The 144,179-nt window shown below is 41.7% G+C and overlaps 1 long non-coding RNA gene across 1 annotated transcript; it reads right to left on the bottom strand.

The window, feature by feature from the left end:
• Positions 1-40,478: 40,478 nt before the first annotated feature.
• Positions 40,479-114,549, bottom strand: LOC132210558 (uncharacterized). The gene is made up of 3 exons (XR_009446690.1): positions 114,364-114,549; positions 68,183-68,267; positions 40,479-40,887 (listed from the first exon to the last, which is right to left on the bottom strand). It is a non-coding gene; the product is annotated as an uncharacterized LOC132210558 (long non-coding RNA).
• Between the last annotated feature and the right edge of the window lie 29,630 nt (positions 114,550-144,179).

Below are 144,179 nucleotides of genomic sequence, written 5' to 3'. Positions count from 1 at the left end.
TTGGGGGTTGGGGAGATTTTGAAGCTTGTAAAGACCACATTGAGACCATTGGGCTGCAGGGTTCCCAAGCAGAATATGAGGTGTTGTTCCTTCAGCCTTCAGGTGGCATCGTTGTGGCACTGGAGGAGGCCCAGGACGGACATGTCATCCAAGGAGTGGGAGGGGGAGTTGAAGTGGTTTGTGACTGGGAGGCGCTGTCGTTTGTCACGAACCGAGCATAGGTGTTCCACAAAGCCGTCTCCAAACCTCCGCTTGGTTTCCCCTATGTAGAGGAGGCCACATAGGGAATAGTCAATACAATATACCACATTAGCAGATGTGCAAGTGAACATCTGTTAAATGTGGAAGGTTTTCTTGGGGCCTGGGATGGGGGTGAGGGGTGAGGTGTAGGGGCCTGTGTAGCACTTCCTGCGGTTGCAGGGAAAAGTACCGGCTGTGGTGGGACTAGCGGGGAGCGTGGAGCAGGGAAGGGAGTCATGGAGAAAGTGGTCCCTCTGGAAGGCAGATAAGAGTGGGGAGGGAAATATATCCTTGGTAGTGGGGTTGATGCAGTGAATCTCTGACCCGGTGATAGCCCAATATGTTTATTTGAAATCAAAAGCTTTCATAGCATTGCTCCCTCGTCACGTGTAGGTTGTCTGGGCGACCACTTTGACTACTTCGAAGAGCACCTATGTTCTGCCTGCAAAATGACCCTGAGCTTCCAGTTACCTGCCACTTTAACACACCACCCTGTCCCCTGGCCAACATCTCTGTCTCAGGCTATCTGCAGTGTTCCAACAAAACTCAGCACAAGCTGGAAGAACAACACTTCATTTTCCACTTGGGGACCCTGCAGCCCTCTGGACTCAATATTGAGTTCAATAATTCTGGGGCCTGAAGTCTCCCATGTCCTAGCTGCCACCCCCAGACACCAGGCCTTGTTATCACATTGTCCGCCATTACACACTACCTGTTGTTAACAGTCTCCATTAACAGCTCTTCACTTTCATAGCCAGATTGTTACCCAATCCTTTGTCTGCCCAACTGTTCGCTCTCTTTGGGCTCTATCCCCACCTATTGTTTACTCCTTACCCCTCCCCTGCACCCCGTCCACCCCCCATCTTCTGCACGTATAATCTGACATTTTCCTAGCCACCATCAGTTCTGAAGAACGGTCACCGGACCCAAAACATTGACTCTGATTTCTCTTCACAGATGTTGCCCGACCTGCTGAGCTTTCCCAGCAACTTCTGTTTTTGTTTCTGATTTACATCATCCGCAGTTCTTTTGGTTTTCTATCATTTTGTACTTTTCTCTCACAATTTCAGCATGTAGGCCTTTTCCTTTGATCTAAATTGTCATTAGGCACTCCTAGATCAAATGCAACAAGATTGAAGGATAAATTTGAAATTTATCCAGTGTCCATCTGCAAGCAAGGTTCTGAAAAATGCAAAGAACCCACAAATCAATGATCTGTGCTCTTAGGAGGATAGTGCCTTGCAGAAGGTGAGCACTCAAAGTACACCTGTGATCTGCCCATTAGAGATCATTATGAACAGTAAAGTACATTAGTTCTTACTCAGCTTCAGGTATTAATGTAGATTTAGTGAAACAAAATTAAAATAAATCGGGCAATATCCCAGGATAGCCTGCGACGCCACCACCTGGAGCTTTTGCTCATCACTGCCAGGGTAGCTGCTTCTCTATCTGGGATGAATGTGAAGATAGGAGGCGATATTTTCCATTTTTTAATTAAATAATCTTTTATTTCATCTCATGCACAACCTGCAAGCAAAGTGGCAAGTACATGTGATTTTTGCAATACCATCTTGTCAGTGGAATTGAAAATGAAAATAAGCTGATAATGACAAGACACATCTCATATCTGATTATTTAGCAGTTTACAAGAAGAAAAGGGGAAAAAAGCAGTCAGTGCAGGGACAGGGACCCTGTGGTCGTTCCCCTGAAAAACAAGTATACCGTTTTGGATACTGTTGCGGGGGATGACTTACCAGGGGCATGCAGTAGGGTGCAGGTTTCTGGCACAGAGTCTGTCCCTCTTGCACAGAAGGGAAGGGGGTATAGGAAGAGAGTGATAGTCACTGGGGACTCAGTAGTTAGAGGAACTGATAGAAGGTTTGTCGGGAACGAAAGAGACTCACAGTTGGTGTGTTTCCTCCCAGGTGCCAGGGTCTGTGGCGTCTCGGATCGTGTCTTTGGGGTCCTGAAGGGAGAGGGTGAGCAGCCCCAAGTCATGGTCCACATAGGCACCAATGACATAGGTAGAAAGAGGGATAGGGATGTCAGGCAGGATTTCAGGGAGCTAGTGTGGAAGTTGAGAGCTAGAACAAACAGAGTTGTTATCTCTAGTTTATTACCTGTGCCATGTAATAACGGGGCAAAGAACAGGGAGAGACTTCAGCTGAACACGTGGCTGCAGGGATGGTGCAGGAGGGAGGGCTTCAGGTACATGGACAATTGGGGCTCATTCTAGGGAAGGTGGGACCTCTACAAACAGGACGGTCTCCACTTGAACCAGAGGGGCACTAATATCCTGGGTGGGAAATTTGCTAGTGCTATTCGGGTGGATTTAAACTAGCTCAGAAGGGGGATGGGAAACTGAGGTGTAGCCCTAGTACACAGGAGGATGAGCGTAGGGAGGATGAGCGTAGGGAGGACATGGGCAGGACCTCACTGTCACAGGAGTGTGCTGGCAGACAGCAAGCTGGATCAAGCTGGATTGAAGTGTGACTACTTTAACGCCAGGAGTATCTGGAATAAGGTAGGTGAGTTTGCAGCTTGGATAGGTACCTGGGACTTCGATGTTGTGGCCGTTTCGGAGACATGGATGGAGCAGGGTCAGGAATTGATGTTGCAGGCTCCAGGGTTTAGATCTTTCATTAAGGTCAGGGAAGGTGGTAAAAGAGAGGGAGGTGTGGCTTTGTTGGTCAAGGACAGTATAACGGTGGCTGAAAGAACTTTTGATGAGGACTCATCTACTGAGGTGGTATGGGCTGAGGTTGCCGAGGAAGGTTTGTCGACCAAGTCAGTATGGGTGGAAGTTAGGAACAGCAAGGGAGCAGTCACCTCATTGGGAGTTTTCTACAAGACTCCCAAATAGCAGTAGGGATATCAAAGAACTCATAGGCCGGCAGATTGTCGAAAAGTGCAAACGTAGCAGGGTTGATGTTATGGGTGACTTCAACTTTCCCAATATAGATTGGAACCTCCTTAGTGCAGATGGTTTGGATGGAGCCGTTTTTGTCAGGTGTGTTCAGGAGGGTTTCCCTACTCAGTATGTGGACAGGCCGACGGGGGGGTGTTGTGAGCATTTTGGATTTGGTGCTGGGCAATGAGCCAGGACAGGTGTCAGATCTCGTGGTGGGAGAACACTTTGGCTACAGTGACCACAACAGCCTCACATTTACCATAGCCATGGAGAGGGAAAGGAGCAGTTACCAGGGGAAGATATTTAACTGGGGAAAGAGAAACTATGACGCTATCAGGCAGGAATTGGGAAGTACAGATTGGGAGCAATTGTTCCACAGAAAGGGCACAACAGACATGTGGAGACTGTTTAAGGAGCAGTTGTTGTGAGTGATGCATAAATTTGTTCCTCTGAGACAGGTAAGAAGGGGTAAGATTAAGGAGCCTTGGATGACGGGAACAGAGGTGCTTCTCTCAAAAAGAAAAAGGCAGCTTACATATGGTGGAGGAAGCAAGGGTCTAGCACAGCTTTAGAGGATTACAGGCTTGCTCGGAAGGAGGTCAAAAGTGGACTGAGGAGGGCCAGGAGGGGGCACGAAAAAGGCTTGGCAGGAAGGATTAGGGAGAACCCGAAGGCATTTTACTCACACGTGAGGAATAAGAGAATGATCAGGGAGAAGGTAGGGCCAATCAGGGATAGTGTAGGGAACTTGTGCGTTGAGTCTGAGCAGATAGGGGAAGCCCTAAATGAGTTTTTTGCTTTGGTTTTCACTAAGGAAAGGGACTTTGTTGTGAATGAGAACTTTGAGGAGCAAGAAAACAGGCTTGAACAGATCAAGATTGAGGAAGTTGATGTGCTGGAAATTTTGGCAAACGTTAAGATTGCTAAGTCCCCAGGGCTAGACCAGATTTATCCTAGGTTGCTCCGATAAGCGAGAAAGGTGGTTGCGAAGCCATTAGCGAAGATCTTTGCTTCCTCACTCTCCACGGGAGTCGTACCGGAAGATTGGAGGGAGGCAAATGTTGTTCCTCTTTTCAAGAAAGGGAATAGGGAAATCCCTGGAAATTACAGACAAGTCAGTCTTACGTCTGTGGTCAGCAAGGTTTTGGAAAGAATTCTGAGGGATAGGATTTATGACTATTTGGAAAAGCATAGCGTGATTAAAGGGAGTCAGCATGGCTTTGTGAGGGGCAGGCCATGCCTTACAAATCTTATTGAGTTCTTTGAGGAAGTCATGAGACAGGTTGATGAGGGTCAAGCAGTGTATGTGGTGTACATGGACTTCAGCAAGGCATTTGATAAGGTTCCCCACGGCAGGCTCATTCATAAAGTCAGGAAGTGTGGGATAAAGGTGATTTGGCTGTCTGGATTCAGAATTGGTTGGCTGACAGGAGGCAGAGAGTGGTTGTAGATGGTAAATATTCTGCCTGGAGGTCAGTGCTGAGTGGTGTCCCGCAGGGCTCTGTTCTTGGCCCTCTGCTCTTTGTAGTTTTTATAAATGACTTGGATGAGGAGGTTGAGGGGTGGGTTAGTATGTTTGCTGATGACACAAAGGTTGGAGGTGCCGTTGATAGTATCGAGGGCTATTGCAGGCTTCAGCGAGACATTGACAGTATGCAGAGCTGGGCTGAGAAATGGCAGATGGAGTTCAACCTGGATAAATGCGAAGTGCTGCATTTTGGAAGGTTGAACTTAAATGCTGAATATAGGATTAAAGGCTGGATTCTCGGCAGTGTGGAGGAACAACGGGATCTTGGTGTTCAAGTGCATAGCTCCCTCAAAGTTGCCACCCAAGTGGATAAGGTTGTTAAGAAAGCATATGGTGTTTTGGCTTTCATTAACAGGGGGATTGAGTTTAAGAGCCATGATGTTATGCTGCAGCTCTACAAAATCCTGGTGAGACCACACTTGGAATAGTGTGTCCAGTTCTGATCACCCTATTATAGGAAAGATGTGGAGGCTTTGGAGAGGGTGCAAAGGAGGTTTACCAGGATGCTGCCTGGACAGGAGGGCTTATCTTACGAGGAGAGGTGGACTGAGCTCGGACTTTTCTCTCTGGAGAGAAGGAGGAAGAGAGGTGACCTGATCAAGGTGTACAAGGTAATGAGAGGCCTGGATAGAGTCAATAGCTAGAGGCTTTTCTCCAGGGCAGGATTGACTAGCACAAGGGGTCATAGTTTTAAGGTGTTAGGAGGAAGGTATAGAGGAGACGTCAGAGGGAGGTTCTTCACCCAGAGAGTTGTGAGCGCATGGAATAGTTTGCCAGTGGTAGTCGTGGAAGCAGAGTCATTAGTGACATTTAAGCGACTGCTGGACATGCACATGGACAGCAGTGAACTGAGAGAAATGTAGGTTAGGTTATTTTAATTTTGGATTAGGATTATTCCACGGCACAATATCGTGGGCTGAAGGGCCTGTATTGTGCTGAACGTTTCTATGTTCTATGTTCTAAAATATATACTATTGAGAGGATTAAAAAATTTCGAGCTCTCAGCCAAATAGATGACCAGCTACAAAATGAAGCAGATTTGTGAACCCAGCACATGTTCACTTCCTAATGGAAAAACAGCAGCACAGTTTTGATATAGGAGGAACACACTCCCCACAACAAGGCAGAAATAAGATATGTGAAAAAGTATAACTGAGTATATGAAGTTGCTGTTCACCTTGTACACCATCCAAAACAAGTTACATGACTTGACAAAGTGCCAGAAGTAAGTCAAGTATGCTACAGTAAAGTAGCAAAACACAGGACATATATAGGCATGCAGAAGCATTGGAGATGATCAGAAAACATTGTGCTCAAACACACAAAAGTTTATCATGTCGCAAACGAAGTTAATGCAACTATACATAGCCATCTTGGCAACGAGAATTCTCAATAAGAAGGAACCACCCAGGACAAAATGACACTGTTGCATTTGTGGTGTTTATGGCATATAATACGAGAACACAGAATGGAACAGCAGAAATCTCTGAAAGAACAATAAAGGGTGTGCATTCGGTAACTCATATAGCTACGTCATGCCGAAGGCAGATCCAGTGAAAGGATAGCTACACAATGGTAATACCTAATCGCTGATTAACTGTCATCTATCTTTCTATAAACTACTGCATTTGTGCCTTTTTCACACTCACGTGTTTGCAAGTTTGCCATTTCATTAAGTAGGTGATATTTTGCATTGTTGTGAAGTAGGAGCTCCAAATTGAACCAATGCGGGGGTCTCAAAAGACACAATCTGCTTCTAAGAGCAATATGTAATTGCTGATTTGCTTAGGAAGAAATACTTTAAAGCACTAGTCATGAGGCATCAGGAGTTGTGTGTAGGCCAACTGGCATTAATGATTTGCACAGTTCTGCATCAATGTATTCAAGTGTGTTGATGGTGCAAAACTGCACCAGAGTGCAGTAGTGTATACAGCGGATCAACTGTTTTACTTGCTTCTGAGTGTAAGCACCAGGCAGTTTTTGACATGTGGCTGAAGAGGTCAGTAAATTACCTACCATGACATTACCTATCTATTGCTGATCAGATTATAGTATCCATCTGGGAATAATTTGTTGGCAATCTGCTGTTGGTCACTGCTAACTGTAGAGACAGGAGATTATACAACAAAATGAGCTGGTGTTATTTCTCTCATAGCACAATTCACAAAAAGTTGCTAACTCTTGTGACATCGTCAATAAATGGCCAGAAGTAATCTGTATCTGAAAAAGTGAAGATAGTGATGCCTTTTACAATATGACGGTGCAGTGCGATTGGTTCAATTTTACTGCCCATATGAACATACTGGCATTTAAATTAAGAGTAGGAGTACACCATTTTGTCAGATTGTATCCTCAACTCCATTTCTTCCCAGACGCTTCAACTCCCTTGGTCTTAAAAGTATTCATAACAACCTTGGAGGTGGCATGATGGCTCAATGGTTAGCACTGCTACCTCACTGGGCCCAGGTTCAATCCCAGCCTTGGGTGACTGTCTGTGTGGAGTTTGTGCATTCCACATGGGTTTCCTCCCAAAGGCTAAAGATGTGCAGCTTAGGAGTATTGGTCATGCTAAGTTACCCCATTGTGTCCAGGGAAGTGCAGACTAAGTGGATTTGCTGTGAGAAATGTTGGGCTACAGGATAGGGGGATGGGTCTGGATTGGATGCCCTTCAGATGGTCAGTGTGGACTTGATGGGCTGAATGTCTTGTTTCCACACTGTAGGGATTCTATGAGGCCTTTGCAAACTTTGACTCATCTTCTGCTTATGTTCATGCAACATTGACCTTTCCAGTGCCCCAAATATATGTGAATATAATACTGCACAAGTGAAAAATATGCCTTAGATTTATTTTGTTGGATGGAGTCAAACTCTAAATGTTTCTTTGATCCTTTATATGTTACTGTACAGAACCAAACTGAATAAAGTATATTCTTGAAAATTTAAAAAAACTCTATTTTATTTATTCGCAGATGCTGCCAAAGCTGATAAATGTTTTTATTCTTATTTCAGGTTTCCAACACTTTCATGGTTTACATATGAATGCTTTTACATTAGCTTTACTCCTGTAATTGCTGTGATAGGACAAAACAAGTCTCTTTTCCAATTTTCCCTTAGAATGTGTTGTCTCACTCACACCTGTTACATCCACCCTATCCATCAATAGCTCCTTCCATTCTGTGAAGTACCAACAATGTCTTTTGCATTTCCATCTAAAATTTCCATTCCGCCATGAACAAGTTTCTTAGATTAATTATCCATTAATCAATGCATAATTGCATTTTGATAGTCTTTTGACTGGTTTTGACTGAAACTTGAGTCATGAATGGTGATACCTTACCCCATACATAAACATCTCCGACCAACTATATTTTCTATCCACATAAACTCCCTGCACTTGCAACTAACAGAATTCCATCCTTAGGCACTATCTGATTTGAAACCAGACTGTGACAATATGACAACTTCCACATCCAGTTTAACTCTAGGAACAACAGCAGAAATTGCTGGGAAAGCTCAGCAGGTCTGGCAGCATCTGTGAAGAAAAAATCAGAGTTAACATTTTGGGTTGAGTGATCTTTCCTCAGAACTGCATTCACTGGACTTAAGGAAAATGAAAAGTAATCTCATTGAAACATGTAGAATATAACAGTGCTGGACCAACTGAATGCAGCAGTGATATTTCTCTGGCCAGGGGTTCCAGAACAAGAGTCTCAGGGTATTATTTGGATTAAAAGGAGGAGAAATTTCTTCACTCACAGTGTGGTTAACCTGTGGAATTCTTGACCACAGAAGGCAATTGAGGCCAGCTCACTGAATATAATCAAGAACAAAGTAGATTAATAGAAGTTAAAAGGAGTCATGGGGTAAGGAAGAAAGCAGGAGTATGCCATTGAGATAGAGGTTCAGCCATGATCATACTGTATTGGAGTGGGTTTGATGGGACAAATGCTCTACACCTGCTCTTAACTTCTATGTTTCTATAAGTTAGGCCTGTTCCCAAATTTTAGTAATTGAAAGGCAATCTTGTCAAGGCTTTCAAAGTGAGTAGATCCCGAGAAATTATATCCTCTGTTGAGGAATTCAGCACAAGAAGTCATATTTGAAAATTAGCGCTAGTCTATTTAGGAGTGAAGTCAGAAAGTACTTACTCGTACTAAGGACAATGGGATCGTAGAAAGTTTAAAATGTTCAGGGTTGTGATCAATTGAAATTTCATAAGGTAAGGCTATTGTGTGTTATAGATTAATTATGGCTAAATCAAGTTGAGGTACAGATCAGCCATGATCTATAGTATAATGAACTGGCTCAAGGGCCTGTTCATAAGTACTTGAGAAACTTGTTGCCTGTAGCTAAGTAAACAATGTAAAAAAATCCTGTCATCTAAATGGATGTGGCAATTACCACATGTTTTAATCATCGGCCTGGACAGAGGTGAGTTAATTCCCCTCTCTTTGAAGTGGCATTAACATTTGCTGCCAAGTATATTCCAAGTGCTTACTAAGCTAGTCTTTTTTTCCAGCCAGCAGTAAACAAATCAAAGTTGTCACCAAATAGTCAGCTACTAAAATTCCTTAAAGCAATAGACAAATAATCTTTTTTGGTAAGAAACAAAACAGACCTCTAATTCATCATAAAGATCTTAACTGCTATGTTTTTCTCCTGATTTTCCCTGATTTTTTTTGAATAATAGCAATCTCCACAGAAGTGCCAAGCACAAGTAAATAATCTAATAGCGTTTTCAACTTTAATTAGTGAACAGAGAAATATAGGGCCCAAGATCCATAAAACTGTGCGGTCAGAGTTGAACATTCACTTTGTAGATGGAGTGATTAATGGTACCAAATTTTTAGAGGAGTGGAAAGCACTGGAGGTAGGATTACCTAGGTGTGAAATGGCTTTTGTACAGTTCAAATCACATTCCATGAACTGGAAATAGTATAAAAACCATCCAAAGCTCACAGATGCCATCTGTAGCTATTGTTGCATTATTCATTCCCTTTGATCTGAAAACAAGAAATAGTCCTTGCTTCAGATCACCCTTCTTACATTTTGCATCTGTCTCAGTTATTCTCTCATAATCTTGCCGGAGATCTTGACAGATGCTGGTTTCAGCCTGGGAAATGATAACACTACTCGCCTTGATATTGCACCTTCAAACATAAACGCATGTTCCATGGCATTATACACAAGCATATTCAGGAACTGACACTGAGCCAAAGAAGAAGGTAGAACTTTATAGAACATTACAGCACAGTACAAGCCCTTCGGCCCTCAATGTTGTGCCGACCTGTCGTACCGATCTCAAGCCCATCTAACCTATACTATTCCATGTACGTCCATATGCTTATCCAATGATGACTTAAATGTACCTAAAGTTGGCGAATCTACTACCGTTGCAAGCAAAGTGTTCTATTCCCTTACTACTCTCTGAGTATTACAGAAGGGATGACTAAAAATTTGGTCAAAGGTTAGAAAGCTTTAAGAATGTTTTAAAGAAAAAGAGGTGTGAAGTTTTAGGGATAAAAGGTGTAAAGGGTTAGGATATTCCAGAGCTAAAACTTATGCAGCTAATATGGTCACCAATGGTGAGGCACAAGGTCACTGGCAGAGAATGTAGCAATCGCAGATGGTTGTAGTATCGCAGGAGTTTGCAGATATATCAGAAGAATTAAGATAATAAAATGTGGAGCTGGATGAACACAGCAAGCCAAGCAGCGTCTTAGGAGCACAAAAGCTGATGCTTCGGGCCTAGACCCTTCATCAGACCATTCATTTTCTCAGATTCTCCAGCATCTGCAGTTCCCATTATCTCTGATCAGAAGAATTAAGAGCATGATAGAGGTATAAGAAAGAGAATTTCGTATTGGAGGCAATGAAATATTGGAACCCATTGTAGATCAGTGAGCACAGGAATGATGAGTGAACAAGAGGTGACAAAATTTAAGATATGGACAATGGGAGATGGAGAATGGATGGCTGCCAGGAACAGACAAGAATGAAAATGAGTGACATTGCAAAGTCAGTAGACAGCCATTGCAATGGGCAACACATGGGACTGAAAGCTCAGTTCCAACTCAAATAGTATTCCAAAGTAGCAGATAATCAGCTGAGGTGTTTGGAAGCAGGAACAAGTAAAGTGCTTATGTGATGGAATCGAAGATCAATAGCTTCAGTCTTCCCAAAGTTCCACTGAAGGAAATTACAGCTCCTTTAAAATTGTTTGTTGGACGTGAGGACTAACAACAGAACATTGATGAGCAGAAGTTGAAGGACACTTTAATCTCATTTTTTTCCACAACAGAAAAATCCCAATATAAGATAAAGTTCTTGTTTACAAGGTATGTGCTAAGCAGATCTTCAGAAAACAGAAACCGAAAGACTTGCAGATGCTGGAAATCAGAAGCTAAAACTGAAATTGCTAGAAAGACTCAGCAGGTCTGGCAGCATCTATAGAGGATCTCTAGCATTCAGAACTGTGATGACCTCTTCTGATGGGTGTGGTAACTTAATATTCAGGTCAGACAGCTAACAAAACATTGTTCATGTTCAAGCGACTAACTCCGCTCACAAAAATAACCTGACTTGATCAAACTGGCAGCAAGAATATTATTAATGCTCCATGCATTGCTTCATAGTTTATTCATTCGTGGGGTGTGGGCTTTGATAGCTGCGCCAGCATTTTATACACATTCCTAATTGCCCTGAAGAAGGTGATGGTGTACAGCCTTCTTGAACTGATGTGGTCCATTTGGTGTAGGTGTTGTTAGGGAGGTAGCTGCATGGCTACTCAGGCTATAAATCCGTGCACAGTCATAGAGGTGGGATACAAAGAGTCATGCCAGGAACAACACAAGGCACCACATCTTAGAATGAGAAAGAGCATAATGTCAACAACATAGAACTGCAGAAAATCCTAAACACAAAAGACAGCAGGCAGAGTGAAGCATCTGCACAGACAATGGGTCAGAAAAAATATTATAGGACTACAATATTTAAGAATGGTTGTTGACAATCAGACATCAAATGGGAGAAGGAAGCCACCTGAATAACCCCTCAACTAAGTTGCAACCCTGAACCTAAGTGCGAGAAGCAAGGCTAAAGTGTTTTCAAGTGTCTTCAGTAAAATTACCAAATTGATGATCTCATTTGGCTTCCTCCCAAGTTTCCAAAATCATAGATGCTAGTGTCAGACTAATTCACTTCACTCAGTGAAACATTAAGAAATATCCAACTGCATTGGAGTAGAGCTGCTTAGCCCAATTGATTCAAGTGAGCTCAATAATGATAATAATGGATGTTCAACCTCCATAGCAGCTGAAGTAGGTGTACAGCTGAAGTATCTACTCATTGTGATATCATCAAAGCATCATTGAGCCATGTTTAAAAACCATTAGACAAGGAGGATTCAACATGAAGAGGAGAGAGTGTGTTGGACGCAACAAAAATTATGTATGCTGAAGACTTAAGCACCAAAATAGTTAACTATTCCAATACAGTTATGAATCTGACAAATGGTCATGTTGTAGAAGATTGCTGGGGTACAATCAAGACAAATATATACTTACCAATTACTACGCCACTTCCTGTTAATCATCAGCAAACTAATGGAACTGTTTAAATATTTTCTAATCAAACTGTCCAGAAATGTTATTACATACCTCTGGAGCAAGTGGGATTTGAAGTGGTTCTCCTGGGCCAGAGGTAGGAATACTACCATTGAGCCACAAGAACCCTTGAATGGTGCCATCATGAAATCCACTATCCAGTAATTTGGTCATTAATGCTGATTTCAGATTCCAGCAGAACCATTCAGGATCAGATCACGTCATGTTCTAGATTCAGGTACGGACATCAACCAAAAGCCATGAGCAAAGGCCAAAGTAATTGTCCTCACCAATAAGGAACAACTGCATGTATCAGCATGGAGCCCAAGGAAAATTGAGATTGTTCAAATTCAAGATGATAAACATTTAGTGTTTAGAGTTATGCCTGGTACAAATATAGTTGGCTTTGGTGGTTGGAAGATAGCTATTGCAGGCCCATGATAATGTAGGTGTTGTTCAAGAAATTATTTGCAGGTCAACTGTGTTCAGCTGCTGCACTAATGACCTTCACTATGTCAGAATATCAGGATTGGGGTTGTTCAGTGGCAATCCTACCATGTGCAGACCCATCACACTTCCTTTGATAATCTACCATCCAAAGGCAATCTGCAGTAGCACATGAAAAATCCAGGCCTGAGCTAACACCTGGTGGGTAATAAGCACGTCACATTCATGGCAGACAAAGACTCAATTATCAAACATAACCTTCAGCCACATCACCATCACCAAATCAGATCCAGCAATATCCTGAAAGTTGACCAATGAGCCGAAACGTCACTGGACCAGCCATTTCATCAATCTAACTTACAAGAGCAATCTGCAAGCAATTGGCATGCATCTTAGTTCATCAATAACTCTCCTATAACTATAATAACCCAAGTCAGAAAATGTAGATGGAATATTCACAACTTGCTTAGATGAGTAATAGTGAAAGTCCAGGAGTGTAAAGTTTACCACATCTCCTAGCTTTAAGAAGAGCATGGGAACACCAACACCTCTGAGTTTCCTCCCAAATCAGTTGAATTGGATATATATTATTTTGTCTATATTGTTGGGTCAGCACACTTGGATTTCCCTACCTAACACAATTGTGGATGCACCATAATGATCGAAGCAATTGAAACAGCACTACACTATCACTCTTCCAAGGCAATGAAAAATGGGGAATCAATGCAAATTTATGGAGTTCATCTACACCTTGAGAACAACATTGAAAAATGACAGCAAACCTTACCAATTCTAACTGGATCCTAGGCTCTCCAAGCAAATATTAGTGTGGAATTTCTCTCTTGGCAAAGAATGTGTCTCCATAGAAAATACATAGAAATGTCATCTGCATAGATTTCTCAGTGGTTTGACTTGGAAACCTTTAAATAGGATAATCAGTTTCTGTGTATGTCTGACATCTAGCTGACCAAACAAAAATTAACACTGTGTCAGGCACAACCATACATTCCTGATGATGTGCTGAGCCTGGCCATATCATCAGGAAAAGAGGGGCCAAGACCCGAGAAACCTCCCTGAAGCAAAACAAATCTGAGACAAATCAAGCAATATAATCTCAATAAAAACTAAGGGTTTATTTTTATTGGGCTTATATCCTCTTACTCCTCAAAACAAACAGCATATTTAGCATTCAAGAGGAAAAAGGGACAGCCAGAAAAATACTTTATTTTAAATCTCCATATGAAAATTGAAAGGTATATAATCTTTATATTCTAGCAAGACATGAATAGAAAGATGGCCTATGCAGTTATCCATGTCATTCTGAAGGAATACCAGCTTGAAGGGATTATTTGATTGAAGTGCCTAAATGTATGAAGGAATGAGGCATAGTAAATATTTCAAAGTCTCAGGTGGGAGCTCTGTAACAAGGGGACATATACATGTAAACTGGATCAACTGCAAGGAACAGGAGCAATCTTTTTCCACAAGAGTGTTAAGAGGTGAGGCAATGAAAGGTAAGATTCAACAGACAGGACAGACTCAATGGAAAAGCTAATCTTTTTCTTTGTTGTATTCAGGATGTGTTTTAAGAAGACACAAAGAGGGATTAAAGGAATAAGGCTACAGAGCAAATACATGCAATTATAAGTGCTGTTCCTGTGGGGGGTGTAGGGAATAAGCACCCTGTTATAATACTGTATATATCTGAGAGCTCCTTATTTAAGGTGGGATTCACTTACATTGGAAGTAGCTCAAAGAGGGTTCGCTTTGTTATCACTAGGACAAGGCAGTTGTCTTAAAATGGAAGGATTGGGGCAGGTTGAGCCTATACCTATTGCAGTTTGGCAGAATAAGAATTGAACCCAATGAATTTAATATAATAACGTGGGGGCTTAACAGAGTTTAGAGGCCTGTTGGAAGATCTAGAACTCAGAATCACAAGTTCAAATCGAGACATCTCCCATTTAAGATGTGGATGAGGACACATTTCTTATCTCAGAGAGCCATTAACATTTGGAATTCTTGACCCAGTGAGCATTGGATTCGGGGTCATTTTATGTATGTATTCAAGGTTGAACTGATTGACGAGGGAGGTGAAGTTTATGGAGGACAGGCAAGAAAGTGGGCTTAAGGCAGCAATTTTCAATAAAAACCATAAGAGCTGTCGATGCTGTAAATCAGGAACAAAAGCAAAAGTTGCTGGAAAAGCTCAGCAGGTCAGGCAGCATCTGTGAAGGAGAAAACAGGGTTAACGTTTTGGATCCAGTGAGGAAAGCTTCTGAGGAAGGGTCACTGGACCCAAAACGTTTTGAAGCAAAAGTAGAAAATGATATAATCACCAAGCATATATCTGAGAAATTGAGAATTCCATGCTTAATTGAACGAGAATGTGGAAATGTGCTTTTCTGCTCAATGCGCTTACATAAGAATAAGGAATGGAAGCAGGAGGACACCATTCAGCTCCTTGAACCTACACAACCATTTGATAAGATTGAAAATTACCTGGTCTGGGAAGCATCTGTGAAGGAGAAAACAGGGTTAACGTTTTGGATCCAGTGAGGAAAGGTTCTGAGGAATGGTCACTGGACCCAAAACGTTAACTCTGTTTTCTCCTTCACAGATGCTGCCCAGACCAGGTAATTTTCAATCTTATCAAATGGTTGTGTAGGTTCAAGGAGCTGAATGGCGTCCTCCTGCTTCCATTCCTTATTCTTATGTAAGCGCATTGAGCAGAAAAGCATATATCCACATTCTCGTTCAATTAAGCATGGAATTCTCAATTTCTCAGATATATGCTTGGTGATTATATCATTTTCTACTTTTACTTCAAAATACTCAGATTTACAGCTTAATTTACTTCTGTTGTTTCCAAATACTTGATGGAAGCTTGAATTTTATATTTTTGAAAAATTATCACCAGAAATTTCCATTCCCTTGAGCATCATGTGGGTTTGGCATTTGTGAAACACATTTCACAGCTAATAAAGGAAGACAACACTTCAGAGCTGCCATACTCACACACTGAACTGTAAGGGCATTGTCTATGATGTTAATGGGTGCCTTTCTTGGGTAGAATGGTGGCAATCCCAATGATTTACTGCCAATTTGGTTATGCAACATATCCTTGGATTAAGTTACATACCTCAAATTTCCTGATTGATGCATCATAATGACATCCATTTGAAGCCTCTATTGATATGAGGGCTCATGTATACCTTTAGAGTATTAGTGTTATCTTTTTGATTTACTCTGCAGATTTTTGACCACTCTTCTGACATGGACATCACCATGACAGGAGTCCTTGATGTGTAACTCCAACTATAATAATATAAGAACATAAGAACTAGGGGCAGGAGTAGGCCATCCGGCCCCTCGAGCCTGCCCCGTCATTTAATAAGATAATGGCTGATCTTTTTTGAGACTCAGCTCCACTTATCCGCCCACTCACCATAACCCTTAATTCCTTCACTGTTCAAAAAATTATCTGGCCTTGACTTAAACACATTCAGCGAGGTAGCTTCAACTACTTCACTGGGCAGGGAATTCCACAGATTCACAATCCTTTGGGTGAAGAAGTTCCATCTGACCTCAGTCCTACATCTGCTTCCCTTTATTTTGATTCGATGCCCCCAGTCTTGGTTTCACCTGCTAGCGGAAACAACCTCCCTGCCTCTACCTTGCCTATTCCCTTCATAATCTTATATGTTTCTATAAGATCTCCCCTCATTCTTCTGAATTCCAACGAGTATAATCCCAGCCTACTCAGTCTCTCCTCATAATCCAGCCCTCTCAACTCTGGAATCAACCAAGTGAATCTCCTCTGCATGCCCTCCAGTGCTAGTACATCCCTTCTCAAGTAAGGAGACCAAAACTGCACACAGTACTCCAGGTGTGGCTTCACCAGGATCCTATACAGCCGCAGCATAGCCTCCCTGTTTGTAAACGTCATCCCCTGAGCAATGGCAGACAAAATTCTATTTGCCCTTTTAATTACCTGCTGCACCTGCAATCCTACTTTTAGCGATTCATGCACAAGGGCACCCAAGTTCCTCTGCATAGCAGCGTGCTGCAATTTTTAACCATTTAAAACATAGTCCATTTTGCTGTTATTCCTATCAAAATGGATGACTGCACAATTATCAATATTGTGCTTCATCTGCCAGGCCTTTGCCCACTCACTTAGGCTATCTATATCCCTCTGCAGACTTTCAGTGTCTTCTGCACACTTTTCCTCTACCACTCATCTTAGTGTCATCTGCAAATTTTGACACACCACACTTAGTCCCCAACTCCAAATCATCTGTGTAACTTGTAAACAATTGCGGTCCCAACACTGATCCCTGAGGCACATCTCTAGCCACTGACCGGCAACCAGAAGAACACCCATTTATCTGTACTCTTTGCTTTCTACTGGTCAACCAATCCTCTATCCATGCCAATACGTTACTTGTAATACCATAGAACTTCATCTTATGTATCAGCCTTTGGTGTGGCACCTTGTCAAATGCCTTCTAGAAATCCAGATACACCACATCCACAGGTTCCCCCTTGTCCACCATGCAAGTAATGTCCTTAAAGAATTTCACCAAATTAGTTAAGCATGACCTACCCTTCATGAGCCCATGAACCCATGCGGGTTGTTCCCAATGTCAGAGAAGAAAGCAATTTCAATGCTGTCAGCAAGAATGACAACCTCCAGTAGCTGCTGCACAGCCTCCAGAGGGAGAAGCAACAAGATACGATCCACCAAGGACATGGAGGGGAATGACCAGATTCCCCATCAACAGGTGTTGCTGTCATTTTCTATATCTCTTAGAAAAACATATAGCTACAAACTAAGGATGTCTTGGTCACCATCATCAAGCATGTAACCTGTCAGATCAGGACAAGCCCTGTCAAGGCTATCGCTGTTTTGAATTTTTGTGAAAGCAGTTTAATTCAAGGAACAGGGAAATCTGTGTGACATCTAATGTTCCTTTATCCGTGAATGTGTCCAGGATGCCACTGATACTATTTTCTCCCAAACACAGCTCTTCATATTTTCCCCCATGTTGAAGAGAGTCACACAGCCTGGGCAGAGGGATTCTCCACTCTCACTGGCTTCCCCCACGAGCACGGTGCTATAGACAGCACCCAAAATGCTTTGAGAGTGACCAGTAGCCAATCTGCAAAATTTATCAACAGATTTTTATCAATAGATTTTCATTTCATCAATATTCAGTTTCTCTATGGCCATCAATGCCAGATTTTGGAGAGGTGCACCCAGGGACAAATCCAGCCCAGCCAAATTCTGCCCCATCAGCTTCCTCTCGATCATCAGTAAAGCGATGGAAAGTGTCAACAACAGTGCTATCAAGCAGTACCTGCTCAGCAATAATCTGCTTAGCGATGCCCAGTTTGTGTTCCGCCAGGACCACTCAGCTCCTGACCTCATTACAGCCTTGGTTCATATGTTGACAAAACAGCTGAATTCCTAGGTGAGGGTGAGAGAGACAGCCCTTGATATCAAGGCTACATTTTACTAAGTGTGGCATCAAGGAGCCCTCGCACAACTGGAATCAATGGGTATTAGGGGGCAAATTCAGTGCTGATTGGCATCATAGTTGGTACATAGAAAGATGGTTGTCATTATTGAAGGCCAGTCATCCTCAATCCAGGGCATCTTTGCAGCATTTCCTCAGGGTAGAGTCCTAGGCCCAGCCATCTTCAGTTGTTTTATCGATAACCTCCTTCTATCATAAGTTCAGAAATGAAAATGTCTGTGATATTTGAACAATGTTCAGCACCATTCAGGATGCCTCAGATACCAAAGCTGTCCATGTTCAAATTCAACTAGATCTGGACAATATCCTGACAAGAGGCGAGTAACACTTGTACCGCACAACTGTCAGGCAGTGACCATTTTCAATAAGAGACAATTATCCACTGCCCCTTGTCATTCAACGGTGTCACTATCAATGAATCCCCGACTATCAACATCCTGGGGGTAAATGTTGATCAGAAACTCAACTGCACTCACCATATAAGCACGTTGGCAATAAGAGCAGACCATTATATACTGCAGCAAGTAACTCAGTTCCTGCTTATCCAAAGCCTGTTTATCATCCTCAAGGCACAAATCAGAATTGTGATGGAATACTCCGCACTTGCCTAAATGAGTGCACTTTCAACAACATTCAAAGCTTGACACCACCCAGGACAAAGTAGCACACTTGATTGGCACTACATCCACAAGCATCCACTCCACCCGCCTCCAATACTCAGTAATAGCAGTGTGTGCTATCTACAAGATGCATAACAGAAATTCACCAAAGATCCTCAGACAGCACCTTCCAAACCACAATTAGTTCCATCTAGAATGGCAAGAGCAGCAGATATATGGGAACACCACAACCTGCATGTTTTTCTCTAAGTCACTCTTCATTCTGACTTGGAAATACATCCTTGTTCCTTCACTGTCACTGAATTAAAATCCGGGAATTCCCTCCATAAGACATTGTAAATCAACACAAAGTAGGTGGACTGCAAAAGTTCAAGAAGGCAGCTCACGACCATCTCTGAGGGGCAACTAGGATGGGGCAATAAATGCTGGCCAGCCACAACTATAAAGAAAATCCTGGCAGCTGCCATGTTCCTTACAGAGAAGTGAAGTTTCAAGTCCTTGCCTCCTTTCATACGGGAATAGCTGCTGTGAAACCGGTGGGGCCCCTCCAAATATGTCTAATCACAACTTTGTGAAGCCATCAATCTAGAATATAGAATAGGATGTAGCACTTGCTTTTGCCAGGGCCACAGTGGACCCACCGGGCAGATTCTTGTAGTATGTTCCCAAAAACTGTCTCATGTATTTTTTCTGATGAAGGGTCTAGGCCCGAAACGTCAGCTCTTATGCTCCTAAGATGCTGCTTGGCCTGCTGTGTTCATCTAGCTTCACACTTTGTAACCTTGGATTCTCCAGCATCTGCAGTTCCCATTATCTCTGATCACAATTTTAACCTCATGTATGAGGTTGTCTTCAGCCTGGGATTGAGCAGATCTCTGGCTGTTTTCTGAAGGTCAGGAACCTAAGGCATTTCTTTCTTGGTTAGTTGCAAAGATTGCTGAGTGATGTGCTCACTGGATTAGATTCCTGAGCGTAATCTAGAAATAGGACCATCCGATTGGGGCAAAAGGCTCTGAGCTGATGGAAGGTGCAGAGAAAACCCTTTCCAGTACATTCTCCGAGAAGTCTTCCTTCTCAGATGTGGTGGTGTTTCGGGAGATCTCTGGCACTGGCCTTTTGGTGCATGTTCACTGGGTGCCACTAAGTGTCTGCAAAAGAGGAGAAGGAATTTGTTTAGTAAGAGGGATAAAAGTTGTTGCAGAGAGAAAATGAGTTACTGTTATTGGAAATGGGGGAACAGCAAGTCGTAGACAAAATTATTGGGTTACCCCGAAATTAACCCTGAAAGGCACCAATCCTCATAATATGCTCACTCACATCCAGCCCAGGATCTCATACGATGAGATGAGATTTATGTCTGTTATCTGCTCCCTTCCCCACAAAATCCATCCCAAAAATCCTGGTCTTGGCTCTCTGAGCTCAGTTTTGAGTCTATTTCTCCTGTAATGACAAAAGAATAGAATGGCCTTTATTGCCACATGCACTCAAATGTGTGCAGTGAGCAGTTTGTAATGTCACCACTTTAAAGTCATCTTAGATACTGGGTACAAAAGCAAAGTTGCTGGAAAAGCTCAGCAGGTCTGGGAGCATCTGTGAAGGAGAAAACAGAGTTAACGTTTCGGGTCTGAGGAAGGGTCACTGGACCGGAAATGTTAACTCTGTTTTCTCCTTCACAGATGCTGCCAGACCTGCTGAGTTTTTCCAGCAACTTTGTTTTTGTTCCCGATTTACAGCATCTGCCGTTCTTTTGGTTTTTATTTGGATACCAGGTACCTAGATACAGATACTTTAAGCAGCTGTTACAGAATTGAAAGTGTTGAATAAACAGTCTAGCATAGGAATACAAAGTTTTAAAAAGTACTCAAAGCCCAGAATAAGAATAAAAAGTATGTTTGAAAAGTACTCAAATTATTGTTCTTTTTAGTGAATCCATGCCTGCTGGGCTTCAGAACACTAGGCCTCGTACCTCCTGCTCCAAGCTCTGGCCTGCAATTCGCCTCCAGGGCTTATCTCACAGGTCAGCAGGGGCTCGGACTACCTCCTGCTTTGGGGTCTGGCCCACGACTCACCTCTGGGGCTTGTCTCCCAGGCCAATCTGGGCCCGGAATGCCTCCTGCTCCAGGGTCCGACCCGCGACTCGCCTCCGGGACTCATCTCCTGGGTCAGCCTGGGCCTGGACTGTCTCCAGCTCTGGGATCCAGCCCACGACTTGCCTCTAGGACTCACCCATTGGGCCAGCCTGAGACTGGACTGCCTCCAGTTCCGGGCTCTGGCCTGAGACTCGCCTCTAGGACCCATCTCCCACACTGACATGGTCTCTGACTCATCTCCCATGCCAGTTGGACTCAGAATCGCCTCCTTTCTCCATTCCCTCTGGGTAAGTTTAAGAAGTTAAAGTTGGGGGGGTGAGGGGGAGCAAGGAGGGGGCCAGGAAAAACTGCAAACTTAAGAGTAAGAAAAAGGAAATGGAATTAGCAAAGCAGGGGAGCTCTGTCAGAAGGGTCCTCCTTTGTGTCATCTTGGACCCTCAATAGCAGACAGTGATGGTGTACGAACTGGAGAAGAGATGAGTTGTCTCCAGTGGGAGATTAAGAAGTGCAAAGGGAAGGAATGGGTTAGCAGTTTGGGAGGTGGATGATCCATCGAGTGAAGTTGCTGCGTGCCACGGGAGTTAACATCTGTGAGTCTTGGTGAGATGTGTGGGCAGTGGCACAGTTAGAATGAATGGTTGACATGTGAGTGTGAGATAACAGAGAGATGATTGTGGCACCAGGTTAACTCGACTGATTCGAGAGTTAAGGGATTTGTCTTATGTCGAGAACTCAAGCAGTTTAACCCTGTACTGTCAGGAATTCAGTAGAATGAAAGGAAATCTAATTGAGCTATATAAGATACTAAAAGGGATTGACAAAGTCAAAAAAAGATGTTCCTCATGTGTGGCAATTTGGAACGAAAGGTGTTAGTTTTAGGATAAGGACAGCAGCTTTAAAAAAGAAATAAGGAAAAATTGCTTTTCTCAGAGTCGTTGATCTGTGGAATTCTCTAGCCCAGAGTATGGTAGCTGCTGGGACATTTAGTAAATTGTATACTCCTGCTCCTAGTTCTTATTATTCTTATGTAGTTACCCTTACAGAGTGCTGAAGATCATGAACCTTCTTCTTTATCATGGCTGCGCCTTGCATTTCACTCAGGACACTGTGCTGACTCAGGCTGCTACCTTGCTCCAGATTGACCGGGTCTGGTGATGTGACTTCCTTTACTGGTCACCAGGAGACAGCACTGCCCTCCTCTCTACCACCTCCAGGTCTCTCTCAGTGTACTGCGGAACTAACTTCCCTTTCTGGGCCATTTCCTTGAGATTGACACTGCTGGACCACCATGTGAAGGGCAGCTTCTGGCTTGCTGCATCTGAAATGCTACTAGGGTTAATTACGGCGCCAGCAGCAAACATGCCTCTCATGCTGTGTGATTGCAAGAGACAAGCACTGCATAGTCAATCAGGTGAGGAGCAGAAGATTGTGTAAGAAGTGTCACTGTAAGGCAGAATGGATCAAGGTCCGTGATCTCACTCCAAAACAAAACTTTGCCTGAAAATGGAGGAATTCACCTCTTTTAACTTTATTTTTAAATTGCCTATCTTGATGGCATCTCTCCAACTTGTACCTGTTTCTTTAAGAGTTGAGAAGAGAGGAAGGAGAATAGTTCACTCTATAGTCTCCAGTCTCAACTGTCAGGGTATCACTTTCAAATGAAGCAGTGGGATTTTGTGAGAATCATACTTCAAGAGTCAAGTGGGACATCTCCTCAGAGTCAAATACCTTACACCAGCTCCATCATTTAATAATGATTGATTATGCTTTGCTGAAAAGCTAAAGCGAGTAGGTTTTGATATTGCATTCAATTTCTGTGGTGAAACAGAAATCTGTGTGCACAATTCCTTCATGTCTAATTAAGAAACCTTTCTTGACAGAAAATGAATATCAAACATTTTCTGGGGAAAACTGGGTTCCTGGAAGAGATTTTAGAAAATTAGGAGAAAAAATGGTGATGGAAAATCTGAGCAATAAGCTGATAAATGGGAAATAATAATGTTTTGTCTATGTCTACAGTTTATCTGAAGTCATGAAAAAGACTTTCTACTTTTTTTTGAGTGGGATTCCTCAGACAGTACCCGTATGTGTTCCACAGTCTCCAGTAGAACAGTTACCTAAATCCAAGGATTAAAGATACATTTGTTTTGGCAAAAGAGCAAACAGCTTCTAATATAAAAATTTGAGACGCAAATTTTAATCTTCATTTTATGCTCCATCAAAGAATGTTCTTGTCAATGACATTTTTTTACCCTTATTTTGGGATAGATTTTGGGTTTGCTTCGTCTCTGTAGATTTATATCCGTAACGGTAATAATTTGCAGTTGTACATCTGTGTTTGCGGCCACGCTGAGAATGTTTCCTGCTTTGGTTTCTCAGTCTTTTCAATCCACAAGTGCTGATCTCACCCAAAAAATATTGATGTGGACTCTTTTCTCTTGGTGCTAAAGCATTTTGGCTCAAAAAACTTGACCCATGTTGAAAGTAAAGGGATAAATCAGAAAAAAAAGTCACTTTTGATTTTAATGCAAGGGAAATCGATGCCTTAGCCACAGTGAAAATTAAAATATCTGCCTTCAATTGAATCAATGCCTTGTCTCACAGAATGAAAACAGAATATTCTATAAATAGCCAATAGTTTGGTCAACAGATAAAACAGAAAAGTTACAGGAATATTTAGTGCATGCTCCTGCTGATTGCCTCCAAGATTGCATCTAAAAAAATTTGCCGCTTACTGATGCTGACCAAACTCTTTTATATTAAACAGTACCAGTTCTTAGTTTGAAATTCCAGGATCAACTTTTCTGACTCATTCTTAACATCCACATATCTATGGCTGCGTTGTTCAAAAATTGGATCTTGTCCCAAAAGGTTCAGGAATCATCTCTCCCACGCTCCATCCCAAGTCCCTCCTCCACAACACTCACCTTTTTTAATTCACCTGGGGGACATGGGCACTGTCAGCCTATCAGTATTTATTGCATGTACCTAGTTGCCCTTGAGAAGGTGCTGGTGAGCTGTCTTCTTGAACCACTGCAGTCCACACATTGTAGGCTGACCCACAATGTTCTAGGGGAGGGAATTCCTGGACCTCTGTGAACAATCAAGAGCTGAGAATTAAGCTGTCATTGCGGCTCACACTATTTATGTGCAGACTGGGTCTGCTCTCAGCCTGTCTGTAGCCTGCTTATGCTGGAAGACTTCCAACACTTAGGAGGTGCAAGCAACATCCAGGGGAATACTTGACATGCCAAAAACATATGGGTCAAATACTAACATCTGACCCTGTGTGACAACATTCTGCTCAGAGAAGATAGTCAGGCAGTGTTAACTTTATTTATTGCTCTGCAGAAAGCTGGGCTACATGGTGGGGGATATTGTCCTATGGGGGATGACAGTACTCCTGTTTCTTACTAATTCATCATGACCGAGCCCAGATATTGAGGGTAGCATCTCCTCAGGCGCTGAATGATGTGGATATTTGTGTGAAAGCTGGGAAATCATGTCAAGTGACCAATGAGGAGCTTTTCATCGTCAAGAGTAAAAATGTCCTATTTTTCAAAGGGGCAGGATTTATGCTAGTGAGCAGTGAGAGGCCTATTTACAAGTATTGCGGCAGTATTAACAACTCTTTATTACCTAATCTCACGTCATGAATGTTTCCCATTAACTACACTGTGTATAGAAGCAGCAAGTGCTGACGTTGAAGTCAGAGCAGTTACCTGGAGACCCCACTCCCTCCTATGACCCTCCACCTTGGACACCAGGCACCAACATCTCAGGGTACACTCCATTGGCAACACTCACACCCCATATTCAGATATTGGCATCGGGTATGCACCAGCCTCATGACATCATCGGGGAATACTTCCAATCCGCTTCTGTAATGGCTCTGAACATTAGTGGTGTACTTTGGAGTGCTGCTGCCAGTGCACTTTGTGCTCAGGGGCAGGTATGTATTCTATGGATTCAGCCAGGGTGTTAGTCAGGACTCCTCACTTGCTCTCTTAAGGCTCACTCACTTTGTGCCTTCTCAGATGCTCACAATATTTCTGCCATGCCTTGTCTTTTTGACAGTTGCAGTGTCAACCAGAGCTCATACAGAAACACAGAAGATAGGAACAGGAGTAGGCCATTCGCCCCCTCTAACCTGTTCTACCATTCATAATGATTATGGCTAATCATCGAGTTCATTACCCTAACCCTGTCCCTCCACACCCATACCTTGAACGCTTTAGCCTTAAGAGCTATACCCTTCTCCTTCTTGTAAATACATAATGTTTTGGCCTCAGCCACTATCTGCGGTAATGAATTCTAAAAGCCCAGCACTTTTGGGTGAAGATATTTCTCTTTATCTCAGTCCTAAATGGTTTACCACTTATCCTTAAACTCTAAATCCTGATTCTGAGCTGCCCCACCATCAGGCACATCCTTCCTGCACCTAATTTGTCTTGGCCTGTTAGAATTTTGTACTTTGCTAAGAGGACCCCTGATTCTTCTAAGCATCAGTGAATAAAATCCTAACTGGCTCAATTTCTTCACCTATGTCAATCCTGCCATTCCAGGAATCAATTTGGTAAACCTTCGCTGCACTCGCTCCGCAGCAAGAACATTCTTCCTCAGATTAGGAAACCAAAATTGCACATGATATTTTCAGGTGTGGTTTCACCAACACCCTATAGAATTACTGCAGGACATCCTTGAATCTTTGCTTCTTCTGTTTTGTCTTGATGCTTAGTGCAGGCATAAAGCCAGGCAACTTGTCACGGTTGTCAGTATTGATTGGAATGGATGTGTCACCATACCTCACTGTGGCTACATCAAGTTTACACCCACACCATGTTCCAAAAACCATGTGCATAAGCACATTGAAAATGCTTCAATCAAATGGGAATGTTTCACCGGGAGTAGTCCTTGGTCAAGTCAAGAGAGACACCCTTCAGCCAGGGATCCTGGCACAGTAGGCCAAGGGTCGACTTCAATATCAGTCTAGGGCTTTGGACATGGTCAATTGGCCATTTGGGGTGGTCAGTTTCAGGGGTCCACACCTCTACAGTCTGAGGAATGGGCAATAGTCAGACCTGTGGGTCCAGTGCCATCATTCTGTTGGTTCATGGAAGTCAGTCGGGGATTTGCACAGAAACTGGTCGGACGGGGTCGGGGGGGGGGGGGCGCGGTGGTGAGCGGGGGTGTTATCAGGAACCACTACTGCAAGAGAGAAGCTGGGGAACTCAATTATAGGGGAAGAGAGAAAGCACGCTGGGATGCAAACGGGAAAGCAATTGTGAATAGGAGCTACTCAATATATAAAGGGGGAGACAAAATGAAAATAGGTAATTTGAGAGGGTGTGATCATCAATGTTCAGCAACAGTAGCTTTGATTAGGAAACGTTGGCTCATTATGCCTGGATTCAGGGGATAAAGTGGCGAGATGAAGAGTTAGATAAACAAATTGGCTGAGAAACATGGGTAAGTTCAAAGCCTGAGCTTGAGAGGAAAGGTTACCAAGAAGGGAACGTGTACTTTTGGGAGTTCACCAAGGGGAGGACTCATTGCATTAAGCACGGTCTTTCCACTGTGATCCAAATGGTGCTGGAAATGGCTGCAATCACACCCAGATAGGGTGGAGTACATATTTTGTCATGTGAGTGAAGGGTATATTCACAGTGGTTGTAATGCAACATAGCACAGCAATGAGCAATACTTCTTTTCAAGACGTCAATGTTTTGCCAATACTACATGAGCAGTCTCAGGCTTCATCTCCCCTTGACTTTCTCCTTCCTATTATGGGGTCATTTTCTCCTGGAATAAGACAAAGGGAGGGATTAAGTGAGATGAAAGTGCCTGGCACAGCTGGTGCAAGTGGGACGAAGGTTGTGAAGTATCCTGAACGAATGAGTAGGTGGCTCAGAGAGCATGCAGTGTCAGTAGTGTAGGAAGTTTGGAAGGTTAAGAGAATGTGAGGAAAGATTTTTACATATGATGGGAGAGGTAGACTGTGAACCTTGGCAGCAGACATTGACCTTCTTACTTCACTGCTGGGCATTTCTCCAGATGGTTGAGACCATGCTAACCTAGATGGCAATCTTGGATCCAGCTGGCAGGGTCTTGTGCCATGGTTTCATCTGCCAGTCCCTGGGAAAGAGAATGGACCTCCACTGAGCCATTCCCCATCTACCAGGACTGTCCTTTCCACAAAGCAGGTGCCATTTCTTCCTTGTCTGTCATGTCCAGGGCAGATATCATGAACCATAGAAGATAGCACCAGGCTGCAAGCATTTGACCTGGCGCACAACAGCCTTTTAAATATGGCACCAGGATTGCTGGGATGTCTTAGCAATGACAAATGCTTCCACCAGTGCCAAGTGGGAGAGTATGATGATGAGTGGGACAGCATAAGTGCATGGTGCACAGGTAATGGGACAAGTGTGGGAGGATAGTGTGAGAAAACTCACTGAGCTTCATAGAGAAAATCCTTCCAGAAACTCATCAGTGGCGATACTTGGCAGATTTCTAGTGAAAATCAGTGCTGAGTGAATATTGGCGATTTGATTACAGTGACAAATCACATCAGCATCAATGTCAAGGTTGGAGATGAGTTTTTCAGCATATTCCTGTTCTTTTTGTTATCTGGCATGTTGCCTTTTCCAGGAGATTATAGTAATCATGAGAGACATCTTATCGCATAAAGAATCGGACAGGATTAATGGACCAGCTAGTCTTTTTGAGCCAATCTATTCAGCAATTGAGTAAGATATGCTTGTTCTTACCTATCTAGTGACTATGCAGACCTCCCGCTGGAATCAGTGTCTTAGACCTATCCCATGATAAACTAAAACAGCTCAGGCCGGCCAATAAATCGCAACTGGTTTATCTGACTCAGCCCACATCTTACCCACTATAAGCCACCTCTCCAATCGCATGGACTAAAAGTCATGTCAACCGAAAGAAAACAGTTTTGATCCAGAATCTGTGCATTAGTTGACCACAGCTCAGTAGGTGTTCAGCTGTGAACTAATGGGTAAATTCGATCAAGTCTCCCAATTCTGTTGACTCACCAGTGACCTCCTTTTGGAATACAGCAATGGGTGGCAGGGTTGAAATCAGGATTAAGTTCATCATCTCCTTTCCTGAATAAAAGCCTGCCAACACTTATTTCTAAAATTTTAATCACAAACAATACTCCTTGGACAGAACATGAGAGGGTGGCTACCAACCATAGAATTGTTCCTTTGTCAGAAGTCAATCCCTTTGGAAGGCTGGGGAGAAAACTTAAAACAGAAACTGTTCCAGAGACAGTAACACACTGGCACATGGAAATATTTTACTAGAGTCCTTTCAGGCCTCCCTAAAAAAAAATCAAAGCAACTTTTTAACAGGTTTTTTTTTAAAAGTTGGCAAATGAATATTGAGATCATGATGCTCCAGATATTTTCACTCCAGGCAAAATATTATTATTTTCACTGGAATGAAAATCACAGTACTTGATTTCGCTGATATTCCTGCCATCCAGATATGTTACACTGTGGTATTTAGCTCCAGAGAAAATGTAAAAAAATATTAGTTCACAGCTGAAAAATAACATTTGACACAAGATGTGATCTCACCATGGAAACCACACCAATAGCCAATATGAAGTGGATGGGAACATGCACTGTTAGTTAAACAAGTCCTTTTATGTGAATTTGTACCTTTAAACTTCTTCACATGAAGGCAGCTTACCTTCACGTGGGAAGAAATGTCTAATTAAAAGACTGCATCACAAACCAGGGCTCCTTGAAAGAAAAAGATAAAATGCAAAGAACTCTATTAATTGTAGATTGAAATCTCCATACACCAAGGTTTCCTCTAGACAAAACACGAATCCAATGTAACATCCTTGCTAATGAGTGGGTAACAGATTAGTGATGGTATCAAAGACAGATTCAGCCAGTTGTACGTTCATCATATGCACAGGCAGGTATGTTTCGCGATGGGGTTTACTGCCAGTCAGCTATAGCATCACTGGAAGAGCCACAGAAATCCTCCTGTTTACACCATTGTCCTGGGGTTGGCACAGATCTTTGGCCAAAGTACAGCAGAACCCCATGTCAAAATTCAGTGCCAAGGGTTTATTAAATGACTTAAAATGATTTCTTGTCCATTTATGTCTTCAATAGTACAATGTGAAGAATTCTAACCAGAGTCCCAACAATTTTATAGCCCATTATATGCAAGCACTAATCCCCTCATTTTGTGTAACAGTTACAAGCCTAGAGATTCCATCATGGTGCCATTCAGGACTGAAAGTAGTCACGTTCATATGCATATCACTCACTAGTTTTTACATCTATCCATATTTTCAAATTGCCCTATTCGTCAGCCAGTCAACAGCTTAACTCTTTGTTGTGACCAGAATCATTATGCTTGATTTTTATTTTCTACATTTCTACATTTTCTGTTTCTCCTTCCTCTGCCCACCCTGTTCTATTCAGTCTTTCAAAGACATTTGCTTCCTCCCAACTTCCAATTCTGATGAAGGATCCAAGCTCAAAACAGGAGACAATCTGTGTGTACTTGCTATTTAGAGTAAGCTTGTGGCTTAAAGAGATGAAAAGCTGTGTATTATCTCAGTGTTCAGTCCTTAGAGATAGGAAAGAACAATTGATTACAATCTCCATAGACCATTGTTGACCCTTGATCTTTGTTAGAAAGTATGAATGAAATTTAGTGCCTTCCTACAAAGTCATTTAATTAGGCAGGTACAGGCTGGAGGATCCTGACACATTTCTGCTTCTCCCCCAGCTAAGTCCAGGACAGGATAGCCCATGGACAACCTTAAATCGTACGACATAGGAGCAGAATAGTCTATTCAGTCCATAGAGTTTGCTCCACCATTCAATGAGGTCAATGTTGATCTGATAATCCTCAACTCTACTTTCCCCATTAACCTCAATCTCCTTGCTGACTTGTAATCTGTCTATCTCAGTCTTGAAAATACTTAATGACCCAATGTTTTTAATTCACTGTAATAAAGAATTCCACATTCACCACCCTCCTTATCTCTGTCCTAACTGGGCACCTCCTGACTCTGAGCTTATGGCCTCTGTTCCTAGACTCTCCCACAAAAGGGAAGCAACTTTTCCAATCTACTTTGTCAAGCCCCCTAAGAATATTGCATGTTTCAACAATATCTCTTCTCATTGTTCTAAATCCCAATGAGTACAGGTTCAAACTATTCAATCCCTCTTTTTAAGCCAATATTTTCTTAGCCAGGATCAGCCTAGTAAACATTCTCGACAGTGCTTCCAATATCAGTACATCATTCCTTACATTAGGTGATCAGAACTGATCATAGTTTTCTGGTTGTGATCTGATGAGTGCTTTGAATACTTTTAGTAAGATTTCCCAATCTTTGAACCCCAGGTTCTGCTTTTCAATTTATCTCCTAAATGTATTTAGCAAAGCTACTTTGTAGTCCTATCAATGCATTGGGGCTCCTTAACTGTGTAATTGATGCTTCCTTAAGAGCCTTATCCTGACTTCACCGATATTTAGCCCGCTATGGGTAAGGTGATTGCCATGCAGACAGCCTGAAAACAAACTTTGCCAAGTTTGATTGCTGGCTTCTAAAATTGTCTATCACTATCTGGTCCACTAAGAACCACCCCCTGTTCTTTCTTCAGAAAGCCTGCCCTTTCCCAACCAGCAACACACTCCCTGGAACCCCAACCCTTGGTGGCCAACTGACTTGAGCCCAGAATTGGATATCTTAAATTGACCTAAATTTGGAGCAATCGGGCCTGACAGAAAATCAGTCAAATTGGATTAAATAGCAACAAGCAGCTATAGGCTACAGAGAACAGTAGAAACCAAGGTTGACTGATTGATTGATTTATTGTCATGTGTACAAAATATAGTGAAAAGCTTTGTTTACGAGCAGTACAGGCAGATCACAGCAACCAAAGGATGTGCAGGTCAAAAAGACTCACAGACATGCAGATTACATGGCAGGTTACATTATTTGAGGCTAGAATATATTCAACAGTCTGATTATGGCCAGAAAGAAGCTGTCCTGAACTTGCTTGTGCATGCATTCAGGCTTCTGTTCTTTCTGCCTGATGGAAGAGGTTGTAGGAGATCATTACCAGGGTGCGATGGGTCTTTGATGATGTTGGCCGCCTTTCTGTGACAGCAAGTGTGTAAATGGAGTCCATTTGGATTTCCACTCCCAGAATCCTTGATCCAGGAAAGATTGGTGGCTTAATGCTTGACTGACAATTAACGTGGAAACGTTCAGCACAGGAAGAGACAGGGTCTCTTGCTGGTGGGGCTCCAGCTGTGGGAGAATCCCCTGTCACCTGGATTAAACTCTACCCTACACAATTGTGGGGATATCAGGTGCAGTTATGATGAGACACAGTTTGGTGCCCTCTCCCTGGAGCCAATAAACAAAGTAGAGAGAAATAAAAAAAATCCTTTAATTGGAATGTTACAAAATTTGACATAAACCACATGTTTTGGTACACGCAATAAAAATGTGACAAAAGGAAAATTGTTGATTTTGCACTTTCAAAGGTTAACTGTGCTGAATGTTTTTGTGGATAATAAGCCTGCTGGTTTAGTAACTCTCTTGATGTTTTAAGACTCTGAGCTAAAGTTTAGCTTGTATCTTCCATACAGTGGGCCAGCCAATGAGAAAGGGAACCACTAATCCTCTAAATCAGTTACATGCTGAAATAGGAGGCTGTTAAGCATTTGAAATAGGACAGCCGGATGTTCAGTCATCAACCTTGTAGTAGTGTCTGGCATTATGTCGTGAGAAAAGCCAATTTCCGGGCCAAGAATTGCCAACCTATTTTGACAAGGCACAAAAAGGTAAATAATACATCAAATCAATGATTACTGTTTTCCTCCTCACACTGCTGGTGTCCCATCCCTCTTCAAATAACCCCCCTCCACCCCCTCCTGGCCAACATTCCCCATCACCCTGTCTTCCCCCAGAATCAACCATAGCTCCATAAGGTCAACAACAGCAGTCAGCCTGTCATAAATGTGGTTGACTTGCAATGTACAAGGAAGTCAATAATATAATAGAGGTTCAAATAATTTTCAATGGGAACTGCAAATTAATAATGCAAATATGTATTTTGCTTGGAAATTAATTAAAGTATTAAATTTTTCTAGAGAATCTGCTAACTATTGACAGGGAAGTGGCCACAGACTTCAAAACGCTATTGGATATGTTTTCCATCCTAGATATCACCAAAGAATCCTCAGAGGATGGCTATCAGCAAGATTTGAGACCATAGTCAAATACTGCTGTTACAATTGAGAGTTACAGTCTACAAAGAATCGTAGGTGATCTTTTACCGTCCCGACAACATGCAGCAACCTCCTTTACATCATGGTGACACAGAATAGTCATCACCCCCGAAGACATTTGTGTGAAAGAAATCCATTCCATCAGGCGAAAGAATACACTGCATGATGGAAAATGTCCACAGACTCTTGAGAGGATGGAGTCACATGACCAACACATGGCATTAAAGACGAAACTACATTTTTCATAAACCCAATATCTTCCATGAAATCAAACATCCTCCAGACCAGACAAATGACCACCACCAATACAAACATCATGAATGAACCAATACCTCAGCAAAAGCAATTCACAAGATAAAGCATTGTCTGAACATAGGAACAGGAGGAGGCCATTCAGCCATCAAGCCTGTCCCACCATCCAATTATTTGATGACTGATTTTCTAACTCATTGCTCCATTCCCACATTATCTTCATAATTTCTAATGTCATGAGCCTCCAAGAAACATAGCAATTTCATTTTTGAATATAGTTGAGCTTCCACTACTCTATAGAGAGAATTTCAAAGGTTTACCACCATCTGAGGGAAGAAATTCCTCCACATTTCATTCTTAAATGTCCTAGCATTTATCCCAATGGCCCCTACTTTTAGAGTCACCAATTTGGTATCTGTATCCAATTATATATGTTTCATTGAGAACACCTCTCGTTCTTTGAAACTCCAGAGCATACAGAACAAGTTTTCTCAATCTCCCCTCATAAAATAATTCTTCTGGCCCAGGAATTAAACTGGTTAACTACTGCCAAATACCCTTTTAGTAAGTACATTCTTCCTTTGATAAGGAGACCAAAATAGCACACAGTATGCAGTAATACCCAGTATTCAATGTTTAGCAATCAATGTCATCTCACATTAATGTCTCTGCACTGGTGATCAGATTATACATAATTATTTCTATTTGCATCAACTTTTAAAAAATTTGTTGAGCAATATGGCCATTGCTAGCTCGGCCAGCATTTATTGTCCATCCAAAACTGCTCACAGGACAGTTAAATGCCAAGCAAAAGTTGAGTCACAAGTAGGCCAGACCAGGTAAGGATATAGATTTCCTTCTTTAGAGGACATTATGTGGCAGAAGGGCTTTTTATGCCAACTGATAATGGTTATGTGGTGCCATTAGGCCAACTCTTATTCCAGAGTTTTCTCAATTCAAATTTCACTATCTGCCATGAAGGGGTTTATACCCAGAACTTTGGCCTGAGTTTCTGGTTTGCCAATATGTCACTGACTTCCCAAATATGTTCTGTTTTTGAAATCCTAAGTGAATTCAGATACAGAGCCTTTAGTTTTGTCCTTTTATAATTTCCTATCCATATATTTTCTACAACTTCCTGTCAGAAATCTATTATTCATTTTCCACATACCACTCCATCATAGAATCATAGAATCCCTACAGTGTGGAAACAGGCCATTTGGCCCAACATTCCACACCATCACGCCAAAGAGCATCCCACCCAGACCCATTCCCTTGCATTTTCCCATGTTTAACTCACCTAACCCAAACATCCCTGGGCACCATGGAGCAATTTAGCAGAGCCAATTCCAATCCACCACCCTGCCTCCACCATCATCTTTGGACTGTGGAAGGAAACCGGAGCACCTGGAGGAAACCCACGCAGATACGGGGAGAATGTACAAACTCCACACAGACAGTCACCCGAGTGTGGAATCGAACCCCAGTCCCTGGCGCTGTGAGGCATCCGTGTTAACCACTGAGCTGCTGTGCAGCCCAAATCTTCCCAAATTTGATACCATCCCTCCACTATTTAGTTTAAATCTCCCGATACATTCCCAGTTTAGTGGGTCGCTAAGCCACTTACCTCAGCATGGTTCAGATGTGGACCCTAATCTTCTTTGTATTATGACAATTTGCCTGTGGCTCAGGAAATATTCAATCAGTTTCCTCAACTGCTACTGTTTGGAGACAAATTAATATGAAGGTATTAGCATTTTTGAATGCCGTGTCATCCACTTTGAATATACAATATCAATGAAACGGACAATTCTGTTAGCTCATCAGGGCAGCAGTCAGTAGCATAAAAATCAAAGACTATGCTGCCTAGGTTGGAGACATTGTCCGTAGGTTTCTATGTTTGAGACAACACAGTTATCCAACCTTTAAATAATTATTCTCCATCAAACGCAGTTAACTGTACCTAAAGAGATACAGTTGGTGCGAAGAATAGTGTCAACTTTGAGCAGTACACATTTGGCTGCCTCTCTGCCAGCCTGTTACTGCTCCTGCTCATCTACCTGACCCAAGTCAAGTGGTGGCATAGTTTTGGGTATTATGCCTTGGAAATAAGGAAGAGAATTTGGTGAAAGCTGGTGAATTCCTATAATGGAGATGCACCTCTGTACTTCATCCTGAGTTATACCGACAGAAAGAACCAATCACATGAGTAATGCATCAGCCCTGGAATGTGATTGTCTCCTTAGTAACAGAGAATTATGCTGGAATGAAGAGCCAAACATGTGATCTAATATTCACATCATACAAAAGTTTCCTCAAATAGTCAGAAATATGAAGTGGCAGTTGGGCTGATTGTATGATATGACATATTCCTGATTACAAAGATGGAGAAGTTATGCTTCAAATGTTCGGAGCTTTGTTCAGACCCTTTCAAAAGTCTGTGTTCAGGTTTGGGTACCTCAGCTCTGCTGGGGCAAATGTTTCTCGTGATCGAGGGGTTATCTGATTGTTTGCAAACTTATAAGGATTCAGCAAGATAAATCATGAAAAAAAAGCTACTTCCTGTGGTGAAGAAGCAGAAACTTTGGGTGTCAGTTTTTTTGCCATAGTGAAGAACATCCCCACTTTGGAAGCTGGGAATCCCAAATCCAACCCTGAACCTAGAATCTCTTACTTTCGCTTTGAAAGGTCGGCCATAGTTCACACTCTGTGATCTGCAGCCTCGACTAAAATAAGATTCTGTAGATCTTGGTCTCTGGGACCTGGAGTGTGGAGATCAGACCAGGTAAGGGCAGATCTATTTTCAATACAATCCTTTGATGACCCTTTGGAGGGATATGGTAGACTTGTGCATATTGTTGTGTAAGAGCTTCTGGATCCTGCCACAACCTTGCAATGATGTCATAGAGCTGCCTGTCACCCAGCATATTTGGCACTGTATGGATGGAGCTAAAACACTTTTGATTGAGAGACAACTTAGGGGAATGTGGACATGAGCCCCAGGAAAAAAATAGATCAGTCCTCAGCTTATGTAATTGTCTGAAATTAGAATATCTGGAGTTACCATGTGCGGGCAGTGTTCCGTATTAATGTTCAATAAATGGTGTTACTGTGAAACCTAAACCTGAAGTCAGTTCTTGAGTTTTCCTTCTCTCTGACCTGTCTGCCTTGAACCTCCAAACTCATTGTGTGGCATCAAACCAAATGGTAAAAGATGGTGACAGCAATTACAATTCATTACCTAAAACAGTGAGGCAGAAATGATGATCAAGAAATAGGCCTGAAGTTGCCTGAGAACGAAGGAACTCAAAAAATAATTTTGGCAAGGAATCATCAGTGTAATGTTAAGATCAGCTTGCAGCTAGAACAACTAGGGATGAGCAGCTACCATGAAGGAAGAATTTCTGAATAGACAGCACCTGTAGAAAAATCATGAAAGACAAGAGTAAGTCAATGAAACCATTTTACAGTCGCTAGTAGGGGAAATAACCCTTTAAAAAGGACTTAGAGTAGTACAAGCCCACTCACATCTGAGGGCATTAATCTGGATTAAGTACTCATGAAAAAAGACTGATTCCTGGACATTATAGAGTCATAGAGTCCTACAGCACAGTCACAGGCCCTTTGGCCCATACTGGTCCATGCTAACCAAAATATCCATGCCGCTAACCCCATTTCCCTGCACTTGACCCATCTCCTTCAAAACCTTTCCTAGCCATGTAACAGTTCAAATGCCTTTTGGATGTTTGCTAATGTACCCGCCACAACCACTTCCATTGGCAGCTCATTCCATGTGGATACCACCATCTGTGTAAAAAAGTTGCCCCTCAGGTTCCACGTATTCTTTCTCTTCTTACCTTAAATTGATGTCCTCTAGTTCTCGATACCCAAATCCTGGGGAAAAGACTGAGGTGCATTCACCCTATCGATGCCTCTCATGATCTTATACACTTCTATAAGATCACCCCCCTCCCTCAGTCTCCAATGCTCCAAAGAAAAAGCCCTAACTTGTCCAACCTCTCCCTGTAACTCGGTCCCTTGAGTCCTGGCAACATCCTTGTCATTTTCTTCTGCACTTAATAACATCCTTTCTATAGCAAGGTGATAAAAATTGAACACAATACTCCAAGATTGGCTTCAGCAACATCTTGTACAACTGCAATACAACTTCCCAACTTCTATACTCAGTGCCCTTACTGATGAAGACCAGGACATGCAACACAAATATCATTTCATAAAGCTCGGAACAAAATATGTTATATCTATTTGGAAAACTAGGCTGAAGAACTCAGTTAAGTATTTTAACAATGAACTACAAATTTCTGAATTATTTACTCAACAACAATTCACAAACAGGAGGCTAAGTATTCCGGTACTGGCATTAGGAACATTGGCTTTAAAAAGAAACATAAAATCAAGAGTAAGATTTATTATTGCAATTTGAAATATCAGAGTCGTAACAGCAAAGATACTGAAACCTTTGTTAGTTTGAACAAGAAACTTAAGTTCTATGTGGAAACTTGGAACCTTTGAATTTTATTCTATAACGTGAAAAATTAGATAAATGATAGAACTTGAGTTTGACCATTTGATGTGGACTTCGATGTGAAAATGCTTCAGGTGCAAGAATAAAACGTGGCATCACAGCAGACATATTTGATACAGTTAAATAACCATTGAATCTTTATGAATAAGGTTATTTTGAGAAAGATTCTGCCCACAGACATTGGAAGTCTTTTAGCTATTTTGAAAAAGGAATACCTTTATTCATCTTGATGAAGATGCCATACTGGAGAATATATCATCAACATTTATTACCAATAAAGGACGGTCAAACTCTACATTGAAAACACCATTTAAAACAACAGAAAATTTTAAAATCTCACAGTTTTAATACTGCAAAATTAGTTTTTACAGCAAACCAACATTAATCAGCTAAGCATACAGCTAGAAAACAAAATGAATGTTGTACAAGATAATCAAAATCCTAAGAACAGTTATCCAATTCAGGAAAATAATTGGTACCTCAAATGCTAACAACAATCAGACAATGCAGTAGAATTCTCTGGTAACAATTATCCACCAGGAAATGTAAGAACCATTTTATAGATCAGCAATTTGGCAAAAATAGAAAGTACAATTCCCAAGATTTCAATGCTTCTGGATTGAATACCGAATCCAATGTAGAATTGTCTTCACACTTCCCTTCTTCATAAGAAAACAGCTGATTACATGCTACACAAGCAATAGATCAATGAGAAACAAATTGCGTTTGAGAACCTCACTAGACAGTTTGGACTGACTAAGACCCACCCTGCATTTTGATGTTTCTACAGCACCCTGACTTACCTACTTGTAAACAATAGACTGGTTGCAACCTCCTAACACCTTTTGATCAATGTTTCACTTCAAGAACAAAAAAGGGCACTGGTGAGAACACACTTCAAGAACAGATATCAAATCCCAAGTGAGACTGTAGATAGTTTCGTTAATGACCTGAAACAAAAACAAATTGCTGGGAAACTCAGCAGGTCTGGCAGGATCTATAGAGAGAAAGCAGATTTAACTTTTAGAATCTAGTTAGTCTTCATCCGAACTGCTGTTATGAAGAATTAGTAGATTTGAAAAGTCTGGTTTTGTTTCAGATCTCCAGCATCCCTGGTTCTTTGTTTTATTTTATCATCAATGGCCTGTATGTATTATCTGAACCATGCATTTTACAAGGCCTTCAACAAGATGCCACATAGGGAAACTGATGAAGAAAGTAAAAACTCTTGGGATTTAGGGAAATTTGGCAAGTTGGATCCAAAAGTGGCTTCATGACGGGAGTAGAAGGTAGTAGAATGGTAGCAGAAGGCTGTTTTTGTGGCCGGAGCCTTGGTGCGCAGCAGCATAAGTGCTTGTGTCCCTTTAGTGTTTGTGATATTTATAAATGATATTGATCAGAATGTGGGGAAGGTGGGGAATAATAGGTTTGCAGATAACATAAAGATTAGCCAGGTTATTCACAGCGAGGAGAAAGGTATTAGGGAGACTTAAAGGGATTTGAGGAAAGCTTTTTCACCTGGAAGGTGGTGAGGGTCTGGAATGCATTGTCTGGGAGGGTGGATAAGGTGAGAAATATCACAAACTTTAAAAAGTAATTGGATGAGCACTTGAAGCATCAACGCTAATTGGACTATGATTCATGTAGCTACAGAAACTTATGACAAGAAGTCATCTGTGACAGAAATGTCATTAGCTTCTAAAATAAATCAGTTATGGAACTTCTTCAACTAAAAGAAGATCTAATTCTAAAATAAGTAGTTCAAATGGCAGCGGACGTAGAGTCTAGGAAATTGTTCGAGTAGTTTATGCAGCAAAAGTCCTATTTAATGCAAAACTATTGCTATGGAGTAAGTTGACTACTTAATGTCTCATAAACCACATGATCAAAGGAGATCGACCTTTCATCTGAACGAGATACTGGCTTTGTGGAGACAGGATTTCTCAGTGCACTTGACTCAGAAACAAAGGTCTGGAACATAATCTTAACCTTAGAAGCAGGCTCTTAAAGAAATGAGTCAGATTGCAATTTTTCACATAATAGGTAAAAATCTGAAGTTCTCTCCACCATGAATCTGTAGATGTTTAGGTCATTGTAGCTTTCATGACAATTGTTGTTAGGTGAAGTTGAGTTTTGCAGAGATGGTTGTTTCCAGGCTATTAAATATAATTAATGCCCTGTTTATATTATCATAAAAAGTTGAAAAATTAATTATACATTGTGGTTGATCCTGAATTAGAAGTCTTTGAAGTCTGAATTGATTAAATGAAAGTCCTTGGATGAAAATGTGAACCTGGAAGGAAGCTGTGATTCGTGGACTTTTTTTTATTCATTAATTAATTCCATGATCTTCACTTCAATACTGCTTTTTCTAACTAAACTTTTAAAAGTTCTTAATCTACTTTCTCACACTTTCTCAACCACTTTTTACTGCCTCAGCTCTAGCAAGCTTCCCTGTGACCCTACCAATATACTTTCCCCTTTCCCTGTAAGGCTCCTTTGCTTGACCTTGTAATGGATATTTTATTGCTCCCCCTCCATTACAGCTTCTCCTTTTTCCTGGAGCACACCAGTCCTTGCCCCTGTAATGTCCCTTGCCCTTCTAATATATATTCCATTGTTAACCAATAACCTCCCTTGTCTCTAATACATCGTTGTCTATTGTGCTCTCTCTTATTGTCCACCTGATACATTTCATAACTCTCTCAGGTCTTCTAAATAATTATGTTTTATCTATCTTTTCACGCTGTTACGCAAAATATAAAATTTAATTTAGCCATTGCTTATTTTCATGCCACTACACTGTAAGAAATCTACAAAATTACATAATGAATGTTTTGTCTATCTTTCTGGAGTTACAATTCTACCATATGCATTTAGAAAAGCGTGCTTCAGACCAGCATATTAAAGCCCCAATTCCTCTACAAATCAGTGGCAATCACATAGTGTTTGGCAGGTTTGAATGGCACTCCAAAGCTCAGTACCCATTTCAAATGGACACTTCATGCTCCATTTGTGTGGTAAAATGAAAAGAAACTGTTTCTGATCTCTTCTTTCCTTTTGTACCATGGTCTCCAATGCTTAATTTGCAAATTCACCCATGGTTTCTTCTTGAAACACACCACGGGGATAAAAATTCATAGTTAACTTAACAGCCACCAGGATAGGATGGCCACTCAGTTCTCAGTGTAGGTCCTGCAGCAGCAGATGGCACTGTTCAGTGATGATAGCGCAAGATATCCTTAATTGAGACTAGGACCCGTGGGCACAGCCTTAGAATTAGAGGGGGTAAATTTAAAATGGAAATGAGATGACATTTCTTCAGCCAGAGAGTGGTGCGCTTGTGGAATTCATTGCCACGGAGTGCGGGGAGGCCGGGACGTTGGATGCCTTCAAGGCAGAGATCGACAAATTCTTGATCTCACAAGGAATCAAGGGCTACGGGGAGAGTGCAGGGAAGTGGAGTTGAAATGCCCATCAGCCATGATTTAAATGGCAGAGTGGACTTGATGGGCCGAACGGCCTTACTTCCACTCCTATGTCTTATGGTCTTATGGTCTTATCAATGCCTGCACTGCCTTTCAGCCAACTGAAGAAAATAACAAGACCTCTAGATGTGGGATGTCTTCATTCTCACTGGTCCTTCCTCTGGAGACTTAATGTGACTGTGTGTTTCAGGTTCCTGTTCTATTTGTTGCAATTGTATTCCCTGCCTCCTTCTTCATTTCCTTTGTAGATGCACCAAGCCTGTAAGAAATCTAGCCACAGTGATTTCGATGTGAGCGCTGTGAGCAGATAATCTGTGGGGAATATCAGAGACAACACAGTTTTAAGTAAGGAATTCCTGAACCTTCAAATCAATTACATTGATGCTTCTTATTATGCCGTCACATCGTGTGACCGGGAGGCTTCCCAAGGAGGTCATTGATATGTCTCCATAAGAAGCTCTGTGGTATGTCAATTTATCCAGTTGTACATTGTACAACCAATGTGTTCATGCTACATTGAGAATAAGACACGATGATAGCATCCACCAAGGAAAACGTTCCCCCCTACTTCACAGATCATGTCCTTGCATAATTATAATGTGCAAGTATGAGAGCTGCAAAGCATCATCTTTCAATGTTATTTATAGAATGTGTTATAGAAAATGAAATGGCAAGTTTAGGTAAGAGATAATGGGAATTGCAGATGCTGGAGAATCCAAGATAACAAAGTATGAAGCTGGATCAACACAGTAGGCCAAGCAGCATTTCAGGAGCACAAAAGTTTTGGGCCTAGACCCTTCAGCAGAGAGGGCAAGTTTAGGTACTACTTTTAAATGCCTTGTTTTCAATACAATTGCTGACCGGACATGACAAGGAGGCAATTAGTGTGCACATTGTTTGTGGTTGTCATTTTCAATTCTTGGACAATTAATGACCTGCTGATGAAGTTCAAACTGGAGACAGAAGGTGGCAAGGCCTCAAATTCCAATAGTTTTATTCCATCCTTGGAAAGAAAAATAGTAACTTACTCCACGCAATCTGCAAGTGGTGTCAGCCAGTTTGTGTAGCAATTGTGGTCGACTTTTACCAGACATGGCACGTTTGTTTCTTGCAATCTCCACCCATGATGAATAATTCTTTCCCCCATTCTTCATTCGCCCTTGTGTGTTAATATCCTGTGGTCACTATGAACTTTAAGCCTCCCCCTGTGTCCATACACTCCCTTCATGTGACAATTAATGTGTCCCTTAGGCTCCCTTCATGAGACTATTAATGTTTCCACTTTGTTTCCCTGGGCCCATGTTTTTGGAAATTCACATGCCCTTGTTGGCTTTACACCCTTTCCAAGTAGAGGCCAGAGTTACCATGGCTGGTTTGAAACCCCTCTTCTGAAGCTCCCAATCTCATCCTGTTCCATTCTGAGGTCCTACAATGCTCTCTTTAATTGCCTTATATCATGTTACATGTTACATATTTGTGTTGCCTGTTTTCCTCATGATACATGAACTGCCTCTGATAAACCATTGATAATTGTTGAGCAAACCTCCGGAGCTACCCTCAGGTCTACTTTCATAGACTAACTAAGGCTAATCTTCCCAGACTGAAATCTCTAAAGCACACTGAATTACCTACCTGTCATCCCCAGACTGGTTGCACTTGATTTGCAGGGCTGACCATAGCCCAGAGTGCAATGTTTTGAATGCTATGTGCATTTAAGTACAGAGCCTTTACCTTTATCCTTTCATCATTTTTGTAAATTCTAGTCTTATCTGTTGCTAGTTTCTTAGATTCACATCCTTTGTTCCTTCCTTGCACAGTCCGTTTATTATTTTCCAAATTAATACCTTTCTTCTTGCCTTGACTCTTTTTGATTTACTACATCTGCCCAAATTTGATCTTTATCTCCATGATTTAATTTAAAATTCTCTACATGGGCATAATTTTCAGTTTTTGAAGGTGGCAAATATATTTTCAAATACCATGCCACTAACATGTGGTGGTCTGGTTTGGGTAGTTCACTACCGCCTTTCTCTATGCCAAGTCTAGGACCTTTTGCGTTATGTCTAATATGTAGTATACCTGTAAGAAATATGCTCATGATATCATCATAATTTCATGGCATGTAGCCAAACAGTATAAATGACTCAGACTCCATCTTCACCAGGGTCACTTGAAGCAAGACACACTGTTGGAAGCTGTTATAGATTGTAAGTAAATATTTTAGTCTTAATTCAGACGCTGAGTGACTGTGACAGTAACATATGTACAATACCAGGAACCGTAATAAACTTTTTGTACCACATTACCCATGTCCAGTTCCTACATTTTGGGACCAAATATAAATATTACCTCAGCAGGTACAAATACCTTGCTGGAGGCATGGCACAATTATAGGAAAAATTAAGGGTGGCACGGTGGCTCAGTGGTTAGCACTGCAGCCTCACAGCACCAGGGACTCAGGTTCAGTTCCAGCCTCGGGTAACTGTCTGTGCAGAGTTTGCACATTCTCCCCGTGTTTGTGTGGGTTTCCTCCAGGTGCTCCAGTTTCCTCCCACAGTCCAAAGATGTGCCGGCTAGGTGGATTGGCCATGCTAAATTGCCTGTAGTATTCAGGGGTTTGAGGGTTATAGGGTATGGGTCTGGGTGGGATGCTCCACAGGGCAATGTGGACTTGTTGGGCCAAAGGGCCTGGGAATCTAATCTAATACATTGAAGAGTTCAATGGTTTCACTGTCATTTTTACTTGTCTTGAAGTTAATGATCTTTGCAATATTTTCCAAGGCAAAGGAAAATAAAAGTTGATGCAATGAAAGTTGGCGGCAAGCCTGATTGATTTTAATCTAATGACACTGACGAAATAGCAATCTATTTCCAAGTCAGAATGGTGAGTGACATGGATTGGAACTTTTTCAGGTGGTGGAGTTCCCAATATCTCTTGCCCTTGTCCTTGCAGATAGAAGTGATCGTGGATTTGGAAGATGCTGTTTAAGGAGCCTTGATGAATTCTGCTACTCCACTTTGTGCACTGGGCATTGGGTACTTTGCTAGCTATAGTCTAATGTTATTCATCCTGAAAAATGTTTGAGAATACCTGCTTAATCTATCAGGTGCCTGTTGTGCTCACCCAGTGGTGCCCATTTTAGGCAGATTTTCTGAATTGCCATTGAAAAAGCAAATTCGATGAATTTGGAAGCAATAGTATTCACACATAACAGAGTAAGATATTTTTTTAAACTTGAAGGACGTATGACAAAGTAGAAAATATGGCAGCCTTCAAGCATTTTGTTCTATATTTTAACACAGGCTTGAAAGTACCAATTATAAGATTTTAGATGTAAGAGCAGAAGGTCCATTCAACCCATTAAGTGTGCTCTGCCAATCAATAAAATCATGGCTGATGTTATCACTCTTAACTTCAACTTCCTGCTTTTTCCCCATAACAATTGATTCCCTCACAGATTAAAAAGAATCTATCTCAGCCTTAAATACACTTATGAACGCAGGCTTTACAGTCCCTGCAGCAAAGAATTCCATAGATTCTCTATCCTCAGAGTGAAGAAATGCCTGCTCACTGTTTTAAGCGTGTGACCCCTTATTCTGAGATTGTGCCCTCTGGTCCAAAATTTTCTCATAAGGGAAAATGACCTTTCCACATCTGTCCTGGAGCTCTGCTAAGATTCTTGCATGTTTCAATTTCACTTTTCACTCTTCTAAACTCTAATGAGTAATGGTCCAACCTACTCAGCCTCCCCACATAAGACAGTCCCTCCATCAGCGTTGTGAACCTTTTCTGGGCTTACCCCAATACAGTTATATCTTTTAGTAGATAAATGGCCCAAAACAAATCACAATATTCCAGCTGCCATTTAACTAGTGTCTTGTATAGTTTTAGCAAGACCTCCCTATACCATTCCCTCCTAAATAAGGCCAATACTTCATTTGCCTTCTCTATTAACAACTGGATTTGGGTGTTAGCTTTCTGTGGTTCATACGCAAGTACCTCTAATCTTTTTATTCAGTAAGTTTCTGCAGTTGTGCTCCATTTAAATAAGGCTCAGTTCATCTATTCTTCTTGCCAAAGTGCATAACTCCATTATTTCCACATTATATTCCATCTGCGAAGTTTTTACTCAATCATTTACTCAGTCTATATCCCTCTGCAGACTTTTTCTATCATGCTTACCACTTGCCTGCTTACTTTTTTCTGTGTCATCAGCAAATTTGCCTATACTGGTAGTTCTGTGACAATGTGTGTTTCATTAACGCAAATTGGCTGTAACAGGCTTGATGAATAGTGGATAACAAGGTGTAGAGCTGGATGAACACAGCAGGCCAAGCAGTTTCAGAGGAGCAGGAAGATTGACATTTCGGGCCTAGACTCTTCTTCAGAAGTCGGGGAGGGGAAGGGGGTTCCGACATAAATAGGGAGAGATGGGGAGATGGATCGAAGATGGATAGAGGAGAAGATAGGTGGAGAGGAGACAGACAGGTCAAAGAGGCGAGGATGGAGCCAGTAAAGGTGAGTATGGGTGGGGAGGTAGGGAGGAGATACATCAGTCCAGGAGGATGGACAGGTCAAGGAGGTGGGATGAGGTTAGTAGGTAGGAGATGGGGTGGGGCTTGAGGTGGGAGGAGGGGATAGGTGTGAGGAAGGACGTGTTAGGGAGACGGGGACGAGCTGGGCTGGTTTTGGGATGCAGTGGGAGAAGGGGAGATTTTGAAGCCTGTGAAGTCCACATTGACACCATTGGGCTGCAGGGTTCCCAAGCGGAATATGAGTTGCTGTTACTGCAACCTTCGGGTGGCATCATTGTTGCACTGCAGGAGGCCCAGGATGGACATGTCGTCTGAGGAATGTGAGGGGGAAGTTAAAATGGTTCGCGACTGGGAGTTGCAGTTGTTTATGGCGAACCAAGGGCCCTGGTTGACCCGTTGTCTCTGCCTGCTCCTGCCCCACCAAACTTATCTCCACCTATCATGACTCCATTGTCTCCCCCTTGGTCCAGGAACTCCCTACTTACGTCCATGACACCACCCATGCCCTCCACCTCCTCCAGAACTTCCAATTTACAAAATCATGAGTGAAATATGTATGTCCTAGAACATTTAAAGGCATTTAAAGCCAAAATTGGGTGAGGGGAGTATGTACCACAGAGCTGGAGCTGGAAGACTGAAAGAATAGGCAGAGGAAGTTTCAGCCACAAGGAAGGGAAAAGCCACAAGGTTCTTTTTTAAACAAGAGAAAAATTCCGGTTAACACGTTGGAGGATAGGTCACTGAGAGTAGTGCTCATGGGCAATCAGAATATGATGCAGGACAGGATTCAAGCCAAGGAAATGAATGATGTGTGAATAGCAAGGTCTTTTCCCTAGGGTTAGGGAGTAAAAACCCAGACGGCATAATTTTAAAGATTTTTAAAGGAGAAGTTTTAAAGGAGAAAGATTTCAAAGGGACGTTAGGGGTAACATTTTCACAGACTGGGTGGTTCAGATGTAGAATGACCTGTCGGGGGAAATGGTAGATGCAAATACAGTTACAACATTTAAGAGAAATTTGGGTAGGTATATGAATAGGAAAAGTTTAGACAGATTTGGGCTAAGTGCAGGGATTAATATAGTTTGGAAAATTTGGTCCGAAGGGTCCGTTTCTGCATTGTGTGACTAGGACTCCATGACTCTATTCACTACAATAGCATAAGAAGTTCTTATACAAACATTTGCTTGTTGCAGATAACTGCTGAACCTTTTAATGCTTTCCTTAGGATATTTCTCTGATGACCTAAAAGAAGTGGTCATTGGACCTTTGTCATTTTACTTTTCAGTTCTTGAAATTGCTGTCATTTACCAGCAGCTCTTTGCCTATGTGTGTATTCAGCTGTTTTTTAGTGTATTTACTTAGCAAATTATAACTTCTGGTCCCATATCTCTCCTTTACTTTTGGTCCATTGATATTTTAATATTTTCTATGACCATAACCACAAAACACATGTGAGTCTCTGTGATTCAGACCTGAACAGGTTTCCCATAACTGGGCTGGGATGTGGTCATATAATAATATGGAAAAAAATGTTGAGATTTTCTACATGCTTTGTCTTTTCACACTGGAAAACACCAGCTGAATGGAGGTCATGTGTGAACATGATATTTTGTTTTGAATGTTGAAGGGCTTCCCTGAGATAGACTATGCCTTGTCTCAGCAGCAATCTAGCCCTCAGAGCTGCAAATATTCAGCAGGAGTTGTGTTCCAGTGTGACATAAGTAGAAATAATTTACTTAGTCAATAATGTAGGCAAAAAAAAGTCCTAGAATTGAGTTCAAGCGGATACCTTGTCACTTACACTTAGACACAATATGTAAACATACCCCCAATTTATTGTCATTACTTGGCTATATAAACCACTGGTTTTCAAAATTTCCTGTATGGTGCAACTCCTGCAAATATTACTACACTCCTGGGATTTGGTTCACAACTACTGACATAATGCTGGAGACCTTGTGCAAATATTGAGAAATTCCAAAGGAACCCTTCCCCCAACCTCCTGAAAACACTGAACCCTCTGCAACTATTGACATTCTCCCGGAATGGCAGTCTCACGAACCCAAAACAGGACAATGCCACCATTTCAGAGAAGTTTTTTTATTGTTAGCACGTAACTGCAGAAATAATTGAGATAATTTTAACATAACCCTATCTACAGGTTATTGCAGGATTGGATTAATTGCCTTCTTTATACTCTGCCCAAATTTATGTTCAATTGAGTATTTAATCATTATTTTGCTCTCCATAATGAGTGTGAATCAATATTGAAATCTCAGAAGTCTCTAGTTCCAAACAACTGAGTGAAAATTTTTGACAGGTCTCACCTCAAGTTTTTGTCTGCATTTGCCCTGTTGCTATCTTCTATTTTAATGGAGAACTAGTTAGCAGACTGCAAAGGTATGTTAATTCTCCAGGCAACTACTGCTTTACCGAAATAGGAAGATTAAAAAAAAAATTAGAGCAGGAGTTGGCTATTTGGTCTTTCAAGATTACACTGCCATCGAACAAGATCATTGTTGATCTTCTTCTCAAGGCCAGCTACTTGTGCTATTCTTTAATTAATTTAGCCTCTAAGAAAAATCTATCAATCTTTGATCCTGGACATACTCAGTGACAGAGTGTTCACAACTCTCAGTGATGGAGAATTCCAAAGGATTTGACTTCACTTCAGTCCTATTAAGGAAAGAGGTATCTTTGAACTTTTATAAACCATCTTGGAAGATGATTTTATCTACTTAGTCGTCCAGTGACTGGACAGCTATTTTAAGATGACAGCTGACGTCAAAGTCCTGATTAACCTATATGAGTCTACGTTTCTAGCCATTTAATATCTGCACAATAATTAAATGGAGCACCTTGTAATTCTTGGATTTCATATGATTGCATTTGGGGAGCTAGATATTCACTGAAATTCCAATATTGAAGTAATTTCATCCACTGACCCTTTATAAAATAAGGAAATTACAAGGTAGACTGCTGAATGATTACTTTGGGTTGAATATTCGGCAGAATTGGAAAGTTCCTACAGATCTTAAAAAAGTTTGTATACATGTACATACAGATTCGAGAATCGCTTCTTCCCTTCTATTATCAAACTTATGAATGCACCTCTTTAATGTTAATGCTGATCTCTCTTGGTACCTTCAGAGCAACTGTAACAGTCTGTCCTTAACTCTGTTCTAATACCATGATGCACTTATATAATACAATCTGCTCATAAAGCATGTAAAGCAACATGTTTCACTGTACCTCAGTACACATGACAATAATAAATCAAATCAGTCAAATGGCAAGTGGGACCTGGATGCAGAAGTTCTGCCTCCATTTTTTTTGTAGGTATGAATTATGGCAGTAGATGAAATGGAGCAGGGCATGAATCACACAGGAAGGAAGCCCAAACTTAGAAGAGCTTTTTGACCTTAGTATTGAATTCAAATAGGCCGTATTTTGGCTGTTGCAAGGCCTTAAACTGTAGCATGGAAGTCACAGATTGCACTTTAATGTTGCTTAAGTTTTCTTTAAGCGTCATGGTCTATAGCTTTCTAAATGCCCCACTTTTTAAAACATCCAAAAAAAAGACTGTAAAGAAAATCAAATAAAAAGTTTTGCTAGACTACTCTGACAGACAGGTCAAATGGTGAGTGCTAGAAAACAAGTATCTGTTTGTGCTGTTTCAATAAAGCTCTTCTTGACATTTTTCCCTTGTAATATGAAAGCTTGGCTGAATTTCAAAACAAAAAGCCAACACCAGTCTCAGCAGAGCATGCTATTTTCATTGTTGGGTTTAAAAGTTTAAAAAGGTTTTAAAGGATAATATATTTTTAATGTAGTGTCAGACGGATGTTAGCTTCTGTTTATAAGAGATTAGCAGTGTCAGTGATTTAAAAGTTTTGAATGGATGTCCGAAATGGGAGTTTTTTCACTATCAATTCGGTATGAATAAAGATGTGCTTAGATTGTTAAGAGTCTTTTTTTTCAGTCTTCACTTATTTCCTGAGCACTGACCGTGGTAGACTCCAAATGAGTTGCTGTGGAGTTGGTAGTAGCCTGCGTGGGGATCATTCTTTGGTATGGGGGAGGTATCAGGAGAGATGGTAAGAGATGTTGACATGATGGTGAGGACTAATTAAAAGGCCTAACCAATTATAAAACAAAGGGGACAACCAAAGTGAAGCTTTAAACAAGTCCGCTTCAGCACTAATCCATCCCTGTGGCCACCTATGCTCTGCTTCTGGGGTCGATGAGGATAACCACACCTCCTCCTCATCCCTGGAGCAAATGTTTCACATACAGGGATAATTCTATTTGCAACAGATCTGGAAAGTCAGAAATTTTGCAACTCAAGTTACTGCCATTATAGCAACTTCACAGCAGATTAGAAAAATAATGTGCCTATCATTCGAGAGGCAATGGTCTAGTGGTATTATGATTGGACTGTTAATCCAGAGATTCAGATAACATCCTGGGGACCCGCGTTCTAATCCAGAGATTCAGATAACATCCTGGGGACTCGCTTTCAAATCCCGTCACGGCAGATAGTGGAAGTTGAATTCAATAAATATCTGAAGTTAAGAATCTAATGGTGACTATTTCAGGATGGGCAGTAAATGCTACCTAGGCAGCAATGCCCTCATCCCATGAATGAATAAAGAAAAGAAATTCCATGGAAATCTGCATTGATTCAAGGATTGGAATTTACTAAAGTTAACACAAGTACAAAAACAATATTAGGCACAATGATGACGCAGACATTAAAATTTGAAATCTCAAGGATCCAACAAATTCCATCCTGGGCTCTAAAGAAAGTAGGAGATAAATTCTAGCCAATATCTTTCAAACACTATCATGTTAGGAACAGTCCCTTGAGATTGAGAAGTTGTAAGTGTAACTCATTAATTTAAGAAATCTGAGTGAAACAAAACAGAGAATTATAGATTTGTCACACTAACATCTGTGATTAGAAGTTACTTGAATCTATCATTAAGAGCATTGTGACTGAGGACTTAGAAAAATTGAGATAATTGGGTAGAGCCCATGTACATATGTAAGGCTAGGTCTGGTCTAACAAATACAACTGAATTTTTTGAGACGTTAATGTGAGGAAGTCTATGGATGTAATTTATATAGGTATTCAAAGTTATTCGGTGAGGTTCCACATAAGAATTTGTGGTTTAAAATTAAAGCTCATGGAATTGAATGCCAATTAACTTGTTAGGAGACTGATTAGGCGGTGGAAGACAGACAGTAGTGATAGTGGGTATGCATTTGAATTGGAAGGAAAATTACGCATAGTTTCCCACAAGGATCAGTGCTGACTCTTTAACTATTCATTATATTTATGGATGACTTACGTAGCACAATAGACAGCCATATATTCAAGGTTGATATTAGCATGAAAATTATAGAATTAATGTACTTGGGACCAATAAATTACAAAGAGGCATTGACGGATTAAAATGAATGGGTAAAACTGTGTCAGATGGATTTTGACACAGATAAGTGTGACATGATCCATTTTGGACTAAAAGAAGATTGATTTCATTGTTATTGGAATGGTGGAAAACTAGAAGCCTCAGAGGTGCAGAGAGATGTAAGGATCCATGTGCATCGATCACTTAAGAATAATAGTCTAGGTACAGAAAATGATCAAATGATCAATGGCAAGTTAGAATAAAAAGGAGGTGGGCTTTTGCTACAGCTATACAAAGCCTAGTTAAACTATCTCTGTAGCATTGAATTTTTACACTGTTTATAGTGATGGATAATAGATCTTAGAAAGGATATGTTAGTCATAGAAGACTGCAACGCAGATTCACCAGAATATTACCAAAGATTAGGAGAACATATGGGCTGGTGTACTCTGAAATATAAAAGGTCAGAGCGATTTAATTGAGGGATTTTTTTTAGGAATGTCAAAGGAATTACTAAAATAAATAGATATTTGTTCCACTGGTGAGGGAGTGTAGGGCAAGGGACCATAACTTCAAACCAAAATCAAACCAATCTGGAAAAAGATTTGGACTTCGTCAGGCAAAGGGTTTGAGAAATCTGAATCTCCCTTCTACAAAAATCAACAAATGCCAACCCAAAGAATTATTTTAAAACAGAAACAAAGTAGCTGGATAGAATTAACATAAAGATTAGCTGCGATCACTTTCAATGGCAGAGTAACTGGAGTAACTGAATGGTCATTATTTATGTTCCTGGACTTCAGGTAGGACTGCACAATGCAAGACCTTACTTGTTGCTAATTTCCTCAGTTAAAAAAGATAAAGATGTTTCCAATTATGCACATCGCATCTGTGACCCTCTTGATGAATCTCAGCCCAACAGTTTGACTGTTTTTGTTCACACTCCCTCTGAAATTTTGGAATGACTTTTAAACATGAAGTGTCCAGACCGTTGTGAGCATTGGTTTGTGCTGAGGGTTGCTCACTAATCATGTTCCAGAGGGCAACATAGCTTTATCACAACCACCTGAGCAAGCAAAGCTTACGCATGCAGGCTTCCTCTGGCATTCTTAGCTAGGTGCGCCTCAATCATTACAGAGTGCTGCATTGGTACGGGGGCACTTTAATAATCTGTTGTGGTGCAAGGTAAACTGCTTTGGGGCATTCTTCCTATCTGTCTCCCTCCCTCTATCTCTGTCTTGCTTTCTGTGGTTCACTCAACAAGTGGTGGGAATCCGGACTGCACTGCCTGGGAAGGTAGTGGAGGCTTAAAAGCTTTAAAAAAAATAGTTGGATGACTACTCATATATCATATCATTCACGAAGAATTTTCAGAAGTTGATTTCGGAGCAGATATTTGCAGACTAAAAGGATGGCTGGAAAATGAGAAACCTTCAAAAATGGGAAATAATCATTGGGTTAGCACCTATTGCTTTCTGTACAAGGGAGAATCACATTTCTCAAAGCCTTTGCCTGAAGAAGTGCTAAGGAGAGATCTGAAACAGTATGTTCCTGTTAGGGTGAAGGGCAAAGCTGGTAGCTGCAGGGAATGCTGGATGACAAGAGAAATTAAGGTATTGGTTAAGGATAAGAAGGAAGCATCTATCAGGTATAGACAGCAGGAATCAAGTGAATCCCTAGGAGAGTATAAGGGCAGTAAGAGTATACCTAAGTGGGAAATCAGGGAGGGGCAAATGGGGGACATCAGATAGCTTTGGCAAATAAGGTTCAGGAGAATCTAAAGGGATTCTACAAAAGCATTAAGGACAAAAGAGCAACAAGGGACAGAGTAGGGTCCCTCAAAGATGAGCAAGGCTGTCTGTATGTGGAACCACAGGGGATGAGGGAGATATTAAATAGAACAAAGAACATAGAACAATACAGCACAGAACAGGCCATTCGGCCCTCGATGTTGCGCCGACCTGTGAACTAATCTAAGCCCATCCCCCTACACTATCCCATCGTCATCCATCTGCTTATCCAAGGACTGTTTAAATGCCCCTAATGTGGCTGAGTTCACTACTTTGGCAGGCAGGGCGTTCCACGCCCTTACCACTCTCTGAGTAAAGATTTTGAGTATTGAGTATTTTGCATCAGTGTCTACTGTGGAGACAGATATGGAAGATGGAGAACTTGGGAAAATAATTAGTGACATCTTGAAAAATGTCCATATCAAAGAGGAGGAGGTGCTGGACATCTTAAAACGCAAAAGGTAGATAAATCTATGGGACATCATCACGTGTACATAGAACTCATTGGACAGCTGGGCCCCTTGCTGAGATACTTGTATCATAGATAGCCACGGTGTGGTGCCAGAAGACTGGAGGTTGGCTAATATGGCGCCACTGTTTAAGAAAGGTGGTAAGGAAAAGCCAGGCAACTATAGACTGGTGAGCCTGACGCCAGTAGTGGGCAAGTTGGAGGAAATCCTTAGGGACAGGATTTACACGTATTTGGAAAGGCAAGGACTGATTAGGGATAGACAACATGGCTTTGTGTGTGTGAAATTGTGATCACTAACTTGATTCAATTTTTTGAAGAAGTAACAAAGAGGATTTATGAAGGCAGAGCTGTGGACATGATCTAAATGGACTTCAGTAAGGCATTTGACAAGGTTCATCGTGGTAAACTGGTTAGCAAGGTTAGATCACACGGAATACAGGGAGAACTAGCCATAAGCATGGAGAATTAGCTTGAAGGTAGAAGACAGCAGGTGGTGGTGGAAGTATGCTTTTCAGGCTGGAGGCCTGTGACCAGTGCTGTACCACAAGGATCGGTGCTGGGTCTATTGCTTTTTGTCATTTATATAAATGATTTGGATGTAAACATAGGAAGAACAGTTAGTAAGTTTGCAGATGACGCCATAATTGGAGGTATAGCGAACAGCAAAGATGGTTACCCCAGAGTACAATGGGACCTTGATCAGATGGGCCAATGAGCCAATGGGCCAAGGAGTGGCAGAAGGAGTTTAGTTTAGATAAATGTGAGGTGCTGCATTTTGGAGAGACAAATAGGGCTGAACTTATACGCTTAATGGTAAAGTCCCGGGGAGTGCTGCTGAACAAAGAGACCTTGGCGTGCAGGTTCATAGTTCCTTGAAAGTGGAGTCAAAAGTAGATAGGATAGTGAAGAAGGAGTTTGACATGCTTGCCTTTTTTGTTCAGTGCATCGGGACGTCATGTTGCAGCTATACAGGACACTGGTTAGGCCACTTTTGAATACTGTGTGCAGTTCTGGTCTCCCTGTTATGGAAAGGATGTTGTGAAACTTGATAGAGTTCAGAAAAGATTTACAAAGATGTTGCCAGGGTTGGAGGGTTTGAGCTATAGGGAGAGGCTGAATAGGCTGGGACTATTTTCCCTGGAGCATTAGAGGCTGAGGAGTGACCTAATGGAGGCTTATAAAATTATGAGGGGCATGGATAGAGTGAATAGCTAAGGTCATTTTCACGGAGTAGGGGAGTCCGAAACTAGAGGGCATAGATTTAAGGTGAGTGGGGAAAGATTTAAAAGGGACCTAAGGGTCAACATTTTCAAGCAGAGGGTAGTACGTGTACAGAATGAGCTGTCAGAGGAAGTGGTGAAGGCTTATAGAATTACAACATTGAAAAGGCATCTGGAGGGGTACATGAACAGGAAGGGTTTAGATGGATATGGCCCAAATGCTGGCAAATGGGACTAAATTTATTTAGGATTTCTGGTAGGCATGGATGGGTTGGACTAAAGGATCTGTTTCCATGCAAAATATGAGCATTAATACCAAAATTTAGGCCAAAATGTATTTTTAAAATTAAAGACGTACATCCCTGAAAGTCAATGGGAAAGAACATGAATAGCCTGCTGCTCCTGCTTCAAGGAGTCACTTGGTGTCAGCCACATCTAGGCTCACCTCCACTTTTATCAAACACAGCATTCCCCACTGGAAAAGTGGAACTGTAGCTGGACTCCCTAAATAGTCATTAATTTGAATACTTAATTAAAAGATTTGCCCACTTTTTTGCAGAATTGTTTTAACCTGATTTGCAGCTGTTATTTTCCCACTTTGCTCACAGACCATGTTAAACAGGCAGTGTACCCACTGCAATTCAAACCTCTACCTCGAGCATTTTTTCAGCATTCACAGTTCCCACCTTTCTATCCAAAATTCCCAGACAGGGATGGTCACTGCAGCCTGCTTGGTTCTTGTAGTCCCTGGCAGCTACTTCTCCATCTGTCACTTGCAGTCTGATCTATAGTCATGCCACGGCCCTGCGTATGATGTGTTCAGACATATCAGCACTCACTGTGCCTTTGTGGTTAATCTTTGGCCCTGTACCATGTTGTTGCTGCTTTTAATTCTCTGTTTCGCAGAGGTGATGTGAGTAGAAATCTCAGCTAGTTGTGTGTCTGATACATCCATGCCAGAATCTCCACCACCAAAAAGAAGTATCACTGTCATCCATTATGATCCTTTGTTGTCACTTCCAACTGACTGTGTTATCTGACATTTGCATATTTCCCAGCTGCAGAAAAACTAAAGTCAATTGCACATTGAAATTCAGCACTTCTTAAATTTTAAATTCAATTTGGAACATCACTCAATATATTATACAACTTAACATCAGTTCATAAATAGTATTGTTATTGGGCATGTTGGACTAAACTTATGTGGGTTCCTTATCAGCGCCTATGTTTAATTTGAGAATATATATGGGCACAACTATTTTTCAGCCAAAGCGTGGAGTTGAGGTGAATAGCAAGAAGGATGTCTGCGAGAAGGCAGGTCGGGTTTTTTTCAATTAGTTACATTTTTCTCAGTTTAGTAAAAATGTTTAGACCAGTAAAAAGCCAAACCTTACTGTTCAGAAGTTTATAAGCCTGCTTGGACATTCTGGCCTTCAGCATGATTTTACCAGCATGTTGCCTGTTAATGGGGGATATTAGCTATGAAGAAAGGTTGGATAGGTTGGTTTTGTTTTCATTGGACCACAGGATGTTAAGGGACAACCAGACAGAAGGTTATGTGATTGTGTATGGCATGGATAGAGTGGAAACTATGAGGTCTTTTTATCCCAGGGTGGAGGGGTCAATTACTAGGGTTCATAGGTTCAAGGCACAGGTGTAGAGGTGGAAGTTTAAAAGAGATGTACAAGGAAAGCTTTTCACGCAAAGGGTGGTGAGTGCCTGGAACGCTCTGCCACAGGAGGTGCTGGAAGTGGACTCAATAGCAGCATACAAGAAACACCTGGACAAACACATGAATGGGAAGGGAATAGAGGGATTCAGATTTTTGTGTGGAAGGATAAAATGTGTTGGTGCAGCCTTGGAAGGCTGAAGGGCCTGTTCCTGTGCTTTATTGTTCTTTGTTCTTTCTTTGTAACATCCAGGCACCTTATTTAAAAAACATCCAAACAGCATTTCCCTCTTTATAACCCACGAGCATCACTCAACCAGTGGAGGGCAACTAGACAGTGGAGGCTGTGGAGATCAGTGCCCATGTGTGACTCAACAGGATCTAGCTCCAGAGCTGCAGGAGATTGAATCATCTTTTCTGCAATGACAGGCTATATAAGTACTAATGTCTACTCAATGCTTCATGCTCTTAAGTGGAAGTTAACATCGTAGATAGTTTTAAGTCAACTTGTTCAAACGTATATGACATACCTCTAGAGCAAGCAGCACTTGAACCCAGGCCCTCCTGACCCTACCATTGCACCACAAGAACTCCAAAGAGTGAGCACTGTAAGGAAGTTAGGTGGCAGATATTGTATCCATCAGATGCCTCATTTACATAAATATCTGCCCCTTCTTTGTACCTACAAATGCAGCACTACTGACACCCCATTGGTACGGCATTTCACTATCTGTCAGTGTTCACACTTAAATCATAGAGTCATTGAGTCATACAGTAATACAGCACAGAAACAGACCCTTCGGTCCAACTGGCCCATACTGACCATAATCCCAAACAAAACTAGTTCCACCTGCCTGCACTTGGCCCATATCCTTCCAAGCATTTCCTATTCATGTACTTATCTGAATGTCTTTTAAACATTGTAACTGTACCCACATCCCCCACTTTCTCTGGAAGTTCATTCCACCTACAAACCACTCGCTATGTAAAAAGTTGTTCCTCATATCTTTTTTTAAAGTTTTTCTGCTTTCACCTTAAAAATGTGCCCCATCATCTTGAAACCCCCATCCTAGGGAAAGGACACCCCCCATTCACCTTACCTATGCGCGTCCGGATTTTATAAACCTTCTACAACCTTCTAGACACAAGTGAAAATGTCTGAGCCTATCCAGAAACATATCAGGAGTATTCGTAGAATAAAACAAAAGAGAAATGCAGCTCAGGAACAGGCCCTTCGGCGTGCCAATCCTGTGCTGATCATCATCATCTGACTAAACTGAAAAACAAACCTCTGCCCTTATGTGGTCCATAGTCACCTATTCGCTCCCCATCCAGATGCCTCCTAAATGTTGCCAACATGCCCACTTCCATCACCTCATCTGGCAGTGCATTCCAGGCTCCTACCAATCTTTGCATGAAAAACTTCCCTTGCACATTTCCCTTAAACTTTTGCCCTCTCACATTGAACCTATGACCCCTTGTAATTGAAACTTCAACCTTGGGGAAAAGCCTCGACTATCCACCCTGTCTATGCCTCCCATAATTTTGTAGACCTCTATCAGGTTTCCTCTCAGCCACCATATTTCCAGCGAAAACAATCCTAGTCTTTTTAACCTTTCCTCATAGCCAATGCCCTTGAGACCAGGCAATGTCCTGGTGAACCCTCTTTGCACTCTCACCAAAGCTTCCAATTCTTCTGGTAGTGTGGCAACCAAAACTGCACGCAACACTCCAAATGCGGCCTAACAAGGGCTTTATATAGCTGCAACATGGTTTGCCAAGCCTTGTACTCCATGGCCTGGCCGATAAAGACAAGCATGCCAAATGCCTTCTTAATCACCTTGGCCAACTGTGTTGTCACTTTTAAGCAACTGTTGACCTGCACACCCAGATCTGCCTGTATGTGAATGTTCCTACGGGTTCTGACATTAACAGTATGACTCACCTAAATTTAATCCTCCAAAATGCATCATCTCAAATGTACACTGTATGCTCCTTTTCCAGGGACACCCAGGCATGAACATAACCAAGGAAAAGGGGCAGACAGTCAGCCACAATGACCCTCTCTACAGCCCTCTGCCTGGCCCTATTAATGACCAGCTTGGCCAGGCCCAGGAGCAGACGCACAAGGAGATCCTCCGACCTACCCGCACTCCGTACCGGGTGCCCAAGGATCAGGAGAGTGGGGCTGAAGTGTGGCCAAAAAACACAAAAAGAGGCCTTCAAGATAACTGAAAAGGGAGTGTGAGTGCCCACACCTAATCTATACATGGCCCACTGATTCTACAGTGCCACAAAACACACAGCTGGGCTGAGTCCCTGAACCACCGCAATCTATGGTTACAGGGGATTGCTGTGTGTAACACCATCCACCCCAGATCCCTGAGGGAAAAAGGGAGGACTCCCACATAGAGAGCCCTCCATTGGGGATCCCTGCCGCCCAGTGGCAAATGGGCACGCCAAGGCATATCTGGGCAGTGGACAAAGGAGAAGAGGTGGATGCTGTGCAGCTGCAGTCTGTACAGGGCCCATTGTTTCACATCTTTAAGACACAAAATTAAAATTCCGGAAGGGCTTCAGGCTGTGGGGTACGGGTTCCCGGGGGAAGTACAGGATCCTGGGGTCAATGTGAAATTCCATCCTGTGGGGGGTGGGTGCTGAGTTTATACCACCCATCCAATTAAGTTCCCATACCGACCCATTGAAGAGCTCAGGGTGGCCCAGAAAATTCGACACCATGGATTTTTTTTTACTGCTCATTGCATTAGGACTGATAAGTTTGAAAATCTAGACCCCCGGCACGGTCACTCACTTCCAGGATCGGTCAATGAGCATTCACAATCAGTATGGCTGTTTAAAGCTTTACTCTTTATTTCTTCATACGGCTGGGTACAGAGCATCCGGAAACACAGAAGTTGAGCACTTCCGTATTCCTCGGAGGACCGGCATGCAACAGCTTAATACAAAGATATTTTTATACTTTTCTTAAAGCAGGGTACAAGGTGCGATTGCATAGTACATTCAAACAATTATCAATCAGTACATGATATTGGCTCATTGGCATTTACTTAGTCCAATGATATTAACTGGTAAACAACTGATATCAGAACACTTAGGTCACTTTTATCTCCCGACACAGTGCCTCCACACCTGCACCTGAAGGTCAATTAGAGCGGTTAGTACTGCCTTAACTTATCAAGTTACTTCTGTATTCTAAAGGACGCATTGTCTGCTAATCTTTCTTTGCTACAGTCTGGGGGTTAGTTATTCATGCAACTCCAGCGGAGTTAGTAATTAGCAGCTTAGAAGCCATTTTGTTGTGCTAACTTGCATCGAGAAGCCATCTTGTTGCTGTCTAAGTTACCAAGAGTATTCGTCAGGCAGTTGCTCTGAGCTGCAACTAGTCACGCAGGCACAGGTCATGATCCTCCTTATCTCCTAGCCTAGTCTGCATCTAAGTTTTAGACTCTCAAGTTCTCTCAAGAAATTAATCTGTTTTGATAATAACAACTGCAGTGAAATTGCAATGAGTCAAATTTCAGGTAACCTGAGGGTCCAGCTGTCGTCAGGTTGCCCGTGTTCTCAGCATTCCCTCCAATAGAATAAGAAATTCCATAGAATGGTGCCAGTGATCAGCACAAGTTCCCGGTGGTGTTTCTGGATTAGCAGAACTCATGCAGGCTTGTCAAAGAACTGTGTCCACCAGAGTTAGCAGGGTTAGCACAACGCTGGGCTCACCTGCAGTGCTGGCCACAAACTTTTCCCTGCCAGGTCCTCCTGAACGAGTGTGCACAAAGAAACATTTGAAACCTGACTGGCTTGCCACCTTTTTACCAGGCCACCCTTTAATGTTTAAAGACAAAACATGTAATGATGGAAAGTGAAAAAGGGAAAATGTCACCACCATGGTCTGTCCCATTTTGGATGGCATCAAAAGGGCTGCTGCCTTTACAGATTGGAAATTCCAAGAAGCGACTTTGCTATGCAAATGTCAAGACTCTATCCTTGCAGTGTGAGGCTAACAAAACCGCTGGCCTCCAGAACTTTTGAATTGTGGATCAGGAAAGTAGACAAACCTTATCAATGGAAGAAAGGGAGGACTATCGCTCTGATAACCCAGAAAGCGTCCTTGACTGCCTTGCCTCGTTTCTCAGCGAAACCACGACGGGGCTGAAGAGAATTTACAGGAAAGTTTTTAGCCTTCACCCCAGGATGGGAGAGTTTACAATTATTTTCTTTCGAAAGTCTATGTCTCAACTGTAGAGAGATGGATATATATAGTGTGGAGCTGGGTGAACACAGCAGGCCAAGCAGCTTCTTAGGAGCACAAAAGCTGACGTTTTGGGCCTAGACACTCCATCAGAAAAGGGGGATGGGGAGAGGGTTCTGAAATAAATAGGGAGAGAGGGGGAGGCGGACCAAAGATGGATAGAGAAGAAGATAGGTGGAGACGAGAGTATAGGTGGGGAGGTAGGGAGGGGATAGGTCAGTCCGGGGAGGATAGACAGGTCAAGGGGGCAGGATGAGGTTAGTAGGTAGGAAATGGAAGTACGGCTTGAGGTGGGAGGAGGGGATAGGTGAGAGGAAGAACAGGTTAGGGAGGCTGGGACAAGCTGGGCTGGTTTTGGGATGCAATGGGGGGAGGGGAGATTTTGAAGCTGGTGAAATCCACATTGATACTATTGAGCTGCAGGGTTCCCAAGCGGAATATGAGTTGCTGTTTCTGCAATCTATGGGTGGCATCAATGTGGCACTGCAGGAAACCCAGGATGGACATGACGTCCAAGGAATGGGAGGGGAAATTGAAATGGTTTGCGACTGGGAGGTGCAGATGTTTATTGTGAACCGAGCATAGGTGTTCTGCAAAGCGGTCCCAAGCCTCTGCTTGGTTTCCCCAATGTAGAGGGAGCCACAATGGGTACAGCGAATGCAGTATCCCACATTGGCAGATGTGCAGGTGAACATCTGCTTGATGTGGAAAGTCATCTTAGGGCCTGGGATGGGGGTGAGGGAGGAGATGTGGGGCAAGTGTAGCACTTCCTGCGGTGGCTGGGTAAGGAGCCGGGTGTAGTGGGGTTGGAGGGGAGTGTGGAGCAGACAAGGGAGTCACGGAGAGAGTGGTCTCTCTGGAAGGCAGACAAGGGTGGGGATGGAAAAATGTCTTTAGTGGTGGGATCGGATTGTAGATGGCGGAAGTGTCGGAGGATGATGCGTTGTATCTGGAGGTTGGTGGGGTGGAATGTGAGGATTAGGGGGATTCTCGTTTGGCAGTTATTGCGGGGGCTGGATGTGAGGGATGACTTGTGGGAAATGCTGGAGACATGGTCGAGGGCGTTCTTGACCACCACGGGGGGGATGTTGCGGTCCTTGAAGAACGAAGGCATCTGGGATGTACGGGAGTGGAATGCCTCATCCTGGGAGCAGATTGGGGCAAAGGAATTGGGAATAGGGGATGGAATTTTTGCAGGAAGGTGGGTGGGAGAAGGTGTATTCTAGGTAGCTGTGGGAGTCGGTGGGCTTGAAATGGAGATCGGTTTCTAGGTGGCTGCCTGAGATAGAGATAGAGAGGTCCAGGAAGGTGAGGGATATGTTGGAGATGGTCCAGGTGAACTTGAAGTTGGGGTGGAAGGTGTTGGTGAAGTGGGTGAACTGTTCGAGCTCCTCTTAGGAGCACGAGGTGGCGCCGACACAGTCACCAATGTAACGGAGGAAGAGGTGCGGTTAAGGGCCTGTGTGGGTACAAAAGAGGGACTGTTCCACATAACCTACAAAGTGGGCATTGCGGGTCTGGGGAACAATCAGGTTGGAGGCTGTGGGTGGGAGGTCATCTGAGGTGATGAGGTTGTGGATTGTTTGGGAGATGATGGTTTGGCGATCGGGAGTGGGGTCATGATCCGGGTGCGGTAGGAGGAGGTGACGAAGAGTTTGCATCTGGCCTCAGCAATGTAAAGGTCAGTGCGCCATACTACAACTGCACCTCCCTTCACCATGGACGTCCAGCCCCGTTACGTCTCCACGTGGAACAGTCCCTCTTCCACACCTACATTGGCCCTTAATCCCACCTCTTCCTCCGTTACATTGATGACTGTATCGGCGCCGCCTTGTGCTCCCAAGGCAAGCTTGAACAGTTCATCCATTTCACCAACACCTTCCACCCCAACCTTAAGTTCACCTGGGCCATCTCCAACACACCCCTCACATTCCTGGACCTCCCTGTCTCCATCTCAGGCAACTACCTACAAACTGATGCCCATTTCAAGCCCATCGACTCCCACAGCTACCTAGAACACACCTCCTCCCACCCACCTTCCTGCAAAAATTCCATCCCCTATTCCCAATTCCTTTACCTCCGCTGCATCTGCTCCCAGGATGAGGCATTCCACTCCCACACATCCCAGCTGTCCTTGTTCTTCAAGGAACGCAACATCCCCCCCCAACCCCGCGGTGGTCGAGAACGCCCTTGATCATGTCTCTTGCATTTCCCGCAACTCATTCCTCACACCCCGCCCCCGCAATAACCGCCAAAAGAGAATCCCCCTCATTCTCACATACCACCCCACCAACCTCCTGATACAACGCATCATCCTCCGACACTTCCGCCACATACAATCCGATCCCACCATCAAAGACATTTTTCCATCCCCACCCTTGTCTGCCTTCCAGAGAGACCACTCTCTTCGCGACTCCCTTGTCTGCTCCACGCTCCCCTCCAACCCCACCACACCCGGCACCTTCCCCTGCAACCGCAGGAAGTGCTACACTTGCCCCCACACCTCCTCCCTCACCCCCATCCCAGGCCCTAAGATGACTTTCCATATTAAGCAGATGTTCACCTGCACATCTGCCAATGTGGGATACTACATCCATTGTACCTGGTGTGGCTTCCTCTAAATTGGGGAAACCAAGCGGAGGCTTGGGGACCGCTTTGCAGAACACCTCCGCTCGGTTCACAATAAACAACTGCACCTCCCAGTCGCAAACCATTTCAATTTCCCCTCCCATTCCATGGACGTCATGTCCATCTTGGGCCTTCTGCAGTGCCACATTGATGCCACCCATAGATTGCAGAAACAGCAACTCATATTCCGCTTGGGAACCCTGCAGCTCAATAGTATCAATGTGGATTTCACCAGCTTCAAAATCTCCCCTCCCACCATTGCATCCCAAAACCAGCCCAGCTTGTCCCAGCCTCCCTAACCTGTTCTTACTCTCACCTATCCCCTCCTCCCTCCTCAAGCCGTACCTCCATTTCCTACCTACTAAACTTGACCTGCCCATCCTCCCCGGACTGACCTATCCCCTCCCTACCTCCCCAACTATACTCTCCTCTCCACCTATCTTCTCCTCTATCCATCTTCGGTCCGCCTCCCCCTCTCTCCCTATTTATTCCAGAACCCTCACCCTATCCCCCTCTCTGATGAAGGGTCTACGCCCAGAACGTCAGCTTTTGTGCTCCTAAGAAGCTGCTTGGCCTGCTGTGTTCATCCAGCTCCACACTTTGTTATCTTGGATTCTCCAGCATCTACAGTTCCCATTATCTCTATTGCTTGTATTCAGTTTGCTGGGGCAAGCTCGGTGAGATTGCTGGGCAAATAGGAAAAGTCACAGAAACATCATCGTACCTGAATTCTAACATAAAAGGGGCGCTTTGAGCACCCATGTCCTACTTCCCTCGAGTCACTGCAGGTTATGAGGGGCTGAATCTCAGAGTTTCTAACTTCTGCCCTATATCCCAATGTGGATCAAATCGCAATTCCACCCACTCCTCCCAACTAGATGGATTTTTTTGTCTTGTGATTCAATTTAAAGGGGCAACCATCAAATCAAATATCGAAAACAGTAATATTATGTATTTTTCACAATGATCCTCAAGATTATCTCCTCGTATTTCAAAACAATTCAGCACAGAACCCATGTATGTTTAGTGCCACACTTGGCTCCATTTTATTTCATTTGTTCTGAATCATTGATATGGCATCTAACTCATTGTATAGAACATAGAACAATACAGCACAGAACAGGCCCTTCAGCCCACGATGTTGTGCCGACCATTGATCCTCATGTATGCAACCTCAAATTTCTGTGACCATATGCATGTCCAGCAGTCTCCTAAATGACCCCAATGACTTTGCTTCCACAACTGCTGCTGGCAACGCATTCCATGCTCTCACAACTCTCTGTGTAAAGAACCCGCCTCTGACATCCCCTCTATACTTTCCTCCAACCAGCTTAAAACTATGACCCCTCGTGCTAGCCATTTCTGCCCTGGGAAATAGTCTCTGGGTATCAACTCTATCTATGCCTCTCATTATCTTGTATACCTAAATATTCTTCTACATTAGATGAGTTAATAATTTCTCTTATTCTGCCATCTACAAATTTGAATTCCATTGGCAACAGCATCCTAGTGACTGAAAACTAACAACATTATACCTTATGCCAATAAACCAATATAGTGTTTGTTCAGTAGATCCTGTTTAGCTTGTTCCAGCAATTGCAAAAAGATTGTCACTGGTAACATCTATAGTAAATTTGGCGTCGAGTCCATCAGTCTTTCTGTCTGCACATATTCAATTTATCACAAGGTAAAAGCCAGTATTTGCAGCATATATGTTGGAATGTGTATATACAACTTAATGTAACATTGACAACGTTGTTCCCAATCTGCAAATCCCAACCCACCATTGCAGAAATATATGACTGTATATTGACTACACAAGTCTTGCAGCCCCAGTACTGCTGTTAACTATTACAAACAAACAAACTATTTTAAAACTAGTGTTGCAATTTTGTCTCTCAGGTATATTTTTTTCCTAATTAGCAATTTCAATCAAAATCTCCAAGAAAAATCCTGAAATAATAGAACTTTAATGCTTGACCTTGTAAGTAGACAGGGAACGAGCCAGTTCCAAAACTATTATGATAGAAAGAAAGTTACTGGTTCATGGTGAGTAGCAGGTGTCTGTCTGGTCAGTTGCCCAGAAAAGTCACTTGTACCTTGTTTCTTATGCTAAGCAACTTGACATGGGAGCTAAGTTTCCCAGCATAAATTAAGCTTGTGGGAAAATATTAAGTAACAATGTTTTTGGTGTGGTTTTATAGATTCATAGAAAACTATCATTATAAAGCAGCAGTTACAAGTGGGAGGTTTCAATGAAAACCAGATGAGGCAAGCACATGGGACAGCAAAGTTCATGGCTGTACTGGGCAGGAATCACAAACTGGTCATAAAAACTTGCAGCAGATGTAAAAAGTGGAAGGAGAGGATTTTCATTACATCCCACAAAGGGCCTGTTGCAACATTTAGTTTTAGTGTTCTCAGAGCCTTGGGGAAAAATACATAACAGCCTTCCTCATGCTGTGCTGCAGTGATATATGGCATGTCAACAGGAAAGAATGTACATTGTAGGTTGTATTGTGTGTCATAAATGCATCTATCATACCTTTGCTGCTTTTGTAGCGAACGAAGAGGAATTCCCTTACTTAAGGAAAGATCTGTACATTAGTGGGGGCTCAATGCAGGAAGTCTGAAATTATTTAGAATTGATTATGCCACCATTAATATACCAGCAATTACTATTGCTAATTGTCTATGTTGACAGTTAAAACAGCTTTTGCTGTTCAATGATGGAAGGGTAACAGCAGGAATAAAACCTTTAAATGTTGAGTCAATTCTGTTCTTTAAAAAAAATCAGGGACGAGGCAGTAATTATAGGATTTGAAATGGTTAGGCTGAAACTTCGAAAACCTGCAGTTAAAATTCTTCATGTGCTAAGGAGTGTAATTCTTATACAGGAAATGTATAGTCATGGAGATGATAAATTGGATTTTGGCAGTGGTGTGCTCCTCTTGCTGTGTTATAAGGGGAGGAAGACAAATAGAGAGAACCACTAGAACAAGTGTGTCATCAAAGACCTTCTAAATGTGGGATGATTTCCATTCCTGCCTTTATAAGCAAACCATAAAGCTGTCTTGAAAAAGATCAAAAGAGCATAAATACTCAAGTGAATTGTAATGACATTTCTTGTGGGTCAATTGAGTATTAGTTCTACTTGAAATGATTTGAGCCTGCAGCTACTGTCATTAATAAGACAATATATTACCTCACCAGACTTCTTGCAAAACCTTCAAAACATTCCATATTTTAGAAAATTAGAGGATGAAGACAAGAGAAAAGAAAGTCTTGAACTTATATAACTTCTTTCGCCACCTTAGGGCATCCCAATGTGCTTTACAACCAAGTGTAGTCAGCGTTGTAACATAGAAATGCTGCAGCCAATTTACTTCCTGCAGGCTACCACAAACTACAACACCATAATGATTCAAAAATCTGTTATAAATGATAATTTAGGGGAAAAAATTGATCAGGAGAGTGAGGAGTACTCCTCAGTTCCTCATGGAAGCATACCATGAGGTGTTTTATATCCAAGTGGAGAGGTTGCAATTCTAACATCTTATCCAAAACCTACCATCTCTGACAATGCAAAACTGAACTGAATTATCAGCATTCATTTCCAAGCTCAAGTAAGGTTTGAACCTACAACTTTTTGACTCAAAAGTGATGGTATTGCCTACTGGGTCAGCACCAGCATAAGGATGTAGGTTGGATGTGTATTGAGCACCAGAGGTTTAAACATTAGGTAATATAATGGAAATTTGGCTGCTGTAGTGTCTAATAGCCTGTCATTTCATCCTCGGAATCTGAATTTGAAAGGGATTCTGAATAGTGGAGTGAAAGATGATTCTATTCCATTTCTTGCCTGTAAGAATCCCAAAGACAATCGCTTTGAACAGTCTGTTAGATTGTAATTGGTTCACACAGAACAAACACACCTCTCATTTGACAATAATTGGTGCTAAGGGCATCAGATTCACTCAGGTAGGAATGAGAGGTATGGGGGTAGCAGAAATACCACAGTGATACCAGAGAACAGAGAAAAGACAAGTAAAAAGTTGGAAAACCACAGTGGTTCCAGGCACATCTGCGGAAAGAAGCATATATTACACTTCAAGGTTTTACCTTCCATCAGAACTAGATAGAATTGAACAGCGAGTTTCTTTTAAAAGACATTGAGACAAATTGTCGGTGAGAACCAGGGCCACTTTATACTGCAGCCGTGTTTTTCATTGATAATTGTCCAGGTATTTTACATTCCCCAATATCCAATATGCTGTGTATAAGGATAAATCTGCAACTTCACATTAAATGTTTGATTTTTTAAAGGTATGGCAACAGAATGATTCAGAAAGAAACACCATGTTTTTTGAGGTAGTCGTAAGAAAACCTTACAGGAATTGGGCCAGTTGCCCCACTCTTAAGGAGATTGAAGTCCTGGCTGGTTTTGGGCAGGTGAGTCCCACGCTGTTGCTGAATTTAGACTGCGGTTTTAATTCCTCAACCGCATTCAAATTCCTCCAGCTAACACTTAACCCATTCTGGCTGCAAAGCCAGTAATAAGTTGGTGAAAGCCATAATATAGGAGGCTGCCAAGACCAGATAATCAGTCACAGAATTGTGGCTCTGCAAGGTAAGTTTTCTAGAGTAAACCAATCTGCCATCAGCTTCTTCTGGCCCTCGCCTGCTGTCTCAACATCTTCGGTTAACAAAGAACTCACTGCTGATTCTCACTCACCCCCATCAAGCTAAAATTATGTTTGATTCCTATTACCACCACTGGTATGAGTCACGTGTGTTTGAAAATTCTGTTGTCTCTGTTGGTTCCTCTTGTCTCAATTGTTCACACTTAGAATTGAACCTACTTGTCTTTACCTGTCTGGTAAGTTATGAGGACTATATTAATCAGATGTTTGACTTTGTCCTGCCAGAGATAAGGTTGGGTTAAAATTATCCTTTTTTTTGTTCATAATTTAGTCAGGACTCTTGCACAATCGTCAAAAGAAGAATATCCCACTGTAAATCCACCTTAGTGGAAGTAGTTTTTAATTCTGGAACAACAATCATTGAATTCTGATGTGAGAGACAATTTGTTTTAATTTGCCATGGGATGTGGTCTTCACTGGTTAGACCAGCATTTGTTGTCCATCCTAACAGCCATTGGGACAGAGTGGCAAACTATTTTCTTAAAGTGCTGGAATCGACGTGGTGGCAGGGCACTTATATTGTTGTTCAGTAGGGAACCCCAGGATTTTAACCCAGCAACAATGAAGGAGCAGCAATATATTTGAAAGTCAGGAAAGTCAGGAATGCATGTGACTTGGAGGGGAATTTAGAAGTGATGATGTTTCCTTGCCCTTGTCTTTCTGTGCAATAGTAAACATGGGTTTGCAAAATGCTGTAAAAATGGCCTTGTAGAGTTCTGCAGTGCTTTTTATAGACACCTATAGAATCATAGAGTCATATAGCATGGAAACAGACCTTTCTGTCCAAATTGTCAATGCCAACCAAGTTTACCAAGCTAATCTTTTGCCTATGTTTGGCCTATATCCTTTTAAATCTTGCCTACTCATGTACTTGTTCAAATGCCTATTAAATGTTATAACTGTACCTGCATCTGCCACTTTTGCAGTTCATTCCACATACGCACCATCCTTGATATGAAAAAGTTGCCTCTCAGGTCCATTTTAAATTGCCTGTAATGGAAGAAGTGAATAGTTAAGGAGATGGAGGATGATCTGCTTTGTCCCAGATGATATCAAACGTTTGAGTGTTGTTAGATCTACAAACATCCTTGCCATTGGAGAATATCTAATCACACTCCAGATTTTGGCCTTTAAATTGAGGGAAGTTTTTAGGGATGATTGTATCAGTGATAATGGGAACTGCAGATGCTGGAGAATCCAAGATAATAAAATGTGAGGCTGGATGAACACAGCAGGCCCAGCAGCATCTCAGGAGCACAAAAGCTGATGTTACGGGCTCTGATGAAAGGACTAGGCCCGAAACGTCAGCTTTTGTGCTCCTGAGATGCTGCTGGGCCTGCTGTGTTCATCCAGCCTCACATTTTATTATCTAAGGTTTTAGGGAGTCAGGATGTGAATTACTTTCAGAATTCAGAATTCAGAACTTCTAACCTACCGTGTAGCTATGGCATTTATGTGGCTGCTCAGTTATATTTTTGTTCTTTGGTGACCCAGAATTCTGGAGTGGCTCAGTGGTTAGCACTGCAGCCTCACAGCACCATGGACCTGGGTTCAATCCCAGACTTGGGTGACTGTCTGTGCGGAGTTTGCGCATTCTTCGCCATGTCTGCATGGGTTTCCTCTGGGTGTTCCAGTTTTCTCCCACAGTCCAAAGACATGCAGGATAGGTAGATTCATTAAGTTAAATTGTCCATAGTGTCCAGGGGTGTTTAGGTTAGGTGGCATAGACATGGGGAATCGGTCTGGGTGGGATGTTCTTTGTAGGGATAGTGTGGACTTGTTAGGCCAAAGGGCCTGTTTCCACACTGTATGGATTCAACGAAGATAATGCTAATGAACATTAAGGGGAGGTGGTTCAACTCTCTTTTCCTGTAGCTGGACATTTCCTGGATCTCACATGGTGGGAATGTTTCTTGCCACCAATTAGCCTAAGCTTGAATATTGCACGCTTTCAACTGCATGCAGACATAGACAGCTTTCTTATCTGATGTATTGCAGACTCTATGCAGTCAATAATGACCATTCCCACTTCTGACATCATGATGAAAGGAAAGGCATTTAAGCAGCTGAAGGTGTTGGACTCCGACAAACTGCTATTTCAGCAATTTTCTAGACCGAGACGAATGGCCTTCACTAATCATAATAATCACTTTTGTGCCCAGTATAACAACAGCCAGTTGAAATCTTCTCCTGGATTCTAATCTATTTCAATCTAACACAGGCAGTGACTCTCACCTTATCTTTGGAACTCAGCTCTTTTGTCCACAACTGTACCAAGGACGTTTAGATGTCTGTATGCGAGTGGTTTGACGGAACCCAAACTGAGCAGGAATAAGCAGGATTTTGCCATTTGAAAGAACTGTTAAAAATACTATCAACCATTTTGCTGATGGTTGATGAGGTGACAATTGTAACTACATTTTATAATTTACTTCAATTTTTATAATTAATTTATAAATGTATATATTATTAATTTATTGTTTCTTATGCTTTATAAACAAGATAATTTAATGACATGACATACCTGTGCAATTTTTCATTTTGGTCAGGACAGAATGCCACCAATTGTTACACATCATCAAGGAAATAATTCCAAGGAAGGGTCACTGGACCTGAAATGTTAACTCTGTCTTCTCCTTCACAGATGCTGCCAGACCTGCTGAGCTTTTCCAGCAACTTTTGTTTTGTTCCTGATTTACAGCATTCGCAGTTCTTTCGGTTTTTATTAAGGAAATAATTAATGTAGGTTTTCGATACACTGAGCAATAAAAATACTGCCTTTGCAATATATACAATTTTTCATCATTTCATCTATGATTAATTTAATCAAAGTGAACAGAGATTACTTCAAGTTCCAATAGCACAAATCTGAGAAAGATTTGCTACTCTGGAAGGCTATCTGTGAATTATACATTTCTTCCAATATTTCCTGTAAAGCAAATTTAATTATGATATACTTTTAGGAAGCGATGTAAAGAGAATAGATACTCGCACCCTAATGTAGCTTTAGAGCAGCATTTGTTCGTGGACACTTAATGTGCTGAAGGGTCTCTTCTGTACAGAATGATTCTATATTAGGATCTTTACCCATAGGGGCCCGATTTAGCAAGTTTGGATTAGAGGGAGCAGAAGATAAGACCACAAGACCATAAGACATAGGAGTGGAAGTAAGGCCATTCGGCCCATCAAGTCCACTCTGCCATTTAAATCATGGCTGATGGCCATTTCAACTCCACTTCCCTGCACTCTCCCCGTAGTCCTTGATTCCTTGTGAGATCAAGAATTTGTCGATCTCTGCCTTGAAGGCATCTAACGTCCCGGCCTCCACTGCACTCCGTGGCAATGTTCCACAAGCCCACCACTCTCTGGCTAAAGAAATGTTGTCTCATTTCAGTTTTAAATTTATTCCCTCTAATTTTAAGGCTGTGCCCAAGGGTCCTAGTTTCCCCGCCTAACAGAAACAACTTCCTAGCATCCACCCCTTCTAAGTCATACATTATCTCGTAAGTTTCAATTAGATCTCCCCTCAACCTTCTAAGCTCTAATGAGTACAATCCCAGGATCCTTAGCCATTCATCATACGTTAAACCTACTATTCCAGGGATCATCCGTGTGAATCTCCGCTGGACACGCTCCACGGCTAGATGAACTAATGCTGGATGATAACAGATGAACTAGTGTAACTACCCATTTTGAACTGTCATAATTCAAGTGCTTTAGTTACATTCATTGTTCATTTCAAACTGAAGAGGGGATAAAAATAATCTATTTCCAAATCTTTGTATTAATCTAATTAATCAGTCCCCAATTGACTGAAGATAAACATTAACTAGATACAAATTTTACATTAAAGTGACTGTTATAATATATTCTTGCATGTCAGTGGAACTTGTCTGGTGCTGATTTCATTCGGCACACAAAGTATTAAAAGTTGGATAATTTGGCAACAATCTATGCTTGGGTTAAGATTTTGTGCTTAAATACTTTTCTTGGAACAAGAATTCTATACAATAGGAATGAATGAGAAGTGGTTTGCTATCTTGGAATTCCATGTTTTAATTCAGTATGTATTTATTTGGAATGAACTGCAGCATATTCGACATGCATATCTCCAAAGTGAAATGCATAGGTTATGCAATGAACTTCATCGTCAATCCAATGCAAAGCTTAGTTCAGGACAAAATTTACTGTTATTGAGGGCTGCTCTGGGACAAAGATTCCATTTCAATATGAGGTCACTGAAGCTCAAAGTAAAATGTTCATAAAACTAACAAAGTTAGCATTCATAACCCAAATGTAAAATACTAGTTTCTCAGATTTAAAAATGAAAACACATTTAGACTAAAGGCATAAGATATGTCGAAGCTATTAGAATGACTTTGTACGTTTTCTATTTAGAGAGTTTAAAGTTCAGAGGTCTTATTTAGTTTTCAAGATTAACTCTAAGCACAGATTTAATTGTTTTTGACAAGTGCATACCTCACAAGAAATGTATTTTCCTTTACTTTAAAAAAAAGAAAATTTGCAAGTCAAATAAAGGTTCAATAACAATCCCCATGGACTAAATGTTGAAAGAAATTATCAACTTGAAGATAGCAAAGCATCACCAATAAGTCAATTGGATTTAAGTTTCCGGGTGTTGGATATCAACACATTTAATGCACAAATATCTCAACCATTTGAAGAAAAGCGGGAATGTTTGGTTCTTTCAAGTGTCTTTAGCCCACTGTTTGTGAATTTTTGTGAAATAGTGAAAACAGATGTGAATAGCATAATGTAGTCATCTAACAAGCAAAGTAAGGTATGATTAAGAACATAGTGATAGAAGATCATTTAGCCCCTAGTGCTAAGAAGAGATTTCCGTACATCATGTAATCCTAGAACTGATCATATGACTTTGACATCAATGACGGGAAGGTTGCCAGGTTAGATACAGCATACCAACAGAAAGGTCTTGGGCCCTGCACTAAAAAGTGGCAACTTATAACCTTCAGATGTAAATAAATAAGAGTTGCAGTACATAAAAAGCCAAAGAGCATTAACTGGAATTAGGAAGAGCAAGCAGCCTCAGAGACAGTACTCATGCAGACACCCACAGCCTGAGATACAATATCTATGTGCAGGTAGCCACTTTGGTTTAAAGCACAAGATATAGCAACTTCAAGCCTGTTCTGATATTCAGTGTGATCATCTGTGACCTAACTTGCCTATGACCCACGCTGTGACAAAAATCTGTTGATCTCACTTCTAAAACTTACAAATGACTTAACATCACTTGAGTTTGATGGAAGAGAGTTCCAAATTTCTACAACCCTCTGCACATAGAACTCTTTCCTAATTTAATTCCTGAAAGATCTACCTCTAATTCTTAAAAAGTGCTTCCAAGTCCTAGACTCACGAACCAACAGAAATAATTTCTCTCTGTCCACTCTGTCTGGCCCCCTTTCATTTTGAAAATTGCAAATAAATCACCTATTGACCTTATAAACCCCAGGGAATCAGACCAGGTCCTTTGGTTCAAAATTCCTTGAGAAGCACTGAAACATCTATCATGATGGAATAGATATCAGCCTAGAAAGTGGTAATGTTCCCCTTCAGGGCACAAAACACCTCACTGTGCATGCAAGAAAGAAAAGCCTATGGGGCCAAGATTCATGGGTTGAGTTGAAGTAATGCAAAAACACAAATGCATTTCTCCATTCACCAATCCCAGCAAGTACAGGGTTTCTATGTTGGTGAAACAAAATGGCAATACTTGCATACGGAAAGCAAGAGATTACAGAAACAGCACTCTTAGTCATCACTTGGAGAAATGACCATGACTGTCACAAAAACAAACCAATAGAGAGCAAAAAAGAAAATTGTTTAGCATAGACAGACTGGCCAAAGTGATGGAGGCTGATGTAGGAGTATCTGGCAGCACCTCTAGGAATTAATTCTCATGCTGACCACCATAGTTCTCTGATTGAATAGTGTATGATCCATAGATTCTAAATCCCTCATTTATATTTTTCAATCAAAATTATCTTATTGTACGTGAGTTGGGGAAATGCTATAAATGCTCAAAATCTAGACTATAACAGGAAATGTTGGTGATGCACAACGGGTCTGGCAGGATTTGAATGGAGAAAGTTTGTATTGTTGAACTATAGTGAAGGGACAAGCTGTAAAATGTAAAACCATTCAGCGAAGCCCTCTGGTGAAAGTTTTAGTTCCAATCTTTTACCCTTTACCGTCCTTCAATATATCTCCAGTCAGAATTTTTTGTCCTAAGATTTGTGGTAATTATAGGCAGTGAGGCTGTCAGTGTTTACCAGTAAAGACACTATACCATCCTAAGAACCAATAATACTTCTTTTCTCCTTTTCTCTTTAATGGCAGACCAATTCATAATTATTGCTCAGCAACTTCATTGGCCCTGAGAAACAGATTAAAAATGTATACATTCATGGTCACAAGAAAATTTAAAAATGATAGTTTCAAAATAAAACTTCTTTTGCAAATTTGTATTTTGCTACTTATGCAGCATCTGCAATCACTGTGTGACCTAATCATTATTTAGCTATTCATTTAGTGGTTCAAATGTGATTAATACCCCTCGTGTTTTATTTTCTGCATCGATGTCTGTGAGAATTATTCATTCTGATTGTTTCATCAGTTTGTCTGCTCTCTGTCCTATTCTTGGGCGAGACAGATTTCCTGTAGAAAGGAGAAAATTAAAATTCGCATTGAAATATAGGATGTTTGCACTCTACTCCCACCAAAACTTAGTGGATGGCATTTTTGTGGAATCCACAGGGAGCACTTGTTCATTCACCACTGACCACAAAATCCAGGCCATGAAAATTACAACACAGAATGAGGCCAGCTGACCCAATTTTTCAATTCCAATGTTTACGTTCCACATCAGCCTATTCCATCTAACTCTATCAACAGGACCTACTCCTTTCCCTTCTTGCACTTCTGCAGCTTTACCCTTAAATTTATTTATGCTCCTCAACTCAACTGTTCCATCAGATAGCAAAATCCACATTCCCACTCCTTTATTATAATTCCATTTTTTTATGTACAGCATTTATTCTAGTACTTACGACCTCAAGATTTGGATTTTCCATCCTAAAGTCAAAGATATCCATTAGGTTAGCCCTCAGTTCCCTCTTTTCTAGCAAAAAGAACCCTTTCCTCTGAAGTCTTCCTGATCATTATAAACACAATTCTAGGGTGATTCTTGTGAATCATTTTTTCCACATTCTACAATGTCTCTATTCTTTTGTAATATTTCAGCTTTTATTCTCACTTTCCTGGTCCACTGGGTTTATTGTAGAAATCAATAACCCAAGGCAGATTTAACAACGCAACATTCCCAAAAAAACCGAAAGAAGTGCAGGTGCTATAAATCAGAAACAAGAATAGAAATAGCTGGAAAAGCTCAGCAGGTCTGGCAGCACCTGTGAACAAAAATCAGAGTTAATGTTTTGGGTACAGGGTGGCCCTTCCTGAGAACTGGCTGTTCTTTATTAAAGACAAGTGTTCTACAAAAAATAACACAAAAGTCTTACACATACAATGGTCACAATCACGAGAGAGCCTGTTTACATGATTGCATCTCTATCTGAGATCCAGACCAATGATCAGGCTGATCCATCCCGACCTCCGGGCCCAAATCAGACAGACAATCTCCTGAGCTAGCTAATTTACTCTGAGGCAAGCTTGCTCTTAGACCCTTTCTTTTAGTAGACAAGCAGTGTATTTAAACTTTGACACTATCCAGTCTCCAGCAAATACATTTGACCACTAGGAAACATCACAAATGGGTCAGCTTCCGTTCTGAGGAAGGGTCACCAGACTGGAAACATTAACTCTTATTTCTCTCCATAGGTGCTTCCAGACCTGCTGAGCTTTTCCAGCAAATTTTGTTTTTGTTTCATCTGCCATAGCTACTTTGATTATGCTCATTAAGATTTGATTGTATCTCTCTGAAAAGAGGCATATCTCTTGGAATTAATGAACTTTGACCTTTACTTTAGCTTTCTTTCATTTCTGTCGTCCAATCAACCACATGATATTCACACTGCACAATCTTACAGCACAAAATTAGCCGATATATTGTCCCAGTTATCAGATCTGATTTGTCATATCTGTTTTAAACAGAAGCTTCAGCTTTTTCAAAATTTCTGTGACAGCTCAGTTCATTATTGCTGAGTTACAACAGTTAACATAAACACAAAGGCACTCCTTCAGCAAAACACAGAAATAAATTAAAACCAGTAACATTTCTCATCATTGTCATCACCAGACTTCATATGTATTTTTTTCCCCTCACTTCGATTTAAATTTCACTTAATTTCATTTGGCTAACTCTGCAAATTTTAGGTTAATATATATAAGAATGGAGACCAGAACTGTGTACAGCACTCTAAAGATTGCATTTGACATTTAATAATTCCCTCTATTTGATGAGAGCTTCATTGGGACTTTGCAATCCAAACCTAATGAGCTCCAATCCAGGATGTGAGCTGAGTGATGATGATGAAGGTGGAACAGTGGGTGTATTATGCGTCAAAAACACCAATCTGTCGAATATCGTTTCCCTCTTGTAGTCTTTCCCATGTAAGGAAACTATATAATCCACCTCAACTGTTCCTGCGAGAATTCTAATCAGTTCATCAATGCTCTGTACAGTTCAATGACCTATCATCAGATCTGAAGAAAGATGGGGCTGGATTTAACACTGAGAATAGATTCCTGGCAAACCAACATAAATATCACTTGAGTCTGCCTCGGGTTCATCCTACTTCCATTTCCCAGTCAATGTGGCTCTAATTGCAACAAGGTTGTAGGAGGGTGTAAGGATTCAACAAGGCTAATGCTGTGAAATAGCTGCGCACTTCCCAATAGCATGACATCAGTTGGACTCGGGCAAGGGAACAGCTTAACATCTCAAAGGAGTGAAACCTAGCATTGAGATCACCCTCACTGATTCATGAATTCAGAGAAGAATTTTCTGCTCTTTAAGAAAATTGGGCAAATCATTTTCAAAGACGAGAGAAAATATTTCTGGTTTTCTCCTTAAGTTTTAAACGGTGGATTCAGAATCTCTTTCACGAGCAGTGGATGACTTTATTTCCATGTAGCTCCCAATTCTCTCTGCCTTCCCACAGAAACTCGATGGCACCAATTTGCAACATGAAAGTCAGAATGGTTTCCTGGCAGCAGCAGTGCAGCTCTCACTTCTTCTGGCCTTCGTCCAGCTCTGTCTTCATGACAACATCCCTGCATCACCATCTGTGACCACACTTCATCCATGCAAGTCAGCATCAGCAAACCACCAGCCTCATCACATCAGCCTGCCAGCTCTCGGTCCAACTCTCTCACCATGTGAGCTCCTCAGGACTTGACTGCAGAGTTCAGTGACACCTTCAACTTGCTTGTTTCTGCCAGGTCACAGGATTGCACAGGGATACACACACTTTTTAATCTTCAACACAGAATGCATCTTATGGTGATCAGGTACATTTTTTTACACTCATTCGCTTTGCACTTACTTGGCCCCTGTCAGAATTTGTGATTTGCATTGCTTTTTTAGTCCATTGGACGAGATGGCAGCTTGTCATGGTTCAGAGCACTAAGAGAGCGTGGATATGTTACTGTGTGGTCCCCAACTACATTGATGTCGCACACACAGCATGGACCAGCAATTTAACCAAAAATAAACACTGCATCTGCTCAAACCAGAAGTGAGGAGAGTGACAGGTCTTGATATCAAGGCCCCGTTGGACCCAGTGTAGCATCAAGGAACCATGAGCAAAACTGGAATCAATGGGTATCAGGGGAAATCTCTCTGCTGGTTGGACTCATACCTCGCTATAGGAATATGCTTGTGCTTGTCAGAGGTCAGTCACCTCAGCTCCAGGACATCTCTGCAGGAGTTCATCTGGGTAGTGTCCTAGGCCCAACCATCTTCAGCTGCTTCATCAATGACTTTCCCTCCATCATAAGGTCAGAAGTGGGGATGTTCACTGATGATTGCACAATGTTCAGCAGCATTCATGACTCCTTAGATACTGAACCAGTCCACATTAAAATGCAACGTCCAGACTTGAGTTGACAAGTGGCAAGTAACATTCATGCCACACAAATACCAGGCAATAACCATATCCAATGACAATCAATGGTGCTACCATCACTGAATCCCCCACTATCAACATCTTGGGAATTATCATTGACCAGAAACTGAACTGGACTAGTTGTTTATGTACAGTGGCTACAGAAGCAAGCCAAAGTCTAGGAATACTTCAACGAGTGACTCACCCCTGATTTACCATAACCTGTCCATCAACTATAAAATTCAACTTAGGAGTGTGGTGGAATACTCCCCTGGAAGAGATCAACTCCAGCAACACTCAAGAAGCTTTCCATCAACTATCACAAAGCAGTTCAAAAACATTTGTTGTCTTCATCACTGACATTCAGAGGCACTGCAGATATTCAAAGTTTCTCCAGCAACAACTTCCAAAACCATGAACAAAAACAAAGTTGCTGGAAAAGTTCAGCAGGTCTGGCAATGTTTTTTCCAGCAACTTTGTTTTTGTTCCTGATTTGCAGCATCCGCAGTTCTTTTGGTTTCCAAAACCATGGCCACTACCAACTCGAAGGACAAGGTCAGCAAATACATGGGAACACCTCTCCTCCAAGCCACTCACCATCCTGACTTGGCAATATTTCACTGTCCCTTCACTGTCGCTGGGTCAAAATCCTGGAATGCCTTCCTTAATTCCATTGCAGGCCGACCCATAGCACGTGGGCTGCAGTGTTCCAAGATGGCAACTAAGCACCAACTTCTCAAGGGCAACCAAGGACAGGCAATAAACACTGGCCTGGCCATCAAAGCCCATGTCCCATGAGTGAATTTTTAAAAAAGCCTAACCAGAAAAGTTAACAGCTTGTTAAGGCTCTGAAATGGCTGTAAAACTATCTATTAATCGAGCTGATTATAGGCAGGTAGCATTTATTCAAACTGCAAAGAGCAGGAAATTTCGAAGAAAGAAGTGGGAAGTGAGGAAATTATTAGTATTGTGCAGACAGTGTGAATCATAAAGAAAATCCTGTGTAGGCTAGGGGTTTATCTTACAGAAACATAAATAGTGGAATTAATTTTTAAAATATCTGTGAGAGAACAAGAATTGCATATTAAGCCGTAGGGATTCACTCAGTAAACCCTTTAAGGAAATGGGGATAGTTAATTGAGGACATTATTTTTGAGGTTCATCTGGACAAGCTCTCAAACAAGCTGGGCATCTGCCATTTTATTTGTAAAATATGGTCATTCTCCATTTTGAATGCACAAGTATGGGAAGCACTTCCAGTGTAGTAGTTCACAGCAGCGATATTGTTCTATTATAGAAGCTAAAGACTTTAAAGAAATGAGGCAGTATTCGCATTTGAAAGTTACAGCAGCAAACCTAATATCAACAGGAAGATATAATATCAGAGATGGGCCAAACAGAACACGGAATTAAAAGTATTTTCTAAAATGTTCTTAAGATTCCATCTTGCTTATGAATAAGTTACCAAATCCGAAGCTAAACAAGAAAATATACTTTAGTTCAAGTGAGGTGATAGTTAATGATGCAATAGCTCATCAAGGCACAGAAGCAACAGATATTTTTGAAGAAATTCTACAAAATTTTGACAATTGCTTTAATCTCAGATCAAATAGAATTCTTGAGGGGGAAAGATTTAATAGAAGAGTTCAGATTTTTTATAGCCAAAAGTAGATTTTACTTTAGGGAAAGACATTCAAATGCTGGGTAAAACAGTTCATAAGCAATACAGATCGATCCAAAAAGCAGGGTATCAATGTGACCAGAAAAAAATTGACAAATTCCATTCTGTTTTTAAGGTTAAAAAGATCTAAAGACACACATAAGAAGGAACTTTTAATCTAAGATGTATATCCACAGGGCCCAGTAGTCTCCTAAGAGGCCATGTCCACCAACCGACATGATGACACTGTTCCAAGCATTGACGTCCAGTTTTGGAAGTTGATGCCATGCATGGACCTTGAAAGTCCAGAAGAAAGGGAACAAAATTAGAGTGAATATTGTCAGTGCTATGGGGCATGGAAAGCTTACACACACAAGCAGTGCTCAATGACTAAGAAAGAATGCTTTACCTGTAAAAGAATATGTCACTTTCAGAAAATGTGCCAATGTAGTTCATCGTCACAGAGCAGTAAGAAGCCAAATAGCTACTCACACAGACAACTTAGAACCGAAAACAAGTTAAAAGGTAGCCCTAATGGAAATAAATGATCCAGACCTAACCTTTTGGCCAGATTACATTTATGTCAATGGACACCTCACCAATTTTCAACTTTGTTGGGGCAAATGTCACTGTATTATCAGAAAAGGGTAACTATTGAATCATATGAACCTAAAGTGTGAGCAATTTCTGTCATACTGATGCTGAAAACTATTTCATCGTACTGCAAACCAATTCTTGCTAATAGTTTCTATTTTCCTTCACATATCCCATTGCTAATAGTCATTTATTCTAGCAGCAATTTCTTAAAGAAACAACTCACTCTTAGTTCCCTGGAAATAAACTTAGGTAAAATATATTAATTTTTTTATTTACTAAATTTGCTAAGGCATACAGAGGCAGGAAGAACCAGTCTTGATTTGTATCCTTCTTCTGAGTCTTGATGAAGGGTAATTATAGTTGAGATAGCTGTCTCCCATTGTTGTCAAGTGTATTAAGAAGCAACAAAATTGTCAAGTAGTCTCATTGCTATACTGAAAGTTTTTGGATTGGGAAAGGACAGATTCAAGCTCAGCTATATTCCTTCCCACATTCCACAATCAACCAACTTGCTGACAGCCATTGGCCAGACTCACATGTTAAGAGTGGCCAAAGATGATGCTGGGTCTCACAAAATTGTACCTTAACATGCCTTCAGCAGAGGAAAGCAGGGGAGGTGATTTTTTTTTTATGATGGTGTTGAATGAAATGACACAGTCTTGGAACGTTAATGCTCTAATGTGTGCTTTATATCAACATAATGTGATAAATATTGAAACTAGCCTCAATATTTCCAATTGCACAGAAAAAGAATGAGCACAGATTTTCTAGTTTGAAAGGATATCAGGCATTTAGTGAAACAGAAGTGGGCTGACCCTATTAATTTTTTTTGTGCTCAGCATAATGTTATTATACTCAGTGAATCCTATGGTGTTAAATGCACCTCTTAGTAGGAAGGTGTGGATGCAGGGGTAAGATATCCAGCAGCGTTGCAAGAAGCTCCTAAAGAAGGCCAGTGTTTGTGTGGTTAATGATGAAAATCTGATATTTCTGCAGCAAAACTCTCAATTTGGAAGCCATGAGGTGAGATCAAGGTCAGATTACCCTCAATAATCATTGGCACAAAATGCTTTTTACCTCTCATGATATTTCACAGGCCTTTGAATGTTATCATTTGTGGCCATTCCGCAGCAGAACCCTTAGCAAAAGGATGTAGGAAATACAAGGAGGGGTAGGGCTGTGTGGCAAATCAAGCCTGTTTTGCCACTAAGTAAGATTACAGCCAATATTTTTACCTCAATTCCCCTTTCCTGCCTTAGCCCTATAATCCCTTATTCGTTCAGTGTCCAGAAGTCTTTCAGCCTCTGTCTTGAACATACTTGATGACTGATCATCTGCAGACTGTCGCACATCAATTTAAATTTGTCACCAAAAGGGTCAAGAGAAATGTTTGAAGCAAATTACTCTAGAGTGATATCTCTTTTAGGAAAAATGAATAAAGATTTAAAACAGAAGATGATGCAGGACTGTGGAGAAAGCAGGGCAATGGGATTAATCTAAGATAAGTTCGATAAAAAGTTGGTACAGACACAATAAGAGTTGTCCTGCCTGTACAATAAGACTCTGTAATTATAAGGAACAACAGAGTTCTATTAAGATTCAGTTCTTCTGCTAGTATCCTTCTTTAAAACTCTTTGTAATACCCACCTCTTTGACCAAGCTTTTGATTATCGGTTGGAACCGCTATTTACACGCACACGTAATCTCTATTTATATGGCTCAGAATCTCATATTGTTTTTACTGTGTGCCTGTGAAGCCCCTTGGGAGTTACAATGCATTAATGGTGCTATATTGACTCTACCTCATTGTTGTTCAGTCCCCATCCTGAATCTACTGCTCCTCGTTAAACAATACTTATCACTTCTTTATCATTGGGACATAGTTTTAAAGCGAAAGGCAGGTGGTTTAAAGAGGATTTGAGGGAAAATGCATCCCTAACAGCCTTTTAAAAAGTATTTGGATGAATACCTGAAGTCATAAGATTCAGGTCTATCAGCCTAGCACAGGAAAATGGGGCTTAGTCTAGGCAGTATAGATTCAATGGTTTCAATGATTCTCTGCCTCACTGTGCTTCTTTGTAATCGCTCCAGTTTTCTCTTGGGTGGTATGTACAATATCTCATCAGGGCCTTAGAGATGTGGATGCAATTTTTAGCAAATCAAACACTGTCTGATGAGGCCTATCTCAAAGTTAGGAGAACTCACTTCACCTTTTATGTCTTTGCTAAGCAGCAAGTTGATGTTCCTGTAAGGTAACGACTGTTGCCACCTACGAGGGATGAAAACTCATTAATCAAACCTGTCCCCTTAACATTCAACATCCTTTCTTATGAAATACACCAAAGCAGCTAGATGTCAAGGAATCTCAACATGGAAACCAGAGTGAGTAACTGGCAACTTCAACTCACCACTGGCTGTGAGGAGCTCAGTACAAAACACCATCTCAGGACATGATTCTCAGTCTTCAATCTCACATTACCCTGACGTTGTCAAATATCACATGCCCATGCCTCCTGGCTAATGTGACACCTTACCGATCCACTTGCAGGCCACATGAGAAGCACTGACCTGCACTGCAGGACACACTACCAGCAAAGTCAATGCACTGAAAATATGCAGCAAGGACATTTTGCACACAGAGCCATGGACCCAGCTCATGGAGTGGACCAGGATGCACATCAGGACTGCTCGCTTACTCCTTTAGTGCTCACTCACTTAATGCTACCTCCATACTCATAGCATCCATGCCTTATCTTGCCATACCATGCCACCCTGCTCTGGAGGGAGTGCAGCAAAGATTTACCAGGCTGATCTTGGGGATGGCGGATCTGAAGTATGAGGAGAGATTGACTAGGTCAGGATTGTTTTCACTAGAGTTCAGACAAATGAGGAGGCATCTCATAGAGACTTATAAAATTCAAACAGGACTAGACAGGGTAGATGCACTGACATTTCAACCAGAGCCAAAGGCTATCAGCACAGCTGGTACTGACACATTTTGCACAGCTTCAAGCAGCTTCTCATGCTTGTACGGAACTGTCCAGTGAGGGTGACGAAGAGGGGGTTGGCCTTGCTGTACAAAGCACTGAGATGTCACTTGAACACCTAGCTACCTGTGCAGCAAACACGCTGCCCATTTACTCAATCAAATGCCTGTGTCAGAAACTGGGTGAGGGCTAATCTTTAATCCAGTCAAGAGGGGGCTGCTTTGTTTGGCGCATCCCACTACCATCTGTCTAGTGGTAAACTACACATACATCTCAGGGGTTTGGGTCATGGTCAGCCATCAGCTTCAGACACTCACCATAGGGCAATCTGTCTAACTGCAGCCTAGAGAATGGGAAATCATCTACCCTGTAGGGTCAGCACCAGTGGTCAGAGGGAATCACGTATCTTACTCAGGGAACTTCAAAGGTAGTGGTCAGGAGTCACATGAGCCCTGTGTGTGTTCTGCCTGTCAAACATAGAAGCGTAGAAACATAGAAGATAGGAGTAGGAGGAGGCCATTCTGCCCTTCGATACTGCTCCACTATTCATCACAATCATGGCTGATCGTCTAACTCTTAATTCTGCTTTCTCCCCATAACCTTGGATCCCACTCGCCCCAAGTGCTTCTTGAACACATTCAATGTTTTGGCATCAACTGCTTCCTGTGGTAATGAATTCCACAGGCTCAACAATCTTTGGTTGAAGAAATGCCTCCACATCTCCGTCCTAAATTGTCTACCCTGAATCCTCATACTGTGATCCCTCTTCCTGGACACACCCACTATTGGGAACATCTTCCCTGCATCTACACTGTCGAGTCCTGTTTGAATTTTATAAGTCTCTATGAGATGCCCCCTCATTTGTCTGAACTCTAGCGAAAACAATCCCAATCTAGTCAATCTCTCCTCATACTTCAGACCTGCCATCCCCAGATTCAGCCTGGTAAATCTTTGCTGCACTCCCTCCAGAGCAAGACCATCCTTCCTCAGAAAAGGAGACCAAAACTGCACACAATATTCGAGGTGTGATCTCACGATGGCCCTGTACAACTGCAATAAAACATCCTTGCTCCTTTATTCAAAACCTCTCGCAATGAAGGCAAACGTACCATTAACCTTCTTTACCACCTGCTGCACATGCATGCTTACCTTCAGCGACCTGTGCACAAGGACACCCAGGTCCCACTGCACATGCCTCACCCCAAATTTCCAGCCATCAGGTAGTAACCTGCCTTCTTGTTTTTGCTTCCAAAGTGAATGACCTCACATTCATCTAAATTATACTGCATCTGCCTTTGATTTGGCCACTCACCCAAACTATTGAGTTCATGCTGAAGGATCTCTGCATCCTCGTCACGTTCACCCTCCCACCCAACTTGGTATCATCTGCAAACTTAGTGGCATTACATTTTGTTCCCTCATCTAAATCATTAATATATATTTTGAATAGCTCGGGTCTCAGCACTGATCCGTGTAGCACCCCACTAGTTACTTTCTGCCGATTTGAAAAAGAACCATTAATTCCTACTCTTTGTTTCCTCTCTGCCAACCAGTTTTCTATCCACCTTGATACACTTCCCCAATCCCATGTATTTTAATCGTACACATTAATCTCTTATGTTGGACTTTGTCAAATGCTTTCTCAAAGTCCCAAATATATTACACTGACTGGCTCCCTCTTGTCAACTCTACTAGATAGATCTTTATAGAATGCTAACAGATTTGTCAAGCATGATTTTCCCTTCACAAATCCATGCTGACTCTGTCTGATCCTGCCACTGCTTTCTAAATGCTCTGCTATTAAGTCCTTGACGATGGATGCAAGAATTTTCCCCACTACCGATGTTAGGCTCACCTGTCTATAATTGCCTGTGTTCTCTCTACGTCCCTTTTTGAATATTACAGTGACATAAGCCACACTGCAGGGACTGTTGCAAAGTTTATAAAATCCTGGAAGATGACCACCAAAGCATCCACTATTTCTCGAGCTATTACCTTAAGTACTCTGGGATGTGAATTACCAGGCCTTGGGCTGGTCAGAGTTCTGGGGGGATTCAGCTCCTGAGGGCATATCCGTCAACAGTTAAGGGAGGTGCAAGGGGGCCAGGAGGTGGCAGTGGGAGGAGGATCACTTCTAAAAAGGGTGGAGGGAATCAAGGCTCATGGGGGGATGCAGAGGAACAAGGACAGTGAAGGGGGAACACAAAGTTTCAGTTATGTGCATCAGAGTTTATGGGAGGGGGCATTCATTGGTAGAGACCATCGCTGAGGCATCCATAAGGGGAGGGTAAAGGAGCAGGGTAGCCAGCATTAAGGTAGAATGTTAGGGTCCAGGGACATGGAGGACAGTTAAAAGTGGAGTTCAAAGTGGTAGAACTTCACATGGGGTCAGGAAGAGGGCATAATGGCATAGAAGGGCAAAAACCTGACGCATCAATGTATAAATGTCAGCCACATTTCATTTTACAACAACATGCAATACATATTCCACATTTGCAATGCATGCAGAGTGAACTGGAGTATATCATCCTCTCAGTGGTGAGCAAGAGCTTAAAAGGAGACAAGTGTTCAGCAAAAGCACGCCATCATTTGTGAAATTTCCAAGGTTTCTGTGGGATGAGGAGAACACCGTTGTCATGCGTTATATAAGAACGATGATGAATGGTTGATGTGGGTCTGGGACGGGAAGGTGGGCCAGACACCGCAGGGACTGTCTTTCAGATATAATGTGTTGGACACTCAGCCAGCATGGCACTCTGAGCAGGGCCATGGTGGAGTAGGAAATAGGAATGTTAAGGATGAGGTTCTCCAGCTTAGACTGGGTTATGGAGGGATCTGGTCAGAGTGTGCTGCACCTTCCATGCTCCTTCATTAACATATTGAAAAGTTGTTTAAATGTTCCAAAGGATGTAATTGAATGAAGACTTACCAGAATTTGGCAGCTAGTACCATATGATGTCAGCATGCCTTGCGTTCTCTGACAACAGTGCTATAAAGTGGGACTGATGTCAAATAAACTCTACATTTTGAAACTGTCCAGGATTGGAATTCAGAGCCAAAAGTACAGAGACCCACAGTGAACAAAAACAGGTGCAGTGCAACTAACTGATGGTATTTGCCATTCCTGGAAGATTCAGGCCTATACTTAGCTTTCCTATTCATGCTAGCAAAATGGGCAACATTAGTTTACCCACAGAGATAATGGGAACTGCAGATGCTGGAGAATTCCAAGATAATAAAATGTGAGACTGGATGAACACAGCAGGCCAAGCAGCATCTCAGGAGCACAGTGCTCCTGAGATGCTGCTTGGCCTGCTGTGTTCATCCAACCTCACATTTTATTATCAGTTTACCCACATTTCACTTAATCTTGCTATATCTCTTTGTACTGTCTTAAAACCCTGCTTTCCTTCCTATCTTTGTGTCATCAGCAAATTTAGCTATAATATAGTTGATCCCTGAAATAACTCCACATAGGTCAGTATCCTGTCACCAAGACAGCCTTTATTTACACACGGAGAGCCTTTCACACTGATCCAGCTCCCTCAGAGCCAGCTCTCAGAGTGAGCAGGATGCCTGATAGTCCTATTCTTATCCATCAGCCAGGGCTCCCTGATTGGATCAGGCTAACAGGCCCAACCAGGGAACTCATATTCTGTAAAGTTCACCTAACAGAGCTCATTACAATCATTACAGCCCCTTCATCCAAGTCATTAATATAGATTGTAAATAGTTATGTCACCAATAGTGATTTATGTGGCACTCAACCTCACACAGGTTATCAATGGTAAATTACCCTTTTATCCAGACTCTTTACTTCCTGTTAGTTGAATATCTATCCAATGTCAGACAGATGTTTGACTGGAACATAAGTAAAAGATGAAATGCCTTCAAATGAGAATCCCCATTAAGTTAAAGTCTCCAACTTTTTCATGGAAGGCCTGTAAGTTTTTTAAATGAAGGTGATGCTTTAGCTGAAGTGGAAGTTTGGTAAAGCAAAGGAATCTCAGTAAGTTGCGAGGTTGCTTGTAGTTGAATTTCCAGGAGGTTGGTTCTCATGTGAACTCCAAGCTGGAACATACTGGGGAGTCCTTCTTCTGCCCTCAATGTATTACAGTTTATTTCCTTGGCTGTTAACATCACTTGCAGCTAGTTCATTAGTTTTTGGTAGAATTCGCTTACTGTGTGCAAGCAACTTCTGCTGGTTTAAAAACAGATAACCAAGATGGGCTCCTCAAATGTGATTTTCACCAGTTCAAACAAAGACTGATGTGTCCATTTATTTGAGTCATCTTGTTATTGGTTAACATCTTGAGAGTTTGAGACAGCTGTTGCCTTTGTGTTTGAATGAGCCACTCAATCTGAAATCACTGATTTGAATTAATTTCAGATATGACATTGCTATCAATCTGGAGCATTCCTTTCGTTCTGTCTTGAGATAGAGGAGTGATTCAAATCCTCAAAAGAAATCAGATCAGAGGCAGACATCAGTCACAACTATTGATTCAATCTTTCAAAAATATAAAGTCTGTAATACATTAGAAGATGAGAGCTAATACATCATTGCTAACATCATGAACCCTTCTTATATGCAGTAAGCAATACTAAAAGTTACTATTGATTACTACTTGTAATCATGACACCTTTTTGAATTCTTTTTGGAACCACTCCATCTATAGGTAACCTTTGGATGTAAGTTTGCTCGCTGAGCTGGAAGGTTAGTTTTCAGACGATTCGTCACCATTCTAGGTAACATCATCAGTGAGCCTCCGACGAAGTACTGGAGTTATGTCCCGCTTTCTATTTATCTGGTTAGGTTTCCTTGGGTTGGTGATGTCATTTCCTGTTCTTTTTCTCAGAGGATGGTAGATGGGCTCCAAATCAATGTGTTTGTTGATGGAGTTCCGGTTGGAATGCCATGCTTCTAGGAATTCTCATGCGTGTCTCTGTTTGGCTTGTCCTAGGATAGATGTGTTGTCCCAATCAAAGTGGTGTCCTTCCTCATCTGTGTGTAAGGATACGAGTGATAGTGGGTCATGTCGTTTTGTGGCTAGTTGATGTTCATGTATCCTGGTGGCTAGCTTTCTGCCTGTTTGTACAATGTAGTGTTTGTCACAGTTCTTGCAAGGTATTTTGTATCCACCAGGATACATGAACATCAACTAGGGATGGCTGCTGGATGGACAAGGATAACCACTATTTGAATCATAAGGGCTTCATCCTCCATGGCAGCTGAGACATTGGGTATCATTGTTTTATTTTTTTGGCTCTCACATAATGTATTGTTTTGCCCTGCAGAAAATGAGGGTGACAGTTAATGAGTAGCTGTTGAAAAGGTCAAAGGAGCCACAGAGGACCCAAAATGTACGATGTGCGGTGAGAACTAGAGAGGAAGCAAAATGAGATAAGATCAGACAGATGATTGATGAGAAGCCAATTGTTTGTAATATGAAGTGAACTCAGTGAATATGCGTCAGAGTGTAAGGAAAAAAAAGATGGTTTTAGTGTGCGGTGTGGAGAGCAAAGTAAGAGATGAGTCTTTCTTTGAACAAGAGGTGTTGCAAATCTTCTAATTGAGTTTCAATGGATCTGATTGACAGAAAAGAAATGTTGACAGTGTTGGAAAACAGGAGGGTGAAAACCTATCGTTGAGACAGTTGGAGAGATGAAGCTGCATGCACCCTTGGCGGAATCAGTTTATTGAAGTCTGCTCCTGGGTCTGAAGATGCTGGTAGTCTCCCTGTCAGTCACCTCTATCTGAGCTTACTGGATAGTGGCCTTCTGCAACAAATATTGGAAACCATGCTCCTAGCCCTGACATTCTCCATCAGAACTTCCAGGGCTACCAGGGAGAATCTGAGGTGGTGAGCAGAGACAACAACCTAGCAATGCATTGGAATACCACCATCTGCAAGTTACCACCAGGCCACCCATCCTCATTTGGAAATATATTGTCACTCCTCAGGGTCGCTGGGTCAAAATCCTGGAACTCCTTCCCCAGTGACATTGTGGAACCACACGCACACACACACACACACACACACACACACACACATGCACACGCACACGCGCACACGCACACGCGCACACACGCACACGCGCGCACGCACACACACACACACACGCAAATCTACAGGGTGACTCTGTATTCACAGATACATTTTGTTTTGTTCAAAAAGCACACAATTTATAGACAGTCAATACGGTGTTCTAGAAATTCCTACTTTAGAAATAAAACTAGTCTGACTCCAAACTAAAACACAAACAGTTTCGAAACAACGTCTCACAACTAACATGCATTGTCTGACCTAAAATGTCACCTCTCTTTACACTGATAAAACTTTCAGTTCACTCAGGACTGAGGCTTGAAAGGAATTCGGGGATTTACTTTTACATATTAATCAAATAAAACCATCTGATTAAAGATTTAAATGCATTTTATGTTTGTTTAGTACATCCACATCAATGGTGTGAACGTTTGATCTTTTACTTATAAATTCTGTGTCTAATGCTACCCCTCTCACTAACACCAGAGGAAGGAGTGCGGTTCTGAAAGCTTGTGTTTTCAAATAAACCTGTTGGTCTATAACCTGGTGTGGTGTGATTTCTGACATTGTGGATCCACAAACAGATCAAATGGACCACAGTGGTTCAACAAGACAGCTGAACACCACCTTCTCAAGGGCAAAAGTGGATGAGCAACAAATGTGAGCCAAGCCATAATCACCCACAATCCATGTGAGAATTTTGAAAACAATTTCTCCCACCTTTCCAAAAGTGCAAGAAGGAAATCAGACAGAAGACAATGCTCAGGAAGGGTCACTCAACCCAAAACGTTAACTCTGATTTCTCTCCACAGATGTTGCCAGACCTGCTGAGCCTTTCCTTCTGATTTTGATTGAGGAAACAATGCAACATTGCTTTAAGAGGATGATTTCTCCTTTAACTAGTTCACTAGAGGTTGGGAAGGATCAGAAAAAAACACAGGCGAGCAGTTCATTTTCGAACATGACCAGATGCGCAATTGGGAAGTGATATTAAAACAAGGTTTAGCAGCTAAAAGCACATGAATTAGACATTAGTAACATGATAAGGGCTGCATGGAGAGTCAGGTTAAAATTTCAGAAGCAAGAGAATCATTTATTAGCTGTGGCACTGCTATAAACAAAGGCCTTCCCCTCTAAAATCTAAGTTCAAATCAAACTTAGTGCGATTGCTAGAAATGGGTCTCAAAAAGTTATTTGGAAGGCCCCTTTAAGTTGCCCTGTCTGAATTAGCAATTGTTGAGTAAGTGCAACATGAAGAAAACACTACTTTGGTGTGGAAATTGCTCTACTGTGTTTGGATCCAAACAGCTTTGTTGAGGCAATTTTCACAAGACAGTTAATTATGCTATCCCTCCTTGAGAGTTGGTATTCCAACATCCCTCATCACTCATAAAAAGAATTATTTTAGCAATAAGCAAAGTAACATTTTTAGGTACTTACTAAAATGTAAATAATCTAAGGCTACGTCAACATAATTTAACCCTCTCATATTACAAACTAGATTTGCATAGATGGGCAACAAGCCAGATTATTAAAGAAACAACATAACATTAAATTACATTCAAGGCAACTCAAACTGTGAATGCAGTCACTTTAGAATTACATTTACCCTTAAACAGCAGGTTCAATTACAATTCTTTTTATTCTAACTAACCTTGCCCTATTCTGCCTTGGGAGCCTACAACCCAATGGTCTCAATGTGGACTTTGCCGGTTTCAAAATCTCCCCACCCCCAGCCTTGTCCCATGACCAACACTCCCTCTTTCTCGCCTCCTTGACCTAATACAACTTGTCCATCTTCTCTTCCACCTGTCCACCCGTCCCACCTCACTGACCAATCCCCACCACTGTCTACCTGCACTCACCTATCACTATCCCACCTACCTTTCCCGGTCCCACCCCTCCTCACTCTACTTATTTCAGAGCTCCCTTCCTCCTCCCCCATTTCTGAAGAAGGGTCCCACCCTAAAACATCAATGTTCCTGCTCCTCTGATACTGCCTGGCATGCTGTGCATCTCCAGCTCCGCAATGTTGTTATATCTGACTCCAGCAGTGGCAGCTCCTACTATCTTTTTGGCAGTGACTCACCATTTTTAGCGAAGATATCTGAAATAGGCAACATGACTGTTTTAATTCCAATTGTAACATTTGCACATTCAAAAGCACTCAAATATCTTCGGATCTTGTGATTTATTAGAGGAAAATAAGGCATTTGTAGAATGTTCATTTAATCCTAAGATTGGGACAACAAAATCTTGCATTGATACAGTGATGTTAACGCAGTAAACTGTTCAAAAGCAGCGGGAACTTACCCAACAAAATTTTGTACGGATTGTAACGAGGTCAGCCAGGTGGATGTCATAGAATATGAGTTCCCTGATTGGGGGCAGTTAATCTGGTCCAATCAGGGAGCCCTGGATAACAGATATTACCAGGAGTGTCAGACACCCTGATCACTCTGAGAACTGGCTGTATGGGAGCTCAATCCATGCCAAGGAGTCTCCACGTATAAATAAAGGGTGAACCGGTGATGGAATACTGGCCACTGTAGAGTTGTTTCAATGACCATGAGGGAAAATCATGCTCTTGAAGAAATTTGTTTGCAACAGTCATCTTTGAGTTGAGCTAAGCATTTCTGGTTTCATGTCATCATTTGGGATGCTTGACTTATTAGATCCTGCCGCTGAAGACTGGGCCCTGTATGTGGAACGAACGCTTTGTTTTTCTGGGCAAATGACGTTGGTGAAGATGAAAAGCAATGAGTAACTCACCTGACAGTTGTTGATCCACAGCTTTTTCAGTTATTAGGAGCCTTACCTTCCTTAAGGCACCAGATACTATGACCTTTCAAGAGTTGACAGATTCAGTTAAGAAATATTACAGCCCCAAGCATCCTCTAATTCTGAGTTGCTGCTGGTTTACTCAGCACTTCGAGAACAAGGGGAATTCATATCAGGATTTTTGACTAGGTTAAGATGACTGGCAGAAGATGTGACTTTGGTTTTAATCTTAATGAGATGCTGATAGACCTTTTGGTATGTGGGATTAATGATGTAACTATGCAAAAACACCTACTAGTGGAAGCCTAACTGGACTTCAAACAGGCTCTACAACTGGCTTTTATCATTGGAAAATGCAGCTAATGGAGCATATGAGTTACAGGGTATATCAATGGACATCATTGCCAGTATAACTGAGCTTTGGAAACGCCACTTGAGTGATGGCAATTGCATGGCCTTATTCAGGACATAACCAGAACGGAGCGACTCTAAGTCAGCGCACAGCAAAACCTCGGAACATTGCCAAGCCTCAGCCAAAAGGTTAACATTTTCTTCAGGGTCTGTAATTGTAATTGTTGTTGGCGTGCAGACACGAGACAGCAAAAGAGTCCCAATAGAACTAAACTGACGAAGAAAATTCATAGGCCGGTATCTAAGAGAATGCACACCCTGGAAAATCTACCTACATCTAGCTTGCAACAGTTAAATTGGTTAGTAACATCCAAATCAGAACCAATCAAAATAAACATCTGGTTAAATGGTCACCCAGTTCTAATGGAGGTCGATACTGGCACAGCCATTTCAGTGATCACCGAGACAGTCTTTAATAAAATTCACTGCAGACTCCAACCCTCAGGTTTGTGCAAAACCTCAGCTAGACGGAGAACATATACTAGTGAACCTTTACAGATTTAAGGGTACAACTTCAGTTCTGGTTTCATATAAGAAGCAACTATTTCAGTTAGCACTGATTGTACTAAAAGGCTCTGCCCCAAGCTTGATGGGATGAAATTGGTTGAGAAAGATTGACCTAGATTGCCTCAGAATTTTTCAATCAGAAAATAGGTGCCTAAATGAAGTTCTACTTAAATACCTGGAAGTTTTCCAAGAATGTCCCATGAAAGGAGCCAAGGCCACCTTGTGTGTTGACTAGGAAACAAATCCACAATTTCGCAAAGCCCACCCAGGGCCATTTGCCTTAAGAGTAAAAGTACAGGCAGAGATCTGAAGGCTGGAAAGTGAAGGAATCATCAAACTTGTCCAGATTGAAGAATGGGCAGCACTGGTTGTACTGATTGTGAAGCCCCTGGGGTTGGTTCACTTTTCTGCGGATTTTAAACAAATGGTTAAACTGCGTTTCACAGCCAGGTAAATACTCAGTCCCTTGCATAAAGAATTTGAATGCAAAGCTGACAGGGAAGCTGCCTTCACAAAGCTAGACATGAGCCATGCATACTTGCAATTGTGGTTTGATGAGAATTCCTAGAAATATGCTGCAATACATATCCATTAAGGGTTTGTGCCAATAGACGAGACTGCCATTTGGGGTATCATCAGCTTGTACAATTTTTGAGTGGATGATGGAAAACATTTTACAAATTCTGCACCAGGTTGCCACTTACCTAGACAACATGCTAATAAGGTAAAATCGACAAGGAGCACTTAAAGAACTAGGACATAGTCCTTAAGCATTTCTCCCAAGCAGGTATATGCCTTAAAAAGGAGAAATGCGTGTTCCAGGCACCCCAAGAGACCTAATTGGATTATAAAGTCGATAACAGCGGGCTACACCCATCAGAAGATAGAGTGAGGGCGATCAAAGGTGCCTGGCACCAACGTCAGTACCGGTGCTTAAGTATATCCTTGGCCTGGTGAGCTATTGTGCAAAGTTCACATATAATAAGACCATAAGACATAGGAGTGGAAATAAGGCCATTCAGCCCATCAAGTCCACTCTGCCATTTAAATCATGGCTGATAGCCATTTCAACTCCACTTCCCTGCACTCTCCCCGTAGCCCTTGATTCCTTGTGAGATCAAGAATTTATCAATCTCTGCCTTGAAGACATTTAATGTCCTGGCCTCCACTGCACTCCGTGGCAATGAATTCCACAGGCCCACCAGTCTCTGGCTGAAGAACTGTCTCCTAATTTCTGTTTTAAATTTACCCCCTCTAAATCTAACGCTGTGCCCACAGGTCCGAGGCTCCCCGCCTAACGGAAACAACTTCCCAGCGTCCACCCTTTCTAAGCCATACATTATCTTGTAAGTTTCTATTAGATCTCCCCTCAACCTTCTAAACTCTAATGAATACAATCCCAGGATCCTCAGCCATTCATCATACGTTAAACCTACCATTCCAGGGATCATCTGTGTGAATCTCCACTGGACATGCTCCAGTGCCAGTATGTCCTTCCTGAGGTGTGGGGCCCAAAATTGGACACAGTATTCTAAATGGGGCCTAACTAGAGCTTTATAAAGCCTCAGAAACACATCGCTGCTTTTATATTCCAATCGTCTTGAGACAAATGATAACATTACATTCGCTTTCTTAATCACGGATTCTACCTGCATGTTAACCTTTAGAGAATCCTGGACCAACACTCTCAGATCCCTTTGTATTTCTGCTTTACGAATTTTCTCACCATTTAGAAAATAGTCCATGCTTGTATTCTTTTTTCCAAAGTGCAAGACCTCACATTTGCTCACATTGAATTTCATCAGCCATTTCCTGGACCACTCTCCTAAACTGTCTAAATGTTTCTACAGCCTCCCCACCTCCTCAGTACTACCTGCCTGTCCACTTATCTTTGTATCATTGGCAAACTTCACCAGAATGCCCCCAGTCCCTTCATCCAGATCATTAATACATAAAGTGAACAGCTGCGGCCCCAACATGGAGCCATGCAGGAAACCACTTGTCACTGGTTGTCATTCAGAAAAAGAGCCTTTTATCCCAACTCCCTGCCTTCTGTCAGACAGCCAATCCTCAATCCAAGCCAGTAGCTCACCTCAAACACCATGGGCCCTCACCTTGCTCAGCAGCCTCCCGTGAGGCACCTTATCAAAGGCCTTTTGGAAGTCTAGATAGATAACATTTGCTGGGTTTCCCTGGTCTAACCTACTTATTACCTCTTCAAAGAATTCTAACAGGTTTGTCAGGCACGACCTACCCTTACTATATCCATGCTGACTTGTTCTAATCCGACCCTGCGCTTCCAAGAATTTAGAAATCTCATCCTGGATTCTAGAATTTTACCAATAGCTGAGGTTAAGCTAATTGGCCTATAATTTTCCATCTTTTGTCTTGATCCTTTCTTAAACAAGGGGGTTACAACAGTAATTTTCCAAGTGTCTGGGACTTTCCCAGACTCCAGTGACTTCTGAAAGAATATAATGTGGCCTTCATGCTAGCACCTTTGCATCAACTCTTTAAAAATAGGGTCAGCCTTGGAAAAGGGCATGTAGCCAAGCCATAGCTTTCAGGGAAGCGAAGAAACAGCTATCATCCCCTAATCTGTTGCCACACTATGATCCAAAGTGAGATCTGGTATTGAAATGCAATGCCACCCCATATAGCATCAGGGTAGTGGTAGCTCATAGGCGGTCCAATGGAGAAGAATGCCCAATAGGCATCCAGGACTTTGGCTAAATCAGAGCATAAATATGTCCAGATAAAGAAAGGTGGTTTGCTGGTCATTTTTGGGTCAGAAAGTTCAACCAATACCTTTACAGATCTAAATTCGTAGTAATAATGATCAACAAACCTCCTGGTAAAACTACTTAAAGGGGCCACCTGTTGCTACAGGCTGAATTGACCGGTGATCTCTAATGCTAACTGCATATAATTTCAAGTTGGAACAATGTCTGGAAGGCCAAGTAGCAAATGCTGATGCATTAAGCTGCTTCTCACTAGTAGATACACCACCAGTGGTACCAGAGTCTGTAATGGTCTTAAATTTTCTGGACACACTTCCAGTTACAGTTGACAATATCAGACTTTGGCCACAGATAGATCCGATTCTGGCTAAACTGAAACACCTGGATAGTGATGGGGAAAACCAAAGGACCATTACCACCAGAATTGATACCCTTCTGGACCCAGAGTGACCACATCACAGTAGAGGATGGCAAGTTGTTATGGCGAGCAAGAGTAATTATCCCAAGTAAAGGTCACTGTCAGACACTGGCTAAGCTCCACCAGGGGTTTCCAAAATGAAGGCGTTGGCATGAAGTAATTTCTGATGGCCAGGGCTGGATGAAGACTTCGCCATGTTGGTGAGGCATTGCCAACAAAGACTAAAATTACTGCCAGCAGACCACCACCCCAACCAATTCGTGGAAATGGCAGGGTAAAGCCTTGACTTGGTTACACAAGGTTGATGTCGGAGCCATGGGAATGGTCCTACATGTGTAAGAGGCATAGTTGACACGAGGTCAAGTCCAGTGGCATATAAAGCTCAAGTAAGCGCAACTGTTCTGAACAAGTGTGTGGTCCTTACGAAAGCTGCTAATTGTTTGGGCATGCATGAAAGATCCCAAAGGTAGTGCTGTTCTAACCACCAGCCAAGCTATGCCTTGCTGCTTGTTGGAGCCTGACAGTTTCTCACCATGACACTGACTGTGGGGACACTGATGTCAGAATGCATCATTGTGGCATCAACTGTGAGGACATCTTTCCCATAATGCTTCATCGTGAAACCGACTGTGAGGCCATTGATCCCAGACTGCTTCATCATGACACCGGGTGTGAGGATGCCCTATCCAAACTCTTTCACTGTGATACTAACTTGAGGGCACTGATCCCAGACTGCTTCATCATGACACTGGGTGTGAGGATGCCCTATCCAGACTCTTTCACTGTGACGCTAACTTGGGGACACTGATCCCAGACTGCTTTACCCAGACACTGAGTGTGAGGGCACCCTTCCCAGAATGCTTCACTGTGATGCCGACTGAGATTACAATCTTCTCAGACTTGAACTGCACCAGCCACAGCATCTTAGACAATTGTATATCTGTGCCTGTACAGAAGCTTTTAAACTAAATAGCTGGGGAGGCATCGCATAAGGGGAGTTTCAGAAAATAAAAGGTAAGAACACTGCAATAGTGTCAGATAACAATATGACTAATGATAACCCAGAGTATGACAGGAAGGGACATGGCATGTAAACTTATGAATACAGCATGAACTAAAGTGAAAGAAAGGAATAAAATGGTAAAAGAACAGCATGAGAAGCTCTTCACCTGAATATTTAGAGCAGATGCTAGGAGGTGGATGAACTGAGAGTACAGAGAGAAAAAATGGATATGAGATGCTACCTATAAAAGAGGTTTTGTTCCAAAGTGATCAATTGAATATTTAAAGGCATTAGACCTTTCAGAAGGCTAGGAAGAGAAAAACAAAGAAAGTGGGGCTATGTTAATAACAAAGCTATTTTAATAAAGGATGAGATCACTTCAGAAGTTGAAGAGAGATCTTGGCTCAGAAGTTCAAGTCGAATCAATTTGGTTGGAGGTAAGAAAAACCAAGGGAAGAGTCACTGTTGAGAGCATTTTATAGCTCCTCATCCCAAATGATAGTTACAAAGTGGACAGAGTAAACATCAAGAAATAGTGGGGAAAGAATGAAAGGAATTATATTAGTTGTTAGCAATTTAATCTTCATATACCTTCAGCAAGCTAAATTAGTAAGCTTAACCTTGTGGATGGGCTGATAAAATATATTTAGGATAGCTTCTTAGAATAGCATGTTCAGGTTATTTTGAAGTGGTAATATGTAATAAGACAACATTAGTATTCTCACAATAGAAGATGTTCTCAACATGAGTGGTAATAACATGATAGAATGTCACATTCAGTTTGAGGGTGAGAAACTTGGGTTTGAAGCTTGCATTTTAAACTTAAATAAAAGCAGTTACAAAGGTGTGAACATAGAATTACAATGGATTGGGAAAATAGGTTAAAAGGTAAAATGATACAAAAGTAATGGAAGACATTTAAAGATATCATACAAATTTATCAATAAACATTTATTGTATTGAGACAGAAAGAAATATTGAAAAAAGTACATGGTCTATGGATAAGTGAGGAGGTTAGGATGGTATCAAACTGAAATTAAAGATGTAACACGCTGTGAAGATGAGCGGTAGGCTGAAAAACTGGGAATATTTTAGAAATAGGCGAAGAATTACTAAAAATTGACAAAGACTGAGAAATTAAAAATGGCAGTAAATTGGCAAGACAAATTAAAATAGAAAGAAAGAGCATCGACAAGCAGGCAATAAGAAAAGAGACTAAATTAAATATTCAACCCTAAGAAATATGGAGTAGTGAATTAATAATGTGAAACTGGGAATTAATATATGAAACAACTAAGTAGAAGAGAGATTTTGAATATATAATTGAGATGAATTAAATTATGAAGAACATTGACAGGGTCGACAAGAAGAGACATTCTCCTTTTATGGAGGGAACAATGACTTGGCACAGGGGGCGGAGAAGAGAGATGGGAGGGGGGAGATGATGGTGGGGTGAGCATAGATTTAAGGTCAGATGCAGGAAGTTTAGAGAAGATATGAAGAAAGGAAAATTCACCCAGAGATTGATGGGAATCTGGAACTCACTGTTTGAAAGTATAGTAGAGGCAGAAGCTACCATGGTATTTGAGAAGTATTTGAAGGTACCCTTGCGATGTCATGGTGTACAAGGCTTGGGCCAAATACTGGAAAATGTGATTGGAATAATTGACTGCTTGTTTTTGACCAGTGCAGACTCGATTGGCTGAAGGGTCATTTTCAGTGCTGTAGACTTCTGTAAATCTATGTCCCAAAGGTTATTAGAAAATCAGCAAAGGAAGGGGAAGCAACTTAAAGCAATCTCTGTCATGAGAGAAGTATTAGGAAATTCCATGGGGCTAATAGCTAACAAGCTCCCTGGAACTTGTGGCCTTAAAAGAAGCACTGCAGAGATAGTGATGATTGTTTGTAAAGTTCTAAGAATCCTATATTTCACAATGAATTGAAAAACTGGAAATGTGACATCTCTATTCAAGAAAGAAAGAAAACAGAAATTGCTTCTGCACTTACTCCAACATACTCGCGTCTTTCCTACAATGTGGCATGCATAACTATAGACCATACCCCAGCTGCAGTCTAACAAGTCTCTAATACAAGTTCAAGAAACCTTCTTATTATTATACTCATTGCCCCATTCATAAAACTGTGGACAATTTATGCTTTATTAGCATATTCTATTCCGTCCAATTGTTGGGCCACCTTCAATGATCTGTGCACGCATACACGCAGCTTCCCCTACTCCTGAATCCCCTTTAGAATTGTACCCCTTATTTTGTATCACCTTGCAATGTTGTCCTGAACAAAATGCACAACCTCATACTTCTTTACATTGAACCCCATCTGCTGTTCACTCCACCAGATTGTCAATGCCACTTTGGAATTCCACACTGTTATAGTTTGTCCATGTTTTGTATCATCTGCAAACTTTCAAACTGTTCCTTGGACATCAAGATCTAGATCAATAATATACATCAGGAAAAACAGGGGTCTTAATACTGATCGCTGGGGACCGCCACTACGAACCTTTCACCAGCCTGAAAAATATCCATTGAATCATCTTTCATAAAGGGTGAGGGTATGAAAAGGAGGAAGTCTTTCTGTTATGGCATTGGTGATATCATATGTTTCTGTATACAGTTTTGTTCTTCTAACTTCAGAGGGATATACTTGCATTGGAGGCATTTCAGAGAAGGATCACTTGTTGACCGCTGGGCTGAAGTTTGTCTTATAAAGAAAGGTTGAACAGTTGGAGTATACTCATTGGAGTTTATAAGAAAGATCAAGAGATCTTACTGAGAGACGGAAGATTCTGAAAAAATAGAAGTGAAATACTGCAGAGGCTGTAAATCAGAAAATAAAAACAGCAAGTGTTGGAAATAATCAGCTGGTCTGGCAGCATCAGTGGAGAGAGGAACAGAGTTAATGTTTCAAATCAAAGATGAATCTTCTTCAGAACTGATTGTGAAGAGGCTTAACAGGGTAGTCATAACAGTAGAAAATTTCGTCTTTCAGGAGCATCTAGAACGATGGGTCATGGTTTCGAAATAGGTATCCCACTTAAGATCAAGTTAAGGAGGAATTTCTTCCCTCATTAACTTTTGCGATCTCTACCCCAGAGAGCAGTGGCAGCTGGCCTCATTGAATATACTCAGTTCTGAGTTAGGCAGTGTTTTTAATCTTCAAACAAGTGAGAGGGTAATGGGAGTAAAGCAGAGACGTGGATTAAAGCCATAACCAGACCACCATTGATTTTGTTGAATGGCAGAGCAGGCTTGAGGGAAAAAATGCCTTACTTGTGCAGGGACATGAGTTGTAGCTTTACACTACCTATTTTTACCCTATTTTTAATCAATACAAGCTAGAAAATACCTTTTAGACTGTTTACCTGCTGTATAAAAATGGAAAAATGTACACTGGCCTCATTAGTACAGCACTGACTCATTGCATTCCATTAGAATATCGTCTAATCAGCCAGCTGGAGATGTAACCAGTGGACCAGAACATTTGATAGCAGTGTATTTGACCACTGTAGTCATTTAAAACCCTCACTGAGGCCTCCAGAATATATTGCACATATTCTCAACTATATTTAAGACCTGGCCCATTGCATGAAGTATCTTTAGATCATAAATGTGGAACTACATTACAAGATGGCCACTTCTGTTATAAAATAGCTTGCAGTGAATTGATACACCGAAATTACAGTACTCAGGCATAATTACTAAAACTGTGCGGCTTAAAATACTTGGCTGCTGTCAAAACATTTAAAGTTTAATGACCATGTAAAAGTGAAAGATCTTTCAACGTAATACATATTTAGTGCAGTATAAGTATAAAAGGAATGCCTGAATAATTAAAAGAATTGCGGCACATTGCAATTTAAGAACATAAGCAGAGACCAAACTGACTAAAATGCACTGTAAATAATCTTATTACCCAATGCGCAATTTCTTTAAGATGAAGTTGCATGTCTTTGTAACAGTACTTGTCATCCCACTTTAAACATATTAAATATGGTTTCAGCAGCATTATTATGACTTAAGGTTCTTTTTGCAACAGTGTAAAGTGCCTCACCCCTAATTAAAACCAGATGATGAATATCATGTCATACTTGGAAAAGAACCAATCACATAAGTGGGTGGTTAGCCTTATTTGTTTTAAGAAAACATTTCTAAGGGATCTTCCAGTAAAATGTGCTAGAGAGAAAGAACAGATGTTTGCACTCTGAAGAAGGCCCATCTTCAGATGCATTCAGAGCTGGTGAATCCAGAAAGCTATTAATTCCAAGGCCCTGATTCAGGAAAACCAGTTTGTGCACGGAGCAAACAGTGAATTTTGTGCAGGGGCTAATTTAAAATTACTTTGTCCTGGTGTGGTTATTTAGCTATTGCAAATGTATTGAGTTTTCTTTTGTGTTTGCACTGATACTTTACATGGAGCAATGCTGAAACTGACATTTCATGAGTGCCTTAGTACCCACCAGGTATTTTTCAGATGTAATGTGGATAATAAAGGACAGTTGTTTTATATGTCTGACTAACCCACAACATACAAAAGTCAGGAATAGGTACCATGTCTAAAGAAAAAGGTAATTCATTCATTAACAAAGGCACCAATCTAATCTTTCAGCAACCCCCGAGTCTTATGAATCAACCAGGTAACAACATTTTAGCAGCTGAGCAGTGATAACCAGGACAGCAGCACATTACTTTGCAATTGCATCTCATACTGAACAAACTCAAATTGTTAGGGTGCACAGAGCAGAGTTATTTACAACAGCAGTAAAAGCATGACTAGTTGCATTCTCGATTTCCTGACAGAGAGTGCCTTGAATTAAGCAGCCCCCTAGATTGTAGTGAAGTTCATTTGGTCAGTGTGTTCCAGTCACACTTCTGCTGTTGCATAGCTCTTCTTTTGTAACAGACATGATACAATGAAATTGCCATTTAAAGGAAGATAACAGATCAGGGACATGTAATGTAAGGTGCTTGGAGTTTTGTCTGAATAATCTTCAAGGTGAAGATCGAAGAAACTGCAAAATTTGGATCAAGATTAATATATCACATGATGCAGCAAATTGTACAGAGGCTACAGTCTGACAGGCTACATGATCTCTGTGTTTCTATATTTAGTCTTTGTTGCAACAGCAATGAATAGTTTCACTCTACCCAAAACACTTGGACAAAAACAAAAACTCTGGAAGCATTTAGAAAAAAGACAGACAAGGTGCTGTGAACTTGTACTAGCCACTGGATATGTTTCACTTTTACCTCAAATTGCATTAAGGGCAATTTTCCATGCTTGAATAGAACCTGTGATACTCTTATACAGCACAACTGTAGGCTGTAAATTTGCAGCATCAGACATTGGACTGTTGTATCATTTGATTTCCTGGACCTGTTTAACATTTAACATTTCTTAGTTAAATCATTGGATGAAGTTTTCCACAGCAGCCAAGACTTATATGAGGGTGACATAATTGAAAACTAGCAGCTACAATCCTTCAGAAATGTATCCCCTGTTGGTCACTTGGCAAGCGACATTGACATGTCCATAATTTCAGTTGTTTTATCCTTACACCTGAAGAGGCAGCATTGTAAAAGATGTATGTCAGGGACCAAACAGATGATGAATATCTTATTCTTGATAAACCAAAGGAATCCATTTCAAACCATTAGTGGATGGCTAAGAGTGTGTGCTTAAAAGAGACAGATTCATTTATCTGTCACAACTTGTCACAAAATGAACCATGTTCTCACATTCGTTGCACAGCACTATTATTTAGCTCTTGCATATTTGATATAAATACATTTAAAGTCACAGATCCTTTGCTACAATTATCCTTAACAATTTATTTTCCTGATCTAAACCACTAGATGTAATAATTTGAGAAATTAATTAGTTATTATTATACAACTTGTCAAAAACATAATTCTAACTGTTAAATGTACAAGGAAGAGCTAACATTTTAAACTTTGGCAGGTGCAAAGTGCTAGAGTATGGAAATATTCAGGTGTTGTTAACCCTGTCATTGTCAGAATAACATTCATTAGTTTGAACTTGTTACTGAGGGCAGAGTCTTTCTAGCCCCTGAACAATCTGAGCCACAGTGAGATAGTTGGGAAAACCATGTGAGCTGGCCAGCAAAGAGTTTCTCACTGTCAAGACAAAAATGTCCCATTCTCCAACCAACTGTTGAATGAAAGGACAAGATTCTTGGGAGTGAATGTGAGAGGCTTATTTGAATTCATTAACATATCATTATGAGTTAATCTTGCCTCATTAACATACAATTTTCCATTCTCCCAACCACCAAATAGAAAATCGACGGCAGCAATTCCGAATGTGGAAGTCAGATTGGTTACCTGGTGACTCAAGCTTTCTGCTTGCTCCTCTGGACCTCCATCTTGGACACCAGGCACAAACGTCTCAGGGCATAGTCTCTGGGCAGTGACCACACATACTCACCAACTTTAGACCTTGGCATTGGTCACATAGCAGCCTTACCACACCCTCATGGTACATCTCCAATTCATCTACATTACAGTCCTGCATTTCAATGCTGCACTTTGGATTGCTTTTCATTACAGCGCTGTTGCCGTGACACTTTACGTGCAGGGATATGCACAGATGGGCTAAGGATACATCACAGTGCTGCTCTCTTACTCTCTTAGCACTTACTCATTTTGTACTTACTTTGACGCTCACAGCAATCCTGCCTGGCCTTGACATTTGGTATTTTGCCCACTCATCTGCTCAATGCTGATGAGTTGATGGGCAGGGCTACCAAGAGGGAATACATATGTTTGAGGGTTCACCAAAGGTAAAAGGTTGAGTCTGAGACTCACTGCATGAGTTTCTTTCCATTCTGCTGTAAATAACAAGTGCATGGTGTGGAACATAAACAGAAATTGCTGGAAAAGCTCAGCAGGTCTGGCAGCATCTGTGAAGAGAAATCAGAGTTAACATTTTGGGTCGGGTGACCCTTCTTGAGAACTGACAATAGCTGGGAAAATGTTGGTTTATATGCAGAAGATAGGGTGGGGAGAGAAGGTAAGGAATAAATGATAGGTGGGGATAGAGCCCAAACAGAGAGAAGTACAGTTTCACAGACAAGGGAGTTGATAACGATCTGGCGAGGAGAGTGAATAGCTGTTAATGCAGAGTGTTAGTGGCTAACAATAGGTAGTGTGTAATGGCAGGCTCTGTGATAATAAGGCCTGGTGTGTGGGTTTGGGGGAGGGGGGGCGCACAAGGGTACAGGAGAGTTGAGGCCCTAAAATTAATGAGCTCGATATTGAGTCCTGAGGGCTGCAGGATCCCCAAGTGGAAAATGAGGTGTTGTTCTTCCAGTTTGTGCTGAGCTTCACTGGAACACTACTGCAAGTCTGAGACGGAAATGTTGGCCAGGTAACAGGGTGGTTTGTTAAACTGGCAGGCAACTGGTAGCTCAGGGTAACAAAATGTGAGGCTGGGTGAACAGAGCAGGCCAAGCAGCATCTCAGGAGCACAAAAGCTGACGTTTCGGGCCTAGACCCTTCATCAGAGAGGGGGATGGAGAGAGGGAGCTGGAATAAATAGGGAGAGAGGGGGAGGCGGACCGAAGATGGACAGAAAAGAAGATAGGTGGAGAGGAGAGTATAGGTGGGGAGGTAGGGAGGAGATAGGTCAGTCCAGGGAAGACGGACAGGTCAAGGAGGTGGGATGAGGTTAGTAGGTAGATGGGGATGCGGCTTGAGGTGGGAGGAAGGGATGAGTGGGAGGAAGAACAGGTTAGGGAGGCAGAGACAGGTTGGACTGGTTTTGGGATGCAGTGGGTGGAGGGGAAGAGCTGGGCTGGTTGTGTGGTGCAGTGGGGGGAGGGGATGAACTGGGCTGGTTTTGGGATGCGGTGGGGGAAGGGGAGATTTTGAAACTGGTGAAGTCCACATTGATACCATATGGCTGCAGGGTTCCCAGGCGGAATATGAGTTGCTGTTCCTGCAACCTTCGGGTGGCATCATTGTGGCACTGCAGGAGGCCCATGATGGACATGTCATCTAAAGAATGGGAGGGGGAGTGGAAATGGTTTGCGACTGGGAGGTGCAGTTGTTTGCTGTGAACTGAGCGGAGGTGTTCTGCAAAGCGGTCCCCAAGCCTCCGCTTGGTTTCCCCAATGTAGAGGAAGCTACACCGGGTACAGTGGATGCAGTATACCACATTGGCAGATGTGCAGGTGAACCTCTGCTTAATGTGGAATGTCATCTTGGGGCCTGGGATAGGGGTGAGGGAGGAGGTGTGGGGGCAAGTGTAGCATTTCCTGCGGTTGCAGGGGAAGGTGCCAGGTGTGGTGGGGTTGGAGGGCAGTGTGGAGCGAACAAGGGAGTCACGGAGAGAGTGGTCTCTCCGGAAAGCAGACAGGGGTGGGGATGGAAAAATGTCTTGGGTGGTGGGGTCAGATTGTAGCTCAGCGTCTTTTTTTTGCAGGCAGGACGTAGGTGTTCTGTCAAGCGATCACCCAGTCTACGCTTTGTTTCCCCAGTGTAGGGGGGACTACACTGTGAGCAGTAAATGCAGTAGACTAGATTCTGGGAAGAGCAGGTAAAGTGTTGCTTCACCTGGAAGGTATGTTTGGGCCTTTGGTAACTGAGGAGAGGTGAGGTAAATGGGCAGGTGTTACACGTTCAGACATTGCAGGGGAAGGTGCCGTGGGACGGTGGGGGTATATGTTGGGAGCGAATGAAGAGTTGACCAGGATGTGCCAGAGGGAGCAGTCTTTGGGGAAGGGAGAGGAGGGGAATATGTGTCTAGTGGTGACATCTCACTGGGGGAAAGGCGGCTGATGATCTTCTGGATGTGGATGCTGGTGGGATGGTCAATGAAGACAAGGGGAATCCTATCGCTGTTGCTGGAGGGAAGAGAAGCGGTGAAGGTAGAAGTGTGGGAGATGGGTCGGACCCAGTTGAGAGCCTGTTGACAACAGAGCTGGGGAATCCCCAGTTGAGGGAGAAGGTGGACATTTTGGTGGGTCCCTTGTCGAAGTTGGCGTCCTCAGAACTGGGAGTTTAAGGTGGAGTCTTTTCAGGAAGCAGGGTGCAAGAGTGTATAGTCCAGGTCGCTGTGGGAGTCGGTGGGTTTATAGCGGATATTTGTAGCCAGTCTATTACCAGAAATGGAAACAGAGATGTCTAGGAAGAGGAGGGTGGAGTCAGAGATAGACCAGGTGAAAGTGAGGGCAGGGTGGAAATTGGAAGTGAAATCAATGAACTTTTCCAATTCTGGATCGGAGAGGGAAGCAGCATCAATGATATCATCAATGTATTGGAGAAAGAGTTGTGGATGGGGGCAAGAAGAGGACTGGAATAAGGAATGTTCCACGTACCCTCTGAAGAGATAGGCATAACTGGGGCCTGTGTGCATACCTATGCCCAAACCAAAGACCTGAAGAAAATGAATGGGGTTAAAAGAGAAGTTGTTCAGGTGAGGATTTCACAGAGATACCTGTGGTCCTGGGTGGATTCAAAGCACGAGGGCCGGCCTGTGAGTTGGAATCCATGTGGGGGTGAGCCTGAGCCGGAGGCAGTCGCTGAGGAATGTGATATGACTTTGGAAACGGGTTTTAGCAAATACCAGGTCCAACACCAGGAGCAACAGTGAAATTAACATTGGTGGGCAAGAAATAAAAAAGATTGGAATGGAAATCCCATCAGAGAGAGGAATGGAACTTCTTCAATTGGGCATACATAGAAGAGATATGGCTGTTAGTTAAATACTAAATAAAAACCAGAAGAACTGTGCATGCTGTAAATCGGAAACAAAAACAGAAGTTTCTGGAAAAGCTCAGCAGGTCTGGCAACATCTCTGAGAAGAAATCAGAGTTAACGTTTCAGGTGCAATGAACCTTCCTCAGAACTGATGGTAGCTAGGAAATTGTCAGTGTATATGCAGAAGATAGGGAGGGGTGAGGGGGTAAGATGTAAATGATAGATGTGAATGGAGCCCAAAGAGAGAGAACAGTTGGACAGGCAAAGGAATGGTTAAAAGATCTGTCTAGGAGAGTGAATAGCTGTTAATGGAGACTGTTATTGGCTAACAATAAGCAGTGTGTAATGGCAGGCTATGTGGTAACAAGACCTGGTGTGTGGGATAGAGGGCTGGGACATGGGAGAGTGTGCTTGGTATGTTTGGGCCCTTGGAAGTAAATGGGTAAGTGTTACACCTTCCGTGATTGCAGGGGAAGGTGCCACGGGGCTATGAGTGTTTGGCGGGAATGATGCAAGAGTGGACCAGGGTGTCTATTCTCCCTACTGCATTTACTGCTCATAATGTGGTCTCATCTACACTGGGGAAACGAAGCATAGACCGGGTGGCCACTTCACAAAACAATTACATTCTGTGTGCAAAAAAGATTCTGAGATTCCAGTTGCCTGCCACCTTAACACTCCACCCTGTTCTCTGGCCAACCCTATCTCTGGCTTGCTGCAGTATCCCAGTGAAGCTTAGCGCAACCTGGAAGAACAACACCTTATTTTCTACTTGGGGACCCTGCAGCTCTCTGGACTCTATATCAAGTTCAATACTTTTAGGGCCTGAATTTTCCATGTCCCAGCCCCCAATCACACACACCAGGCTTTGTTATCATGTAGTCTGCCATTATACACAATCTTGACATTTGAGGAATGTTTGAGGACTTTGGGTCCATACTGGATGAAGTTTTGAAGGATGAGGGGGGACCTAATTGAAACTTACAGAATACTGAATGGCCTGGAGAAAGTGGATGTTGGGAAGATGCTTCCATTGATAGGAGAGACCTGAGGGCACAGCCTTAGAGTAAAGGGAAGACCTTTTAGAATGGAGAAAAAGAGACAAGTCTGCAACCAGAAAATGGTGAATCAATGGAATTCAATGCCACAGAAGGCTGTGGAGGCCAGGTCATTGAGTATATTTAAGATGGAGTTAGATAGGTTCTTAATTGTCAAGGGAATCAAAGGTTACGGGGAGAAAGCAGGAAAATGGGGTTGAGAAACTTATAAGCCATGATTGAATGGCAGAGCAGAGTTGATGGGCTGAATGGCCTAATTTCTCCTCCTATGTTTCATCGTCTTATCTGTTGTTAGCCCCCAACAGTCTCCATTAACAGCTATCCACCCTCCTTAGATTGTTATGAACTCCTTTGCCTATTCAACTGCTCTCTTCGCTCTTCGGGCTCTATCCCCACCTATCATTCACTCCTTAACCCTTTCCCCCACCCTATCCTTTGGATATTAACCAACATTTTCCTAGCTACCATCAGTCCTGAGGAAGGGTCACTGCGCCCCGAAACGTTAATTCTGATTTCTCCTCACTGAAGCTGCCAGACCTGTTGAGCTTTTCCTGTAATTTCTGTTTTTGTTTCTGATTTACAGCATCCGCAGTTCTTTCAGTTTTCATTAAGTGCATGGTGTGATTTCTGCACACTTTATACCTTGAACCATAGAACCTTACTCAGGTTAGATACTGTACCTTCAATCTTGTATTTGCTGACAGATAGATATTCATTCACACAGTTGATGATAGCAAGTGAACATTTGAGTAAAAACAATCACATGCTTACAACAGAGTGTAACTCAATCTACTTGCACACAATCAGAATGTCTTCGTTTCACTCCAATACATCTTGGTGCAGTGCTCAGATCTACAGTGAAGCCCAGTAACCTTGCTGGATGACCTCTTGGGGTGCTGAATATGTCTTGCCTGAAGGCAGCTATACCCTACTAAATGTGAATTCCCATTGGGTTGATTGTGGTAGGCAGAGTGAAGATAAAAGGCATGACCACTGCTGTAGAATCCTGAAAGGAAATGTGGATCCTCTTCCAGCCTAAAGGCCCCTGTCTCCCTGTGAGAAAAGGGGCAAAAGCAATAAAGTCAACGTCATTCATTCCCCATCACCTTGCATTCATCCAGCAAACTCTAAGGGTGCAGGACCTGCCTGTCCATGTCAGCTACCCCCTTGTCCCTGGAGGCAGCCAGGGTCATGCAATGGCAGTACCACAATCCTGCATCCTTTGTGACAGGTCGAGGTTGTGGGTAGCAGTGCTGATGGTGCAACATCTGAGTTATCTGTGGTTTCTTCCTCAGAGGTGCAAGAGGAGATTTGACATCTTCAAATGAATACTCGAGGTCCCTGCCATGTGAGGGTCAAGGTGCTCTCATCTCACAGGGAATGAGGAGAAGAATGTTAGGCACCCAACCACCCATTCTGGTGCTCTCTCTGCTCTATTATGGGCTGTTTGTTCCCAGATTGAGGCAAATGGAGGGATTGAGTGAGATGAAAATGGGTGGTCCCACTTGTGAGTATTGCTGCAGAAGGTGGAAAGTTGGTAAGGTGTCCCAAGGGAGTAAGTAGGCAGTGCAGGGGTCATGCAAGGATTATTGGTGTTGGCGGTTAAGGAGGGTGAAATCAAGTGAGTGACAGCATTGCACACATTAGTGAGATGGGAAAGCACGAGCCCTGTGAGAAACATGTGCAGTGGTAGTGATAGGATGAGTGTGAAGTAAGAAGGGGTGACACTTACCCTAGTAGAGCAGAGAAGGCATTGACTTTCTTCCACACTACTGGGCATTTACCTGGCTGTAGAAACCACACTGACCCAGAATGGCAATCTTAGACCAGGGTGGCAGTGTTTGTTATCAGGGCCTTCTCTGGAAGTCCTGGCAAAGGACGATGTCCCTCCTCCTTGCCACATTGCTCACAGGGACCTCTAGGACCCTGTCCATAAAGTGGGTTGCCAGTGTTCCCTTGTCAGTCATGTCCAGGGCAAATGACCAAACCATGAAGGGCAGGATTACCTGCGTTCATAACATACTTTTAAATGTGGTACCGGCATTCACAATCCAGAATGTTCCAGAAACGGTAAGTATTTTTGTCCATGGTGGATGGGACAATAGGATGAGTGGGAGGCCGTACAGATGTGCTCCATAGTTTATCAGTCAAGTTGGGGATAACTGATTGAGAAACGCGTGGAAAACCTCATAGAATTAGCCAAAAATGACACTTAGCCAATTTCCAGGAAGATTCGGCACTGAGAAACTAGGAGAAATGATAATGATATTGAAGAGAAAATTACAATAATATAACAGGGCTTGGAAAACATTGGCGAGTTCTATGGCTGCCTAGAGCAAGACATTGCTGTACATTCAAGAACCTCCAGCAATGACCCCTGGATCCCACAAAATTTCACACTTTGTGTAATATTTTCTACAAGGACTTGTGGATACAAATTTGCAATGGCCCAAACCAAGAATCATCTTTGTTCAATCCCTAATATATTATCTTTAGATGTTCAGAAGAAAGTTATTATATGGGCACTTCTATCGCATTCGGTTATGCTTAATCAGGATTTACAATTGAACTCGGTCTTGGAATTAATAGTCTACAATATTGTTTTGTTTTATTCCATTTTACAAGTAGCTTTAGCATTACATAACGCTGTTTGGAGTTTGGAACATGTTGCTATTGCAAGGGATATGTAGATAAGTTACATTGGCTTGCTTGTGGGACTTCGCACATGTTGCGAGAAACACATTACTCATGTAGCAAACTACCATAAGTAAGATATCATGTAGTCAACAGAGAATTAAAATACCATTGAGTAAGGAGCTGCCACAACCCACCACAACAAAGTTTGAGCTGCTCACTAGTGATTCAGCAAGTGATCTGTTGTGACAATATGGCAAATTCTGGGTTACTGCATTCAGTGGCTATACCATTATTTGCTGCCAGTGCTGTAAATTATGGAACTAATAATAACATGGTGATTTCTAAGCAGATCAGAGTATTGTCAGCAAATTCCCCGAAGTAAATTGATGTAAAGAATGATAAAAAGCTAACAAACACTCAATAATGAAAAATAATGAAAGAATGGGTGAAGAGAAAAAAGCTATTAAATTAAATAGCACAATTTTTTAAAAATAAAATCAGCTTTATATTATGCACATGTATGGACATAGTTGACTTTTATCATCCGGTGATCACGTTAGCCAACACTTTCAGCAAATAATTTCCACAAAAATCATTAGTCTCATTAGCGTATTCCCAATGCAGTGAAGGATTGGTACCTTGAAACACACTCTTTCCTGATTAATTTTGTAGACCATGCATGGGCAAGATTCTTGGAGGTTGGGAGAAAGTTAATGAGGATTGTTCTATTTGCAGTTAGTGTTTTGGTTCTCCAGTGCCCACTCTTGCCGTCTTAGCTATATCCATGTCTGATCTGATTCAACAGTCAGCTGGAATGTCGGGAGATTGTGATTCCTGGAACGTGAAAGGAATTGTGAAAACATTGGTAATTTGCTTGGGCTGGTATCTTGCCCGAGCATCACAGGTGGTACCAGGCACTGCATGTTCAAAGATGGAGCCTTCATCACACCATCAACTTAGCAAAAGGCCCCATCACATTCTGGTTCTCATCCAGCTCATTCTGTACTGAATGTGCTTTGTAGTGTTCATAGATCACATCTGCTTCCTATTATAACAACATCTGTAATAACAATTTTTGTGAAGTTACAAATGCTAAAAGTCATAACGTAAAATTAGAGGAATCCTTATCGCCATAAGTTATTTCTCAAATCTACTTTTGAATTGCTTCCCCCCCACCCATAGTAACTTACATCATTGTGTCTGAAATATGAGAACTCAGGCCTTTTAAGGGTTAATTGGGAATAAAATTGCAAAGGAATTAGCCAATCTGGTTTTTTTTGTTGCACCAGCTTTGAAAGTGTTATTTTTTAATCTCCTGGTTTGCAATAAATTTACCTTGGTTCAAAGCACAACTCACCTCTGAAATAGAGACAGCCAGATAATGCTATCTCTGACTGAACCAGCCTTGCTTTGAGTAGACTTTATCTCCTGTCATTAGTAAAAGCTAATTTATTATACCATTTGTTTTCCCAAAATCATTAAAGAAACTTTAGTTTTAATGGTTTCATTAAATTTAAGAATCCATTAATCTAAACTACTGTAAAGAAATCCTTGAAAAAAAACCACCTTCTATTTATCAGATTTCCCAAGAACCCAGATCTGTTGCTTGGAACATTCACAGTGTACTTATTTAAGAAATTTTTTTAAAGATTGTATGTGAAGGCATTCAATTATTCTCCACTAAAACCGCAGTATAATATTTTACACCTGTGACCTGTGTGTGTGACTCACAAGGGCGCAGTGATTAGTTCAGTATTAACATTATTTTGTCTCAATTCAGTGACTTTCCTTCGATACTGCTTTGCAAGGCCATTAGATAAATACAGATAAGGAGCCTTCTGGCATTTCTCTGCACTGCCCCCAGGGTCTGAATATTTTCCTTGTGCCCCATTGAAACAAAGGCAGGGTCTGACCAGTGTACACCCTAACACTGTCCAGCTTATCTGCTACTATTTCAGCATACAGTTCAATCTGGTATTTACTTTCATCAATGGCATTGCACAGTTATCTGACATGTTAAATACCAAATTTACTGATATACCAAATCCTTGTAACGTCACAGTCCATGAAATTGAGCCTACTGCCCATTTTTTTGAAGATATGAGGCATCCATGTTAATGCTATCTTCCAAAACAATGAGTAGACATAATTATCTCCACTTTCATGTTTCTAGTGAAATCCCTTTCAGTGAGACAATGAGATTCATACTAAAGTCATAGAATCATAGACATATACAATACAGAAAGAGAACCTTTGGTCCAACTCATCCACGCCAACCAGATATCCTAAATAAATCTAGCCCCATTTGTCAGCATTTGGCCCATATCCCTCTAAACCCTTCCTATTCATGTACCAATCCAGATGTTTTTTAAGTGTAGTAATCGTACCAGACTCCACCACGTCTTCTGGCAGGTCATTCCATACACGCACCACCCTCTGAATGAATAAGTTGCCTCTTAGATCCCTTTTAAATCTTTCCCCTCTCACCTTAAACCTATGCCATCTAATTTTGGACTCCCCCACCCCTGCAAAAAGACTTTGCCTATTTACCCTATCCATGCCCCTCATGATTTTATAAACAAGGTCACCCGTCAACCTCTGAACTCCAGGGAAAATAGCCCCAGTCTATTCAGCCTCTCCCTATAGCTCAAACCCTCCAATCCTGGCAATATCTTTGTAAATCATTTCTGAGCCCTTTCAAGTTTCAAATAATGCACTCTATAGCAACACACTACGAGCAGGGCTAGTCTATGAGTGCACAGGGGTGAGCTCCACTCTAAAATACCCTCTTGTCTTAAACTTTCTGCATGCACAGGAGGTGTAAGTCAGATACCAGGATTTGGCAGCAGACTATTTGGAAGCTTGAAATGACGATTGCAAAAGTGAGGTGGGAGATCATAATTCTGTAAACAAATCTCCCCTGAATGGACCAGAAATGATTGTCCTGACTGAGTTAACAATGTGGTGCAAAATGGTAGCAATATTTCTATTCAGCATGAAGTTAAAATAGTCACCAGAGTCTTGCTGCCATTTTAGAGTCAACTGATACTGTTTTAACCTGAGGGTCACCATGCATCAGGAACGGGGAGAGGTTAAGAAGGACAATCTTTAACGTTAACCACAGCCCATACAGGATTCGAACCCACACTGTTGGCATCACTCATCAACTATCCAGCCAACTGAACAAACTGACCCCATTTTCAGCAGTGATTAAATTGATAGCCCAATAAGTATAAAGTAGAACCCTCCTCCTCAACCAAATAAAACTCTGCTCAAAGTTGGAGTTATGGAACAAAGCTGCACGTTATTTAGAAATGAATATGTTTCCTATCAGCCTGTGCATAGCAATGTAAATGAAAGTGGTTCAGGTGTTTGAGTCGGCTTGAACATGTCAAGTCAGCCGTAAGTGGAGAGTAATTCCCCAAGTAAAATAGCTATACATGCACAAAGGTTCAAATATTTTAATCCGGTTAAAAAAAAAATTTCTTGGCAGTGACCAATTGTTTTGAAGGGGGTGTGGTGAAAAGTCTTTTTATCAGCCCTGAAGTCAACGGACTATAAAATCAGCTGGAGTATAAAACCAGGTGTCTGACCAGGTGCTGACCTGTTTCTGTCAAGTGAGTTAGGCTCAAGTCCCAGCTAAAAATGTTGTTTACTGTTATAGAAATTTATTTTGGTGTAATGGTACTTGTAATACAGGCTGGAACATGCCTGAGAGAAGAGAAAGAACAACAGAAATATTGGAGGTGTAGCCATACACAATGGAAAGCAAAAATGATAAGGTGAATATTTTCTGCATATTTTCTATATTTGATCAATTCTAATTACTTAATCCAATATTATTTTGTTTCTTGTATCTTATATAACTCCCTTGGTAAAGCCGCAGTTCCCCATACCTTTTAGGAGTATCTCTGCTTGCTTTGAGATCGAAGTACCTTTCAGTTAGGTATCATCCTTTTGCAACATTGCACTGCCCTCTCATTAGAGAGAAATGACTTGTGGTGATTTAACCTGAGAATCACCACACCTCAGGTGAGGGGAGAGGTTGGGAATGGCAAATCTTCATGATAACCTCAGCTAGTGCTGGAATTAAGCCCATGTTGTTGGTATCACTCTGCATCACAAACCGGCTATCCAGCCAACTAAGCTAACCAATCCGCCATGAATGTAGTAATTGCTTTTAGTCACTGGATTATTCCAACACTTTATGTAATCTTTTGTAAAACAATATGTCAGACATCATTTTCAGCTTAAAATAGCAAGCAAGTTTATAACACAAAAGATAAATAAATAGCCACATTTAATATAATTATGCACTTCTATCGAAGCTTTCAGGCGGACAAAATAAAAATATTGCAAATAACATATAAATGCACAGAGTTTGATTTCTTACCACTGTAGGAGGTAACATAATTTAATATGTTTCTTAGAAATGTAAATCCATTTGTTCTTTCAGTGGTTTCAAATAGAGCCGTTCTTTCTCCGAGATTTTCAGATAAACTCTTTGAAGCAGAGAAGTACTTGTTTATCATATCTTGGAAAGGTTTTAAGTTCCAACTGCTCCAAGTTAAGGAGGAATCAAAAATCATATGTGAACCAAACCAATCGTGTTGCATTATTCTTTTCTCTAGCCTGTAGCTGACAAAGCATTGCAGTATCAGCGTAGGCATGCTACAAGATCCTGGCTTAGCTGCTGTTAAATTCCTCAGTACTGATCTGTTGTCGTTTTGCTGGTCTCTTCAAGTCTTCCTCGCTATCCCTGCCAAAGATGACAGGTCATGGGATTCATGCACTAGTATATTTGGGAGAGGCACAGTCAGATGTGAAAGTAAGACAAATGCAACCCACACAGTCATTGTGCCCCAACGATGCTGGATGCAAAAGATATTTGCTCACCCTGGCATCCATAAGACATAATGATGCAGGAGCAGATTTAGGCCATTCAGCCCATCAAGTCTTCAATCATGGTTGATATGCTTCTCAGCCCCATTCTCCTGCCTCCTTCTCATAACCTTTGATCCCCTCACTAATCAAGAACGTGTCCATCTCTGAAAAAAATACATGCAAAGGCCTGGCCTCCACAGCCTTCAATGGCAATGAGTTCCACAGATTCACCACCCTCTGGCTAAAGAAATTCTTCCTCATTTTAGATCTAAAGGGTAGTCAATTCACTCTGAGGCTGTGCTCATCAGTCCTCACCCCTACTAGTGGAGACATCGCCTCTCACATCCACGCTATCCAGGCCTCTCCATATACTATAAGTGTTGCAAAGTATGTCAAAGCATCCGGCTAAAAGTTATAGACTCAAAGAGCCTAGGCAATAGATTTTTGTGCCTTGTAATTTCTTTACCATTGGTTATCTGAGGCAGCTCAATGGCATGCTATAATAAATCTCTGAAGCACCTGCTAGACGGTGGCTCAGTGGTTAGCACTGCAGCCTCACAGCACCAAGGACCTGGGTTCGATTCCAGCCTCAGGTGACTGTCTGTGCGGAGTTTGCACATTCTCCCCGTGTCTGCGTGGGTTTCCTCCGGGTGCTCCGGTTTCCACCCACAGTCCAAAGATGTGCAGGCTACGTGGATTGGCCATGCTAATTTGCCCATAGTATTCAGGAGTGTGTGGGTTATAGGGGGATGGGCCTGGGTGGGATATATCAAGGGGTGGTGTGGACTTGTTGGGCCGAAGGGCCTGTTTCCACACTGTAGAGAATCTAAATAAATAAATCTATAACCATTCTCCATTCTCCCAAGAGGCTGCTTGAGTGTCAACATGATTACATTGACTCAGACCTTCACATCTGCAGCAGTATGACCAAGTAGAAGCTCTCTAGGGGGCTGCTGGATGAATGGTCAGGAACAGGACTTCTGCCAACCTGTCTGCATTCACCACAGTTCAATCCATTCATTTGAATCAGCGCTTATCAGGTGTGCACAGATAAAGTTCACCGTCAAAAATATCAGCCATTTCTGCAAGAATAGAGAAACCCAGCCTCAGAAGAAGACGCAAGAGACTTTAAAGTGATAGAGGCTGACTAGAGACCTGTGTCGATGTTCCCACTGGATGTCAACTAAGGCTCAGCCTTCAACAGGTAAACCTGTGGGGGCCAAATGGAGACACTGAAAGCTGCAGTGTGATCTTCATGTCTGATTTCAGGGCTGGCCACCATATGTTGAATCAGGCAGCAAAATCATAGATTTACGGGTGTATTATTGTAAATCTATAGTATGGAACAAACAGTAGTTTCCACCATTCCCTTCTGGACCCTTTCCGTGTCCAGAAGTCAAGTACACACTGGAGAAGAATTCAGCTCTTCATTTTTAACCAACACATTTGCAGGTGTTACTGCACACTTCTGGAGCAGATACAATGGGAACCCTGGGCCTCCTAACCCTACCCACCAGCGCAATGCAGCAATACCAAAGTAGGGAAGTGTATGAAGAGAGAGAGGGAAATAAATTAAAATGGAATTTGTTGAACCCAGCTCTTAAATACAAAGGCCAAAAAATGTCAGTTGCTTTCAATCAACTTGGAGCTATCCTGGGCTTAGCTTAATCCTTTCTAATACTGGCAGGTTCCAGACTCTCTTTTATTGAATACGAGAATGGTTAGGCCTTCAGGACTGAGATGAGGAGAAATATTGACACCTAGAGAGTGGTATGGAATTCTCAGTCACAGAAAATGATTGAGATCAAGACGTTGAATATTTTCAAGAAAGAGTAAGGTATAGTTCGTAGGGAACAGATAGACAGTTCAGTGGCAACAAACAAGATGCCAGGATGGTAGTTTGCTTCTTAGGTGCCAAGGTCAAGGATGTGAGGTGGCTCAGTGGTTAGCACTGCTGCCTCACAGCACCAGGGACCCAGGTTTGATTCCAACCTCAGGCGACTGTCTGTGTGGAATTTACACCTTCTCCCTGAGTCTGTGTGGGTCTCCTACGGGTGCTCCAGTTACCTCCCACAGTCCAAAGATGTGCAGGCTAGGTGGATTGGCCATGCTAAATTGCATGTAGTGTTCAGGGATGTGTAGATTGGGTGGGTTATAGGGGGATGGGTCTGAGTGGGATACTCTGCGGATCGGTGTGGACTTGTTGAGCTGAAAGGCCTATTTTCACACTGCAGGAATTCTATGGATGTCTTGGATTGGCTACAGGGCATTCTGAAGTGGGAGAGTGAACGTCCAGTGGATGTGGCACACATGGGTACCAACAACATAGGTTAGAAAGGAAATGTGGTCCTAAAAGCAGAACAAAATAATTTAGGAAGAAAGTCAGACAAAAAGAACTTACAGGGAGGGATCTTGGGATGCTGGTGCAGCATGCTAGCCAGAGTAGAAATTGTACTGGAACTCCGTTTTCTAATTCTCCACTCTTGTACCCCTTGCTACCAAACCATGACCTTCACTTCTTGTCCCTCATCTTGGACATTTAGCCATTTTTTACACTTTTCCAATGGCCGCAGTAAGGACGGCTGCGTTCGCTCCTGAGTGCGGGGCTCGGTCACTCTTGGGATCATGTGATGGGTCCAGCCACATCCATGCACCTTTAACACTGTCTTTCTGGCTCTGTGACATTGGCTTGGTTGCTCGGGGACCTCCTCCTGATATCCTCCGGCAGGAGGCTGGTGCCCTGTGCATCCCCATGTCTGCTCCATCTTGGGTGGCAGCATTAAAGGCGAGCCATGTCAGGCATCTCAGAGCCAGGATCCAGTCGGGTGACGTCCAGTGTCGGAGGAGATGTGGGATCCGCACAACAGTACCATCTCCAGCTCGGAGGTGGCGGAAGCAACAGTGCCAGTCAGTGGGAGAAAAGGGGCACATTGCCAGGACTCTGGGGGCAATGTCTGATGGCGGTGGCTGGAGGAGCAGAGAGGGTGAAGGCTACAGAGAAGAAAAGATAAACTTTTGGAAAAAATCAGAGTTAATGTTTTGGGTCCGGTGACCCTTCCTCAAACCCTTCCTAGTTCTAAGGAAGGGTCTCCAGACCTGAAATGTTAACTCTGATTTTTTTCTTCACTGATGCTGCCAGACCTACTGAGCTTTTCCAGCAACTTCTGTTTTTTTCCTGATGTAGAACTTCACAGTTGTTTTGGTTTTTATTTAAGATGAACTTTTGAAGATGTTTCAGCCTCTGTAATATCAATTTAATATTAATTTATTCATTATTTTCCCATTTATTCTGTAATCCAAGATGGCGCGTCAATATGGTGACATTATACACTTATCACTGTACCAAGGTACAGCTGACAATATGATATAAACCTAAAGCCAATGGCCACCTTCCAGTCATCTGACTATGCTGGTTGATAAACCATTCATGAATGGAATTTGAGCAAATGATCCTCACATGAGATTACATTTACATGTACTTCGTGATCAGTTAATGTATCAGTATGTATTTCTCTTAGGTTCTGTCCCTGTGGTTCCAAATTGTAGAACTCATGGCATGCAAAGTACATGGTTCATTATCCACACCTTCTCCCACATTCTCAGAGATTGAAAACTCATCCCACCGAAGATGAGGAATGTGCCCTTATATATTGTGATTCATGTGTGATTAAGGTTTTGCATTATGAACATTTTCTTGTATCGCCCAATAACATTTCCTATGAGGAGCAATGTGAAAATTGGTTATGCAATTTTCTTATTAGCCAGACTCCTCTCTACGAAAGTCAATAACATTTCTTAGATCTCTTGATAACAGACCACTGCCTTCCTCAACATAGTACAATAAGATTTGTATTGTGTGAACTGTTAAATTTTTACTTAATACAAATATTCTTTGTGTCCAAATGCATTTTCACTTTTTTCTTCAAAGCTTTACTCAACAATACTGGCATGTCACTGTAGTTTGCACAGTGCTTACGAATTGTTACAGTCCTGCAATTTCACAGGGATAAACCACTCTCCTTAAAAATGATAATGAATTATTGTCCCTGAATCAAATGCAGGTAGAATTCTCATATTCTTTCATTATCATTTTGTTTGTTTTGTCCACATAACAGATCTGAATAACAGGTATGCCAATCAACTCAACACACTTTTAAATTAGAGGCTCTATCTAGTACAGTCCAACTGGCTGAATCAGAATGGGCTCAATTTCTGCATCAGCTGAAGTTACTATGTAGGAAACTCCTTCTTATTCTTTGCCCTCTCCTGAGGCATGGTGACCCTCTGAGTAACCCACCACCGGTCATCTCTCTCTAATGAGAGCAGCAGCACTGTGGTCTGGTAAGACTGTGGTGATTTTATTCACCCTCAGAATGTTCTGTTTCATGAGCTTTTTCAAACACTTGACTCTTCATCCTCGGACAATTCCTGACGTAGTGATATTTGGAGATACCTTGGAAACATTTGTCTCCTATAGGCTACTGGAACTCATTTCCTGTCAGCTGTCACCCCAATTCTACTATTTCCCTTGATTCAGGAATCTATTAAATGTACAACCCTCCTCAAAATGTCTTTCGGTAATTCCATCCTTACAGTGGTGCTTGTAGCCAGGCTGCCTTCAACATTGAGTGTCAATAATCATAGAGCCTTCCATTCTCTGTATCACAGTACACCTCTCGATGTGTCCTAGAAGGAAACTGAAAACAATTATCCGAAGACAAATATTATTATGACATTTAACATCTATCAGAATCAACAGACTATCCATGTGCAACATTTAAACACAATCTAATAGTTTAAAAACCAGCACAGGCTTCAAAATTTATAGACTGGATTCCTTTCATCTTTTTTTACAACATCTGAAATTCCATGTTATTTTCTTCCAAAGACTGATTGCCAATTTTCTTAAATTTGTCTAATATTGACCACAACTTGCAGGTGTCCAACAAGTTATCCTTTTTGAAACAAATGTATTCCATTTGCCTTCATAGCCCCTTGTATGTGCACTTTAGGACAAAATGCTAATTGTAGTTAATGTTGATGCCTTAATTTCAGAGGGGAATGTTGTGTAAGAGGCTTCAGGACCCTGGAACAACCTTTCAATGATGTCACGGAGCTGCATTTCACAGAGTATAAATGATACAGTATGAATGGGGATGTATGCTCAAGAATGAGAGAAAGTTTTAAGAGCACAAAGATATGAACACTTAAAGAGGCTGGATTAATCCTAACCTAATGCAACTGAAGTCAGAGCCTAGTGAATCTATGATTCTCATGTGCAGCAGTATTTACTACTAATGTACAATAAATAGTGTTACTTTGAAGTCTAAGCTTGAAAACAGAGTCTTGATTTTGACTTTTCTTTGACCTATCTAGCATCAAGCTCCATAATAAATGAGAGAGATGAGTGGCATTTTGAGTTTTCAGTCAATGAACAGACACTAGCAACTGAAAGATGATGATACAGCAGCTGGGACCATCTGTGACTGCTTCTAACAAGTTCTTGCCGTTCTGCTGGGCAAACAAAAGTTTCATCTAACAATAGAGTAATTAACACCTCGTCAGAGGACAAGGAGTTATTGTACTCTTTTCTGTTTGTTGCTCAATTGCTTCAGGCCATAGCATTTGCAATTGGATCCCAATCAGGTAATGAAGAGATGACCTATGAAATCCCTCTACCCTCCTCCTATAGCTGCATATAAAGTCCAATGTACACATGCAAGTTGAATAGACATATTCCTGGAGGTTTCATCAGATAACCTCCAAATGCTGCACCTAGTCAAACATTCTTCTTACTCTCATTTGCAATAGTTTTAAAACTAATAGAAAAAAATGAAATGGACACCCAGTTAGCTTTGGAGACTGGGTCACATTTGCATTGGGCTAGCAGCCAGTTGTCTACAATGGAGTGGGCCTACAGTCGGCCGACCATCCTCTGAGCTAGAGAGAGTTGTGTTATACAGGTACAGTAGTCTTGAGTGGAGGTTGAAGAGTTGCTGCTGGCCGGAGAAATAGAAGCTGTGCCCAGGATTATGGAATCAAGTGAGCCATTTCTACCCGTTCTGGCCCTACATGATGTGTTTCTCTTTTCAATTTCTCTTCAGCTGGACAGCCACTCAATGTTTGTCAGACCTCATACGTTTCATGTTATATCCAGTTCAAGGCCAAAGCTGGCCTCATTTGAATCTAACTTTTATTTTGTACTGCCCTGTCTCCTGAATCTGTGGTCCTCCTCCAGCTGGCCATCGCATAGGCCCCTGCATATAGATGCCATAGCAAAGGAGTGGTGGACCACTGCTCCTCATGTTTTAGGGTGTTTCTGCTCCATTTCTGCCAAATACAGTGGCACTGGGCAGGGGCATTGACAGACAGTATCAGTCCTTTGAACAGAAAGTCTAATTTGTGAAAATCCTGTCACAGTCGCCTGCATATTTCGTTTTGTTTTGAAAGATCTTTTCCAAACTGATTTTGTACTTTGGTGTACTTGGTACCCCATGACCACTCACTACCACCTCAGAATTATGCATGGCACGTAAACTGATTCTTGACTACATTTGGCTTTGCCCCAGTGAAATTTGGGAGCCATCTCACAGCGCTACTAGGGTATTGAATGGCATTTCTTCAGAAGGTCGAGTCACAATTGAAGGCTAAGAATGACATTGCAAGCATAAAGCAAGAGCATGAGATGATTTTGTGCTTAGGAGTCAGTAAATCATGTTTGTTATTATTTGTAAGCATGCATGTCAACATGCAAAAACTAAATAATACAGGTGGTCTGGAAAAAGCGATGGGCTTTTAGCTGATTTAAAAAGCCAAGTCGAACTAAATTGCGACTTTAATTTACATAAAATAGATTGCCAGTCAGGTAGAGAACTTTTACTTATTCCCATTGACCTTGACACAATAATTGTCTCAGACAACAGCAAGTGTTGTTATTGCAAGCATGTGAAGTTGAATGTCTCTCCGTAGTGCTGGCTGTCCTGTTATACAGCATGCAACAGTTTCTCATAGACCCCGGCAAAGTCTTTAGCCTCATGGTATGTAGTACACTAGCATTGCTGTCTTTACTGCACCATGCAACACCAGTTGATTTCTTAAAGGATGTTCAAAATGACACTATTAAGTTTGCCTTCTCCGTGGAGGGATCAGAGCGGAAGATAGATAGCATCCTTTAGACAATACACTCACTATGAGGTACAAGTGCTTTTATTACAACAGCAGCTTCCATAGAGTCATAGAGTTGTATAGCACGGAAACAGACCCTTCAGCTCAACCAGTCTACACTGACCATAATCCCAAACTAAACTAGTCCCACCTGCCTGCTTCTGGCCCATATCCATCCAAGCCTTTCCCATTCATATATCCAGTTAAATATCTTTTAAATGTAATTCTACCCACATCCAAGACTTCATCAGGAAGTTCATTCCACACACGAACCACCCACAGTGTAAAAAATTTGCCTGGTATGTCTTTTTTTCTAATTTCTCTCCTCTTACCTTAAAAATGTGCCCCCAGTCTTGAAATTCCCCATCACAGGGAAAAGACAACTCCCATTAACTCTACCTATACCTCTCATTATTTTATAAACTTCTATCAGGTCACCTCTCAACCTCCTACACTCCAGTGAAAAATGTCCCAGCCTATCCAGCCTTTCTTTATAACTCAAACCTTCCACACCCAGCAACATCCTGGATTCTGAATCCTCTCTAACTTAATAATATCTATAAGTTTATGAACATTTTCCGAAGAATAGTAAGAATATTTTCACTGCAGAATAACTATGTTGGTTGGGAGTTGGGGGATGGTGTGGAGGGTGAGGAAAGTGAGAAGAAAGCTTTCATTTTTATTATATAAGAAAGGGAATATAAAAAGCAGGCAAGATGATTAAATCAACTTAATGCACACTCAATGCTTAATATACAATATCGTGCCATAGCTTAGGAGTCACTGGACTGGATTTTCACATCCAGGGTGGAAACAATTCTGCGTTTCCAGATTCTGAACCCGACCCTCGGGAAATAGTCACCCTTTGGGAATGTCAAAGAAGTGCACCATTAAGTGGCATAGAGACAGGTGCTGTCTCTGACCCAAGGTGGCATGCAGGCTCTGAAAGCTAGAAGGCCAGTCAGACATCTTCCCGCTTGAAAAGCAAGTATCTAAGATGGTATTTCAATATCTAGGTCTGCTGTCACCAAAGTTTGCTTATAATTTCAATTAAAAAGCTCGTGCAGCATCTAGGTCATCACAAAGTCAGGTGTGGAGGGAAATCCCTCCACAAGATGGTCTTTGGCTGCACCTTCACCTATGCAGTCAGGCCGGGAGGACCTCTAGGCTGGCCACTATGTGGCTGTCTCCAGACAGCTTAGGAAAGGCTGACTTTAAATACAGTGAACAATAATGATGCTAATTGGCTGCCCGCTACATGGTGGGTGTGGGAGGTGGTCGTGTTGGGAAGTGTTGGGGGATGAGCGGAATGTCAATGGCAGATGTCCTGAAATCTCCTCAGCAAAAGGCCGTTTCTGGGAATGTGGCCTTTGATTAGCACCAATGTTTTCAAGCCCATTCTCAGCCAAGTCATCAGAGTAGACAGGAAATGTTACTCACCATCTCACAATTCTCATGCAGGCAGATGCAACAGAGAATTGGGGAGGAGAGCAAAGTGAACAAAGTATGATTGGGGGAGAGAAACAGATGAAGCCAACAAAAAGGGGGAAAAGCGTTCAAGATCCAGCATTACAATGGAACAATGAAACCATTTTCAACATTTTGTGCTGTTTCAGGGATACAGAGAGATCTGCTGCTACATAAATTACAAACACTCCTTGTGCATGAGTAAAAACAAATTCCATTTAGGGGTCAAAGAGACCTTTAGAGACTATACTTAATGAATAGCTGATGATTTCACGCACTTTTTATTTCCTAAGTGAGAAAAATAATGTGCAACTCATTTATGACTTGCTCTTGTGTAAAGTACAGCAATCACCTGAGTTTATAACCAACTTTATTGAATCTGACTTTCTGAATAACCACAAACAAAAATTACGAATTTTAATTTCTGAAATCATACAAATGTCAGAGTAGCGGTTATTTTGCAAAAATGTTTCTTTCTTAACTGTATTGGAAAATATGCCTATTTCTAAGAAATCTTGTATTGATGCCATGAAGGCGTTTTCACACATTGATTTCATTACGATGGTACTATGATTTAGAAATGACAGGGAACATGATCTAAAGTGATCTGTAACCACGAGAATGGGCCAAAATATTAATCCTCAATAAGGCTTGATTTCAAGCAATTGACCTGAAATGTGACATGTTATGTTGTGGTGAGTTGAATTATTTTTCTCGCCTCTGGAATACTAATAAACAATCTGAAGCAATGTTTGATCTGATCACTGTTGCCTATTTTGTGGGTATTTCTTTGGGAAAAAAATCAATCCAGGAGACTTGTAAACGCTCCAGCTGCCAACACCAGTTACTGTGTGGATCTGAGCTCTATAAATGAGGAAGGTTCAAAGGTTAAAAACCTGTAGTCTCTGCTGAGCTATCTGATGTTTGGCACCCGCTTGTCTGTAAGAAGAAATCCCTGGTTTCCATCCTGGTTTATATGGAAATATGACAATGGACTGAAAGCAGGATCATTCCTCCTGTGGTACATGCCACTGTTAAATAGCCTAAGGAAACTCAATGTCTAAATCACACACTAAACCGTTTGGATGAACTAAGTGCTGAATTGTAGCCCCTGCACAAACCAGCAGGGGATAGAGGAAGAAAGTCAGATGGGACACTTTGTTTAAAACTACAAGTTTTTAGGCTGTGTCAGGAATTAATTTACAGAAAAAAAGCGATGCCTACATAAAAATGACAGCAGGTGAGTCAATAAGGGTGAGCTACTGGCAGACAGCAAGCTGGATTGAAGTGTGTCTACTTTAACGCCTGGAGTATCCAGAATAAGGTAGGTGAGCTTGCAGCTTGGATAGGTACCTGGGACTTCAATGTTGTGGCCATTTCGGAGACATGGATAGAGCAGGGTCAGGAATGGATGTTGCAGGTTCCAGTGTTTAGATCTTTCATTAAGGTCAGGGAAGGTGGTAAAAGAGGGGGAGGTGTGGCTTTGTTGGTCAAGGACAGTATAATGGCAGCTGAAAGAACCTTTGAGGACTCGTCTACTGAGGTGGTATGGGCTGATGTTGCCGAGGAAGGTTTATCGACTGAGTCAGTATGGGTAAAAGTTAGGAACAGCAAGGGACAGTCACCTCACTGGGGGTTTTCTACAGACCCCCAAATAGCAGTAGGGAGATCGAAGAACTCACTGGCCGGCAGATTGATGAAAAGTGCAAACGTAGCAGGGTTGTTGTTACGAGTGACTTCAACTTTCCCAATGTAGATTGGAACCTCCTTAGTGCAGATGGTTTGGATGGAGCCGTTTTTGTCAGGTGTGTTCAGGAGGGTTTCCTTACTCAGTACGTGGGCAGGCCAATGAGGGGGGAGGCCATTTTGGATTTGGTGCTGGGCAATGAGCCAGGACAGGTGTCAGATCTTGTGGTGGGAGAACACTTTGGCTACAGTGACCACGACAGCCTCACATTTGCCATAGCCATGGAAAGGGAAAGGAGCAGTTACCAGGGGAAAATATTTAACTGGGGAAAAGGAAATTATGTTGCTGTCAGGCAGGAGTTGGGAAGTACAGATTGGGAGTAATTGTTCCACAAAAAGGGCACAGCAGACATGTGGAGGCTGTTTAAAGAGCAGTTGTTGCGAGTGATGTATAAATTTGTTCCTCTGAGACAAGTAAGAAGGGGTAAGATTAAGGAGCCGTGGATGACGGTTACAGAGGTGCTTCTCGTCAAAAAGAAAAAGGCAGCTTACATAAGGTGGAGAAAGCAAGGGTCTAGCACAGCTTTAGAGGATTACAGGCTTGCTCGGAAGGAGGTCAAAAGTGGACTGAGGAGGGCCAGGAGGGGGCACGAAAAAGGCTCGGCAGGAAGGATTAGGGAGAACCCGAAGGCATTTTACTCACACGTAAGGAATAAGAGAGTGATCAGGGAGAAGGTAGGGCCAATCAGGGATAGCGTAGGGAACTTGTGCGTGGAGCCTGAGCAGATAGGGGAAGCCCTAAATGAGTTTTTTGCTTTGGTTTTCACTAAGGAAAGGGACCTTGTTGTGAATGAGAACTTTGAGGAGCAGGAAAACAGGCTTGAACAGATCAAGATTGAGGAAGTTGATGTGCTGGAAATTTTGGCAAACATTAAGATTGCTAAGTCCCCAGGGCCATACCAGATTATTCCTCGGTTGCTCCGGTAAGCAAGAAAGGAGGTTGCTAAGCCGCTGGCCAAGATCTCTGCTTCCTCACTCTCCACAGGAGTCGTACCGGAAGATTGGAGGGAGGCAAATGTTGTTCCTCTTTTCAAGAAAGGGAATAGGGAAATCCCTGGAAATTACAGACCAGTCAGTCTTACAGCTGTGGTCAGCAAGGTTTTGGAAGGAATTCTGAGGGATAGGATTTATGGCTATTTGGAAAAGCATAGCGTGATTAAAGGGAGTCAGCATGGCTTTGTGAGGGGCAGGTCATGCCTTACAAATCTAAATGAGTTCTTTGAGGAAGTCACGAGACAGGTTGATGAGGGTCGAGCAGTGGATGTGGTGTACATGGACTTCAGCAAGGCATTTGATAAGGTCCCGCACGGCAGGGTCATTCATAAGGTCAGGAGGTATGGGATAGGGGGTGATTTGGCTGTCTGGATTCAGAATGATTTGGCTGACAGGAGGCAGAGTGTGGTTGTAGATGGTAAGTATTCTGCCTGGAGGTCAGTGCTGAGTGGTGTCCCGCAGGGCTCAGTTCTTGGGCCTCTGCTCTTTGTAGTTTTTATAAATGGCTTGGATGAGGAGGTTGAGGGGTGGGTTAGTATGTTTGCTGATGGCACAAAGGTTGGAGGTGCCGTTGATAGTATCGAGGGCTATTGCAGGCTTCAGCGAGACATTGACAGAATGTAGAGCTGGGCTGAGAAATGGCAGATGGAGTTCAACCTGGATAAATGCGAAGTGCTGCATTTTGGAAGGTTGAACTTAAATGCTGAATATAGGATTAAAGGCTGGATTCTTGGCAGTGTGGAGGAACAGCGGGACCTTGGTGTTCAAGTGCATAGCTCCCTCAAAGTTGCCTCCCACGTGGATAAGGTTGTTAAGAAAGCATATGGCGTTTTTGTTTTCATTAACAGGGGGATTGAGTTTAAGAGCCGCGAGGTTATGCTGCCGCTCTACAAAACCCTGGTGAGACCAGGGAATATTGGAATATTGTATCCAGTTCTGGTTGCCCTATTATAGGAAAGATGTGGAGGCTTTGGAGAGGGTGCAAAGGAGGTTTACCAGGATGCTGCCTGGACTGGAGTGCTTGTTTTACAAGGAGAGGTTGACTGAGCTCGGACTTTTCTCTCTGGAGAGAAGGAAGAAGAGAGGTGACCTGATCAAGGTGTACAAGGTAATGAAAGGCATGGATAGAGTCGATAGCCAGAGACTTTTCCCCAGGGCAGGATTGACTGCCACGAGGGGTTATAGTTTTAAGGTGTTAGGAGGAAGGTATAGAGGAGATGTCAGAGGGAGGTTCTTCACCCAGAGAGTTGTGAGCGCATGGAATAGTTTACCAGTGGTAGTCGTGGAAGCGGAGTCATTAGTGACATTTAAGCGACTGCTGGACTTGCACATGGGCAGCAGTGAATTGAGGGGAATGTAGGTTAGGTTATTTTACTTTTAGATTAGGAATATTCCACGGCACAACATCGTGGGCCGAAGGGCCTGTACTTTGCTGTACTTTTCTATGTTCTACTGTTCTGAAGAGTGGAGAAATATGTCATAAAACGTCCCAGTTCTGGTAGATTTCACTCACCACCGTGAAAGTAACGTAATATTTGGCTCTCCATCTCTGAACGTTACTCCCTCTTGATCTCTTTTCCTGCTATATCAGATTCCTTGTAACCCATGCAGCTTCATATCGAAACTGAGCTTGCACTTTTGTTCCTTTTATGAGGTTTAGTTCATGTGGTTCAACTAATAGTTTCAGATAAGTGAAAAGAAAAATTAGGCAAATTTGGAGAAAAACAGTCTTATCAAGCGATGACTAGTTGTTTATTTGTTTTTATTTTATTTATTTGCATGTTTTAATATATTTATCTGTTCGTCACTTTTTCTGAAATCTGAGTGGCTAAGTGTTCCCTGTGTTTGATTAATCAATGATTTTAAGTAAGCTCCAATTGATGTCAGTATCTTTGGGTAGCTCTTTCAGTGCAGACACGATGGGCTGGAAGACCTCATTCTGTATTGTAAAATTCTATGACTCTACATCTGGACTAGAAGAGGGAATGGGGATTGGAGGAGTAGAACTGAGTTCGAAATCAGTCAGGGTTCCTGCCCTGTTCACTATCTTGTACCCTTGGTATAAGGTGATAATAAGATTGGACCAAGATGATGAGATGTTGAACTAAGCACTTTATTGTTCAAATTTACGTACAAAAAACAATTAATGGACTGAGGTAACCGCAAGCTACTGGTGTCCGTGCAACTGTATCTCAGTACAGTTGACCACCGCAAGCAGGGAAAGGAACTGAAATTGGTTACAGCCAATATAGTGCCCAAACCAACAATAGTAAATCAGCATCCCGAATGACACCACGTTGCTGTCAATGAAAAAGGAAGTCTATCACTAAAACTAACTGGCAACTTGCCACATGACTGGCTCAGACCAATTTGAACACAAGAGCAGAAAAGTGCAAGTAAGGATTGGCCTTTTTCGTGTGCATGCACTTAAGCTAAAGTTTGGTAATCTGTTTCTGATTTTGTTTAGGTTGCTCTGTTTGAAGAGTTTGGTGGTAGGTATGTTGGAGCACATCATCCATAAATCAGCAAGGAGAACTCAACTGGAAGAAGTTGGATGGATGAGATAGCTAAATAAAAACCAAAAGAGGAAGGGTCTGAAGAAGGGTCACAAGACCGAAACGTTAACTCTGATTTCTCTTCACAGATGCTGCCAGGCCTGCTGAGTTTTCCCAGCAATTTCTGTTTTTTGGTCTATGATTACATTCTCCTCGCACTCTTGAAGGCAGTAAACATGACACACTATCCATTGCACAGAAGGTAAAACTATCTGAACAAATTTGTTTACAAGTGGAATAACATACAGAAGTTAAATTCTTATCGTAAGATGTTAACCAAGATCATTTCAATCATTCTATTCTTATTTTAGATGAGATATCTGCCTGATCTCATTTTTTTCTATGTTCTTTTGCGGTACAATTCCTAATTTGAATTACATATCTGAAAAGTATCTGCAAACGGCAAGAAATCTTAATATTTTCTGATCTAAATGAAAGAATAGACTGTTCTTATACTGTGGTTGGGAAATGCCTAGATAGGGTGCCAGGGACTTATGGAGCTTTCCCACAGCTTTAATCATTGCCTTCAGAAATGGAGGGACTTTATTAGCAATTCAGGAAAAGAACAGTAAAAATATACTGAATAGACAATTAGTTGTCATAATAAAATTGTGTACTAGAAGTATAAGATGGCTTCCCTTTCAAATGGAAACAAAATACCATTCAAAAAGTGTCAAAGGATCTCACTCAGTGCTCTGCCAACTTATCTTTTATTGTCATGCCCCAGTATTTTCAGAATTTCAAATGTGTTTTTATATTTTAAAACAGAAATATAAAAAGCTGGAAAAGATGACTGCCTCCAGGTCACCTGATTTCATTCATGGATTGGAACCACTCTCGTAAGAGGGAACATTCAGGAGTCACAAAGGAGCAAAGAGAACATTCCAGACTATGCTGAATCAATGCCTTTTTCTCAAACTAATCCAAAAGGTACTGTCAAATTGAATCCGTCATTCAAACACAAGGAGCAGAATCTTACCAGGACCTGAGTGATGTGGGTAATGGTGAGATATATGACAGAATTGGGTGATAAACGCAGTGAGGCCCATTGTGATGATGGAACAACTCATTGCCATCTTTTAACAACAGTGTGGTAAGATTCTCACCAGGCAGCAGCATGTTACCAATTGATGGGATTATCATTTGTTAAACACTGTATTAACAGCCCAACTCACTGTATTAATATTCAGTTTCTATCTTACCAAACTTGTCATGAAAACTCGACATCAGGAAAACTCAACAAGAAAACCAGAGCAGATTTAGCTCACTGCCTGCTATAAACAACCTCCACATTGAAAACTGGGCACCAACATCTCAGGGCATGTCCTGTGGGTACCAGTAACATGCACCCCATATTAATTTAACATGTGCCAGCCTTTAACAACGCTTATGGCACATCTATCATCCAATTACAAGATGTTTCTGCACTTCAATGCTCCACTTTAGGCTACACTGGCAACTGTAATGTTGCAGAAAAAAGTGTACTCATGGGCACACACCCAGCTCAGGGGCAGGACCAGGCTGCATCTCTGGGCTTTTCACTTGGTCTTGTAGTATTCACTGACTCTGAGCCTGCCTGGGTGCTCACAGCGTCCCTGCCTTGCACTTATTACCTTGTTGCACTTGTCCGCCTCAGCAGGAGACATCAAAGTCTTATTACTATAGTAATGCCATGCTGTTTAGTGCAGACAGGAAGCCAGGAAGCTTGTCATCACTGTCAACAGACCTCAGTCAAGGCAAGAAGAATAGCCTTTGTTCAGTGGTCCCAGTACTATAAGTCAGGGCCAGCCACTGATACCAGTTTAGGCCTGCTCAGGGACAACAAGATCCTCTCCCCATGAGGGTTGGGAAGCTGAATGACTGGCAGCGACCACCCATCTTGAATCTTTTGCCTCATGGGGGATTGTTTTTCTCAAGGAATGAGAAGCAGACAGGTATTACAGGAGGTTATTGTGGGTTGCACCCCACTATTGTTGGAGCAGGTGGGGATGTGTCCTAAGTGAGTGAGTGATTGAATAGGCAGTGTAAAAGGTTTGTTGTTGTCACATTAACATGTGGCTGAATTTTACACCACCCATGCTGGGATATTTGGAGACAGGGTGGTTTGTTGAATAAAATGGGTGGCTTACCCTCCCATCCTCGGATATATTGAATCTTTTAAACGGCCAATTGGGAAATATATGGTCAAACTGCTAAGACAGACTCACTGCAATCAAGTGGGAGTGCCACCTCACTCCAACTTTGTAGTCTAGGCTTCCCTCATGAAATTGAGCCCATAATGGAAACAGACAGTTCCAGGAGAAGGCAAGCAAAACTAAGTAAAAACAAAAATGAGTAAGAAGTAAAAGTTTGAAATCAAAGATTATTTGCTTAGGTCTAGAGTCACAGCCAAATTTTTCATACAATTGAATACAGAGAAGACACAAGTTCAGTTGGCCTGGTCAAGCAATTATTAAAATATTATATCTTTACTTATGTTTAACAACCTGTTCAACCATGATAGTTACACTCCTCTGGATCAGATGGGACATGAACCCAGGCCTCCTGCCTCAAAGGTAGGGACACTGCCAGTTAACCACAAGAGCCCCGATGTCCTCCTTTCTATTCTTTTAAAACAACAAATTCTCAAATAGCTAATCAGACCCCACCACAGCACTATAAGAAAAGCACAATGAAAACTTTAAAGAAACTTATGAAAATGAAGGGGAACTTACTGAACCAAAATAACATTCTCTGAGGTTCATCCTCCTTTCTGTTCTTTTAAAGCAAAACTAAAACCGGTTTGAATATTCTCTGATGGGGCACTGTAACAAAAATCACCCCTTTTTATGCTGAGTCCAAGGAGTCTACCTAATTAGTGGTGGCAGAGAATGAACCATTGTTGAGTCACAGCGACAAGAACCACTTGTTCGACACAAGACGTAGCTTATTGGATAGTAGTCAAGGGTAGAGTTACAGTGATTGGTTGAACATGATTACAAAGACTATCAGGAGTCGGAGATGACATATCTGCCTCAGGACCTTGAGCCATACTGAACATTCTTCAGCCAAAGACTGTGTGGGACATCATTAGATTGGGTGGTGTTTAATGCGGCTACAACATTAACTCTTTCAGAACCATTACATAATACAACACAGATGATTGAAGGACTTATTGATATAAACTTTTCCATATGTGTAAAGAAAGAATCTTAAAGCCACAGAGATGCATAGCATGGATACAGACCTTTTGGTCCAATTCGTCCATGCCAACCGGAAATCCTAAATTAATCCAGTCCCTCTTGCCAGCATTTGGCCCCTATGCCTCTAAGCCCTTCCTCTTCGCATACCCACCCGGTGCCTTTTAAATGTTGTAATTGTATCAGCTTCCATCACTCCTTCTGGCACCTCATTCCAAACACGCACCACCCTCTGTGTCAAAAAGTTTAGAGTAGGCAGTTGGGTTATGGGACAACAAAGATATCCAATTAAAAACCTGACAGCAATTTTAAGAAATGCCCAGAAAGCCTACAGATTGCTATAAAAATCCAATTAATTTCAGAAAGGACACCAGATGTATCCTATATATCACAAAAACCACAGAACAACAGGATTAGCCCTAAACTGGCCTTTGGAGGGGCCTAGCAAGCAAATTGTATCCATGGGAATTAGCAATCAGCAGTAAATGCTTACCTTGTTAGCAATGCTCATATCCCAAGAGATGGTTTTTCTTTAGAAAAGTGTTTGCACTTTTTAAGCTATAAACTCAATGTATTTGTAATTATTTCAAGCCCCTATCCCCAATGAATCAGAATTGTGGCTGTTTTCTTTTGAGTACTTCAGCCACATCAGTTCTGATTTCACTCGGTAGCAGCTTCTTCTGTTAATTAAAGTTGTGAAAAGTAGCTACCCCTAAAGTAGTGGTTACATTACAGTTTTACATGGAATATGATCTTATACTTTCTTCATTGATCATCTGCGTTTTTTAAACAGCTTACGGTATATAGTAACAATTTTTTTATTCCCCTAATGAGGCCAGGTTTCGTTTTTCCATCTATCTGGTAGCATTGTTGCCAATCACCTGGATCCAAATACTCGTCAACTAAATAGAAAATGTGAGTTTCACCAACTCCTTTGCTAACAAGGTCACAAAGTTCAAGGGGAAGAAAAGGATAATTATCATTTCCTGCTGATTGATCAGGGTTGTTAAACTCAGTGCATGGCTCCTAGAGGTGGGAGTGCTCAGTACTGTCCTTCAGTGCACAGATTTAGGGAGTGAAATTATGAGGAACTGAAAAGTAAAAGAAAAAAAATGATTCACACATTTGAAATAATGAGCAGAGTTGATAAAATACAAGTTGTAAATTCTTTGAAATATTTTGCCTTTTCAGTATCAAAATGATGAACTACAGCTGTTTAGAAGATATATCTGAAAAAGCTATTCTTGTTCTCTTGAGGGCTTTATAACATATTTTGCCTTGTTTCTACATAGGAACTTGTTTGCAAAAATTAAATAGAACAAATAAATTCAATTGCTTGCGTTAATAAGAAAGGAAATAATTACAACATTCCAAGAATGAAAATATTGGTCAGTTTGGCACACATAATGAAGCTTCATGCTCAAAGCTATGAAGGTACATAAGAAGATGGTTGCAGTTGTTCGAGGCTCTAGGACATCTCTGCAGAAGTTTCTCAGAATATTGTCCTGGGCACAACCATCTACAACCACTTCATCAATGACCTTCCATCATGATGTCAGAAAAGGTAATGTTCGCTGATGATTTCACTATGCAGCATCACTCACGACTTCTCAAATACTGAAGCAGTCCATTTTCAAATGCAACAAGATCTGGGCAATATCCAGACTTGGGATGACAAGTGTCAAGCAACTTTTGCGTGATATAAATACCAGGCTATGACCATTACCTATAGGAAACAGTCTAACCACCACCCTTGACATTCAATCGTGTTACCATCACTGAATTCCCCATTATAAACATCCTTGGGGTTACAATTGACCTGGTCAGCTGGACTCACCATATAAACACTGTGGCTACAAAAACAGGTCAGAGGCAAGGAATACTACTGTGACTAACTCACCTCCTGACTCCCCAAAGCCTATCCACCATCAGCAAGACAGAAGTCAGGAGTGTGACAGATGTACTGCAGGTACATCTCAGGCAGCACCTTCCAAACCTACGACCACTTCCATCTAGAACAACAAGGGCAGTTGATTTACATGGGAACACCACCATGTACAAGTTCCCATCCAAGCCACTCACCATCCTGACTTGGAAATACTCTTCAATTCCATTGCTGTCGCTGGGTCAAAAATTTGAATGCTCTCCTGAATTGTAGGTCAACCCAAAGTAGATGGTCAGCAGCAGTTCAAAAAGGCACCTCCTCAAAGGCACCTAGAGACAGTCAATGAAATAATGGCCCAGCCAGCGATGACCACATCCCATGAATGAATTTTAAAAACAGACAAGTTAAAGATCTTATTTTGATGCATTTAAATAAAACTCGAGACACTGTTTACCATTCATGGAACTCAAAAACGAAATTAGAATTACGTTCTCTCCTCCTTAGTTTACACAATATAAAATAAAAAAATCAAACTTAAATCTATGCAGTCTAGAATCCAAGTTTCCAAATAACAATAACAGGAACAAAAATAACAAACCGACTTTATCTTCTCACTTCTGAAATGTTACTCATCTGCAGACAGTATTCTTTGTTTTTTCATGGGATGTGGTCATTTCTGGTACAATCTATAGTTATTACCCATCCTTACATACTCAGAGTATGGAAACCATATTGCTGTCTGGAATCTGGTGTCAGATGCAGGCAAAACCAGGTAAGGATGGCAGATTTCCTTCGTGAATGAATTGGGTTTTTACAGCAATAAATGATGGTTATATGGTTGTCATTAGATAAGCCTTTAAAAAAAATCATTTTTATTGAATTGAAATTCATGGTGTGATTTAAACCCATGCCCCCAGCTCATTAACTTTATGCCATTGCTTCACTGATTCCACAGACCTTAGAAATGGTGGGCAGAACCCAGATTTTTCCAATTGGACTTATTTTTTGCCACAGAGACATGATCAAAATGTTTGCAGATGACATGAAAATTAATAGATAATCTGATCATAGAAAGCCCCTACAGTGTGCAAACGGGCCCTGTGGCCCAACAAGTCCACACTAACCCTTGGATCATCCCACCCAAACCCATCCCGCTGTAACCCACCTAATCTACACAGCCCTGAACACTACAAGCAATTTAAGCATGGCTAATCCACCTAATTTACACATCCCTGGACACTATGGGCAATTTAGCCAATCCACCTAACCTGAACTCCTTTGGACTGTGGGAGGAAACCAGAGCACCCAAAGGAAACCTATGCAGGCACAGAGAGAATGTGCAAATTCAACAGTGACAGTTGCCTGAGGGAGGATTTGAACCAGGGTCCCTGGTGCTGTGAGGCAGCAGTGCTAACCACCATGCCACCTCAAATGGGATGTGGACTGTGAGATAAAACCTGACAAGGACACAGCAGATCATGAAATTCCTTGATTTTCTTGAAAATAGTGCCATGGAATCATTTATAAACACTTGAACATGCAGAGGGGGCCTCAGTTTGATGTCTTTTCCACAGAAAAGCACATCTGACAGTACAGCACTCCCTTGGGAATGAAATGTAGCATAAAGCTGTATTTCTACTCTCACATAAGACAGGCTTTTACTTTGGTGGATACTATGAAGCTGTCAGTAGACCCATCAGCGTTTCTGTGAGTAAAATTTACATCTTTAGTATCATTTGTTATGTGAGATAATGACATTGTCAGTGGGTCTGACCTGTGCATGAGATTTAAGAATACCCTTTGACAATGTCTGTTTGAAAAAGGTAAACTGCAATTTTATGTTCAACTGTGCAATGTCTTTCAAGATCCTCTGTCACCTTGAAATCATTTTTCAAAACTCATACTTCAAACAACAGGACATGTAACGATGGTTTATATAAACCATGTATCTATAGCATTTGTCCATCAAACTAGAGGTGTCACACTGAAGTACATTTGTATCATTCTTCAATCATGTTTACTTCGTTGCAGGAGTTTTTAAATCATTCTTTAAATTACTGCTACTCTGAGTAACAGCAATTATGATGTGCCCTTCAAGGGACATGTCATGTTGCATATAGCCAGATTTTAGGAACAGAGCAAATACATTCTGTGCGGCGTAGTTTACTGGTATATCTTCTGGCCGATAGGGAAAATGCCATCGAGTATTTTCTAGCACTTAAATGCAAAACTTCCACCACCAAATGTCTAGAATGAGATTGATACCATGAGTGAATGAAGTTAGATGGCTAAGCAGGTCAATAAGTAAAATCCTAGTTGGAGAATTTCCAAAGCAAATTGAGCTGTTTGTATCGTAAACATAAGGAAACTCTCATGTTCAAAGTCAAGGAACTGTGAGATGCATTGTCCAAAGGGGATAGCACTAAGTGCTGTTGCGTAATGCTTGACTGCAGACATCACAGACATCAATACAAAGTGGAATAAAACACATATTTTCCACTTCATGCGTAGTTTCCTTGATATTTAAAAGACTTAATATGTATTAATCACATTCACATACTCTGTCTGGAAATAGTTTTTTGATCTTGGTTTCTATGTTGTCATACTCTTTTAATCTAATTAATCACAATTTATTTGTGCACTAGTTGCCCATCTGTTTTGTTTGAAATTTACAATGACATTAACATCAGAGGCTCATACAAAAAACATACTAACATTTTTCTAGCTGGTAACATAGTTTTGCTTTTCCAAAATCACATTTCATATTCTTTTTCATTTAGAAAGAAACAAGACTCCTAATCCTGCGTCTGTCAGTCAGTGATGATTTATATTATTAATATTGTTTACACTTTGTGCTGGAATGTTTCCTCACCAGCACTGCTATTAAGTCAGATATATTTTTAATTTCTTTTGGAACACTAAAGGTTTGAATTATATGTGTTGCCCTTCACATTTGATGTGCTTTCCCATTATCTTTGTTGGTGAAAGTTGTGTTTATAATGATGAAGGATTTTATCCCCTTGGACGTGGAACCGTTTCCTTTCTCGGCTGCCTCGTCTTAGGGTAAAACACACCCAGGTCAAATTTTGCAAAACAACACTCGAGTTAGTTGTCTCCAATGGCTTGCCTCCACCCCAGCCTCAGAAAACGACCACCTACAGTGCTATTGTGGCCAAGTCTGTTCCTGCATGTGTTTTCCACTTCTGAACCAACTCAGTGCCAATTGAGCTCAAATTATCAAGCAGTTTAGTCACTTGTTCTCATAGTCATGGCTGGTTGGCAGTTTACAGAAGCAGATCAATTCCACTTTAAGCCAGACTTTACATGCTTATTCATTGTCACCTAGGGGATAAGATGCCCAGATTTAACAATGTGTACTGGAGAATACATGATTACATAAAAACTGAAAGAACTGCAGATGCTGCCAATCAAAAACAAAAGCAGAAATTACTGGAAATGCTCAGCATGTCTGGCAGCAATCAAAATTAAAGTTTTGTGTCAAGTGACTGTTCCTCAAATCAACAGTTCTGAGAAGGGTCACTCAACCTGAAATGTTAACTCTGATTTCTCTTCAGAGATACTGCCAGACCTGCTGAGCTTTTCCAGCAATTTCTGTTTTTTGGTCAATGATTACATTTTCCTCTCACTCTTGAAGGCAGAAAACATGACACACTATCCATTGCACAGAAGATAAAACTATCTGAACAAATTTGTTTACAAGTGAAATAACATACAGAAGCTAAATTCTTATTGCAAGATGGAAACCAAGATCATTTTTGAATTAGAATTATTAGAAATAGCAAAATGTTGCTTGTTGTCCCTCACAAGCATAAAGTCTAATGGATGAAATGATTGGATTTCTCTCTTTTCTCTTCAACAGAGAGTGTTATACATGAGAAAAGCAAGTTCCGGCTCATACATGGGGCAAAAGCCGCCTGAGATTTTCGGATGTCTACGTGCTGCCTGGTCAGCTTGTGACAGAGCTGCAATACCCCATTTTGCTAAATTACATGCCAATCAAGCGGTGTTGAGGCTACTGGTGGGCCATACTAGAATCCAGGCCCTGAGGTGAAGGTCCCATCTAGCAAGCACTGCCTGCCTATCAGGACACTGCAGTGCTTATGCTCAGCAACAACACTCTGGAGGCAATGGTGGCTGTTAGAAGAACAGCCAGCACAGTTTTCAGACTCACAGAGGACCCAGGACACAGGTACTGTGTGAGAGTGTATGTGTGTGAGTCTGAACATGCGTGTGTGTGTGTGTGTGTGTGTGTGTGTGTGTGTGTGTGTGTGTGTGTGTGCGCGTGCGTGTATCTGTGTGTGTGTCTGTGTATGTATTTGTGTGTGTGTTTAAGTAGATTTGTCCATATGTATGTGAACGTGTGCCTGTATGAGTGCGCCTGTGTGTATGTGTCTGTGCGTGTGCTTGTGTTTATGTCAGTGAGTGTGTCTGTCTGAATTGCGAGAGCAAGTGTGGGTCTATGTCTGTGTGTGTGTGTGTGTGTGTGTGTGTGTGTGTGTGTGTGTGTGTGTGTGTCTGTGCTTGCATGTGTATCTGTGTCTATGTGCATGTGCCTCAGTGTCTATGTGTATTTGTGTGCATGTGTATGTGGGTGTTGAGTATTTGTGTCGGTGTGTGAATGTGTGTATGGAGTAGGAGTTTGCAAGGTAAGGTTTTCAGGGGTTGGGGGCGGGAGTGTCAGAAACAAGAATGGAGGAGCAGAAGAGCCAGCCACTTCCTGATATCCAGTTCCTCAATCTGGCCCAGATAGCTTTTGATTGATGTAATCCTGTATCCCTGAGATCACAAGCAACCCATTCCAATGGTGATAATCCCACTTGCTGCTGTGCTGACTTCAGCGATGGTTGGCTGTGGCTCTCAGGTAGTCCTTAGTTGGCTACTTATCAGCTTCAATTGGTGACAATGCAAATATATCGACCAAGGTCTTTCCCACTAAGAACTGAATTCTGATAGAAATGGGAAGGCAGCAGGCTTTAGGTAGGATGTCACCCCTCCTAATTAAATACCCATCCTGCCTCCAAACACACTGCCATTGAGAGCAGCATATACTGCCCATGGCTTATTGTTCTTGTTGCAGATTTGGAAAGCAACAGCTAGAAATATATTTTTATGTCATAGGGCATTCAACATATTACAGCCATTATGTTCCACATCAAACAGACATATCAAAAATGTTTACATTTTGGATACTGACATTTTATTTATTAATAGTTTATCCATCTTTGACGATGATGCCAGCTTATGATTCATTTCCAGTTTAATACAGGCCACGTGTTTTCATAACAATGTGAAGACCAATTTTCATGAAAGATACTTTCCCAATCTCAGTAGACCAACTACCAGATTCATCTCAGGGATGGTCATTCCTTGATTTCAGAATCTGGGCTGTAGACTAATTGAATTTGACATATTTCCAATATTAACATGACATTGTAAAAATGGGCTGCCAGTTTCATAGCTTCTTAAAATTATCTGCCTGAGTTTTGATTCCTGTCAATCTTCAAGGTGGAGTCGGCAACGCTTATAGGGGAAGTCATGCTAAAACATTATTCCACCATTTTATTTGCTTGGATGACAGTTTGGTTCGAACCTCATTACTTCATTCAGAACTGCTTGGTGAAGTGTATGTTTTTGAGGTAGCACAAGTTAGTAATCTCATGGTCACTCCCAGCCAACCAGTATTGATGTTCATTGGATTTTAGCTTTAGGCTCTTACTGACTGTAGAGACCAAGGCTTCCCTGAAGTTTATTGAGTTGATTTTGATGTCTCGAGAAGCTTTGTTAACAAATGTTCTCCCGCAGCTGGTCAGAGCTGATTTTCCAGTGCTACTACTTTACATTTGACAGAACCTTAATCTGGTTTTAATGTCTTATGGACTTCCAAGTGTTGCTACCTGGAGAACATAGTTTGCACAGAGGTATCAGCTGTCCATTTAAACTGAGTGTTAAAGGTAGCCTCAACAGAAGTGAAAGGCGGGGGGAGGAGTAGGGGGAATAGCCAAAGTCGGAAGTCTAATTAGTTGATGCCAAGGCTGCATGTGAGGCTGCGTCAGTAAGACCAGGGGTGATTGGTAAATATTTCTCAAAAGTTGTTCCTACAGTTAGTAAGAAATTCCATGGAAATTCCCTATTTGTTCTAATGATATGTTGGTCATTTATAATTTAGTTTCAATCTCTCATTTAGATCTTGCTTTTCAGAAGAAAAGCATGAAATAGAAGCGCACATTTTAATGTTTTTGTCTCCATTCACAAGAAAGTTTGATTTTATTACCTTAAAAAATCTCCTATATGAAGGCTAGGGAGGAATCTTCGATCCAGCAGCCTGAGTAGATTTAAAAGGCAATTGAAACACTGGCTCTGCTTTGACTAACTCTAACGTTATTTCCTCAAAGAATTCTAATGGATTTGTTTGACATGACCTCCTCTTGATGCAGGTGTGCTTACTCAGCTCTTTTTTATCAAGCACTTTCAAGCACTCCGCAATCTCATCCTTAATAATGGACTGCAAAATCTTACCAACAACTAAGGTAAGGCTAACTGGCTTATAGTTTCCTGTGTTCAGCCTCCTTCCTTCTAAAACAGGTGTTATGTTAGCCATTTTCCAGCCCCCTGGAACTCTCCCTGACTCCAGTGATTCCTGAAAGATCACCACCAATGCCTCCACAATCTCCGCAGTTATTTCCTTCAGAATTCTGAGGTGCAGTCCATCTGGTCCAGGTTGTTTATCCACCTTCAGACCATTCAATTTTTCCAACACCTTCTCCTTAATGATGGCCACTCCACTCACCTCTGACTCCTAACTCTCTTGAAGTTCTGGTATGCTGGTGTCTTCCAATGAAAACTGATGCTAAGTAGCTGTTCTATTCCTCTGCTATTTCTTTGTTCCCCATTACTGCTTCTCCACCCTCATTTTCTAGCAGCCAACGTCCATTCTTGCCTCTCTCCTGATTTTTATATATCTAAAAAAAACTCTTCCAATCCTCTTTTATGTTTAGCTTACCCTCATATTTCATCTTCTTGCCCCTCATTGCATAATTAGTGATCCTCTGCGATTTTTAAAAGTTGCTCAGTCCTCTGGTGTCCCCACTAATCTTCACCACATTGTATGCTCTTCCTTTTGCTTTTATGTTGTCCCTGACTTCCCTTGTCAGCCATGGTTGCCTCATCTTTCTCTTAATATGTTAATTCTTCCTTGGAATGAAATTCTGCTGTGCCTCCCGAATTGCCCACTGAAAATCCTGCTTATGTAGCTCCACCATCTTCCTTGCCAGGCTCCCCTTCCAATCCACTCTGGCCAGTTCCTCCCTCATATCTTTGTAGTTACTCTTATTCAATTGGAATGCCGTCCCATCTGATGTTAGTCATCTCAGCCCCAGGATATCCCTGCAGGAGTTCCTCAGAGTAGTGTCCTAGGCCCAAACAACTTCAGCTGCTTCATCAATGACCTTCCCTCCATCATAAGGTCAGAAGTGGGGATGTTTGCTGATGACTACGTAATGTTCAGCACCATTCCTGACTCCTCAGACACCGAGGCAATCAATAGCCGAAAGCAGAAAATACTGGACAATATCCAAATTTGGGCTGACAAATGGCAAGTAATATGCATGTCACATACGTGCCAGGCAATAACCATAATAGGGAATCTAATCATTAACTCTTGCCATTCAATGGCACTGTCAATGCTGAATCCCTCACTATCAACATCCTGGAGATTACCTTTGAAGAAAAACTGATCTGGACTAGCTATATAAATACAGTAGCTCCAAAAGCAAGACAGAAGCTAGGAAATCTGATGTGAGTAACTCACTTTCTGATTCCCCAAGCGTGCCTATCATTATGAGGCACAATCGAGAATCTGATGGCATATAGCTGGCTGAGTGCAGCTCATACAAAACTCTCAAAGCTTGACACTACCCAAGACAAATGCTTTTGGGTGTCGTTAAAACTAGCTTGGCCAGGGGGTGGGAACTTGAGAGATATATCCAATTTGGAACTGAGGTAAGCCCATAAAAGGTAGCAGAAAAGCTGTGAGGGAGATGGGGAAAACAAAGCCAAGTATCAAAGATAATGGGAACTGCAGATGCTGGAGAATCCAGGATAATAAAGTGTGAAGCTGGATGAACACAGCAGGCCAAGCAGCATCTCAGGCGCACAAAAGCTGACGTTTCAGGCCTAGACCCTTCATCAGAGAGCCAAGTATCAAGCCTACCTCAAATATGGAATAATGTCAAAAAGGAAAAACTTAGGTAATCTACCTGAATTTATGCAACATTTACCACAAGATAAATAATCTAAAGGCATAATAGAGGCAAATGGATATCTTAACATTGCCATTACAGAAACATTGTGACCAGGAATTGAAACTGAATATTCAAAGATATTTGGCTTTTCAGAAGGACAAATAAGAAAGTAATGGAGGTGGAGCTGCACTGATAATATGAGGTGACGTTATCACATCAGTAAGGGAGGATTTCAGTTTGGAAAAACAATATGTGGAATTTATTTGGCTGGAATTAAACAGCAGACTTTGGTTGGAGTTATAGTCCATCAAATACTAGTGATAGTGTGGGGCTTGGTATAAATCTGGAGATGAGAGAAACTGGTAGCTATACAACACTGTAATCATGATTGACTTTAATCTACATATATACTGAGTCTCTGAGGTTTTGGAGTAGGTCTGTAGCTTAGGTTGTGGGTGATGAGGTTGGTAGGCTGTTTCGCAGACATTTCATGACTATTAATAAATACATTGAACTCGAACCCATATACATTCCACTACGGAGGAAACCCAGAAGTGAGGCAATCCATTGCAATGGACCCAAGAGTTTAAAAACCAGGCGGGAAAACACACCAACATTTCATCAGAGGCTGCACTGAGGATGTTACCAAGCATGATAATGAAACGTCTGCAGAACAACAAACCAGCTTGGTGACTCAACCAACCTCAACATATACACTGAGTAATACAATTTAGCTTTAAAGCTATGGAGAATGAGTTTCTGCAGTGTTGTAGGGTTGGTTTTCTAGAGCAACATGTTGAAGAGCTGACTAAAGGACAGATGATTTTGGATTTAGTATTACGTAATAAAAAAGTGCTAATTAATATGCTTGTCGTAAAAGAAACTTTAGGGATGAGTGACCACAATATGATCGAATTTTACATTGTGTTTAAATATGAAGTAGTTCAATCTGAAGTAAAAGTGTTAAATTTGAATAAGGGAAACAATGAAAACATGAGGCTCAAGTTGGTGGTTTGGGCAACTACAGTAAAACTTGTGACCACAAGTAGGCAATACAGAATCTTTAAAGATCCAATCTAAGGCTTACAGCAGGTATACATTCCCTTAACGCACGAAAAACTTCAGTCAACTTTGGCTTACTGTTGAAGTTAAGGCTTGCATGAGTTTAAAAGAAAATTTTATAGAGTGGCCAGAAATAGGAATGAATTGGAAGATTGAGACGTTTTTAGAATGCAGCAAAAGGGGACAAAGAAACTGATAAGGAAAGGTACAATTGAATACAAATGCAATCCAGTAAAAAATACAAAAATGGACTGTAAAACCTTCTACAAATGAAAAAAAATGTTTCATTCAGATTAATGTGTGCCCACACATTCTCCTGACTCTGCTTCAAACTGCATATATTATGGGTGACTTTAATCTGCAGATAGATTTGGCAAATCAAATTAGTAACAGAATCATTGAGGAGGAATTCCTGGAGTGTATATAAGGTGGGTTTCTGAGCCAATACAGTGAGGAACTAATTAGAGAAATATTGTCCTAGACTGGGTATTTTGTACTGAGAAAGGAACAATTGGCAATTGAGTTGTGCAAGGCTTCTTAGGGATAAGTGACCATATATGATAGAATTCTTCATCAAGATGGAGAATCACATGGTTGATTTTGAGACTAGGGTCCTGAATCTAGATACAGGAAATTACAATGATATGAGATGCAAGTTAGTTATAATATATTGAGGTAAGTTACTTAACGGGATGGCAGTGGAAAGACAAGGAAAACATTTAAACAGCACACAGGTGAGCTGCAATCATTGTTCATTCCTTTCTTTTGTAAAAGTAAAACAAGACAGATGGGCCATGACTTACGAGGGAACTTAGAGGTAATATTAGATCCAAGGACAAGGCATACAATTGGCCAGAAACAAACCACAGACCCTGAGGATGGAGAGCAGTTTAGAACTCAGCAAAGGAGGACCAAGGATTAATTAAGAAAGGGAAGATAGAGCAGGAGAGTAAGATTGTAGGGAACATACAAACTGACTGTAAAGGTTTTTATAATACCAGAGTAATTTCAGG

Source organism: Stegostoma tigrinum, chromosome 15 (genome assembly GCF_030684315.1).
Source record: "Stegostoma tigrinum isolate sSteTig4 chromosome 15, sSteTig4.hap1, whole genome shotgun sequence".
Lineage (NCBI taxonomy): Eukaryota > Metazoa > Chordata > Chondrichthyes > Orectolobiformes > Stegostomatidae > Stegostoma > Stegostoma tigrinum.
Note: the sequence above shows the minus strand (reverse complement) of the source record. Positions and strands in the feature narration are given on the sequence as shown.